Genomic DNA, 144179 nt, shown 5'->3' with positions numbered 1-144179 from the left:
TGATGCTGAGGTCCATAGATTTCCAGCTGATTTTTGAAAAAACTTTTCAAGGTTTTTCGTAGACTCTACAACTGGTCTGGACGACAACTTTCTGACCTAAATCAAGAAGCGCGTGTCTTTTTCTCTGAAGACTTTACTTCCTTTTAAATCAAGTGGCACATTTCTTTTAAATATATTATAAGAAATTGGGTAAAACTGATAAAATTGTCCAAAACAAAAGTATCTTCAATTATTTGTACAAAAATATCTGATATATGTTCTAAATAACTTGGTAGATTTTTCTCACACTTGGCTTTTATTTTCCTTTCTTTGCCTTTTTATTTTCCTCTATTCCATTTTAAATGAATTCAAGCGTTTTGAGTTGTTTCTCTATTTATGTCCTTTCCGAGGTAACAATAATTTCGGTGTTAACACCTAGTTTTATCGTTCATAAATATGTATAAACATAATTTTGATTTCATTTAGTTAAAAATTTTGAAAAATTTTACTAGAATTGGGTAGTCAATATATAAGACTAGGGCTGTTCTTTATTATCAGAGAGCACTAGATTCTAATACAACTACTGCGTTACTAGTATTTTTAATGGTAACCAAGTGTTTAAATTTAAAATTTTAAAAATCCGAAAGAATTTAACCCCTTCCCACACTTAAGATCTTGCAATGCCCTCATTTGCAAGAAATCAGTACAATTTAAATTATTGAGGGTGATTAGCGTAGAAAAATGATTAAATTTTACCAAAGTTTCCAAACATATTGGCGTTTGTTTATGTTGAATGATCAATGGTGCACATTATTTGTTCATTCCTGCAGTTGTTATTTCACATATATTTTGCATCTTGTCATCAAAATTAGTTGCTTTTGCTGAACTTAATGCCAGTCTTTTGAAAATGCGTTGTTTTACCCTGTTGTGTACATGAAATAAAATACATACAATGCAAATATAAACATGCATGGTAATTTGAAATGGGACTTAATATCCCACTTTCAAATTACAAAAATGAAATATTAGTATACAATAATAAAAATATTAAACATTACATAAAAGTATCAAAATGTTAAGTGTTTAACATAAATAGATAAAATTAATAAAAGATAAGAAATTACTAATGGAACACTATTGATTTGGATAGGGATTCCAATTCATATCGTCGTTCGGGTTCCATGGTTGATGATAGGTGTTTTGGTAGGCTTGATTAGGGTCGTACAGGTCAAAGGGTGGTCGCATATCGGGCTGATGTGGTGGATAGTAAGCAGGCCGAGTCGGGATGTAGTTATTTCGTACCTGATATGATAGCTGGCTTATGATTTAGTGCTGATGAACTTGCCAGCTATCATGTTGGCATCGCCTGGAAGTCTCATACTCATTCACGGCTTGCCACTGCTCATACCGACGATGCCTTTCCTCATTAGTCATTTCTACCTCATCTATACGCTGGAAAATGTCAGTAAAACTATCCCTAATGACATCCCTGATGTCATCCGCTTCCTCCATCTCTTCATCCGAACCCCTCTCTTCCTGTGGATGACGGCCCTGATATGGGATTGCCTGATTGCGTCTCCTAGTCAATACCTTTGCACCTTGATAGACTTGTAAACCTAAAGTCTCGTCTTGTTCCCTACATACCATCATCGGACCCCCTTGATCCCTATCTACACCTAAATACTCTCCAATGAGAGTAACAAAAATACCTCCTCCTATTATTCCCCCTTCTTGTATTCCTTCCACCATTTTGGACAGATAAAAACCAACACAGTAGGGGATATTAACAAAGCTTCTAGTGTTTCGAATGCACTTAAGGTAAAATAAATAATGTAGAGTCATTTTCTCCTTGTTGTTACCTCTTTGTGTAATCGAGTTTGCTAAGAATCTATGTATTATACGAAGCTCGGCTTTGTCAATATCTAAATAGGAGTGTCTTCCACTCCGCATAAACACATTAAAATTTGACATACGCCTCCAGACGGCGTCAGCGTCAAAATTTCTATCTACCCTCTCACCATGATAAATCAAATTTGTACAATCGGGTAGTAGTAATTCAGCTGGAGTGTAAATCTGTAAAGCCCTGGCCATGTCCAGCATGGACATTCTGTACATCCTACGACCAAGTAAAAATCTAAGAAAATTCCTATCGTCTAACCTAACTACATCCATATCAAGTGATATAGTACTCATAAGCTCAACACACCATTCCTTATATACAGGCCTACGAATGGTGAATAAACGTTCCCAATCGGGAAAAGAAGAGTTGTCATACCTTTGGATTAGATGCTGCCTAAATGGGTTAGCTAGGTGGACCCTTTCCAAAAGCTCCCAATCGATTACCCTCGGTACTTCTACATTTTTCGTTACCAGTTTATATTTGTTACTTTGGTATGTCGGGTAATCTCTCCAACTTCTATCAATTCTTAAATTGGGATGCAACTGTTCTTCATGAATTGTTGGGTGTTCTACTATATGGTGAGTGGGAAATACTACGTAGGCAATAAAAAATTGTGGGTTCAGTTCTTAGTATGGTACGTGTTGATCAGGTTGTTGTTGTTGTTCCTGTTGTTGCTCCGGTTCGTGATATTGCATTTCTGGCTGTGGTTCCGGATCAGGTTGCCTAGATGATGATGATGTACCATCAGTATCGGTATTTCTCTGCAAAACACATTAAACAGAAAATTTGTGCATCCAAATATGCATTAGTGTTAGGAAAATAACAACTTGAAACAATTACAATGACATGTTTGATCCATATTAAACTCATGCTCATTTTCATATTTTTATCAATTCTACACTTTTTCAAATATGCATATATGAAAATGTTTACAAAGTTCATAAGCATTCAACTCAAATAACATGTCAAAATAATCATTACTAGCCATTAAACAAGTTTCAAATGGCATTTATATCAAATTAATCAAGTTCATGAATTTTAGACTTGAAAAGTCCACTTTAATTTTTAAAAATCATGTTTAGGATCAAAGTTTGGATCATTTAGCTACCTAAACATGTTACACTACTTAATTTAGCAATAATTCATGACAAAATTCGGCCATAACCTGTTTATATCAAAAAGCCCCAAATTGCTCAAGAACACAAACCCTAGATTTGTGATACGAATGCTTTTTGTAATGACTGCCAAAAATGTGATACGAATCGGGTGTCACGTTCAGATATGATGGAGATAGGTACACCATGCCTGGAAACTATTTCCTTCAAATATAAGCGTGCTAATCTTTCCATACTGTCTGTCTCCTTTATTGGTATAAAGTGAGCTGACTTAGTGAGGCGATCAACTATCACCCAAATAGTAGCGTGGCTACTTGCAGTCCTTGACAATTTCGTAATGAAATCTATGGTTATTCTTTCCCATTTCCACTGAGGAATTTCTGGTTGTTGCAATAATCCTGACGGCTTTTGATGCTCAGCTTTGACCTTTGCACATGTCAAATATTTGCTTACATAAGTAGCAATTTCTATCTTCATATTAGGCTACCAATAGAACTTTTTGAGATCGTGGTACATTTTCCCGTTTCTCGGGTGAATTGAGTACCTCATTTTGTGTGCTTCATCCAGTACTAGTTGCCTTAGGTTACCATGTCTTGGTACTCAAATCCTACCAGCAAAATACAGGTCTCCGTCGGCTTTTACTTCAAGCTGTTTTTCTAAACCTTTGCTCATTTCGCCTTTTTCGTTTTCTTCTTTTAAAACTTCTAACTGTGCTACTTGAATTTACTTTGTGAGATCAGTACAAATCTAATGTTCAAAGCTCGGACCCTAAGAGGTTTTACTCTTTCTTTCCGACTTAGGGCATCAGCTACAACATTAGCCTTTCCGGGGTGGTAATGGATTTCTCAATCGTAATCGTTCAATAACTCTACCCAAAAATGTTGCCTCATATTGAGTTGTTTTTGATCAAAAATATGCCGAAGACTCTTATGGTCTGTGTACACTGTACACTTGGTTCCATATAGATAGTGTCTCCATATTTTGAGTGCAAAAACTACTGCTCCAAGTTCCAACTCGTGCGTCGTATAGTTCCTTTCATGGATTTTTAGTTGTCGTGAGGTGTATACGATAACTTTTGTGTGTTGCATTAATACGCATCCTAAACCTTGGCGAGAAGCGTCACCATAGATCACGAAATCATCATTTCCTTCTGGTAATGACAAAATGAGTGCAGACGTTAACTTCTTCTTTAACAGTTGAAATGCGGATTCCTGTTCCGTGGACCAATCATACTTCTTTCCCTTTTGAGTCAATGCAGTTAAGGGTTTGGCGATTTCAGAGAAATTTTTAATGAATCTTTGGTAGTAACCAGCAAGACCTAAGAATTGACGGATTTGTGTTTGAGTCTTCGGGGTTTCCCATTTACTAATGGCTTCGATCTTGGCAGGGTCAACTTTAATTCCATGTTTACTGACAACATGGCCCAAAAATTGTACTTCTTGTAACCAGAAATCACACTTTGAAAATTTTGCGTACAGTTCTTCCTTCTTGAGTATTTCTAGTACCAGTCTTAAGTGTTGCTCATGTTCTTCCTTGTTCTTCGAGTAAATCAATATGTCGTCGATAAAAACAATGACAAATTTGTCTAAATACAGTTTGCAGATGTGATTCATTAGATCCATGAATACTGCTGGAGCATTGATATGCCACTAACGGACGGTTTTTATTTTGTGCAGTGTCGTTAGGTCGCACGGTGTCCGATTCGGTAGCACACAGCGTCTTCGTTTATTTATATTTTGTGGGGCCTAAATTTACTATACTTTCTAATGTGTAGAAGGTGTAAGTTAACCTAGTGTCGAATTTTATGTTGATTAACGAATTGAAGATCAAGTGGATAATTGTCTTTTAGTTAAATTACCTGAATAAAAGATAGTAGTTGATTTTAGCTAAAGGTCCTAAATGCAGAAAAAGTAAATAAAGTGGAAGGATATCCGGAGTATGCAGATCAAGGAAATATTTACCAAGATATCAGTATTGGGTTAGGGAAAGGTAATTATTGTAGTGACCCGAACTTTTCCATGTTTATATATATTAATTGAGATTGATATTTACATGATTAAATGTTTCCAACATGTTAAGCAATCAAACTTGTTAAGACTTGATTAATTGAAATATGTTTCATATAGACAATTGACCACCCAAGTTGACCGGCGATTCACGAACGTTAAAACTTGTAAAAACGACTTGACGATATATATATGGATATACATATGGTTAACATGAGATTATGATAAGTAAGTATCTCCATAAGTATATTAACAATGAGTTATATACATATAAACAAGACTACTAACTTAAGGATTTCGAAACGAGACATATATGTAACGATTATCGTTGTAACGACATTTAAATGTATATATATCATATTAAGATATATTAATATATCATAATATCATGATAATATAATAATTTAACATCTCATTAGATATAATAAACAATGGGTTAACAACATTAATTGAGATCGTTAACTTAAAGGTTTCAAAACAACACTTACATGTAACGACTAACGATGACTTAACGACTCCGTTAAAATGTATATACATGTAGTGTATTTAGATGTATTAAAATACTTTTGGAAGACTTCAAGACATATATCAAAACACTCATACTTAACGAAAATGGTTACAATTACTTTCCCATTCTTTTCTTTCATCAAGAATTCTAGTCGTATTTTTACCCGTATTATACACAGCTTCAAAACGTACTTACTATGGGTATATACCAATAGGAACTAGCATGGGATTCCACTCTTGATTATGTCATGTATGACTAATCAATTTTAACTTCTACCATGAGCTAGTCAACTAACTAGAACTCCTTTTAACCCCACTCACCACTCACCAATTAACACTCATCATTCACTCCATTTCACTTCCAAATCTCTTTCTAATTCTCTCAACACACCCACACTATTATGAACGTATTTTTCCAGTAGTTAATCATCATCTTCATCAAAAATCACTTCAAGAATCAAGCTATAATCATCATAGGAAGAACACTTCAAGAATACTTTAAAAATCCCTTCAAGTTTACTAATTTACTTCCAAGCTTTCTAATCCATTCCAAGTAATCATCTAAGATCAAGAAACCTCTGTTATATATAGTAGGTTATCTTTCTTATTCAAGGTAATATTCATATTCAAACTTTGATTCAATTTCTATAACTATAAACTATCTTAATTCGAGCAAAAATCTTACTTGAACTTGTTTTTGTGTCATGATCCTACTTCAAGAACTTTCAAGCCATCCAAGATCCTTTGAAGCTAGATCATTTCTTTTCACTTCCAGTAGGTTTACCTACTAAACTTGAGGTAGTAATGATGTTCATAACATCATTCGATTCATATATATAAAACTATCTTATTCGAAGGTTTAAACTCGTAATCACTAGAACATAGTTTAGTTAATTCTAAACTTGTTCGCAAACAAAAGTTAATCCTTCTAACTTGACATTTAAAATTAACTAAACACATGTTCTATATCTATATGATGTGCTAACTTAATGATTTAAAACCTGGAAACACGAAAAACACCGTAAAACCGAATTTACGCCGTCGTAGTAACACCGCGGGCTGTTTTGGGTTAGTTAATTAAAAACTATGATAAACTTTGATTTAAAAGTTGTTATTCTGAGAAAATGATTTTTATTATGAACATGAAACTATATCCAAAAATTATGGTTAAACTCAAAGTGGAAGTATGTTTTCTAAAATGGTCATCTAGACGTCGTTCTTTCGACTGAAATGACTACCTTTACAAAAACGACTTGTAACTTATTTTTCCGACTATAAACCTATACTTTTTCTGTTTAGATTCATAAAATACAGTTCAATATGAAACCATAGCAATTTGATTCATTCAAAACAGATTTAAAATGAAGAAGTTATGGGTAAAACAAGATTGGATAATTTTTCTCATTTTAGCTACGTGAAAATTGGTAACAAATCTATTCCAACCATAACTTAATCAACTTGTATTGTATATTATGTAATCTTGAGATACCATAGACACGTATACAATGTTTCGACCTATCATGTCGACACATCTATATATATTTCGGAACAACCATAGACACTCTATATGTGAATGTTGGAGTTAGCTATACAGGGTTGAGGTTGATTCCAAAATATATATAGTTTGAGTTGTGATCAATACTGAGATACGTATACACTGGGTCGTGGATTGATTCAAGATAATATTTATCGATTTATTTCTGTACATCTAACTGTGGACAACTAGTTGTAGGTTACTAACGAGGACAGCTGACTTAATAAACTTAAAACATCAAAATATATTAAAAGTGTTGTAAATATATTTTGAACATACTTTGATATATATGTATATATTGTTATAGGTTCGTGAATCAACCAGTGGCCAAATCTTACTTCCCGACGAAGTAAAAATCTGTGAAAGTGAGTTATAGTCCCACTTTTAAAATCTAATATTTTTGGGATGAGAATACATGCAGGTTTTATAAATGATTTACAAAATAGACACAAGTACGTGAAACTACATTCTATGGTTGAATTATCGAAATCGAATATGCCCCTTTTTATTAAGTCTGGTAATCTAAGAATTAGGGAACAGACACCCTAATTGACGCGAATCCTAAAGATAGATCTATTGGGCTTAACAAACCCCATCCAAAGTACCGGATGCTTTAGTACTTCGAAATTTATATCATATCCGAAGGGTGTCCCGGAATGATGGGGATATTCTTATATATGCATCTTGTTAATGTCGGTTACCAGGTGTTCACCATATGAATGATTTTTATCTCTATGTATGGGATGTGTATTGAAATATGAAATCTTGTGGTCTATTGTTACGATTTGATATATATAGGTTAAACCTATAACTCACCAACATTTTTGTTGACGTTTAAAGCATGTTTATTCTCAGGTGAATATTAAGAGCTTCCGCTGTTGCATACTAAAATAAGGACAAGATTTGGAGTCCATGTTTGTATGATATTGTGTAAAAACTGCATTCAAGAAACTGATTTCGATGTAACATATTTGTATTGTAAACCATTATGTAATGGTCATGTGTAAACAGGATATTTTAGATTATCATTATTTGATAATCTACGTAAAGCTTTTTAAACCTTTATTTATGAAATAAAGGTTATGGTTTGTTTTAAAAATGAATGCAGTCTTTGAAAAACGTCTCATATAGAGGTCAAAACCTCGCAACGAAATCAATTAATATGGAACGTTTTTAATCAATAAGAACGGGACATTTCAGTTGGTATCAGAGCGTTGGTCTTAGAGAACCAGAAAATTTGCATTAGTGTGTCTTATCGAGTTTTTTAGGATGCATTAGTGAGTCTGGACTTCGACCGTGTTTACTTGAAAAATGATTGCTTAACAAATTTTGTTGGAAACTATATATTTTTAACATGTGAATATTATGTGATATATTAATCTCTTAACGCGTTTGATATTATGTGATAGATGTCTACCTCTAGAACAAGTCCCATTGACTCACCTAATAATAATGAAGAGTCAAATGTAAATTGGAATGATTCGTGGACTGATTCACAAGTTCCCGAAGAAGAACCGGAAGAAGAGTCGGAACCAGAAGAAGAATCGGAACCGGAAGAAGAATCAGAACCGGATGAAGAAATAGAACCGGTGGGGGAAATAATAAAACGGTTAAGTAAAAGAAAATCCTCAACCAACCGACCAAGGTTAATTATGGTCAATGGTGTTTCCGCTAAGGAAGCAAAATATTGGGAGGACTACCAATTCTCCGATGAATCGAATTCCGACGAGAATTCCGATGATGTTATAGAAATTACCCCAACTGAATTTAAAAAGGCAAAAGAAAATAATAAGTTAAAGGGCATAAAAATAGAGAAATCTAATTCCAACCCCGATGAACTTTATATGTATCGTCAACCCCCGAAGTCCTTAAGTTGTAACAATGACCCGGGAACCTCTAAACCACCAGGTTTTTCTAAACCAATGTGGAAAATAACGGCTCGTATTAGGGGAACATCATATATCCCTAGAAACTTGGGAAAACGAACCAAAACCAAAGAAGAAGAAACAAGCGAGTCGGAATAAGATAGTTGTATTCGTGTGGTGTAATATATGTAATATAGTGTGCTTATGCTTTATGATATATGTAAAAATTGCTTGTATTAATAAGTATTTTTTTTATGAATCTAACTCTTGTCTATTTTACAGTATAAAAACACAAAATGGATAGACAACCCAATATTTTAAGAGACCTACCCGGAGACATGATTGATGAAATCTTGTCTAGAGTCGGTCAGAATTCCTCGGCACAACTATTTAAGGCGAGATCAGTTTGTAAGACATTCGAAGAACGTTCCAAGAATGATTTGGTTTATAAAAGGCTTTCGTTCGGAAGATGGGGGATATCACATTGGGAAATCCATAAGTTACGATGTGTTTACTTTGACGCATATATTGCGGGGAACCCAAATGCTATTTTACGCAACGGGTTAAGAAATTATTTTGACTCAGTATATCCAAATATAGGACTTCGTGATTTAGAAAAAGCAGCTAACATGCAACATAAAGAAGCATGTTATGCTTACGGGTTAGTAATGTTCGCTTCTCACCAAAGTGAGAACAAGAACATCGGGCTACAACTATTAAACAAAACGTTCCCTCAAGTGACGGAGTCGGTAATTGGGGTAAGAAATGAGGTTTTTAGGTTATTACGAGACTGTTGGTCATTACGTAACCCTCGTCCCTTTGACGACGTTACAACACGCTGTCTTATCAACGGACATAACGGTTATGTTCCACAAGACCAAGGATGGGAAGTAATCCTAGTAAAACCAGAATGCATGACTTGTTTCTGGACGTATGAATTACGTGTCTTTATTGCCTTTGCTGAACGACTTGTGTACTAGCTAGAATTGTCTTCACAACTATGTTGTATCAAAGTTATTGTGTGCTATATTTCATGCTTTATGTAAAATAAGCGGTATTGTAAGTTTGTAAAATATTGTATAAAAGTTTGAACGCGAAATATTATTACAATCAGTTTTTCATATAGAATTGTAGTAGTTGAATTGTATATTAGCTACTAAGTATGAACTTAACGGGTAGGTACTACCCGAATTTAAACTTATAAAACGCTAATATGAAGAAAAAGCTTTTATAAATGAGTTCATATTATGCTACGAAATACTATTAACTACTCTTAATATTTTGTATGATTAACTTGTTCCATTTAACTATTTTGAAGGAAATGGCACCGACTACTCGACACACCGTGAATATGAATGAAGAGGAATTCCGTACTTTTCTAGCTTCAAACATAGCCGCAGTACAGGCTGCGCTATATACCAACAATAACCTTGGATCTGGCAGTACAGGAAATCGTGTAGGATGCACCTACAAAGAATTCACTGCCTGCAAACCTTTGGAATTTGATGGAACCGAAGGACCGATCGGATTGAAACGGTGGACCGAGAAGGTTGAATCGGTGTTTGCCATAAGTAAGTGTACTGAAGAGGACAAAGTGAAGTACGCTACGCATACCTTCACAGGTTCTGCGTTAACATGGTGGAATACCTATCTAGAGCAAGTGGGACAAGATGATGCGTACGCACTACCGTGGTCAGCATTCAAGCACTTGATGAACGAGAAGTACCGTCCCAGAACCGAGGTCAATAAGCTCAAGACAGAACTTAGAGGGTTACGAACCCATGGATTTGATATTACCACGTATGAAAGACGATTCACAGAATTGTGCCTATTGTGTCCGGGAGCATTCGAAGATGAGGAAGAGAAGATCGACGCGTTTGTGAAAGGATTACCAGAAAGAATCCAAGAAGATATAAGTTCACACGAACCCGCCTCCATACAACAGGCGTGTAGAATGGCTCACAAACTAGTGAACCAGATTGAAGAAAGAATTAAAGAACAGACTGCTGAAGAGGCCAATGTGAAGCAAGTCAAAAGAAAGTGGGAGGAAAACGGTGATAAGAATCACCAATACAACAACAACAGCAATTACAACAATAATCGCAACAATTATCCCAACAATCGCAACATCAATCGCAACTACAACAAACGGCCCAACAACAACAACAACAACAGCAACTACAACAATCATCCCAACAACAATAATAACCGCAACAACAACAACAATCAGAAGCAGCTATGCCAAAGGTGTGAAAAGAATCACTCGGGGTTCTGCACCAAATTTTGCAACAAGTGTAAAAGAAATGGTCATAGCGCGGCGAAGTGTGAGGTCTACGGACCAGGGGTTAATAGAACGAAAGGAACAAATGGTGTCGGAACGAGTAATGGCGGAGCAAGTAGTGTCGGAGCAAGTTATGCCAATGTAGTTTGTTATAAATGTGGAAAACCAGGCCACATTATTAGAAATTGCCCGAACCAGGAGAACACGAATGGACAAGGCCGTGGAAGAGTTTTCAATATTAATGCGGTAGAGGCACAGGAAGACCCGGAGCTTGTTACGGGTACGTTTCTTATTGACAATAAATCTGCTTACGTTTTATTTGATTCGGGTGCGGATAGAAGCTATATGAGTAGAGATTTTTGTGCTAAATTAAGTTGTCCATTGACGCCTTTGGATAGTAAATTTTTACTCGAATTAGCAAATGGTAAATTAATTTCAGCAGATAATATATGTCGGAATCGAGAAATTAAACTGGTTAGCGAAACATTTAAGATTGATTTGATACCAGTAGAGTTAGGGAGTTTTGATGTGATAATCGGTATGGACTGGTTGAAAGAAGTGAAAGCGGAGATCGTTTGTTACAAAAATGCAATTCGCATTATACGAGAAAAAGGAAAACCCTTAATGGTGTACGGAGAAAAGGGCAACATGAAGCTACATCTTATTAGTAATTTGAAGGCACAAAAACTAATAAGAAAAGGTTGCTATGCTGTTCTAGCACACGTCGAGAAAGTACAAACTGAAGAAAAGAGCATCAATGATGTTCCCATTGCAAAAGAATTTCCCGATGTATTTCCGAAAGAATTACCGGGATTACCCCCACATCGATCCGTTGAATTTCAAATAGATCTTGTACCAGGAGCTGCACCAATAGCTCGTGCTCCTTACAGACTCGCACCCAGCGAGATGAAAGAACTGCAAAGCCAATTACAAGAACTTTTAGAGCGTGGTTTCATTCGACCAAGCACATCACCGTGGGGAGCTCCTGTTTTGTTTGTCAAGAAGAAAGATGGTACATTCAGGTTGTGTATCGACTACCGAGAGTTGAACAAACTTACCATCAAGAACCGCTACCCACTACCGAGAATCGACGACTTATTTGATCAACTACAAGGCTCGTCTGTTTATTCAAAGATTGACTTACGTTCCGGGTATCATCAAATGCGGGTGAAAGAAGATGATATTCCAAAGACTGCTTTCAGAACACGTTACGGTCATTACGAGTTTATGGTCATGCCTTTTGGTTTAACTAATGCACCAGCTGTGTTCATGGACCTTATGAACCGAGTGTGTGGACCATACCTTGACAAGTTTGTCATTGTTTTCATTGATGACATACTTATTTACTCAAAGAATGACCAAGAACACGGTGAACATTTGAGAAAGGTGTTAGAAGTATTGAGGAAGGAAGAATTGTACGCTAAGTTTTCAAAGTGTGCATTTTGGTTGGAAGAAGTTCAATTCCTCGGTCACATAGTGAACAAAGAAGGTATTAAGGTGGATCCGGCAAAGATAGAAACTGTTGAAAAGTGGGAAACCCCGAAAACTCCAAAACACATACGCCAGTTTTTAGGACTAGCTGGTTACTACAGAAGGTTCATCCAAGACTTTTCCAGAATAGCAAAACCCTTGACTGCATTAACGCATAAAGGGAAGAAATTTGAATGGAATGATGAACAAGAGAAAGCGTTTCAGTTATTGAAGAAAAAGCTAACTACGGCACCTATATTGTCATTGCCTGAAGGGAATGATGATTTTGTGATTTATTGTGACGCATCAAAGCAAGGTCTCGGTTGTGTATTAATGCAACGAACGAAGGTGATTGCTTATGCGTCTAGACAATTGAAGATTCACGAACAAAATTATACGACGCATGATTTGGAATTAGGCGCGGTTGTTTTTGCATTAAAGACTTGGAGGCACTACTTATATGGGGTCAAAAGTATTATATATACCGACCACAAAAGTCTTCAACACATATTTAATCAGAAACAACTGAATATGAGGCAGCGTAGGTGGATTGAATTATTGAATGATTACGACTTTGAGATTCGTTACCACCCGGGAAAGGCAAATGTGGTAGCCGATGCCTTGAGCAGGAAGGACAGAGAACACATTCGAGTAAAATCTATGAATATAATGATTCATAATAACCTTACTACTCAAATAAAGGAGGCGCAACAAGGAGTTTTAAAAGAAGGAAATTTAAAGGATGAAATACCCAAAGGATCGGAGAAGCATCTTAATATTCGGGAAGACGGAACCCGGTATAGGGCTGAAAGGATTTGGGTACCAAGATTTGGAGATATGAGAGAAATGGTACTTAGAGAAGCTCATAAAACCAGATACTCAATACATCCTGGAACGGGGAAGATGTACAAGGATCTCAAGAAACATTTTTGGTGGCCGGGTATGAAAGCCGATGTTGCTAAATATGTAGGAGAATGTTTGACGTGTTCTAAGGTCAAAGCTGAGCATCAGAAACCATCAGGTCTACTTCAACAACCCGAAATCCCGGAATGGAAATGGGAAAACATTACCATGGATTTCATCACTAAATTGCCAAGGACTGCAAGTGGTTTTGATACTATTTGGGTAATAGTTGATCGTCTCACCAAATCAGCACATTTCCTACCAATAAGAGAAGATGACAAGATGGAGAAGTTAGCACGACTGTATTTGAAGGAAGTCGTCTCCAGACATGGAATACCAATCTCTATTATCTCTGATAGGGATGGCAGATTTATTTCAAGATTCTGGCAGACATTACAGCAAGCATTAGGAACTCGTTTAGACATGAGTACTGCCTATCATCCACAAACTGATGGGCAGAGTGAAAGGACGATACAAACGCTTGAAGACATGCTACGAGCATGTGTTATTGATTTCGGAAACAGTTGGGATCGACATCTACCGTTAGCAGAATTTTCCTACAACAACAGCTACCATTCAAGCATTGAGATGGCGCCGTTTGAAGCACTTTATGGTAGAAAGTGCAGGTCTCCGATTTGTTGGAGTGAAGTGGGGGATAGACAGATTACGGGTCCGGAGATTATACAAGAAACTACAGAGAAGATCATCCAAATTCAACAACGGTTGAAAACCGCCCAAAGTCGACAAAAGAGCTACGCTGACATTAAAAGAAAAGATATAGAATTTGAAATTGGAGAGATGGTCATGCTTAAAGTTGCACCTTGGAAAGGCGTTGTTCGATTTGGTAAACGAGGGAAATTAAATCCAAGGTATATTGGACCATTCAAGATTATTGATCGTGTCGGACCAGTAGCTTACCGACTTGAGTTACCTCAACAACTCGCGGCTGTACATAACACTTTCCACGTCTCGAATTTGAAGAAATGTTTTGCTAAAGAAGATCTCACTATTCCGTTAGATGAAATCCAAATCAATGAAAAACTCCAATTCATCGAAGAACCCGTCGAAATAATGGATCGTGAGGTTAAAAGACTTAAGCAAAACAAGATACCAATTGTTAAGGTTCGATGGAATGCTCGTAGAGGACCCGAGTTCACCTGGGAGCGTGAAGATCAGATGAAGAAGAAATACCCGCATCTATTTCCAGAAGATTCGTCAACACCTTCAACAGCTTAAAATTTCGGGACGAAATTTATTTAACGGGTAGGTACTGTAGTGACCCGAACTTTTCCATGTTTATATATATTAATTGAGATTGATATTTACATGATTAAATGTTTCCAACATGTTAAGCAATCAAACTTGTTAAGACTTGATTAATTGAAATATGTTTCATATAGACAATTGACCACCCAAGTTGACCGGCGATTCACGAACGTTAAAACTTGTAAAAACGACTTGACGATATATATATGGATATACATATGGTTAACATGAGATTATGATAAGTAAGTATCTCCATAAGTATATTAACAATGAGTTATATACATATAAACAAGACTACTAACTTAAGGATTTCGAAACGAGACATATATGTAACGATTATCGTTGTAACGACATTTAAATGTATATATATCATATTAAGATATATTAATATATCATAATATCATGATAATATAATAATTTAACATCTCATTAGATATAATAAACAATGGGTTAACAACATTAATTGAGATCGTTAACTTAAAGGTTTCAAAACAACACTTACATGTAACGACTAACGATGACTTAACGACTCCGTTAAAATGTATATACATGTAGTGTATTTAGATGTATTAAAATACTTTTGGAAGACTTCAAGACATATATCAAAACACTCATACTTAACGAAAATGGTTACAATTACTTTCCCATTCTTTTCTTTCATCAAGAATTCTAGTCGTATTTTTACCCGTATTATACACAGCTTCAAAACGTACTTACTATGGGTATATACCAATAGGAACTAGCATGGGATTCCACTCTTGATTATGTCATGTATGACTAATCAATTTTAACTTCTACCATGAGCTAGTCAACTAACTAGAACTCCTTTTAACCCCACTCACCACTCACCAATTAACACTCATCATTCACTCCATTTCACTTCCAAATCTCTTTCTAATTCTCTCTCAACACACCCACACTATTATGAACGTATTTTTCCAGTAGTTAATCATCATCTTCATCAAAAATCACTTCAAGAATCAAGCTATAATCATCATAGGAAGAACACTTCAAGAATACTTTAAAAATCCCTTCAAGTTTACTAATTTACTTCCAAGCTTTCTAATCCATTCCAAGTAATCATCTAAGATCAAGAAACCTCTGTTATATACAGTAGGTTATCTTTCTTATTCAAGGTAATATTCATATTCAAACTTTGATTCAATTTCTATAACTATAAACTATCTTAATTCGAGCAAAAATCTTACTTGAACTTGTTTTTGTGTCATGATCCTACTTCAAGAACTTTCAAGCCATCCAAGATCCTTTGAAGCTAGATCATTTCTTTTCACTTCCAGTAGGTTTACCTACTAAACTTGAGGTAGTAATGATGTTCATAACATCATTCGATTCATATATATAAAACTATCTTATTCGAAGGTTTAAACTCGTAATCACTAGAACATAGTTTAGTTAATTCTAAACTTGTTCGCAAACAAAAGTTAATCCTTCTAACTTGACATTTAAAATTAACTAAACACATGTTCTATATCTATATGATGTGCTAACTTAATGATTTAAAACCTGGAAACACGAAAAACACCGTAAAACCGAATTTACGCCGTCGTAGTAACACCGCGGGCTGTTTTGGGTTAGTTAATTAAAAACTATGATAAACTTTGATTTAAAAGTTGTTATTCTGAGAAAATGATTTTTATTATGAACATGAAACTATATCCAAAAATTATGGTTAAACTCAAAGTGGAAGTATGTTTTCTAAAATGGTCATCTAGACGTCGTTCTTTCGACTGAAATGACTACCTTTACAAAAACGACTTGTAACTTATTTTTCCGACTATAAACCTATACTTTTTCTGTTTAGATTCATAAAATACAGTTCAATATGAAACCATAGCAATTTGATTCATTCAAAACAGATTTAAAATGAAGAAGTTATGGGTAAAACAAGATTGGATAATTTTTCTCATTTTAGCTACGTGAAAATTGGTAACAAATCTATTCCAACCATAACTTAATCAACTTGTATTGTATATTATGTAATCTTGAGATACCATAGACACGTATACAATGTTTCGACCTATCATGTCGACACATCTATATATATTTCGGAACAACCATAGACACTCTATATGTGAATGTTGGAGTTAGCTATACAGGGTTGAGGTTGATTCCAAAATATATATAGTTTGAGTTGTGATCAATACTGAGATACGTATACACTGGGTCGTGGATTGATTCAAGATAATATTTATCGATTTATTTCTGTACATCTAACTGTGGACAACTAGTTGTAGGTTACTAACGAGGACAGCTGACTTAATAAACTTAAAACATCAAAATATATTAAAAGTGTTGTAAATATATTTTGAACATACTTTGATATATATGTATATATTGTTATAGGTTCGTGAATCAACCAGTGGCCAAATCTTACTTCCCGACGAAGTAAAAATCTGTGAAAGTGAGTTATAGTCCCACTTTTAAAATCTAATATTTTTGGGATGAGAATACATGCAGGTTTTATAAATGATTTACAAAATAGACACAAGTACGTGAAACTACATTCTATGGTTGAATTATCGAAATCGAATATGCCCCTTTTTATTAAGTCTGGTAATCTAAGAATTAGGGAACAGACACCCTAATTGACGCGAATCCTAAAGATAGATCTATTGGGCTTAACAAACCCCATCCAAAGTACCGGATGCTTTAGTACTTCGAAATTTATATCATATCCGAAGGGTGTCCCGGAATGATGGGGATATTCTTATATATGCATCTTGTTAATGTCGGTTACCAGGTGTTCACCATATGAATGATTTTTATCTCTATGTATGGGATGTGTATTGAAATATGAAATCTTGTGGTCTATTGTTACGATTTGATATATATAGGTTAAACCTATAACTCACCAACATTTTTGTTGACGTTTAAAGCATGTTTATTCTCAGGTGAATATTAAGAGCTTCCGCTGTTGCATACTAAAATAAGGACAAGATTTGGAGTCCATGTTTGTATGATATTGTGTAAAAACTGCATTCAAGAAACTGATTTCGATGTAACATATTTGTATTGTAAACCATTATGTAATGGTCATGTGTAAACAGGATATTTTAGATTATCATTATTTGATAATCTACGTAAAGCTTTTTAAACCTTTATTTATGAAATAAAGGTTATGGTTTGTTTTAAAAATGAATGCAGTCTTTGAAAAACGTCTCATATAGAGGTCAAAACCTCGCAACGAAATCAATTAATATGGAACGTTTTTAATCAATAAGAACGGGACATTTCAATTATGCTTATGTTAAGACTATGCTTGGATTGATGTTGATCTGGTTGGATGAGCTAATTACACAGACCTACTTATCTCTGAACTCTCGGAGTTCTCTTTGAGCAGTGAGAAGTATGTCACTTGGTCGTATAACTGAAGTGTAACAATACCTCGGAGGTTATCCTCCGTAGAGTACTAGGTTTATTAGTGAGTTAAGCTCTAATCCTAACCCTCGTTATCAGTTCAGATAACTGAATAACAACATGCTGTGTTGATTGAACACTGATCACAAACGGAATGAGTCAGTCGGTTTAAGTTGGCAAAACCTTAAATGAAAACTAACAACCATTTCATCATACTAGTGAGATCACAGCAAATCAAACATTATACAGCATTACAGTTAATATACTGATAGTAAAGCAGATAGAAACCTAATAAGTACCTAAACAGTTGATATGACTAAGACCTAGGGCAACAATCAGACAAGAACATGCAATTGGCTTGGGTCATACAGTAGAGGCACAAACTAGATCTTAACAGCTCCTAAGACGTCTCTTCGGAACAGTCAATAGGCATACTAGGTCATTCATGTCTCAATTCCTAGGTTCCGTGTCCTAAAAGTGCATTAGATGCCTCTCGGGAACTCTGGCCATACCGAGTTCATAGAATCTTCAGATACAGTATAACCAGGGGTCTTAATCCTATGAAGTAGCTAATTTCATATAGGTGGACAAGTCCTGATCACAATCTAAGTTGGTCAATCCTTAAGATGCTAGCATACAAATCTATCAGACTTCCTAATTCAGTATTATAACAGTAATCGTACTATATTAACATAATTACGCTAACCCAAACTTCTATCATGGCAACATACAGATAAATTAAGCTATCATGGCAATATCGGAATGCATTATTAAACATAAAAAATAAGAATACATGTTTAATACAAAAGACAAGCATTTCGAATAAAACCTGAAAAAGCCGAACTAATCTGCCCGGGATTGCAGGGACTCGCCGGGATATCCTCCGGAAAATAAAAGCTAAGCTAACTACTACTAAAAACTACCTAAAAATATTGAAAATATAAATTGTATTTCAAGTTGAGTGCGTGTTGGAATGAATGGAGAAAGGCCCTTTAAATAGACTTGGAATTTTCCTGCATACGTCTGGCAGAGCGTATTGCAGGGTGTATGGCAGCACGTTTTTAGGCTGTATGCTTGGCAGGCCGCATGGTGGCTCGTGTGGTGGCACGTATTTGGCAGGCCGTTTCCATAGTGGCAGGCCGTATGGCAGGCCGTATGGCTTGCTTGGTCAGGCTTGATTCACTGGATCGTAACTTGATTTCTTTTCTTTCACCATTTTCGCTCTAGAATCTTCGTTTTAGCTCCGTTTTATTTGATTCTTTTTGCAGCGCCTTTGTAATTACACAATCTACAAAATCAACTGAAAAAACGATAATTTTTCCAACAAAATTTTAATCTTTACTTGATTCTTTTCGACATTCTTCATTGAAGACAAATGGGACTTCCTTTCCTAAGAGGTGAGTGAGAGGTCGTGTGACCTTTGAAAAATCCTTAATGAAACGTCGGTAAAAATCGGCGTGTCCTAGGAAACTCCTTATTGCTCTTACCGTGGTAGGTTCTGGAAGTTTAGTGAGGGTCTCAATCTTAGCCTTATCAACTTCTATTTCTGCTTTAGAGATCTTATGTCCTAAAACTATCCCTTCTTTTACCATGAAGTGACATTTTTCCCAATTAAGAATTAAATTTGACTCTTCACACCGGGTGAGCATCTTGTCAAGGTTTAATAGGCACAAATCAAAGGTACTTCTAAAGACTGAGAAGTCATCCATGAAGACTTCCATACAACGTTCAATCAGGTCGTGGAATATTGCTACCATGCATCGCTGAAATGTAGCTGGTGCGTTGCATAACCCAAAGGGCATATGTCGATAGGCAGATGTTCCATAAGGACAGGTGAAGGTTGTTTTCTCTTGGTCCTTTGGATCGAGGGAAATTTGAAAGTAGCAGGAAAAACCGTCTAGGAAACAGTAGTACTCATTTCCTGATAGACGTTCCAACATTTGATCAATGAAAGGTAATGGAAAATGATCCTTCCGGGTTGCATCGTTTAATTTACGATAATCTATGCAAACCCTCCAATCGGTAACTTCCCGGGTTGGAATAAGTTCATTATTCTCATTTTGAATTACGGTCGTCCCTCCCTTTTTGGGTTCCACTTGAACAGGACTGACCCATGGTGAATCAGAGATGGGATAGATCAGAGCGGCGTCCAGAAGTTTGATTACTTCTTTCTTGACGACTTCTTGAATCATAGGGTTGACCCTTCTTTGCCTCTGAACTGATGGCTTGAAATCATCTTCCATGAAGATCTAATGGGTGCAATAGTTGGGGCTGATCCCTTTGATGTCGGAGATCTTCCAAGCAATTGCCTTCTTATGTGATTTCAACACTTGAATCAATTTCGCCTTCTCTTGTAGCGTGAGGTCCTTTGATATAATCACAGGGAGTTGCAATTCTCCTTCTAAGAATGCATACTCCAGATTTTCGGGTAACTTCTTCAATTCTAATTCCGGAGGCTCCTCGATAGATGGCTTCATTCTAGCTATCTCCTTACGGTCTAACGAGTCGTACCTCTCCTGGAATTTTGATTCTTCAGTAGCGGTCACTGATGCTATCTGTTCTTCATTTCTGGAAATTTTCCTTCTTAATGCTTCCTCTTCAGAAACGTCTTCTTTAGTTTCGAAGGTAGGTTCGGAAAATTCCTTACAGTCTTCCCTTGACTGGGGTTCCTGATATACCGGAATGAAATCTGTCTCTTCATTCGGTCTTCTCCTTAGTAGAGGTAAAGGAATGCCTTGTCCTAGCGGTGCTATTTGAATAGTATGGCCAAGAAGGTTACTTTCAGAGAGGGGAGATATGGGATAACTAAGGTCTATGGCTGAACGGTTGTCGAGATTTCCTTCAGGAGGTGTAAAGAACAGATCCTTAGAAATTTGATCTTGACTGCAAATAGCCATAGTCTCTTCCAGGTATTCATTGACGAGTTCTTGAAAAGAATCAGAGAGATTCACATTCTCTTCTGCAGGATGGTTCATTAGGCGATCAACATTGAATGTGATTTCTTCTCCTCCAACCCTTAACTTTAATGATTTCTCGTGAACGTCAATTACGGCCTTGGCAGTATTTAGGAATGGTCTGCCAAGAATGAGTGGGACCTTCGTGTCTTCCTCAATATCCATAATGACAAAATCAACGGGAAATGCGAACTTATCCACTCTAACTAGGACATCTTCAGCTATTCCCCGAGGAATCTAAATTGATCTATCCGCGAGTTGGATAGTCATTCTGGTTGGCCTTAAGTCATTTAATCCTAGCTTCTTGAATAATGAATAGGGCATTAGGTTTACACTGGCTCCTAAGTCTGCTAACGTATTGCTAATCTGGACATCTTGCAGGTAGCAAGGTACCGTAAATCTTCCTGTATCTCCTAACTTAGGGGGAATTCCATGTTGTAACACTAACGAGCATTCTTCACTTAAGGGCAAGCTAACTATCTCTCTTAATCTCTCTTTATTTGAAAGTAGTTCTTTGAAAAATTTAGCACAGTTTGGCATTTCTACTAAAGCATCTACTAGACGTACATTCAAATGCAAATTCTTAATAATATCCCAATACTTAGCAAATTGTGCTTCTTGTTTTTCCTTTCTAAGCCTACCTGAGAAAGGTATGCGGGCGCGCGGAATAATTTCCGGGGCCTTAGGAGAGATAGGTTCCGGTGGATTGACGACTGGGTCAATTAGCACAAGTTCCTTATTGGAAAAATCTTGTATGGGTATATTGACAGTTGTTTCTTTTCCTCCTCTAGTAATTACTAGGGCATCAAACTCACTACACTCTATATCAATTTTAGTGGTTAAACGTTTAAGTGTAAGCTGAAAATTAGTGATTAATTCTTTAAAAGTCTTTATCAACGTGTCGAACTTATTCTGGCATTCTATGACTTGAAGGTTTATCATGTATTGTATTTTCATAAATTCAGCTAAAATTTCCTTAGAGTGGAGAGTAGGTTTGTGTAATGAAAAATTTATATTATGATCCGAGCTATTTTGCTGTTTGTGTGCCCAATCTAAGGTAAGGATACCTTAGATTGGTTCTAGTAGCATCAGAGTTCTTAGGAATTTGTAAACTTTGAAGAGTGAGGGTGAGATCTTGTAACCTGGTTTCCAGCATTTTTACCGTATGAGCGAAGACATCATCCTTCTCAGCAGCTTCATTGTTCCAGTCTTCCTGTTGTGCAGCTATTGTGTCCAAGAGATCCCATGCTTCATCTGCTGTTTCGAGACATGAAATTTCCTTACGAGGCCATGTCTAGGAGAGACTTATCATCCTTGGTCAAACCATTGTAAAGCGTACAGACTATGTCTGCCTGACTTAACAAATGATTCGGACATCTTTTAAGCATCATCTTTACTCTATTCCATGCTAGACACAATGACTCATTTTCTTTTTGGGAAAAATTAGTGATGTCATTTCTTAAACAGGTTTGTAGGGAGGGTGGATAATATTTATTTAGAAATTTAGTGGCTAAATCCTCCCATGTATGAATTGAATTCGGGTTAAGTACGTCAAACCATGCTGCAGCGTGTTTAGAGAGTGAATATTGAAAAAGATGAAGTTTTAAAATGTTTTTCTCGTTTGATTCCTTCTTAAAAGAGTCAAGCAGACTGATAAATTTGTTTATATGAAAATTAGGATCGTCAGTCGGTAATCCTTGAAATTTACAGATCATACTGACTAGTTTAATCATGTGTGAACTGATTTCAGGAATTCCTTCGGTTTCTAAGGTGATTGGTCCTCCTCTTTCCTCTAAGCATGACTTATGCATAGAAGCAAGGGTGTCTTGTTGTTCTATTATTTTTTCTCTAATTTTCTCTTAATAAAAAGACTTAAAAGTAACTTTTAGAAAATATTAATTTACTAAAAGGATCGATAATTTAATAAAAACAATTATTCTTGAAATTCGGTCGCTAACCAGATCGGATATCTTAACTGATAGGACTTCTCACAGATTACTTGTATCGAGGTGGCCAGGCCGACTACGGAGAGGCATGATCCTTTTGGTTCCAATATAATTGGAGACTGTTCGGAAAATCTAATAACCAAGTCCGTGTATAATTGTCTTTCTTAGACACCACCAAACAATACTTTGTCTGTTTAAAATCTTTCTCGATCAAAATATTCGATCCCCAGCAGCGGCGCCAAGAAGAAGGTTACCTACTGATATGCCACTAACGGACGGTTTTTATTTTGTACGGTGTCGTTAGGTCGCACGGTGTCCGATTCGGTAGCACACAGCGTCTTCGTTTATTTATATTTTGCGGGGTCGAAATTTACTTTACTTTCTAAGGTGTAGAAGGTGTAAGTTAACCTAGTGTCGAATTTTATGCTGATTAACGAATTGAGGATAATTGTCTTTTAGTTAAATTACCTGGATAAAAGATAGTAGTTGATTTTAGCTAAAGGTCCTAAATGCAGAAAAAGTAAATAACGTAGGAGGATATCCGGAGTATGCAGATTAAGGAAATGTTGACAAAGATATCAGTATTGGGTTAGGAAAAGGTAATTATGCTTATGTTAAGACTATGCTTGGATTGATGTTGATCTGGTTGGATGAGCCAATTACACAGACCTACTTATCTCTAAACTCTCGGAGTTCTCTTTGAGCAGTGAGAAGTATGTCACTTGGTCATATAACTGAAGTGTAACAATACCTCGGAGGTTATCCTCAGTAGAGTACTAGGTTTATTAGTGAGTTAAGCTCTAATCCTAACCCTCGTTATCAGTTCAGATAACTAAATAACAACGTGCCGTGTTGATTGAACACTGATCATAAACGAAAGGAGTCCGTCGGTTTAAGTTGGCAAAACCTTAAATGAAAACTAACAACCATTTCATCATACTAGTGAGATCACAGCAAATCAAACATTATACAGCATTACAGTTAATATACTGATAGTAAAGCAGATAGAAACCTAATAAGTACCTAAACAGTTGATATGACTAAGACCTAGGGCAACAATCAGACAAGAACATGCAATAGGCTTGGGTCATACAGTAGAGGCACTAACTAGATCTTAACAGCTCCTAAGAGGTCTCTTCAGAATAGTCAATAGGCATACTAGGTCATTCATGTCTCAATTCCTAGGTTCCGTGTCCTAAAAGTGCATTAGATGCCTCTCGGGAACTCCGGCCATACCGAGTTCATAGAATCTTCAGATACAGTATAACCAGGGGTCTTAATCCTATGAAGTAGCTAATTTCATATAGGTGGACAAGTCCTGATCACAATCTAAGTTGGTCAATCCTTAAGATGCTAGCATACAAATCTATCAGACTTCCTAATTCAGTAATATAACAGTAATCGTACTATATTAACATAATTACGCTAACCCAAACTTCTATCATGGCAACATACAGATAAATTAAGCTATCATGGCAATATCGGAATGCATTATTAAACATAAAAGATAAGAATACATGTTTAATACAAAAGACAAGCGTTTCGAATAAAACCTGAAAAAGCCGAACTAATCTGCCAGGGATCGCAGGGACTCGCCGGGATATCCTCCGGAAAATAAAAGCTAAGCTAACTACTACTAAAAACTACCTAAAAATATTGAAAATATAAATTGTATTTCAAGTTGAGTGTGTGTTAGAATGGATGGAGAAAGGCCCTTTAAATAGACTTGGAATTTGCCTGCATACGCCTGGCAGGGCGTATGGCAGCACGTTTTTGGCAGGCCGTATGCTTGGCAGGCCGCATGGTGGCTCGTGTGGTGGCACGTATTTAGCAGGCCGTTTCCATAGTGGCAGGCCGTATGGCAGGCCGTATGGCTTGCTTGGTCAGGCTTGATTCACTGGATCGTAACTTGATTTCTTGTCTTTCACCGTTTTCGCTCTAGAATCTTCGTTTTAGCTCCGTTTTACTTGATTCTTTTTGCAGCGCCTTTGTAATTACTCAATCTACAAAATGAACCGAAAAAACGATAATTTTGCAGACAAATTTTTAATCTTTATTGTTTTAGGGCCTGATTTAGGGGGTAAAAACGTGAATTTTTGCACGATATCAAGCATTAGTCAATCCAAAAGGCATGACTAAAAACTCATAGTGACTGTAACGAGTTCTGAACGCAGTTTTAGGAACATCTTCTTCCTTCACTCTCAGCTGATGATATCCGGAGCGTAGATCAATCTTAGAATAAACACTTGATCCTTGCAATTGATCAAACAAATCATCAATCCTCGGTAATGGGTACCGATTCTTGATCGTTAATTTGTTTAATTCTCGGTAATCTATGCACATTCTCATAGATCCATCCTTCTTCTTGACGAACAAAATAGGAGCACCCCAAGGTGAAAAACTGGGATGAATAAATCCATGATCCGATAATTCTTGTAATTGGCTTTGTAATTCTTGCATCTCGGAAGGTGCAAGTCTATATGGGGATCCGGCTACAGGTGCGGCTCCTGGTACGAGATCAATCTAAAATTCTACACATCTGTGTGGAGGTATCCCAGGTAATTCTTCTGGAAATACTTCGGGATATTCTCTTACAACCGGCACGTCGTCGATGCTTCTTTCTTCGGTTTTAATTTTCTTCACGTGTGCTAAAATGGCATAACAACCTTTTCTTATAAGTTTCTTGGCCTTCATACAACTGATAAGGTTCAGCTTCGAGTTGCTCTTCTCCCCATGAATTATTAATGACGTTTCATCCTTACGAGGCATGCAGATTGCTTTCTCAGCACAAACAACTTCCGCTTTTGTTTTGGACATCCAGTCCATGCCAACGATTACGTCAAAACTTCCTAATTCTACGGGTATCAAATCGATTTTGAATGTTTCACCAGCAAGGTTTATCTCACAATCATGGCAAATTTTATCGGCTTTTATCAGTTTACCATTAGCTAATTCAATAGTATATTTATCGTCTAGAGGCAATGATGAACATTTCAGTTTATAACTAAAGTCTTTACATATATAACTTCTATCAGCACCAGTATCAAACATAATAGAAGCTAGTTGATTATTAACGGTAAACGTACCCGTAACAAGATCAGGGTCCTCACGCGCTTCACTGACATTAATATTAAATGCCCTCCTACGTGCAGGTTCTTGTTCTTCTCCTTATCAGGGCATTGATTTATAAAGTAACCAGACTTCCCGCATCCAAAACATTTCTTGACATCGGTTGGTTTTGTCTTCACTTCAGAAACGGTGGCATAACAATCTTTTACCACATGTCCTTTCTTGTTGCACTTATCACAGACCACCTGGCAATAAATTGAATGATGGGTGTAACATCTTTTGCAGAACGGATGGGGTCCCTTGTAGTTTGGACTAGCAGTTGCCCCATCTTGTTTACCTTTAAAAGTCTCTCGCCTCTTCCAGTAAGTACTTTTGCCCTTGTGGTCTTCCCATTTCCTATTTCCTTCAGTTGTCTTGACTTCGGTAGTTGGTGCCTTAATCGAACTCTCCGTGATCTAGTCCATGAGTTGGTGTGCCATTCTCATGGCTTCCTGCATCGTATTCGGTTTAGAAGATGTAACATTTCCTTTGATATTGATTGACAAACTGTCAATATACATCTCTATCTTTCGTTTCTCATTTGGCACTAATTTGGGACACAACAAGGCTAGTTCCATGAAATGCATTTCATAGTTCTTGAGATTCGAACTGAAAACCTTCAGATTACGTAACTCAGATTCCATTTTTCTGATTTCGTTTCTAGGATAGTACTCCTAGATTAGCATCTTTTTCAATTCTTCCCAAGAGATATCGTATGCCGTATCTACTCCTTCTGCTTTAGCATAATTGTTCCACCAAGTAAGTGCACCGTCTTACAATGTGCACAAAGCATACTTTGATTTGTCTCCGTCCGTACAATTACTGATTTTGAAAACGGACTCCATCTTTTCAAACCATCGAGTTAGACCGACTGGTCCCTCAGTTCCACTAAACGTCTGTGGTTTGCATGCTTGAAAGGTTTTGTATGAGCATCCGTTTCGTGAGTTTTTATTCACGACTGCTGCTTCGGCTGCTGCTTTTGGTGCCTCGACTGCAGCAATTCTTTCATTCACACGTTTCTCGACTAGTTCCTCAAACTTAGCATCCGACATTTGAGACATGTTTCTTCAATAAACACAACAGAGATAAATTAATCATATAGAACATTATAGGTATAATGAGTAGTCAATAGTACATCGTAGCATATTAATAATATGAACCAATAATTATAAAAGTTGTTTCTTCTTTATTAGCACTTTATAATTATAACTCGGGTAGTACCTACCCGTTAAGTTCATAGATAATAGCTAGTACAAGGAATTAACTACTAAAATCCTAATAATATTCCACAATGAAAAATGGTAGGGAGTTACTACATTATTATGTAGTAATAATAATAATAAGAAGTAGTAATAATAGAAATAATCATTCCATGCTTTTATTATTAATAAACCAAAATAATACAATGCCATACAATACCGATATTTTAAATATGCTTATTTTACATAACAAGATAGAGTAGCATACATAAGCAATAGAATAACGCATGGAAGATTTATGGTTGCGAAGTCGTTTATTCAGAACTATCAGAAGCTTCTTCCCACTTGGTTCTCTCTGCTAATTGTTTGTGTGTGCATGGTCCGACACGCATACTATCAGTGTATTTAATTATCGATCAGGGTTTTGAGGTACCATGTGCCTCAGTGGGTTTAATACAGTAACGGTGGTTACGGACCGAATGGTCCTGTTCCTTTTTAATAGTTAAGGACTTTTTATTATTTTGGTTGTTTTTATTATTTATAGCAAGTTTGAATTCCTTCTTAGTGATTTCTTTTATTTCATTAGCGAAATCCTCCTCCTCACTGATCTCGTCTGATGATGAGCTGTCTGAGTCGTCTGAGGGTGGTACAGGTGCATCATGTGTGGGAGAATATGTCCGGCCGGTGGTCATGATCCGATGTCTGCCAGGCGAAATCGGCACAACCCGCTCGTCGGCGGTGTATCTGACACAGTGTCCACGTTTGTTAAGAAATGGGCACCCCCTGTTCATCCCAGGGATCTCGGTACCATCGAAACAATACTGTGGCTCCGGAAAACTAGGGCTGGGTAGAGCTGGGACCTCCTCTGGGTTTACCGTGAGTTGAGATTTCCCGGCTAACACAATTTCTTCTTTAATAGGTATTGGAACGCCCTTTTTAGTTGTGGAGAGAATAGACTCAGTGTCCGATTCAGAGTCGTACAAAATGATGGGATTAGAAGAAGTCATCTATCACATAATTGAAACAACAATTACGTTAGCATATAAATATATCATATAATATTTACATGTTAAAATATTCAATTTTCGACAAAAAATGATAAGCAAAAATCAGTAAAAACAGATACGGTCATAGTCCAGACTCACTAATGCATCCTAACAATTACAGTTAAACACACTAATGCAAATTCTGGTTCCCTATGACCTCAAGCTCGGATACCAACTGTAACAACCCGTCAAAATCGCTATTGACGTGGTACGTTATTCATTGATTCCATAGTGAGGTTTTGACCTCTACATGATACGTTTTAATAAAAATATTGCATTCATTAAAATAAGTGACTTTCTAAACATAGAAAGTTATAAACATGTGGGCGATTACTTAAGTATAAGTAAATTCCCGAAAATACATAAGTCTTTATCTTACAAGTTGACATCACAGTCAAATTATTTATTACACAACGTAGTTTTATTTTGAATGCAATAAACTTTATACAAAGCATGAGAGACTCCATGCAGGCAACAAGCACATCAAAGTGGAAGCAGTATAAGTACCTGAGAATAAAACATGCTAAAAAGGTCAACACGAATGTTGGTGAGTTATAGGTTTAATTGCTCGAGTCATAAGTATATAAAGATGGACCATAAGATTTTATCAAAAGTTTGTCAATAGATTCTATATAACAGAGCACCCTGGTAACTAAACTTAACGCTATAATAATAATTACCCATGTTGTTTTAATACACGCAAACCAACGTGTCGTAAACTCAAGTAACATACGTCCGTTAAAAGGCTAGCGCTCTAGATCGGACGGGGATGTCAAGCCCTATGGATCCATATACAATTACTCGCGCCCACCAGTCCACATCCTATGTACTAGCAGTTACTAGTTACCAAAGCTAAGGTATTTTTAATTTAAACTCAATGTAGAATTAAGTATGTACTTGTGTCCATTGCATATAAAATAAAGTGCATGTATTCTCAGCCCAAAATATTTAAAGCATTTAAAAAGGGATCTATAAACTCACAGCTCAATATTGAGATTCAATATTGTAGGCAAATTGTGTAGACGTAATGATGGTAGACGACTGTATGGTTCGCCTTGAATTCAAGAACAATACCCCGAATAATACTCAATATTTCCTTAGTTTTAAAACGGTTTGAAACAGAAAAACAAGGTGGTGGAAGATGGTTGTCGGTCAGTGAAAGTGGTAAAGGGTTAGCAGAGAAGTAATGAACAAAGGTGATTATGATTCTTCGTGGTTTCATATAGATAGAAAGGAGTTTTATATATATATATATATATATATATATATATATATATATATATATATATATATATATATATATATATATATTACTCAATAGTAACATATAATAATAATTTAGAATTATTACTCAATTTGGCCACCTTGATTTTGTATGTATTAGTTGAGACAAAAACAGTACTCATTCCGTGAATTTTAATGTACCATGTAAATGAAATAAAGGCAAAGTTTATGAGTGTGGCTGATTAAGAGTCAAAAATCAATAGTAAAACAATACCCATAAATTTAATCTCGTAAACTTGTTTTGTCATTCCCTCTTGTACCTCTCAACAATTCTTATCACAAATCTCATCATGTTCCTTATTGTTTTATTTATTTAGATTTAATAGGGAGGCAACTGATGATAATGATATTGACATAGTATAAAGAATAATTAATATTAATAATATCTACATATTAAGTTATTAATTAACGTGTGTAAATAATATAAGTATTTTACTTTGGGTTATTACAACAGATGTTCGAAATAACAGAAGGATTAGAGCATGAGTAGCCGGTTTGTGTAGCTTGTATAAGATAGTGATTATGGTTTGTGGCGTTTGCGAATCAAACCGGAGACAAAAGTGTGGGTGATTATAATTGATGGTAGGGTTGATGGATATGAAACAGAATTTGTTGGGGTTAAAATCGAAAGGTGATTGAATAAATTGAATGGTTTGTTGCATTCGACTAAAGTCAAATTGTGTGGGGTATTAGGTTCTCTTACTCGACAATAATAAAATCAAAAGCAACAAAAATAGTTGCAAGTGGTGGAATACTATGTCAAATATAGATTAGTAGATTATATAGTTTAAGCTAAAACCAATTATAGTGATAAGTCACTCAATATAATTTACTCACGGGATGGAATACTATGTCAAATAGTAAAGCCATCATTCACTGGTGTCCTTATACCAACATCTATTAATGCAGATTGGATTTCGTACTAAGTTATTAATTAGTGGCGGTTAAAAGTACTCCGAAAAATCTCAAATATTTACAGTAATTATATTTATTTATTTTAGTCATTATTGTAAAAAAAATCGGTCGTTAACTATTAAAATTATTAAATAAAAATTAAATCGTATCGACAATTGGTTTAAATAAGTCAAAATTTTCCGGGTCATCATACCCGGACCTACCACCACAACCATAATATCGTCGACCGTACTGGTAATCATCCGTCAAGCAAGTTTTGACCACCATATTTGGACCCCAAGTTCGACAAAATTTCACAACAAAAGTTTCATCTGGACCAAACTGGTAATCTTGATTCATATTGTTGCAGTCACATAGTGTTGCGATTAGTGGGGTTATTATATAGAAGAATTTTCCCGCCTAAAAGCCACCATCCGTTTTCCCGCCCAATATTACCCACCTAAAGTTTCCCGCCAGACCGGATCATTTAGGGTTTAATTAGGATTTAATTATCTAGGGTTTAATTAGGGTTTAGGGGTTTATTTAAAATTTAATTAGGGTTTAAGTATGGTTATATTAGGATTTAATTAGGATTTAATTAGGATTTAATTTATATAATTTATAAGTAATTAAGTTGTTATATTAGGATTTAATTAGGGTTTAAGTATGGTTATATTAAAGTTGTTATCATATTTGAGTTTAACACTGAATTTAACTTTTAGATGGTACTCTTGGGTTGCAATTAAGTTTCGTGAAACTGATGCCGAATCAATTTCATTGAATTGTAGGTTACTTGTGCAGTTTCGAAGTATCAAGACAAAAAGACATAAAAAAATTAAAAGTGATAGTTATCAACAACAACTGTTGCCAACAGCTATCGATTAAACAACATGATCGTAATGAGGTATGTATTCTAACTATCAAATCATAGGTCCTTTGATGTTGTAAATTTTGTCTCATGATCCTAAGTCCTAAATTCTATTAGACATTATAAGCTCATTGTTTATGGTGTTCTTTTTTAATCCATTTAGGTCATAATTGTCCATTTTGACCTGTTTGTATCATATTTAGAAATCTGAACTTTCCAACATGTTTAGAATTATCATTTTAGAGCTCTGAACTGATTTTGGGTCACGTGGGTACATTGGATAAGAGTTTCATTCGTTAACTAATTTTGGTGTCATTTTAAGTAAAAATGTTAATATGACTCTCGGGCCTACTTTGCAGACCCGTAAGTTGAAAATGGATAAATTTGGATGATAAATAATATTTGGGATAGAAAGCATTCCCCACAAGCATTAAAACGGGATATGATATGTTTGGGTTAGTCGTGTCAAAATAAGTTTTAAATCAGTATCAAAATCGGATGTAGCAGCTGTTAGGTTGCTGGACAGCGACAGAACAGCAACAGTACAGTATACAGCAGCAAACAAGTTGTGAGGCAGTTTTCGGTAAGCCATAACTTTTAAATCGTAACTTCGTTTTTGACACATAAACTGTTCATCGAAAGGTTAAAGATTTTACTATCCAATGGTCAAGGTCTTAGGTATTTAATCCAATTGTGTGGGACCCAGAATCTGTTGAAAAGCGGCTGTGTATGTACAAAAAAATTTGGTCAAATTTAAGGGTGTTACAAGTTGCTAAAATCCGGAATATTTTAGTTCGATTTGATTGTCATATCTGACTGTGATTATGATTAAGCATCTCTTTCATTGTATTTTTGTTTAATATATTTTTAAGAAATATTTTGTGGTTACAAGAGGTTTATCTATATTCTTTAAAAGTTAATTGAACCTTATATTGTGGGTTGGTTTTATCTTCGTGTAGATTATCTAAGATCGCGCTGAAAAAGAGTAAGTCATTAAATTTGAAATTTAACCCTTCAAAGTTAATTTACATGTAGTCACCTTCTTATTATGTCTTATAAATAAGAAGGTGAATAAGGCCAAGTTAGCCTAGGGCAGTTAGGCACTGCGGGTGAGCAAAAGGGATCAATATGTAGTCTCCAAAGGGGGCATGCATGGTACCGTGTGAAGCCGATTTATTAGTGACCTATTATTATCATTATGAAAATATGAGTATTTCACGTTAAGAAGGAACCATCAGATCAAAAAGCTCATTACATTAATCTAGCCGTTGATGATATACACAGGTAAACCATCTTCATTTAGATTAATTGGGTCATTAAATTATTCTTTATTTTCACCAAGTCATATTAAGAATACTGATCAAAGAGGAACAAATTGGATGGGTTGAGGAGGTCAAACTGGTCCAAAGTTCATCCAAAATTTCATAAAACGCTTGAAATCGTTGTATTTAAAAAATAATAATCTATTAGTATAACGATGTAGGTTACTTATATATAAAGTAATGGTTAATTTGTAAAAGTTAACAAAGAATGGACAAATAGTCCAAGACAGCCTGTTATGACAAATTAAGCAACTTGACTAACTCTATAATCTATTTCTCTTTTAGATGTTCTATAAATATAGTTGCAGACAAACTAAATGTTTAGCGGAGATTGTGTTTATTGTTTATTGATTTAAAAATCAGTTTAAATGGGTTAAAGTTTAAAATGGAGTTTAAGATAAGGAGATAGTATTAGTTAAAGGAATGTCAAAAAATTTATGCTAATGTGACGCTAACGTAAAAGAGACAAGTTCTGTTAAAGTCTTAAAGGGTGTTATAACTTAAAGGTAGGGTGTTATAACTTTCAGTGCAACAAGTTTTCAATGTTATAAAAAAACTTCGATGGATACAAAACGCCCGGACCCGATGGTTTTTCGTTACAATTCTTCAAGAAGGGATGGCATTTTTTAGAAGATGACATTATGGAACTATTCAATCAATTCTATGAGCGCCCTTCGTTTCCAAAAGGTTTTAACTCTTCTTTCATAGTCTTGATTCCAAAAAACAATTGTGCAAGTATTATTGAACATATGCGTCCGATTAGTTTGATAAATGCCCCTTACATAATATTAGCAAAAACCATCGCTAATCGCCTAAAACTTGCTATCCCGTTCTTAATTAGTGAACACCAAAATGGATTCGTACCTTCTAGATTTCTAATAGACGGAGTCATGGTAGTCAATGAAGTTGTTAACATGGCAAAATCAAAAAAGAAGCCTCTCATTTTGATCAAAATTGACTTTTCAAAGGCTTACGATTGCGTCTCATATGAATTTTTGCTTACGGTGCTATTCAAAATGGGCTTCGGGTCCAAATTCATCTCTTAGATTGAAACTTGTATTTCAAATATCCATTTCTCGTCTCTCTTAAATGGGTCACCTTCAAGAGAAGGGCTTATGCAAAGGGGTTATCCTCATTTTTATTTCTTATCATAGATGAGGTGTTAAGCAAGCTTCTTTCGAGAGATTTAGATAACGGCTTCTTGGAAGGGTGTAAATTTGGTAATAACTTATTCATCAACCATTCCCAATTCGCGGATGACACAATTATTTTCGCACAACCGAATATCCGAGAACTTAACCGCATCAAATATATTATGGGTATGTTTTTTCAATTATCCGGGCTTCAATTGAATGCTACTAAAACCACCTTATATGGTATTCATGTTTCAAAAGAAGATATGGTTTCCTTTTCAGCTATTTTTTATTGTAAGGTGGGAATTTTTTCTTTGGAATATTTAGGTATTCCAATAAGTTTTAATTCTAATAGGATTGCGATGTGGGACCCGATTGTTAAAAAGTTCAAAAAGAAATTAGCAGGTTGGAAAGTTCGGTGCCTCTCTTTTGGTGGTCGATTAGTCATGGTCAACGCGGTCTTATCTAACTTGCCTCTTCACTATATGGCAATTTACAAAGCTCCGGTTGCAATTATCAAACAATTAGAGAGATATCGAAGAAACTTTCTTTGGGGAGGCGATTGTTTAAAGAAGAAGTCTTGCTTAGTTAATTGGGACACGGTTTGTTTGCCTAAAGAGATGGATGGTTTAGGCGTTACACCTCTACGCATTAAAATTTTGGCAATGATTTGTAAGTGGTGGGCTCAATTCAATTCTAACAAACCGTCTTTATGAAATTCCATCGTGGCCTCCTCCTTTGGTCCTTCATTTCGAGGTAAATTAACGAATAATGTATCATCTTTACTTTCTTCACAAATTTCTCCCATTTGGAGAGACTTGATCAATTTGCAACACGACAACTTTTTACAAGGCATTATTGGTTCAAATATTCGGAGATGGAAGTTAGGGGATGGTGCAAAAATATTAGTTTGGCATGATGTATGGTTGCAAGATTGTCCTTTAAAAGATGTTTCCCCTCACTTTATGATTCATGCACGAATCCATTTGCTACTGTCAAGTATTCTTTCTCTCATGACCTTATACAAAATCTTCTCAGTAGGTGGAAATTGTTTTTAAGTCACCCTCTTTCCTATTTTAACACCGCAAAGTTTTTGGAACTAGTGACCATGTTAAAAAATGTTTCGATTAATACTATGGAGGTCGATCAAGTTTCCTGGGCAGTGTTAAGTTTCCTGGTCAGTGTTTGCCGATGGTATTTTCTCGGTTTCAGACACGGTTCGTTTATTGGTGCAATCTAACGTCGTCACAACACCTATGTGGCTTAAAGTGATTCGGGGTAACAACGTTCCGTCCAAAGCAATGTTATTTCATTGGGTTGCAATCCGCAATAGTATTCCCGTTAAAGACGTCCTCATTAAAAGACACATTTTGCCATCGTCTCAATCGAGCTTGTGTGTTTGGTGTTTGGAAGAAATCGAAAACCGTCAATCATCTAAGTGGTCTTCTAGAATTTGGGCGGATCTCTTTAGAAGGTGGAATTTAAATTGGATCATACCGGGTTCGATTGAAGTTTTTTCGTTCGATTGGTTTTATGGGATGGGCATTAAAGCATCTAGGTTTTGGAAATTAATCGAACCCGCAACTATTTGGGTAATTTGAATGGCTAGAAACGATCTCCTTTTCAATGGTAATTTCATGTGTCGTTCGGTTTTGGTCCGCAATATCAAGCTAAAATCATTCTTATGGGCCACAAATCTTAAGCTTTGCAGCGGTTTTCAATCCTACGTTTGGGAGTACGATCCTTATATTTTGTGTTTTTAGCATTATTATCTTTCAATTTGCATTTTCTAATTTGACCGAGCTTGTCTCCGTCGTTGTACTTTGTATTTACATCTTCATTGTTTTGATGAATTTTTTTTTAGTAATACAAATCAATTTTTTCGCCGTAAAAAATAAAAAAAAAATAAAAAAAAAAAACTTAAAGGTAGTGACCTTAATAATCTTGCGGTCAATCACACTTCATCCATAACTAGTTATAGCGGTTGTTATCTACTTCCAGAAAATCGGGCATCTTTTGATACATGAAAAAGGGAAATTTATGAAAAAGGAAAGTTTATGTATGGACGACATTGATACACGATAAATTAAAGTTTGAAAACTTGGGGAGTGGACATGCACAAAATGCCAAAACTATTTTAAGGACAAAATCTCAATAAAAACTAAAAAAAAGATACTCGCTTCTACCCAAATGTATTCTCTCAAAAAAAAAAAAAAAAAAAAAAAAATACACAGTTAAAAAATATATTTCTGTTATAATTCAGTAGGCTTATAACTACCTTTAGTGGTTCTTGACTGTAGAAGGTATATAGAGATAGAGATACTGTAAAACGGAGAAAACAAAGGTTGAACAAAAGGTATGAGTAGTTAGTTTTTTATTTATAGAAAAATGTACAATGAGAGTTTGGTGGCATTTGGAATCTAGAGAGTGAGAGTGTTTTTGTTAACCAAAAACACATACATTAAACTCTAACTCAACACACCTATTTATACTCAAAAAAATATACTATGCAATATCTATAATAATAATAAAATTATCATCCAATTATTACTTTTATAACACTCCCCCTTGGATGATAATTTTATTAGTGAATAACTAGTACTGCCTCGTTAAAAACCTTGCTAAAGAAAACCCTTTGGGATAAAACTTTAGCTAAGGGAAAAAGAGTGCAGCATAGAATTGACTCCCCCTCAAATAGGCAACGCCTGAGTTGTTACATCTTCTGAACATGCCTCATGCCAATATTATGAACGTGTGTTCTGAAAATAGCAGTTGGAAGTGCTTTGGTGAAAAGGTCAGCAGAGTTTTTGCTGGACTGAACATATCTCATTTCAATCTGGTTGTCCTTAATGAGATTTTGAGTGTATGAGAAGAATCTAGGGGGTATGTGTTTTGTTCGGTCACTTTTGATATACCCTTCTTTCATCTGTGTTATGCAAGCTACATTATCTTCATAGATAGTTGTTGAACTTTTATTGCGTTCTAGTCCACAAGAATCAGTAATGAGTTGTGTCATTGATCTCAACCAAAAACATTCCCGACTGGCTTCATGTAATGCAATTACTTCGGCATGATTTGATGATGTTGCAACAAGTGTTTGTTTTTGAGAACGCCATGATATTGCGGTACCTCCATTTAGGAATACATATCCATTTTGAGATTTAGCTTTATGTGGATCAGATAAATAACCTGCATCTGCATAACCAACCAAATCTTGTTTTGATTCGTTAGAATAAAATAATCCTAAATCAGTAGTTCCTCGAAGGTATCGAAATATGTGTTTGATCCCATTCCAGTGTCTTTTGGTAGGAGCTGAGCTGAACCTTGCCAACAAATTAACTGCAAAAGAAATGTCAGGTCTTGTACAATTTGTAAGATACATAAGAGCTCCAATTGCACTAAGATATGGTACTTCTGGTCCCAGGATATCTTCATGATCTTCACAGGGACGAAATGGATCAGTGTCAACATTAAGTGATCTAACAACCATAGGAGTACTTAATGGTTTTGCCTTGTATGACGACCGGTCCTAATCCTCCCGGACGTAGTCTTCAACAGTTGGTCCCATTGCGATGATCGACTCTATATAATATCTTTAACATGAGCTAATGCACAGCGGAAGACTTAATTCGTACCTGAGAATAACATGCTTTAAAATGTCAACATAAAGTTGGTGAGATATATAGGTTTGATGCTAGCAGCGTTATAACTATGGACCACAAGATTTCATATATAAAAATATAATGCACTCGCAAGTGTATAAAATCATTCTGCTTATGTTGAGGCCTCAGTAACCAACCTTAACAATAATATAATAAGTCATCTTCGCAAAGATGGATATGTACACTCGCAAGTGTATAAATAATCCTCGAAGTACTAAACATCCACCCACTAGTTCTTATGTCTAGTGCAGCCTACTGGATGGGGGTGTCAAACCCGATAGATCTATCTTTAGGATTCGCGCTTACATGCTATTATAACATATAACTAAATTACCTAGCACATCAATCCACAGAATATCATTTTTAATCACTTGTGTCCATAACGTAAATCATTTATAAAAACAGCACATGAATTCTCAGCCCAAAATATTTAAAGTTTAAAAAGGGATCTATATACTCACCATACTGTATTTTGTAGTAAAAATACATATAACATCATTGAACAAGTATCGGGTTGGCCTCAGATTCACGAACCTATAACAAGTATATATATATATATATTAACACATATCTTATTTAATCAACTAAGTTTACTTACATTTTATAATTTATTAATATTAGTATTTTTAATTATAAATATATAATTTAATTAAAGTTTTATCAATATAAATAGTAATATATTAGTTAATGACATATTAGTATATGATATTAGTTGACCAGTAATGTATTTTTTTTATAAATAACATTTGTTTGTTTAAAAAAAAATACTAATTATAATAATAATAAAAATAATAATAGTAATGATATTTGATAAAAAAAAAAATGATCATACTTTTAATAATAATGTTAATACAAAAAAAAAAAAAATGTTATATGTTAATAATGATAATATTAATAGTAAAAGTGATAAAATAATAGTAATATTAATAATAATAACAATATTAGTAATGATAATATAGGTAATAATACTTATACTGATAAAGAAAATGACAATTCTAATAAAAATACTTTTGTAAATAAAAATTTTAAAATAAAAATTTTAAGGATAATACTTTAATAATTATAAAGATAATAATTGTATTACTAATAATACTTTTGATAATAATAATAATACTAGTAACCACTATTATAATAATTATAATGATAATAATAATAATAATTATACCTTTGTAGTATTAAAAATAGTTAAACTGCTCAAGACAGGACTCGAACCCACGACCTATCGTTTCTCACACACGCTCCCAACCATCTGCTCTGTTTAGTTTATCTGAGTATGTCCTAAACTGAATTTATTTATCAGTATTTCTGTTTCCATCTTTCTTTAGCCCAAGAACACGAATATATACAGCCCAATTAAAAGTCCACTAACAGAAAACATTGGTATCAAGTAGGGTTTCGATAATTGTGGTCTTATTCGATCATTAAACAGAAACGGATTGCTATCATTATCGCATCATTAACTCGTCATCATCTCATCATCTCCCAATCATAATTATTAAACAGTTCACTGGCGAAATTGATAATACTTTATAAGTATTATCATCTTTACAGCTCATTGCCTTTCATCATCTTTTAATTAATTTTTTTTTATTTGTCCAGTAATACAAAACCACACTTTCTCTCCCTTGATTCTTGTTTTAGTCGACTGAAAATAAATCCCAAAAGGGTTCGGCTGTTGCAAATGTATTATCACTAATTAATTGAAATAGAAGATTAAACAGGAAGTGGGTAGATATGTAAACTGCAATAGCAGTCTCGGCTGCTGTAGAAGAGATAGCAAAACAAGTGTTTTATGAAGGTTGAGTGAGTGATGATGGTAGTTTAGATTCGTTCAGGAACAATAGGACTTTTCTAGGTGTTCTTTGAGGCTAGTTTACTCGACAGAAGAAGGAGTTGCAGGTGGTGACTATGGTTTATGTTTGGTTTGGTAGGGTAATCGGTTGTGGTGATGATCAGGGTTGTGAGGAGGTGGTTGATAGGTTTTTGGTGATTGTTCTGGGTTTGAAGGTGTGTGTGTGTGTGTTGAACTGAAAACAGAAACTAGAGTGGTTGATGGTTAAATGGGTGACCAAATGGGTTTCGTGTCCTAAAACCAACAAGAAAGGTTCGCTTTGATTAACACAGGAAATATCAAGCAATTAATTGATGAATATGATTATAAGGTAGTGTCGATGTGGTAGTTTTGAAGTTGTTTTTGTGGTGAAAACAGTCACACAGGACTGCTGTAGCAGCAGTAGTAATTCGTTAGTCATGGTGGCGGTTTGGTTGTTCTTTAAATATTGGTGTTCGTTGGTGGCTGGGACAGAATAGGTGAACCAGGGTGTTAAGTGGTGACCGGTTTATGGTAGTGGCCGGTGGTCATGGTGCCAAGATGGTGGTTCGAAAGGATAGCAGCTGAGTTACAACTAAACATGAAACAAGTGGGGTTTATCAACGAAAAAGAAACAGAAAACTGGAGATGGAGGTGATTTGATTGTGAACCGAAAGACAGAAGAATTTGGGGGTTAGTTCACGAGAGAAAGAAAAAAAATAGAGAGAGAGGAGAGAAAAAGAAAAGTGATGAATTGGAGATGGTGAGTGTAAAATGGAATGAGTGTAAAATGGAATAAAGTCCTCAGTTATACAGAACGTTTATTTGTTTTATACAGAAAATAGGTTTGACAGCTGGATTCTACCAAAAGAAGAAAATAACAAAAGGAAATAAAACAGATATAGTGGATATTGATGTGCAACTGTTTTTGGACAGAATTAAAAATTGAGGCCGTCTATTACACAGATCGAAAGGGTTTTAAAAACAGTTTTGGGTCCCTAAATTGATACATATAAACTATGTAATTATTATTGATATTTATAATAATCTAAATACAATTAATAATACATGTAGTAATAAGAGTAATAATAATATGTCATATTAATCCTAATGAAATTTCTTATAATATTATTAATAACAGTTATAATAATAATACTAATTTTTTTTTAAAAAAAACATTTTGGTTACGATAACATTAATAGTAATTATTTTCAAGATATCTATATTGTTTATAAGAGAAAAAAAATAACTGATAATAATAATATTATTTATAAAGATGATAATAATAATAATATTATTCAAACTCAATACAATAATACCACTTATAATTTAACTTGTAATAAAAATTGATATACTTATCTAATCGTAAACTACTGTTCGTGAATCGTCAGGCATGGTCAAAGGGTATCTAATTATCCGAATATAAATTTCAAACTTTCTAGACTCAACATTAGGGTTTTTGCTTATCGTGTCGGAAACATATAGAGATTAGGGTTTAAATTTGGTCGGAAATTTCCGGGTCGTTACAGTACCCACCCGTTAAAGAAATTTCGTCCCCGAAATTTGATAGAGGTCATCATGGATAACAATAAAAATATTTTCATGACGAAAATGATGTGATAATAGAGTTTTATCGTTATTGAGTAATATAGATAAAACAATTTGATATCACGGAGAGTATAAGCGAAGCTATCACAAAAGAGTGAAATGGGTAAATATGAAATTGTTTTAACCGATGATGTAGTTATAATTGATTTCCAGAATTTACGAGATTTAAAGAAAATCTTTTGTAATAAGATTTGAGTTTTTCGATGATTTAGGAAACATGATCTCCTTTGATTTAATGCGGCAAATCTGTTGTGATTTCTTTGTTGGATATTTCATTTATAAAACTACCCCCTTCGTTCTTTTATTTCCATATCCCACATCTTCTACTCTTTCTCCTATTTGCTGCGATTTATACTCTAATTTCTATTTTTAAAGTTTCATTCTTTCATTTCCTCTTCCCGTCCTCAAGCCAAGCGAGCAATGTTTCGGAATTTCATAGGTATACGATTTGGAATAAACATGACTAATGTTCTCAGAAATGAATGGTAATGGTATGATTTTAATTTGTCAAATTACCAGAATATTTCAGAAAATTAGAACTATCAGGGTGATACGTTCTAATATATTTGGAGATTGGTTAGAATGTAAGAGCCGTGTAACATGGCACATGATGATGGTACTGTGAATCATCATGCTTCATTAGAAACTTAACATGTACTACTATATATAATGAAGTTGATCAAGTTTCATTATATTATACTAATTCATGCATTAGTTTCCAACACTGCTTCAGAACATTCCTATTTTAAACTCGAAGGTTTCAGAATTTAGAAACTAACACAATTTCTTTTATTTTATGATACAGATATTACGGAGAGGTACATGATCGCAGATAGGAATAGTTGTGAAAATATTTCCAGAATTATGGAGAATATATATAATGAAAATATGAAGATATCTTATAATATCTAAGATAAAATGACGGTGAAGAATATCATCTTGAAAAGTTTAGAATAAGGAGTAGAGTTCTTACAAACGGTTTTAGCAGGTACTGGATCATTTGGATCCTTTGAAGACAGGTTCTGTTTTCATGATTTGTTCACGGTCTCCTTCATACTTTGCTCAATCCGTTTTCCAGTTCCAAACCTTCTCTTTTTCTCAGCTTTACCACCTTACTATTCTTTGTCATCAAACTTTTGACTGTTAAAGTCGTTTATGATTTTTGCTGCTTCATCAGCATTCCAAGAACTACTTCACAGTTCATGATGTTTTTCAAAAACTTCATATTCGAAGTATGAGATTCTTAGGGATAAACGTGTTTGGTATAACTGGGAGAATTTCTACGAGATTTTCAAAATACTGATTGCGGATTTCGCCAAAAAGATAATGAGTTGCTGGTACATCTGCTGATGATGTTATGAAATATAAAAGGTTCTCCGATTACGACGGCGAAAGGACAAGGTATAAATTTCGAGATTTTAAGAAAAGTAGTCTATCTAGGGAGTCGAAGTGGAGCTGTGACAAAAATTAGCTTCTTGAAAAGGAATTGTAGGGTTGTTTTTGCTAATAAATGGCAAAGGATTCAACACGGTATGTGTTAAACTATGAAATTGGTTTCAAGGGTTTTTCAGGTGCATAAATATTTTCTTCCGTAGATGAAGTGCGATTGGTTCAACTTCTCGATCGAGGTGTTTTCAAGAATCATGAAAGGTTTGAACGCAAATTGTAATTGTCGAGGTACAAATGAGGTCTAGAATAAAATCAAATGGCAAACTTGAAGAATTTAGTTTCATATGTTATAATCAACATTTTAGTTCATTTTTAATTGTTCAAAGTTAGCAGTCTAATAGTCCGATTATCCAATGGTCCAATAATTTTATAAATTAAATATATAATATTCGAATTAATTAATACATATCGTTACCCGTGTACCGGTCTCTGTATTGATCACAACTCAAAGTATACATATATTTTGGAATCAACTCCGACCCTGTATAGCCAACTCCCACCTTCACATATAGAGTGTCTACGGTTGTTCCGAAATATATATATATATATAGATGGGTCGATATGATAAGTCGAAACCTTGCATACGTGTCCCGTTATTTAAAGTGCGTAAAAATAAATAACAGAAATTAAATGACGATAAATAAAATTGCGAGAATGTAAATTGCGATAAATTAAATGTTAATCAGTTAGCTGGGAACAGTTAGCCGGAACAGTTAGCGTGTAATCCTAACCAAATTTCAATTAGTTAATTCGTCTGTTTCTAACACTTTTTATTTTGTCCAATGTTTTCTTCGTTATGCCACTTGTTGGATTATGATAGGTCAAAATCCAAATATGAAATTTGAATAGAAATGGTTATTCTGTGATGAACGGATACGTATATCGGTAGTTGTAAGTAGGATAGTAAATGATCGTTGAATCAAATTTGGAGAATGTACAGTGTAACTTATTAATGTGAAATCTAAATATTCCTCGGGTACTACCCACCCGTTAAAATATTTTCATCATTAACAGTTTGTACGAAAGAATTTTTAATTACAATCTTTATGAAAATATACTTGCATATATATTTTCTTCAGATGTAATTATGGATTTAATGAGTCAATAAAATATTATACTCATTTGATTTATCGTTAATACTAGATTACATAATCTCTAAAACTTTAGAGATTATATAATCGCCATGTCGAACGAGGAAAAATGAGGTAGAATGATACGTAAAGCGAAGATATTCGATGTAGACCGATGTGTAGAACGAAGTTCATACCCGAGGTACAGATGATGTTATGGAGGCGTGTAATGTTGATATTCGAGGTACAGATTATGATGTTGAGAGTTACGGCGCGGTTATGATTTGGAGTGAGAAGGGTACTGTCGGCGTCGATGATGGTGGTACTGATTATGCTGCTGGTGCTGCTGCTGGTATTCGTAACCTTTGCACCAGGTTCTCCAAAGTCGTCACACAAGCGCGTAGTTCGTTAACTTCTTCTAGTACTACGGTATGATTGACGGTTGAAGCGAGCGAATTAATAAGATTCGAAATATGGGATAGTATGTAATCGTGATGAGATACTCGGAAAAAGGGGAGAGAAAATGGTTTCTCGAACAGGTTCGCCGGTATGTGCTTCAGGTTCATTGCCAAGAGGGCAATTTGGTGGATGGAATGGATCTTCGATGTGACATGATTTTCAGATATCGGATGATATTCAAACTTCATAGAATATCTATATATTTGGTACTAAAGATTTCGTAAACTACGAAGAAATTTACGGCATATGACAGGCAAGTCTACAGATGCGCTAGAATATGAATTTTGTCTATACACTATCGATGCACTAAATGCAGTAAGACGTGTCTAGACTTATGAATGATAAGCAGGAAATTCCCTAGGGATGATAAGCAGATGATTTCCGACTAGAATGATAAGCAAAACTTTTTGACAGGCAGACACGGTCGAAGTCCAGACTCACTACTGTATCCTAACAACTACTAGTCAGACACACTAATGCAAGGCCTGGTTCACTAAGACCAACGCTCTGATACCAACTATGACGACCGGTCCTAATCCTCCCGGACGTAGTCTTCAACAGTTGGTCCCATTGCGATGATCGACTCTATATAATATCTTTAACATGAGCTAATGCACAGCGGAAGACTTAATTCGTACCTGAGAATAACATGCTTTAAAATGTCAACATAAAGTTGGTGAGATATATAGGTTTGATGCTAGCAGCGTTATAACTATGGACCACAAGATTTCATATATAAAAATATAATGCACTCGCAAGTGTATAAAATCATTCTGCTTATGTTGAGGCCTCAGTAACCAACCTTAACAATAATATAATAAGTCATCTTCGCAAAGATGGATATGTACACTCGCAAGTGTATAAATAATCCTCGAAGTACTAAACATCCGCCCACTAGTTCTTATGTCTAGTGCAGCCTACTGGATGGGGGTGTCAAACCCGATAGATCTATCTTTAGGATTCGCGCTTACATGCTATTATAACATATAACTAAATTACCTAGCACATCAATCCACAGAATATCATTTTTAATCACTTGTGTCCATAACGTAAATCATTTATAAAAACAGCACATGAATTCTCAGCCCAAAATATTTAAAGTTAAAAAAGGGATCTATATACTCACCATACTGTATTTTGTAGTAAAAATACATATAACATCATTGAACAAGTATCGGGTTGGCCTCAGATTCACGAACCTATAACAAGTATATATATATATATTAACACATATCTTATTTAATCAACTAAGTTTACTTACATTTTATAATTTATTAATATTAGTATTTTTAATTATAAATATATAATTTAATTAAAGTTTTATCAATATAAATAGTAATATATTAGTTAATGACATATTAGTATATGATATTAGTTGACCAGTAATGTATTTTTTTTATAAATAACATTTGTTTGTTTAAAAAAAAAATACTAATTATAATAATAATAAAAATAATAATAGTAATGATATTTGATAAAAAAAAAATGATCATACTTTTAATAATAATGTTAATACAAAAAAAAAATGTTATATGTTAATAATGATAATATTAATAGTAAAAGTGATAAAATAATAGTAATATTAATAATAATAACAATATTAGTAATGATAATATAGGTAATAATACTTATACTGATAAAGAAAATGACAATTCTAATAAAAATACTTTTGTAAATAAAAATTTTAAAATAAAAATTTTAAGGATAATACTTTAATAATTATAATGATAATAATTGTATTACTAATAATACTTTTGATAATAATAATACTAGTAACCACTATTATAATAATTATAATGATAATAATAATAATAATTATACCTTTGTAGTATTAAAAATAGTTAAACTGCTCAAGACGGGACTCGAACCCACGACCTATCGTTTCTCACACACGCTCCCAACCATCTGCTCTGTTTAGTTTATCTGATTATGTCCTAAACTGAATTTATTTATCAGTATTTCTGTTTCCATCTTTCTTTAGCCCAAGAACACGAATATATACAGCCCAATTAAAAGTCCACTAACAGAAAACATTGGTATCAAGTAGGGTTTCGATAATTGTGGTCTTATTCGATCATTAAACAGAAACGGATTGCTATCATTATCGCATCATTAACTCGTCATCATCTCATCATCTCCCAATCATAATTATTAAACAGTTCACTGGCGAAATTGATAATACTTTATAAGTATTATCATCTTTACAGCTCATTGCCTTTCATCATCTTTTAATTAATTTTTTTTTTATTTGTCCAGTAATACAAAACCACACTTTCTCTCCCTTGATTCTTGTTTTAGTCGACTGAAAATAAATCCCAAAAGGGTTCGGCTGTTGCAAATGTATTATCACTAATTAATTGAAACAGAAGATTAAACAGGAAGTGGGTAGATATGTAAACTGCAATAGCAGTCTCGGCTGCTGTAGAAGAGATAGCAAAACAAGTGTTTTATGAAGGTTGAGTGAGTGATGATGGTAGTTTAGATTCGTTCAGGAACAATAGGACTTTTCTAGGTGTTCTTTGAGGCTAGTTTACTCGACAGAAGAAGGAGTTGCAGGTGGTGACTATGGTTTATGTTTGGTTTGGTAGGGTAATCGGTTGTGGTGATGATCAGGGTTGTGAGGAGGTGGTTGATAGGTTTTTGGTGATTGTTCTGGGTTTGAAGGTATGTGTGTGTGTTGAACTGAAAACAGAAACTAGAGTGGTTGATGGTTAAATGGGTGACCAAATGGGTTTCGTGTCCTAACACCAACAAGAAAGGTTCGCTTTGATTAACACAGGAAATATCAAGAAATTAATTGATGAATATGATTATAAGGTAGTGTCGATGTGGTAGTTTTGAAGTTGTTTTTGTGGTGAAAACAGTCACACAGGACTGCTGTAGCAGCAGTAGTAATTCGTTAGTCATGGTGGCGGTTTGGTTGTTCTTTAAATATTGGTGTTCGTTGGTGGCTGGGACAGAATAGGTGAACCAGGGTGTTAAGTGGTGACCGGTTTATGGTAGTGGCCGGTGGTCATGGTGCCAAGATGGTGGTTCGAAAGGATAGCAGCTGAGTTACAACTAAACATGAAACAAGTGGGGTTTATCAACGAAAAAGAAACAGAAAACTGGAGATGGAGGTGATTTGATTGTGAACCGAAAGACAGAAGAATTTGGGGGTTAGTTCACGAGAGAAAGAAAAAAAATAGAGAGAGAGGAGAGAAAAAGAAAAGTGATGAATTGGAGATGGTGAGTGTAAAATGGAATGAGTGTAAAATGGAATAAAGTCCTCAGTTATACAGAACGTTTATTTGTTTTATACAGAAAATAGGTTTGACAGCTGGATTCTACCAAAAGAAGAAAATAACAAAAGGAAATAAAACAGATATAGTGGATATTGATGTGCAACTGTTTTTGGACAGAATTAAAAATTGAGGCCGTCTATTACACAGATCGAAAGGGTTTTAAAAACAGTTTTGGGTCCCTAAATTGATACATATAAACTATGTAATTATTATTGATATTTATAATAATCTAAATACAATTAATAATACATGTAGTAATAAGAGTAATAATAATATGTCATATTAATCCTAATGAAATTTCTTATAATATTATTAATAACAGTTATAATAATAATACTAATTTTTTTTTAAAAAAAACATTTTGGTTACGATAACATTAATAGTAATTATTTTCAAGATATCTATATTGTTTATAAGAGAAAAAAAATAACTGATAATAATAATATTATTTATAAAGATGATAATAATAATAATAATATTATTCAAACTCAATACAATAATACCACTTATAATTTAACTTGTAATAAAAATTGATATACTTATCTAATCGTAAACTACTGTTCGTGAATCGTCAGGCATGGTCAAAGGGTATCTAATTATCCGAATATAAATTTCAAACTTTCTAGACTCAACATTAGGGTTTTTGCTTATCGTGTCGGAAACATATAGAGATTAGGGTTTAAATTTGGTCGGAAATTTCCGGGTCGTTACACCTTGTCCATATTAAAGCATTTTAAAATCTTTTCAGTATATGTTGTTTGATGTACAAGTAAACCATTAGGCATATGTTCAATTTGTAAACCAAGGCAATACTTGGTTTTTCCGAGATCTTTCATTTCAAATTCTTTCTTTAGAAGTTGAATGGCTTCATGGATCTCTTTATTTGTACCTATGATATTAAGATCATCAACATAAACAGCTATGATCACATATCCGGATGTTGTTTTCTTAATGAAAACACATGGGCAAATAAGATTATTGGTATACCCTTTGCTTATCAAGTAATCACTTAATCGTTTATACCACATGCGACCCGATTGTTTCAACCCATATAAAGACCTTTGTAACTTGATTGAGTACATTTCTTTGGGTTTTGCATTGGTTGCTTCTGATACCTTAAATCCTTCAGGTATCTTCATATATATATCACTATCAAGTGATCCATAAAGATAAGCAGTCACAACATCCATGAGATGCATTTCTAAATTTTCAGAAACTGCCAGGCTGATTAAGTATCTAAAAGTAATTGCATCCATAACAGGAGAATAAGTTTCCTCATAATCAATTCCCGGTCTTTGAGAAAAACCTTGAGCTACAAGTCTAGCTTTATACCTTGTAACTTCATTTTTCTCATTTCTTTTTCGCACAAAAACCCATCTATATCCCACAGGTTTCACATCTTTAGGTGTGAGAATGATAGATCCGAAAACTTTTCTTTTATTGAGTGATTCAAATTCAGCTCGTATTGCTCCTTTCCAATGATCCCAATCATGTCTATTTTGACATTCCATGACAGATTTTGGTTCTGGATCATCATCATCATTCATGATGTCATATGCAACATTATATGAAAATATCTCATCAAGATTTTTCATTTCATTTCGGTTCCATAATATTTTTGAATGTGCGTAATTGATTGAAAATTCTGTATTGACATCATCAATCTCCTCTGCAGAAGGAGTATTGATTTGTAGTTCTTCTTGAACACTTTCTTTTACCTCATTATCAGCTGATTTTCTTTTCCGAGGATTTTTATCTTTGGAACCAATTGGTCTCCCACGTTTCTGGCGTGGCAAAGACTCAAGAATAACATTATTGCCAGTTTTTGGAATTTCAATTCGAGCTGGAGCATTTGCTGCTGGTATATATGATTTAGTCACTCTTTTTGTATCTGTAAATGCATCAGGCAATTTATTTGCAAGTTCTTGCATATGCATTATTTTTTGAACTTCGATCTCGCATTCTTTTGTGCGAGGATCAAGATACATTAATTGAGGTTCACACCATGAAACATCATTTTCTTTATTTTTTATTTCTCCCCCTAATCTAGGGAATAATGTTTCATTAAAGTGACAATCAGCAAAACGTGCTGTAAAAACATCACCCGTCATGGGTTCAATATATCTTATTATTGAAGATGTTTCATATCCAACATATATTCCCATCCTTCTTTGAGGACCCATTTTAGTGCGTTGTGGTGGTGCGATAGGGACATAAACCGCACAACCAAATGTTCTAAGGTGGGAAATATTTGGCTGATGACCAAAAGCAAGTTGCAAAGGAGAATATGTATGACTTGCGCTTGGTCTAATGCGAATCAATGATGCAGCATGCAAAATTGCATGTCCCCATACAGATACTGGGAGTTTTGTTCGCATTATCAATGGTCTAGCTATTAGCTGCAATCGTTTAATTAATGATTCAGCTAAACCATTTTGTGTATGCACATGGGCAACGGGATGTTCAACAATAATCCCAATAGACATGCAAAAGTTATTAAATGCTTGAGACGTAAACTCACCGGCATTATCTAGTCTCACCCTTTTAATAGTATAATCATGGAAATGTGCTCTCAATTTAATAATTTGAGCAAGAAATTTTGCAAATGCCATATTTCGACTTGATAATAGACAAACATGAGACCATCTACTAGATGCGTCTATTAGAACCATAAAATATCTAAATGGTCCACATGGTGGATGAATTGGTCCACATATATCACCTTGAATTCTTTCAAGAAACATTGGTGATTCTTTTTCAACCTTAAGAGGTGATGGTCTTATTATCAACTTTCCAAGTGAGCATGATGTACATGGGATAAGTGCATCATGAGGGATCCTTTGATCCGCCAATGGATGTCCATGTGTATTTTGTATTATTCTTTTCATCATTGTTGATCCTGGGTGACCTAATCTCTCATGCCACAAACTGATCATTACAGGATCACATAATTTTTCTTTAACTACCACATTTACTTCAGGTACATTTATATGTGTATAATGTAAACCAGAATGAAGTCTTGGTAGTTTTTCAATTACACGATTCTTATCAGTGATACTTAAATATTTTTCATTTTCTGTTGTCACTGACTGATAATCATATCCATTTTGGTATATGTCAGAGAAACTTAACAAATTTCTCTTTGACATGGGAGAAAATAAGGCATTATTTATCAGAAAATTCGTACCATTTGGTAACATGAATTTTGCCTTTCCCATTCCTTTTATTAAGTCCACAGGACCTGATATAGTATGTATAGTTCCTTCCGTTGCTTTCAAGTCTGTGAAATATTTTTTAGATTTGAGTATGGTGTGAGTGGCACCACTGTCTGCAATACAAATATCTCCACCATTTGACTGATTTTTTACTCCAGCAGTATACATCATGAACTTCAAAAAAAATATGAGAAACAAAGAATGAGTATATAATTCATCAATATATTACATTCAAAACATGTTACAAACGATAGCACATAATAAGGAAATATGTAGTAAACTAGATATGGTGTAGATTGAAAATCTACAACCATTTATTTAACGAGAACATATAATAGGATATCTATATATATATATATAGATATTAGAAATTTATTCATTAAAGTAGTCACAAGTTGGCTCAGTGATTTTTGTATCAAGGTCATCCACAAGATTTGCTTCTTTTCCTTTTCCCTTTAGGGATTCTTGATACCGATTAACAGAATGCTGATTTGTTCGGCAGTTTTTAGACCAGTGGCCAATTTTACCACATCGGTAACAAGAATCTTCAACATTCTTTGAAGAGCCTTCTTCAACATTGTGATTTGTGAGATTGTATGGTGTTTGGATTTTATAATTTTGTGGATTATTATTTCTTTGTCCACGACCACGACCACCATGACCACGACCACCACCACGACCATTACCATAAGGGTGATTTCGAACATAGTTATGATTTTTATTATTGTTATGGTAATTTCCATGATGATGGTTTTGGCCAATATGGCTACGACCTCTTCCACGCCCTCGTCCATGTGCATTTCTTCTTTTATTATTATTATTATTATTATTATTATTATTGTTAATAGCATTAGCTTCAGGAAATGCTAGCGCACCGGTAGGACGAGATTCTTGATTTTTCATCAGTAATTCTTTATTAACTTCTGCAACTAAGAGATAAGTTTGAAGTTTGGAAAAAGTTTTATAATTCTGCAATCTTAAATTTTCTTACACAGTTATATTTGCAGAATGCATTGTGGAGAAAGTTTTTTCCATCATATCAGCATCACTTATTTCTTGACCACAGAATTGAAGCTTTGAACGGATCTTGAACATGGCCGAGCTGTATTCACTTACCTTTTTGAAATCTTGGAACCTTAGATTTCTCCATTCTTCCCTCGCAGCTGGAAGTAATATTTCCTTTTGATTATCGAATCTACTCTTGATACTTTCCCATAAAACATGTGGATCTTTGATAGTGAGAAACATATGTTTTAAGGTGGTATCAATATGTTTGCGAATAAAAGCAATTGATTTTAATTTATCTTGATCGGAACAAGTATTATTTTCTTTTAAAGTTTCTAGAATACCCAATGATCCAAGATTTATTTCTACGTCCATAACCCATGATGTGTAGTTTGTTCCCGATACGTCTAAGGCATCAAACTCAAGCTTTGATAAGTTTGACATTTTCTATTTTCAGAAAGATGAACAACATAAATCATAATCATAATCATAATCATAATATTTTTTTTTCGTAGATAAATAACAACATGCAATTAGAATTAGTTTAGATTCATAAGTAGTAAACAAAGGAATAATGGTATGATTACAAATAATAAAATTATAAGGGAATATAGGTTCATATTATATTATATTATTAATGATATTATTATAATATATATTAAGTTATAATATATATTATTATAATATATTTTTCTTATTTTAACCTTTAAGATTTACTTTTAATAAAAATACAAACTACTTTTCTTATTTTAACTTTTAAGATTTACTTTTAATAAAAATACAAACTACTTTTTTTATTTTAACTTTTAAGATTTACTTTTAATAAAAATACAAACTACTTTTTTTATTTTAACTTTTAAGATTTACTTTTAATAAAAATACAAACTATTTTTTCTATTTTAACTTTTAAGATTTACTTTTAATAAAAATACAAACTACTTTTTTTATTTTAACTTTTAAGATTATAAATTTAAGAATAAACATTAGTATGCATGAAATAAATAATGATTAATTGCATAAGTAATCATAAATGTTAGATAACATATAAAGACCCCATCGTATTCGTATTGATCGGAATTAATCTCGACCCATGGTACCGTGTTGTCAAATGACGTGTTGCGTACATAAAGTACCGTGTTGTCAAATGACGTGTTGCGTACAATCATGAGGTCTTATTAACATAAATATAAATGTTAGTGAAGTTAATAAGAGTTAGATTACAGAAAATATAATTCAGGTGGTATAACCGACCATATATAACTTAAATAACATAAATATAAATGTTAGTGAACATAACTGTAAATGTTAGTATACATAAATAAATGTTAGATAACATAAATGTAAATGTTAGTATACATAAATAAATGTTAGATAACATAAATGTAAATTAGGCGACAGTGTCGACCATATATCATTTAGGTGGTATAACCGACCATATATTAGTTAGGTGGCAGAGCCAACCATATTTAGTATAAATGTTGAGATAATCGTGCTGATAACGTGTTATAATTCAGTAGGCTTATAACTACCTTTAGTGGTTCTTGACTGTAGAAGGTATATAGAGATAGAGATACTGTAAAACGGAGAAAACAAAGGTTGAACAAAAGGTATGAGTAATTGGTTTTTTATTTATAGAAAAATGTACAATGAGAGTTTGGTGGCATTTGGAATCTAGAGAGAGAGAGTGTTTTTGTTAACCAAAAACACATACATTAAACTCTAACTCAACACACCAATTTATACTCAAAAAAATATACTATGCAATATCTATAATAATAATAAAATTATCATCCAATTATTACTTTTATAACAATTTCACATATATTATTTTGTTCAAAATTTTCAGTTTGACTCCTTACTTTTTTTCTATTTTTTGTCTTATATATATAGATTAGGGACACAAAAAAACTTTATCACATTATTCATTTTCATTTATAAAAGTGGACAATTAATTTGTGACATCTTAAAAATGAATAATGGACAATAGATATGAGACGGATGGAGTATCTAAGGTGAACTGGTAAAATTCTCATTTTCATTTTCCCAAACTCATTAAAGTGTTGTAGTCGTCATCCAATACTCTCATTTGCCACGTAAGCACGCGCTTTCGGGCGAAAATCCGAATCACTTGCAGGAACCCGATCCTTGAACCATCTAGACGGGCATGCGGATCAGGTTTGAATCTTGAATGGATCCGAGAGAAAATCCCCCTGGAGTCAATCTAGAGCTCCATCTTTCAGACATATTGATCAATAGGATTGACAGAGCTAGGCTCGAACCCATGACCTAAACCCTAAGCATTACACACATAAGGTGTGGGGATACTATTGAGACAAGCCTTTATAGTCTGATTGCAAAGTTGGTCCACTTATAATGTTGAATTTGAAGTATTTGTTATAATTCAGTAGGCTTATAACTACCTTTAATGGTTATAAGAACAAAGAGAGAAGAAATATTGATATTGATATTTCAAGAGAAATGGTACATCTTAAATGGTTACCATACATGTCTATTTATAGTATAAAATATTACTATGCAAGAAATATAATAATAATAAAATTAACATCCAATCTAGATATTTTATAACACAATCTAGATATTTTATAACACTCCCCCTTGGATGACAATTTTATTAGAGAATAACTAGTACTGCCTCGTTAAAAACCTTGCTAAAGAAAACCCATTGGGATAAAACTTTAGCTAAGGGAAAAAGAGTGCAGCATAGAGTTGACTCCCCCTCAAGTAGGCAACGTCTGAGTTGTTACATCTTCTGAACATGCCTCATGTCAATATTATGAACGTGTGTTCTGAAAATAGCAGTTGGCAGTGCTTTGGTATAAAGATCAGCAGAGTTGTTGATTGAACGTATCTCATTTTAATCTGGTTGTCTTTTACGAGATCTTGAGTATATGAGAAGAATCTGAGGTTTTCATTTGAAACTGTATCATCTAAATCTTTTATGTACAAGTTTAGCCCCTGTGATTTGTCTACAGTCTCCTTCATGGTTTGCTCAAACCCTTGTTTCAATTCCTATTCTCTTGTAGTCTTTTCTGAGCCTTACCAACATACCATTCTTTTCCATCAAACTTATGACCGTTAAGACCGTCTATGGCTTTGGCGCCTCATCAGTATTTATATTTTGTTCAGTCACTTTTGATACTCTTCTTTCATTTGTATTATGCAAGCTGCATTATCTTCATATATAGTTGTTGGTGAAGATAGTTGTTAGTCTTTTATAGCGTTCTAGTCCACAAGAATCAATAATGATTTGTGTCATTGATCTCAACCAAACACATTTTCGAGTAGTTTCATATAATGCAATCACTTCGTCATGATTTGATGATGATGTTGCAACAAGTGTTTGTTTTAAGAACGCCATGATTTTGTGGTATCTCCATTTAGGAATACATATCGAGTTTGAGATTTATCTTTATGAGGATTTGATGAATGACCTGCATATATATAATCAACCAAATCTTGTTTTGAAACGTTATAATAAAATAATTTTAAATCAGCAGTTTCTCAAGGGTATCAAAATATGTGTTTGATCCCGCTCCATTGTCATTTGAGCTGAATCTTGCCAACAAATTAACTGCAAGAGAAATGTCAGGTCTTGTACAATCTATAAGATACATAAGAACCTCAATTGCACTAAAAAAATGGAACTTCCGATCTGTTAAGATTTTCATGATCTTCGCAGGGATGGAATAGATCAGTGTCAATATTGAGTGATCTAACAACAATGAGTTTGTCTTTAAAAAAATGTTTTAAAATCTTTTCGGTATAAGTTGTTTGATGTACAAGTAAACCATTAGGCATATGCTGAATTTGCAATCCAAGGTAATACTTGGTTTTTTTTAAGATCTTTCATTTCAAAATAATTCTTTAGAAGTTGAATGATTTCATAGATTTCTTTATTTGTTCATATGATGTTAAGAACATTGACATAAACAACTACGATCTCATATCCGAACATTGTTTTTATAAAACATACGTGCAAAATAAGTTTATATTTATACCCTTTTTTTTTATCAAGTAGTCATTTAATCGGTTATACCACATACGTCCCGTTTGTATAAACCCACTTAGAAATCTTTGTGATTTAATGGAATATATTCCCTTGGGTTTTACATTAGATGCTTATGATACCTTAACCCTTTAGGTATATTCATATATATCACTATTAAGTGATCCATACAGATAAGTAGTAACAACATTCATGAGATGCATTTAAATAACTACCAGGTTGATTAAGTATCTAATAAGTAATTGTATCCATTACAGGAGGATAAGTTTTCCTCTTAATTCATTTCTGGTCTTTGTGGGAAATATTGAGTTACAAGTCTAGTTTTGCCTTGTAACTTCATTTGCACATTTCTTTTTGGATAAAAATTCATTTGTATCCCATACGTTTCACATCTTTAAAAGTGATAACGATTGATCCGAAAACTTTTCTTTTATCGAGCGATTCTAATTCAGCTCGTATTGCTCCTTTCCATTGAGCTCAATCATGTCCATTTTGTATATTCAATGACAGATTTTAGTTCCAGATCATCATCTTTATTCATGATGTCATTGTAACATTATATGAAAATATCTCATAGAGATTTTAATTTCATTTCAGTTCCATAATATTGCATAATTTATCGCAATTTTAGTATTTACATTTATCAATATCCTCTGCAGAAGGAATATTGATTTGTGGTTCTTCTTGAACACTTTCTCTTACCTCATTATTAGCTGATTTTCTTTTTCGAGGATTTTTATCTTCGGAACCAATTGATCTTCCACGTTTGATGCGTGGCAAAGACTCAACAGTGACATTATTGCCAGCTTTTGGAATTTCAGTTCGAGCTGGAGCATTTATCGCTGGTATATATGATTTAGTCACTTTTTTATATCTGTAAATGCATAAAGTAATTAATTTGCAAGTTCTTGCATATGCATTATTTTTGAACTTTCGTTTCACATTCTTTTGTGCGAGTTCAATATACCTTAATTGATGTTCACATCATGAAGCATCATTTTATTTTTTATTTTTATTTCTCCCCCTAATCTAGGGAACAATGTTTTATTAAAATGACAATCAGCAAAACGTGCTGTAAAAACATCACCCATCATGGGTTCAATATATCTTATGATTGAAGATGTTTTATATCCAAAATATATTATCATCTTTCTTTGAAGAACCATTTTATTGTGTTGTGGTGATACAATTGGAACATACACTGCACAACCAATGTTTTAAGGTAGAAAATATTTGGCTCTTGGCCAAAATCAAGTATTAAGTGAAAATATTTACGACTTCCACATGGTATAATGCGAATTAATGTCGCAGCATGTAAATTTACATGTCCACATATAAATATTGAGAGATTTGTACTCATTATCAATTGTCTAGTTATTAGCTGTAAGCGTTTATCTATTGATTCAGCTAAACCAATTTTGTGTATGCACATGAGCAACTGGATGTTCAACAACAATCCCTGTAGATATATAATGATCATTAAATGCTTGAGATGTTAACTCACCAGCATTATCAAGTCTCATCCTTTTAATGGTGTAATCAGAATAATGTGTTCTCAATTTAATAATTTGTGCAAGAAACTTTGCAAATGCCATATTACGGCTTGATAACATACAAATATGAGACCATCCGCTAGATGCGTCTATTAGAACCATGAAATATCAAAATGGTTCACATGATGGATGAATTGGTTCATATATCTTACCTTGAATTATTTCAAGAAACATTTGTGATTCTTTTTCACAATATACTTTTCATTAATCACCATATGTGCTTTCCATTAATCACCATATGTGTTTTTTTTTTTTTTTTTTATAAATCACCATATGTGTTTTTTTTTTTTATCATATATCCTTTTCACCATATACGCTTTTAATCATATGCGCTGTGTTTTTCACCATATGCGTTTTTAATCATATGCGATTTTCATCATATGCGTTGTGCTTTTCATCATATTCGCTTTTTATCATATGCGCTTATCATATGCGATGCGCTTTTTATCATATGCGCTTTTTTATGTGAATAGTAAATTAATTAATTTCGTTTTACTATTCATATGAATTAATTTAGATTTACTATTTTGTTAATTGAGTAATATATATATACATCATATACTTGTGACTCCGAAGGCTCAAATGAATTTGACCATATAGTTATACGTTGTACCTTGCACATTAATTTTCAGTAGAAGCTTTAGATGCATATTATTTTCAGTAGAAGCTTTAGATGCACTTTTTTTTTTAATCACCAAATACCACAAACACTTTGTTTGCGTTTGTTCATAGTCATCAATGAAAACCATTTTCTTTAATTTTATTTTATACAATAAAATTAACGCATCATTATTCTTTTCAAAAACAATAATCTATTGTTATTGTTCACTTGTGCCATGTTTAACAACAAAAGTCAACAACCTCTGTCTTGTTTGTTGTGGCAACCAAAAACAACCTTTGCTTTTGTTACCGAGAATCCAAGACCAAAAAATAATTAATTTTTAATTAATGTTTTATCAAAACCATAAATGATTTTATTGATCTACGTTGATATGGCCATAAAGAATTGACGGCTGACCTACTTTTGTAAGTGTATTTCGGCTATCATCCCGAAAACGCACAACGACCTTTTTTTTTTATGAACTATTTGTTTCATATCTAGCTTAGGCAATTATTGTGAACATTTGGTCCCTATAAGAGCATTTATTTTTTAGACTTTTAGTTGATTTGTACTTGTCACAATTAGGGATAGCACTCGCGGGTCGTGGATGCGGATCCATTGGATCCATCACCCGTACCCGCGGATTTTTTTTAAGAGACATCCAATTGAACCCTTGTTCGTTGAAACAATTTGACTATCTTTTTAACTCCCCATTATTAAACGGGCCATTTTGATGCACACTCTTAAAAAAATAATTTGTTTTTTAAGTTTTATTATTCAACCTCCTTTTTTCAACGGTCACGTTTTTAACAAAACATTTGACAAGTTTGGAAAAAAAAATTTTATTGATTATCATCAAAAGTTTTCTATTGTCACTCTACTGGATGGAATTATGGCATACAACCAAAATTGCAACCCAACACTACATAAGAACAAAAATGTTGTTTTTAATTAACATATGTATATGTGTTAAACTCATAATAATAATAACTTATTTTAGAAAATTAACATAAGACATGTTGAAACATTTTTGTCACATTTAGCTCATCAAGTCTAATACTTATCATTGATAGATTTTATCACGTCTAGGAGATGTTTACTTTTTTCTTGTATTAAGTCCTACTTTCATTTACCTTTGTTTGGAAAAAAGTTTTTTTTTTTACTTTGCTTTCCCCCTTTCTGTAAAACTCATTTAAACACTTTCTTTGTTTTTTTTTTTTTTTTTAAAAAAACTTCCTTTTTTTACGTTACCCGTAAATTATAAATATATAAAAAAAACTTTTTGTTTAAATTTTTTTTAGTTTTTAAAAGGCCACTTGACCAATTTTTTAATTCTTCCACAACACCTGATATCGTGATCGTGACCTTTCACCAAAGCAAGAGATATTCTTGATAAACTAAATACGGACTCGTGTTTGAAATTGTCGGCCACAAAAAATTCATTTGATAAAAGTATATATATTTTTTTTAGTTATAGAAGGAGACCACTTCATTTTCAATACTTCATTTTTGACAAAAAACTATTCCATTTTACCATCTCCTTTTTTTTCTTACTTTAACTTTTAAGATATACTTTTAATAAAAATACAAACTACTTTTTCTTATTTTAACTTTTAAGATTTACTTTTAATAAAAATACAAACTACTTTTTGTATTTTAACTTTTAAGATTTACTTTTAATAAAAGTACAAACTACTTTTTCTTATTTTAACTTTTAAGATTTTACTTTTAATAAAAATACAAACTATTTTTTTATTTTAACTTTTAAAATTATAAATTTAAGAATAAACATTAGTATGCATGAAATAAATAATGATTAATTGCATAAGTAATCATAAATGTTAGATAACATATAAAGACCCCGTCGTATTCGTATTGATCGGAATTAATCTCGACCCATGGTACCGTGTTGTCAAATGACGTGTTGCGTACATAAAGTACCGTGTTGTCAAATGACGTGTTGCGTACAATCATGAGGTCTTATTAACATAAATATAAATGTTAGTGAAGTTAATAAGAGTTAGATTACAGAAAATATAATTCAGGTGGTATAACCGACCATATATAACTTAAATAACATAAATATAAATGTTAGTGAAGTTAGTAAAAGTTAGATTACAGAAATATAATTCAGGTGGTATAACCGACCATATATAACTTAAATAACATAAATATAAATGTTAGTGAAGTTAGTAAAAGTTAGATTACAGAAATATAATTCAGGTGGTATAACCGACCATATATAACTTAAATAACATAAATATAAATGTTAGTAGTCCAAAATTTGATATATTCGAGTCTGAAAATTATTAATAATTTCATACCTTGATTAGTGATTCGTGATCGTTTGAGATATCTTTTAATTACACTAAGCTTTTTGTGCTGATAACGTGTTATAATTCAGTAGGCTTATAACTACCTTTAATGGTTATAAGAACAAAGAGAGAAAAAAGAGAGAAGAAATATTGATATTGATATTTCAAGAGAAATGGTACATCTTAAATGGTTACCATACATGTCTATTTATAGTATAAAATATTACTATGCAAGAAATATAATAATAATAAAATTAACATCCAATCTAGATATTTTATAACACAATCTAGATATTTTATAACAGTATTCTTATTTATTTATGGCCGAGACATTTTAAGCCATTTTTTAAATTGTTTCTAGTACAACAATAGAACAATATATAGTATTTGCGTCGTGAATTCGTTACATTAGTGACGGTTAGGCATACATGTTTTTCGTATTTAAACAGCTCCATGTTCTTTATTGTATCGATAGATTATGATACCGAACTAAATACGATTTTCAACTAATTCATATTCTTCGTTGTATTGATAGACTATGATACCGAACTATTAATGATTTACATCAACTTCGTTAGCTATAATGTATTGGAAAACAAGCTATTCTGTTAACTTATAGGTTGTATTCAATTAGTTGAAATAACTTCAATATACAAAAGTTTTTCATATTATATAAGATTAAATTTCAATAACATTAAAAAGTTAGCAATAAGTGTTAGAATAGAGTATTAGTATTGGGTCAGCCCGATTGCATTGTGGGTTTGGTCCATTAAGATTATGTTAGTTTCTAGGTTTATGTAATGACTATAAGGCTACTCATATAGCTCGTTAAAGAGCATCGTGAAAGATGCATTTGGTCCGCTACCCACTCACATGCATAAGGAGCATTTCGTCACAATCTCCGTCTATTACTACTGCAACGGACCTCTCACAATTTGAGGTCGGACCACATACCTTTTTAGCTTGTACCTTATGTTTATTTATTAATTGTATATCTATATTTAGTGGTATAATTGTGGTTAATATTGTAGGTAAAATATATATACGAAACTGAAATAACTAAACATGTTATCACAAACATAACAATCAGATTGCTAATAAATAATTAAAAAGAGAAAGTTAAAAACGATCTAACCGATATTAAGTTGAACCAGACTTGTGTTTAACAAAATTCCCTTAAACAAATTCTTCGTCTATTCCCAGGGTACATCGGTCCGAAGCAGCGTACTGTCGGACTTGAACACTTGCCTGAAAGGTAACCGGAACGGGGAGACATTGTTGCGGCTGAGAGTAAAACTCAGAACGTATAAGAATGCTTATACCATTTTTAGTATGTGTTTTTCTACAAAGCATAAAGCCTTATTTATAGTAGAAACTATAATTTTAAGTTTGCTCCCACTTCCGATGTGGGACAAATGACAAACTTAAAAGTCCTTTCAGATTTTGCACCAACAAAGCGACTTTGAACGAAATCTCATTGACCATTAATCTATTTTGGACACACTTTAGTTCATTGTAAAGCCCTCGTCAAGGACTACATAACTCACTAAACAGTTATCAATATATGTCACTCGACCATATAATTGTGTCCATAGTTGGTGAAAACACACATTTTTCATCATTTTTTCCAACAATCCCCCACATGAATGGAGATCAATCTCAGAAACAACAATATTCCGATTAAGTTTCAGCATTCAATCTTGCATACGATAAGTAGGTGTTACCCTTTGAACTTTCGCTTATGAAAACGCACTTAGTCTACTGGCTCTGAGTAGACGGCAATGTCTTTGAACTCGTCTGTCGTTTGTGTAGGAGCGACGATACGCTTCACACAAGACTCTCCCTGACAACATCAAGTCCTCATAGTTATGTTCGTTATGGTCATGAACATTAGTCTGGTTCTGCGAGAGCTTATCAAGTATTGTGCCCCAATAATACACTTTGAAGCGACCCCACTTCTCTCTCGCATAGGTGATTCACCACCTAATGGCTACTGATTAACCACACATGATTAGTTCAGTTGAATCATTAAAAGTCATTGGCTTATCCTCTTATATGTCACTTTTAGGAATGGACTAGGAAGTCTACTCTTAATTAGTAAACTCCCTTTAAAAGGTGTAAGGTTTGCTATTTTAGTAATTAACTCCCACACAGTGACTTCGCCAGTTCATACAAGTAGGTTGTCCTATTGAACTCAGATCTTGGGATCTCCAGTCAACTGAGTTAGGTTTTCCTTCATATAAACTTAGCCTTTCAAGGGCTTCAGTCCCATTCTCAAGCACGACTCATACACTAACTCACTGCTTAAGCCTTTTGTCAGCGGATCCGCAACATTATCCTTTGACTTTACATAGTCAATAGTGATAATTCCTCTAGAGATTAGTTGTCGTACTTTATTATGTCTACGTCTCATATGTCAATTCATACCATTACATATTGTAATATGAGCTCTACCAATCACCGATGGGCTATCACAATGTATACATATAGCCGACACCGGCTTAGGCCATCTGGTATATCTTTAACGAATTGATGTAGCCATTCTACCTCTTTACCAACTTTATCAAAAACGATGAATTCTGATTCCATCGTGGATCTAGCAATAACCGCTTGTTTAAACAATTTCCACGATATAGCCGCACCTCCAAGTGTGATTACATACCCACTCGTCGCTCTGGCATCATTCGTATCAGATATCTAGTTTGCATCACATGTCCCTTGATCACTGCAGGACATCTGTTACTGACTTAACTCTAATGAGATGTACTTGGATTACTCTTGAGTTAGCTTGCTTACAACATACGTTAAGTCGAATCTAGTACAACTCATTAGATACATTAGAACGCGTTATCATGTATCATGTTCTTGATATCAAATACAAGACACCCCCACATTTTAAAGTTATTGTGTTCATTTTACACAACTAATAACCACCCGAACACCATATTCATACGAATCTCAACAACATACAACACATTGATCAATCTGAGTTCCTTTCCGGAGTTCATTTTCAGGGATTACAATCCCTTCGCCATTGATATCATCATAGGCAAAGTTATCCATGAACAAATTTTCTCTATTACTAACCTTTAAGGAGTTAAAAAGACTCATTCCAACACACACATGGCAGATAACCTTGGTATAAATTCAGCATTCTTTAGTGTTAGAACCAATCAAGTTAACTTCAGAGATCATCTGAAATTTGAACTAAACTAAACCGTCTTAGCAAAATAGGAAGTCTTAGTCGCTAAACTGTTTTAATAAAACAGTAAGCACCAGGTGAACTGAACTAAGTAACTTTCAGAGATCATCAATCTCAAATCTAAACTGAACTAAATTGTTTTAGCAAAACAGAAAGTTTCAGGCACTAAACTGTTTTAACACCAACAATTGAACCAAAACTGTTAAACAAACATGTTTAAAATCAGTCCAATAACAGTCTAAAACTGTCTTAACAATGTACATAAGACAGCCCAAAACCAATTTCGAATACTGTTTGGAAACGGTCCGAAATCAGTCCGGAAGCAGTCCGAAAATATTCCGGAAACCTATTCAAAGTCATATTCAAAAAACAGTCCGGAAATGGTTTGTAAATTTGTTTTAATACACGTTATCGAACGAATCGACCATGTCATTCAAGACATAGTTGCGTACAAGGAATCCGAATGATTCCAAACCTGAATCACGCTTACGTTTTGAGCATCATGTTCCTTTTCAGCAACTTGGGAAGTGGTTCAGTCAAGAAGTGGTCGGGTAAAAGAACATCTTTTACTGTCAAGGTTTAAAGTTCACACCAGTAAACTTTTCAGGTTTCTCAATATGAGAAAGCACTCCGTTATTACACGGTGCAATAATTGTGGTAGCAGAGCTCATAATCGGTTGAGTGCTCATTATTAATTACAAAGCCAAACTTATAATAATAATAATTAATATGGATATTAACTAAATAAGGCTCAATCTTATTTAAAGCAACAATATAAATAAATTAAATATAAGATATCGTATTAAATATTTAAAATATCATGTACATCGATCTAACAATCAAGTGTCTTGGATATATATTCACTAAGAGATATGCATATATAGTTATACAACTAATCATACATACACCAAATATACTGCAACTTTTCAAAGGTCATGATCACTATCACTTATGCATTAAACCTTAAAATTGTCCATCCATATCCATATATTATTAGGTCATCACAACACTAAACAAACTGTCAGTATGTTTATACCAATATCATAGGGAGTGTTCTACAGTTCATGAGCACATATTGCATTTATTCACATAAAAGATATATCAACAGATTAACCATATAAGCATGAGCAGACACATATTAAATTTATATCATTAGATCAACATATAACTAAATCCTTCTTATCTGTTCAATCGGCCACAAACATGTTATTCAACTTTAAAAGTATCGATGGGCCAATGACACATGAAAATTAATTTAATTTAATTTCTCATGAACATGTTTAAACATCAGATACTTAGCATAGTATCTCATATTCATGATACATAATAAACTAGCATTATGAGCCCGTGCGTTGCACGACACTTGTATAAATTAGTATACGATTACGTTAGTATTGATACTCATCAAATGTATAATACAATTAGAATAAAAAAAGCGTTTATCACCGATAACATTGTATCGAAAGTATTAGTATCAAAAGCATTGTATACGATAACGTGTAACAACCCAAACCAAACCGCGACCAGGATAAAAAAAAAAAAAAAAAAAAATTGCTGTATAGAGAAGTGGCGCGGCGCGCCAGGATGGCCGCGCGGCGCGCCATTCGGGCCTGTCCGGAAAGTTTCAAAATGCGAAAAAGATCGACCAGTTCCCGACATTTTTAGACGACACGCTTTTAACCACACATTCAAATATGTAAAACTAACACAATTCAAATGTAAAATAAGTTTTACAAAGCGGGGCCCACTTCAGCCGTTTTACGAGTTTAATACAAAATATGAGTTTCGACCGCCAAAAAGTTTAAGTACCAAACTACACTAAGAGCATGGCGTTTGGGATTAAACTACCTAAGTCTCGGTCAAACTCCAAGAACTAACACTTCCAAAAAGCGTCCCCTAATCAACAAACGGGATCTCTAATCTATGATAATGCCCTTACCCTTGTCCACAACCGAACCTATAAAAATAGTAAACAACGAGAGGGTAAGCAAAGCTTAGTGAATGCAATAATTATACGATACATATATAATTATACCTACTTGCATACACTTACACAAACCGCAAACATGCTAACAAACACAATTAGCTTATCGTCGCAATAACAAGCTATAAACCTCCAATACCACAAGCTAGCATAACAACCGCATATAAATATAACTCGAATAATATAATATGCTTACCACACAAATAACCATGGTTAACCAATAGTACAAGGGAACGGCGCTCGCGAAAACGCCATCGGTGTTCACAACATCCGTTAGGGCACTTAACACCTCGCACCACTAACCCCTAGGGTGGCACCTTAACACCTCGGCACATCACCCCGAGTGGCATCTTAACACCTCGATGCATCACTCATAAATTTACGGAGTGGCGTCTTAACACCTCGACACTACACTCCTAGGTGGCATCTTAACACCTCGATGCTACACCCGAGTGGCATCTTAACACCTCGATGCTACACTCTTCACGTGAAACATGGTGTCTTAGCACCTCGACACTACACATTTCACGCTACAACAAATAGATACATTATATACATACGCATATAATTATTCCACTCACCTCAAAGTCTTGTGAAAAGATACCCGAGCTTGCGAAACCTCAAAGTAACGTACCTATCACATTATACATATAATCAAACGCAAACTCAAGTCGGTCAACCAAACCCTTTCACCATTCTAAGCCATTTTGACCCAAGGTGCAATTTCAACCCATTTGCACCCTTAACCCTAAATTGGGTCAACACACACCAAAACCCTAATCATTCGTCAAGATGGGTTTAAAACACACTTAGGTCACAAGGCTAACTCGTTTTCATACTTGCTAGGCCGCTTAGGTCATTAAAGACTCATTTGACCCATTTTAAAGTCAACACACCCATTTGGGTCATCCATACCTAATAACACCCATTTACATATCATTAAAGTGTTCTAGTACTTTAACTAACCAATTAAGTTCATAATCATCAATCTAACACTTGAAAACCCTAGTTAGTCATCTTTGAGTCTTCATGACCCAAATTCATCCAAAAACACCCCATTCACCCACAAATGGGTTTTAAGTTCATCATTAACCCTAACTCTAACCCTTTCACAAATTAAACAAGGAAATCAAGATTAGAGCATACCACTATGATCAAAACGTAGCTAGAGAAAAGATGAACAACTTTAATACCCGCACTTTGATCCGAAATCGCCTCCTTCTTCTTTGATTCAAGCTTTCCCTCACTAAGAATCTCTCTCTCTCTAGAAACTAAATTGGAAGAAGTGAAGTAGATGAAAATGGAGTTATGAGGCTCCCCAAAACTGATCTAGGGCCTTAAGGTCGGCCCTCAAGTGAATTTACCCAATTGCCCTCAAAATATCTAATTAAAAACAAAGTGAGCTGTCAGCCCGTAATGGCGCGGCGCGCCATAAGGCCGCGCGGCGCGCCAAATGCCCAGTTCAGCTTCTTTTGCCTTTTAATTAAATACAACCTAAACCCCACAACTTGAATAACTTATACATACATAAGTACAATAAAATATTCGGGTCTTACAACTCTCCCCCACTTAGATTGGATCACGTCCTCGTGATCCGCACCAAATACTAGAAGTTAAGCACTCTACCTTGAACATTTCCGTCTCCAATACGGAATTACACTTGTAGCAATCACTCATCCGGGTTCTCACTTCGTACACTAACGCATCATAATACAACAACCGTACTTCACACTTCCATTCGATCAAAATTCTCACCACTCACTCGGAAATACACCGTGAAAACATCATAATATATCTTTCCAAAAGCCATAGCACTCCATCATTTCACGATATCGGGTAATCAACCCACGAGACCTAATAACTACAACCGTTTGCTCTTACGCCGAGTATCCAAACTCGTACCCTACACTCCACAATCGTCCTAAATGTAGTACAATCCACCGACAATCATTGTCGTCACGCCTATCAATCGTGGAATATTCGGGAATCATCCCGACACTTTTCGAAAATCTCTCGTATCCCTCTATCGGGAACTTCGCCATACCGTCTCACGTCGCTAACTACCTTCGCAATTAACTCCAAAGTCCAACTTGGGACTTTTTCGAAGACCATCGAAGCTTTCCTTTCCTAAATGAGCGACACCCGTTCGCTCATCATGTCTACTAGATAGGAACTTTTCCGCATTCTCTGGCGTTGGTCATACTAAATAATCCTTCAAGGACTCGCTATAAGATATTCGAACCTCGGTCTTTCAAATCATTTGAGTGTCAACGCTCGCTAAACATCACACTATACCACCGTTGTAAATTCGAGTTTCTCACCGGTACCCAAAATCAAAGCAATCACATCATCGGGGTCAAAAGTTACACTAGTATGTATAAGGAGGCACCTGACGTTGTGTTATCCAACTCCGATTACTAACACCGAGTCTCCCAGACTCGACCCTTACGGGGTCTACTCCTGATGTCACACGTCACCTAACTACACGCGGTCACACAAATCTAACGAACCTTACGGCTCGACACCCATGACTTCCTAGCGGCACCTGCTAGTCACTATCCACCTAGGCCGCATAGCTAGTCTACTTATATTCCATCTCAACACTAAGGAGGCGCTTGGAACACCAAGGCTTACACCTTTCCAAATTGGTCCTAACCATTAACCCGGTTACCTACATACATAAGGATAGTTAACCACCAAGACTCTACTCGCACACGAACGCGATTAACGGAAATGCCTCTAGAACGGCACACCGCGTACACCCCCAAAATCATAAAAGAAAAGAGTGGCCGTCAAGAGCGTACAACACTCGCCACACAATCACAAAACCGCCATTGAAATCGAATCGTCAATTAATCATTAATTCGAAGATTATTCCAATAACTAAATACACACTTGCACGCATTCCGAAACGTGCAATACACACAACATCCGAAGTCTATAATGATCACTTAGAATACGCGAAGTCGTCACGTATTCTTCCAACTTCTCTAGGCAATCATTCTCTAAGAGTCAACATTAATAACCAAATTGTCACCCGCAATTTACTAAAGTCCACAATTCCGAGTACAAAGTTTGCTCAATCCCTTATATCGGGAAGAACTTAACCGATCTCGTGCCAAGATATCAATCCCCTAGCGTACCCTTACCAAGTACAATGCTAAAAACCACTAAGTCTCAACCTAATGTCAACAACCCAAAAGAAGAAGGCCAAGTAAAAATGAATCCTTACGGATAACACCTTCCACCTAACACCCCTCTTAGTACGCATACACGGCTAATACGCATCTACCACAAGTATTTGATCAGAACACGGCTATTGTATCACTAGTCACACAACATGGTCCTCATGACCGAACCACCGGCGTATACAACCAGTAGTTTTCAATACTAACAATAAGAAGGTTATTCAATACAAAACTCAAGGTGTACAAAAACGGCTATCGTGATATATCCGTAGTGCGCAAAAACGGCTATTGCAACACTACCAACAATATGTGTGTGAAACACGGCTACCGCACTATTAATACCAATGTGTGAGTAAAGCCGACTATTACTCACAACCATGTGCACAAAACGGCTATGTCCACAATTCCTACGGGCAATTAAAATCGTAAATATACAAGTAACGGTTCTTCCCGAGAGCCGCTTGCCATCCATCACAACCAAGGGTGGTAACGAAGAGTTAATCCTTCCGGATATCCCTCATCACCTATCACAAGTCAAACGCGGTCAACAGAGAGATGACCCCAAATAAAAACATATATCTAATTTCCTCGTAGTACACAAAATGGCTATTTTGTAACTACTACCCAAAGTATACGACAATGAAGCATCGTACCCTTTCTCAAATCCCATTACGCTTCCTCGGTAGGAATATAAATCCTAATAAAGTCGACACAATTTCTTTGATGTAACACTACCAACTTCCCAACGTAGAACCTCGTTCCTAAATCAAATCGTCAAGATTACAAAGTCAAACGATTTTGCCATTTACCGTCGTACACGACCATACTTGGCGTCGGTCCCTCTTCCTGAATTCTCGAGAGCTCAATTCGATAATAATAAATACTAACGTATACCGTCACCCGATTGCGCCACTAAAGTGATGACACAATGTCAACATAACACGTATCCTTTTAGAACGAAATTACCGCTACCCGCAAGGTAGACTTTTCCAACTATCAAATCCTTTCTACCCGTTACCACTACGAAAGCATCCGGTCAACGATACACACATGCTCTCAAGGGTTTCACCCACTTCACTACAAACGCGAACACGCGCTCACAACCTAACGCCAAAGTTCGTTCTCATGGCTTAGTGGATTCATTTACCCTATCACTAAGAAATGCTTGATTGCACCAAGTCTTACGCCCTCGTCCGTCAATACAAATGTCATCATAGGGTGTTTCCATTAGGAATGTCACCCGCATCAATACTACGTATTACCACTATGCATTCGTCCCCAGGGCGCGTTTCCACGAGTCAACGACTCAGGCGCTACCCTGGTGCACTATCATCAAAACCATCAACAAACCGAATCTTCACCGAGTTCACTTGAGTCTAAATAGATCTCGAAGCAAAGTTTAAGTCCCTAATACATACACGAATCCATCGGCACAAATAAACAATAATAAGGCATATTTGTACCAAAGACGAAAATACCTGAAACATCATCGTTGGACCCTTGCGCTCCACTGATCATCAGATAGTCACGCTCTAACCTCCTAACCCGATCTACAAACGATTCGGAACATTCCAACTTACGGTGTCCCTTCTTTTGGCAAATAAAGCACTTGATCGTGCTTAACGGTACACTCGTACAATCCCGTGCAAAATGACCTCGTCCTCCACACCGAAAGCACGTAGGCCCATAACCTGTCTTACTCCTCTTCTTCACTTTTTCAACACCTCCGGGCGTACTTCTCGCCCTTTTACTAGGAGCACCTCTTGATTCTAACTTTCACTTACCCAAAGAGTGATCAGCAAATTTTGAAGCATGAGATTCAATCCCCATAGTTGCTCCTTCGTCACCGTCACCTTGAGGTTTAGGAAACCTCTTTTCTAACTCTTCCTTCACGACCTTAGGCACTCGGTCTCGAACCATCTCGGTCACTATTCCCTCGAACGAATCTTGGAGAACTTGCTTAACCTTGTTGGCGAAAATCAAGATATAGCGTTCGAACTCCGCCTCAATCCTTAATGTTAACTCATCCTTCCCCTCATGAATAGGCGCGTCCGTTCCGGTTCCATCTTCCGTCTTCATTCTAAAGAATGCATATAGATTAAACAACGAAACGAAAAGGAACGACATACATATACCACACCGCCCCATCTTGGTTGATACTCGTCGTACATTGCTTGTTTGACACGTCTTGAACCCGTAACAATGGTAGCTAATCATTGTTACGCGAGCACGTCGCATTAACTTGCTAGTACAACGTCTATCTCGCTTGATGATTGCTAAAACAACACAAAACGATTAGTGCATGGTTAGTTCACATAGACCTAAGCACTAACCAAATCCCCGGTCCGACCCGTCTCCTACAAGTCCCGCAAAAAGCGCATACACATTAAAGTCTAAGTCTAGGCACCTATCTCAAGTCGCCTAAATCCCTTAGACCATGCTCTGATACCACTTGTAACAACCCAAACCAAACCGCGACCAGGATACAAAATAAAAAAAAATATTTGCTGTACAGAGAAGTGGCGCGGCGCGCCAGGATGGCTGCGCGGCGCGCCATTCGGGCCTGTCCGGAAAGTTTCAAAATGCGAAAAAGATAGACCAGTTCCCGACATTTTTAGACGACACGCTTTTAACCACACATTCAAATATGTAAAACTAACACAATTCAAAAGTAAAATAAGTTTTACAAAGCGGGGCCCACTTCGGCCGTTTTACGAGTTTAATACAAAATATGAGTTTCGACCGCCAAAAAGTTTAAGTACCAAACTACACTACGAGCATGGCGTTTGAGATTAAACTACCCAAGTCTCGGTCAAACTCCAAGAACTAACACTTCCAAAAAGCGTCCCCTAATCAACAAGCGGGATCTCTAATCCATGATAATGCCCTTACCCTTGTCCACAACCGAACCTATAAAAATAGTAAACAACGAGAGGGTAAGCAAAGCTTAGTGAATGCAATAATTATACGAATACATATATAATTATACCTACTTGCATACACTTACACAAACCGCAAACATGCTAACAAACACAATTAGCTTATCGTCGCAATAACAAGCTATAAACCTCCAATACCACAAGCTAGCATAACAACCGCATATAAATATAACTCGAATAATATAATATGCTTACCACACAAATAACCATGGTTAACCAATAGTACAAGGGAACGGCGCTCGCGAAAACGCCATCGGTGTTCACAACATCCGTTAGGGCACTTAACACCTCGCACCACTAACCCCTAGGGTGGCACCTTAACACCTCGGCACATCACCCCGAGTGGCATCTTAACACCTCGATGCATCACTCATAAATTTACGGAGTGGCGTCTTAACACCTGGACACTACACTCCTAGGTGGCATCTTAACACCTCGATGCTACACCCGAGTGGCATCTTAACACCTCGATGCTACACTCTTCAAGTGAAACATGGTGTCTTAGCACCTCGACACTACACATTTCACGCTACAACAAATAGATACATTATATACATAAGCATATAATTATTCCACTCACCTCAAAGTCTTGTGAAAAAAGATACCCGAGCTTGCGAAACCTCAAAGTAACGTACCTATCACATTATACATATAATCAAACACAAACTCAAGTCGGTCAACCAAACCCTTTCACCATTCTAAGCCATTTTGTCCCAAGGTGCAATTTCAACCCATTTGCACCCTTAACCCTAAATTGGGTCAACACACACCAAAACCCTAATCATTCGTCAAGATGGGTTTAAAACGCACTTAGGTCACAAGGCTAACTCGTTTTCATACTTGCTAGGCCGCTTAGGTCATTAAAGACTCATTTGACCCATTTCAAAGTCAACACACCCATTTGGGTCATCCATACCCAATAACACCCATTTACATATCATTAAAGTGTTCTAGTACTTTAACTAACTAATTAAGTTCATAATCATCAATCTAACACTTGAAAACCCTAGTTAGTCATCTTTGAGTCTTCATGACCCAAATTCATCCAAAAACACCCCATTCACCCACAAATGGGTTTTAAGTTCATCATTAACCCTAACTCTAACCCTTTCACAAATTAAACAAGGAAATCAAGATTAGAGCATACCACTATGATCAAAACGTAGCTAGAGGAAAGATGAACAACTTTAATACCCGCACTTTGATCCGAAATCGCCTCCTTCTTCCTTGATTCAAGCTCTCCCTCACTAAGAATCTCTCTCTCTCTAGAAACTAAATTGGAAGAAGTGAAGTAGATGAAAATGGAGTTATGAGGCTCCCCAAAACTGATCTAGGGCCTTAAGGTCGGCCCTCAAGTGAATTTACCCAATTGCCCTCAAAATATCTAATTAAAAACAAAGTGAGTTGTCAGCCCGTAATGGCGCGGCGCGCCATAAGGCCGCGCGGCGCACCAAATGCCCAGTTCAGCTTCTTTTGCCTTTTAATTAAATACAACCTAAACCCCACAACTTGAATAACTTATACATACATAAGTACAATAAAATATTCGGGTCTTACATAACGTTAATATTACACACACTTTATATAATGTATGATAACATGAGTATGAGGTATTAAAAACATTAGTATCGTAAATGTTAGTATTGAATACAATTACAATACAACAATCAGTTGTTCTCATTAAATGTCCCAATGTTTCTTGAACATAGAGTGATACATTTATGAGCCCGTCCGTTAAAATACTTATCGCAATTGTTAAAAAGTTGATATACTTTAAATTTTATTTAAATATCATATTTTGCATTCAGTATAGATATTTGATTGTTTGTTTAAATTAAGTTATATACCTAATTTTATTTAAAGTTTATTCATTTCATTCCCGTACATTTCACACACACGTTTGTGTTTTGGAGTATAATTTTATGCTCAAATATAATCTTGTGTATTAGGGTGCACATCTTGTTTACTACTTTTTATGTTATATTTGCTAATAGGTGATTTAATATTTAAGTAATTGTATTGTACTTAGAATATGATTAGACAATATTAACTTTCATATTTATATTATTTTATTTATTAATTTAATTTAAATTAATATTTAATTATATTTTTATTAACGTCAAATGTGAAGTTATATTGCTCATGTTACTTCCATTTATATATTTATATTATTTTATATACTTAATTTGATATTTAAAGTATTTGTATTTTATTTAGAATATGAATACTTTCCTTATTTGAAAAAATCAATTAAATATATGGGAAGAACAATAGAATGACACGTGGTAAGAATAAAAGAGAAGTAGACACGTCAGTATAATGGCACGTGCTTTATATATATAAATATATATATATATATATATATATATATATATATATATATATATATATATATATATATATATATATATATATATATATATATATATATATATATATATATATATATATATATATATATATATATAATGTAATAAAATAATACTCCTTCCGTCCCATATCTATAGTCCATCTTTCCTTTTCTGGATGTCCTAAATTAATTGTTCACTTCCATAAATAGAAAAGAATAATGTGATAAATTTCTTTTGTGCCCCTACTTTATAAATGTAAGACAAAAAGCTGGGTAAAAAGTAAGGGGTAAAACTGAAAAGTTAACAGAAAAGTATATGTGTCAGGTACTTTTTCTTAAACTGTGTGTTTTTTGTCTGGAGACAATAGATTTGGGACGGAGGGAGTAGATAATAGATAGATAGACAGATCGATTATAATAGCCACATGTCCTTCATAAACATTGGTTAATTAGCGAAACCAATTGATATAATTGTTTGCTAGGCACAATCAAACTTGAGGTCAGTATTTTAATCAGATTATATACATCGCAAATTATACATCAATATATTAAAAGAGCAATTGATATAATTTTGATGCAAAAAAAAAATCAAAACATGAACCCATACAGCATGTTAATGACAGCAAGAATAAAAATACTTACATGTATATTTTTGCTACTCGCAAATAAAAAGTTTTATCATATAGCAAAAACAGTATGTGAGCTAAGTTCGCAATTCTTTAAAAACACATAACAACGAACAGTAGCATGCACACGTTCCGGTTTATAGCATTTAGGGTGTGTTTGGACGAAAGTAGCTGGAGCTTATAGCTGGAGCTGGAGTTTATGAGCAGGATCTGGAGCTGGAGCTTATTTTTGAAGCTGGTAGCTGGAACTTATTATTTTTTATAAATGTTTGGTAAACTAGCTGGAGCTTATTTTTCAGTTTATAAGCTCTACTTTTTTCATAAGCTACTACAAGTAGCTTATTTTTTCAGAGCTTATGATTTTCATAAGCTCTACTTTTTTTGTCTACCAAACGAAGCTTATGACTTGGAGCTTATTAAAATCATAAGCTCAAGCTCCCATAAGCATTCATAAGCTCCAATAAGCTACGCGCCAAACACACCCTAAATCCGATTATTAAACCATCTCAGTTTCGTGGAACATGAAATTTGTTTAAGTTTGTAGGTAAAATATATATACGAAACTGAAATAACTAAACATATTATCACACAACAACAACAACGAAACCCAATACCACATAAGTGGTGTATGGGGGAGGTGAGATGTAGACAATCCTTCCTCTATCCGAGAATAGAAAACAAGTCATTTCTCCAAACATAAAAGTAGAGAAAGTCATCCCTCTCTCTATTCGACGGATAAAGAGATTGCTTTCGAGTGGACCTCCGGCCAAAAATAGGTTTTTTTTTAAATAGTAAAATAAAATTAAAAGTAAAAAATAAAAATAAAAATAAAGCGACGTCATGAAAATGGTAGAATCAAATTTTCATGGGTTTAAAAGCCTGCATGAGACATCAATTTAGGCTCCAAGCGGCAGTCAAGTCGTCACTTAATCGACGCTTGGTGTTGCCTCAATAAATAAAGCCAAGTCAAAAGGTATGCCAGGTGAAATTTGTTGCGCAAGCAAAGAGCCAACCACCCGTAACAAAACCAAAACACCGCTCATGTAACTTTTTTGTCTACATCCCCGAAGACACACAGCTAAAAGAATACCAATCAAGCTCAGGAGCAAGTAAGGTCGTCCTCAGCCATAATGACCCCAAGATGCACCGAACGATGCCATACACACCCACACCCCCCCCCCCCCCCCCCCACACACACACAGATACATGAACTTATATGCATACCTACATACATCCGTGCATAGACATACCTACATGAGACATACCTACATACATACATACACCTACAAAACTTACATATATACCTACAAAACAACCTAACATACATACATATGCAAAAGATACATACATGGACAAAAATACCTACATTACAAAACCTACATACATACACAGACAAAAAGAACCTACATTATAAAATATGAACACACATAAACACACCATTTGGGATCATATCTAACATGGTTTTACCACACGTCCACCTAAGCATTCTCATTACTGCCACCTCCATCCTTCTCTCTTGGGCCTTCGTCATTGGCCAACATTCTGATCTGTACAACATGACAGGTCTAATTGCCACCTTGAGAAATTTCCCTTTCAATTTGAGTGGTATCTTCTTGTCACACAAGACCCCTTTCCCTGCTCTCCACTTCAGCCAACCTAACTTAATACGATAAGTCACATCCTCGTCTATCCTCCCCGATTTGTGGAGGACCGAGCCTAGATATCTAAACGACTCTTGTGGGTGCAAGATCTGGTCCCCAATGCTCATATGCCCTCCAACATTTAGTTCCTCCTCAGTCCTACCGAATTCGCACCTAAGGTATTCCGTCTTTTATCTACTGATCCATAGCCCATTTTGTTAAAGAACACCCTCCACTATTGCAGCCTTCTATTAAGCTCATGTTTTGATTCCGATACAAGCACGATATCATCGACAAAAATCAGACACCAAGGGATGTTCTCTTGTATTCCCCGAGACAGCTCGTCGAGGACCAAAGCGAAAAGGAAAGGACTAAGGGACGATCCCTGGTGCAATCCTACTTCTATCGGGAAATACTCTGTGTTTCCCACAGGCGTCCAAACGCAGGCCTTCACCCCATCGTACATATCCATAATAGCTCCAATATATCTACTTGGGATACCCCTAACATTAAGGGTCTTCCAAATCAGCTTGGAACGCAATCATAGGCCTTTTCTAAGTCTAAGAAGACCATCTCTAGACCTTTTTGTTTCTCCCTATACTTCTCCATAACGCTTCTTAAAATATGAATTGCCTCCATCGAAGAGCGCCCTGGCGTAAAACCAAATTGGTTTTCTGAAACCGTAGTTTCGCGTCTACGTCTAGTCTCAATCACTCTCTTCCAAAGCTTCATAGTATGACTAAGTAATTTTATACCTCTATAATTACCACATATTTGGGCATCCCTTTTATTTTTGTAGATGGGGATAATCTCGCTGAGTCTCTATTCTGTAGGCATTTTATAACTTCTAAGCGTCTTATTGCAAAGGCACGTCAACCACCTGACACTATCCTCGCCTAGGCACCACCACGACTCTATTGGAATCTGGTCTGGTCCAACATCTTTGTTTCTACCCATCTTTCATAGTGTCGATCTTACTTCTTCCCGACTGATTCTCCTACAGAAATTGATGTTCTGGAATTGTCCTATTCCCAAGTCCTGCGAATCCTCTTGGTGCCCAGGTTCTTCACCCATGAAAAGTGATTGGAAATACCCTTCCCATCTTTTCCTAATTTCGTCTTCCTTCACTATGGTTTGACCGGCTTCGTCCTTGATAAACTTGATGTTATCTATATCCCTCCTCCTACTCTCCCTAGCTTTGGCAATCCTGTAGATATCATTTGCTCCTTCTTTAGAGTCTAGTTTCCTATACAAAACTTCATACGCTTTATCTTTTACACGGACAACGGCCTTCTTAGCTTCTCTTTTAGCTTCTTTGTATCTCTCTTTTGCCCTAGTTCTGTCGCCACGTATCCCTTCGCGGCATGTAATGAGCTCCCTAAACCTCAGTTGCTTAAGCGTGACTTTGGTTTGAACCTCATCACTAATCCACCATGATTCTCTACAAGACTTATGTCCTCTCGATGTCCCTACTGCCACAACTAAGGTTTCCAAAACCGATGCTTTAAAATTTTTGGCTTTCTCTCCATTCAGATTCTTCCAAAGGATCCTAGGTTGGGCGGGTCTCACTCTCCTAGTAACCCGTCTTTGCAGAACCAAGTCCATGACCAAAAGTCTGTGTTGAGTGGAACAGGTCCAGGTAGTCAGGGCTTTACAGTCTCTGCAGGCCCTAAGGTCCCCTTTGCGAAGCAGCAAATAATCAATTTGTGTACTATGACCCCTACTGTGGAAAGTTGCTAGTTGAGCTTCCGTCTTCCTGAAGAAAGAGTTTTCCACAACCAAATCGTGGGCAACAGCGAATTCGAGAATAGAGAGTCCTTCTTCATTTCGAACTCTGTACCTAAAGCCCCCATGGACACCCGCATATCCGTCCAAAATCATTCCTATATGTCCATTAAGGTCTCCCCCAATAAGTAATCGATGATCAGCGGGGCAACTCCTCACAACTTCATCTAACGATTCCTAAAAGCGACTTTTTTCTTCTTCACCTAAACCAGCATGAGGTGCGTAAGCGCAAATGACCATGTAAGTCTCCTCCTGTATAACTAACCTAACCGGCATAATCCTATCGCTACACCTACCCACACCTACAATATTATCTTTATAACGGGGCCCTATAAAGATCCCTACCCCGTTTCTAGCTACTCTGGAACCCGAAAACCACAACTTGTAGTCGTCAATGTGAACCACCTCTTCACCCCTCCATCTGGTCTCTTGAACACACAATATGTCCACTTTACTCTTAAGTAACTTATCTACAAATTCACAAGATTTGCACGTCAAAGTTCGTACATTCCAACTACCTACTCTAATCCTAACACGAATATCTCTACTCCCTCTAGACCTACCCGCCTCTAAGCTTATAGGACATGACCTCAAGTAACCATGCGTATGTGACGGGTTAATCTTACCCTATAAACAACACACTAGTAGAAAAGAGTTACAAATAATCGAAATAAAATTAGCGAGCAAAACGCTAACAATAGTACGATTGCAAAATAACAATTAAAAATTAATAATTAAATAATAGGAATAATAGCACTCATACAAGTTAGAAAACTAAAGCTAGTTAACAGTTAGAGTAAGAAAAACCTTTCTACACAAAGAAAGCAGCAAATTAAAAACAATAGCAAGTAGCAAAGTCACTTTTAAGCAAAAAATTAAATAAAGCTACACAATACAGTAGATATATTATGTATATTATTATTATAATAAATATAGATAGTAAAGCATATAGGCAAGGGAAAACAGACGTAAAGTAGTCACAGAGAGGGAAAATGAGAGTTAACCGCCGGAGAAGTTAATCTCCGGTGACAGCCAGCCGTCGTCGGAAAACGCAATGTAACCCGTGAGCCAAAAGTGATTGCTTCCTATGTGAAAATCGTTCCTGAGCCAGAATACTTAAGCTATGGAAGCTCAATCGCTGAAAAGTGATCGGGAAACGCTTAAACAGTGGTCGGAAAACCACTTCCGCCAGTTGACTATTGGTGGCACGTGATATTCCAAAAACCGGCAAGACCGATATTAGGTTGAACCGGACTTGTGTTTTACACAATTTACTTAAACAGATTCTTCGTATGTGAAATGCCCCGTTCATATCGATTATAAACGTTACATAATAATTGATTTCATTGCGAGGTATTTGACCTCTAAATGATACATTTTACAAATCTTGTATTCGTTTTTAAAAGACAACTTTCATTACAACGAAAATTGACAGGCATGCATACCATTTCATAATATATCCAAACTATAAATGACTTAATCTGTCATTTACTTAATAATAATCTTTATTGAACTCAACGACTTGAATGCAACGTCTTTTGAAATATGCCATGAATGACTCCAATTAATATCTTTAAAATGAGCAAATGCACAGCGGAAGATTTCTTTAATACCTGAGAATAAACATGCTTAAAAGTGTCAACCAAAAGGTTGGTGAGTTCATTAGTTTATCGTAATCAATCATTTCCATAATTTTAATAGACCACAAGATTTTCATACTTTATAAACAGAACCTCTCATCTGCATAAAGATAAAATCATTCATATGAATTGAACACCTGGTAACCGATATTAACTTTAATGCATAGAATATCCCCAAATAGAACCTCTCGTCTGTATAATATAAACCTTGAAGTACTAAAGCCATCCATAACCTAAATGGGGGTTGTTAGACCCAATAGATCTATCTTTAGGATTCGCGTCAATTAGGAACAGAACCTCTCGCCTGTTTCCTAATTCTTAGGTTACCAAGCTAAAAGGGGTGATATTCGGTTTAATAAACCAACCATAGAATGTAGTTTTAAGTACTTGTGTCTATTTCGTAAAACATTTATAAAAGTAGCGCATGTATTCTCAGTCCCAAAAATATATATTTGCAAAAGCATTTAAAAATGGAGCAAATGAAACTCACAATACTGTATTTCGTAGCAATTATGTAAATGACGGCACTGAACAAGTGCAGGCTTGGCCTCGGATTCACGAACCTATATTAAGTATATATATTTATATGTTGGTCAACAAATGTCTAACAAGCTAGGTCAGGTGTGACGATTGCTCCAAATTCATATGGACGAATACGTCATTCATTGATTTCATTGCGAGGTATTTGACCTCTATATGATACGTTTTACAAACATTGCATTCTTTTGAAAAGGGTATACCATAAATGAATATTTAAATCTAATGTTTTCGACATCTGATGATTTCTACATATAGACAATCACAGTAAATAATGGTTTTCAATAATACTTTCGTTGACAATGCAGTCAAAATATGATACATGGTGATGATTTTGTGAATGCAACGTTTCCTTGGAAAATATGCCTTGTATGACTCCATACACATAGCTTGTCTAACATATAAGCAAACAGCGGAAGACTTATAGGAACCTGAGAATAAACATGCTAACAAGTGTCAATACAAAGGTTGGTGAGTTCATAGTTTTAATGTTGCGCATAATCTGTATATAAAGGTGGATCACATGATTTCAGTTGTTTCATCCAGAAACGTTTATCAAATTATTCTACAAGATTGAGCACCCTGGTAACTAAACTTTAACATCTATATAATAAGTACCCCTGTTTTAACAAACATGCAACCAACATGTACAATACACGCAAACCAACGTGTACTAAACTCAAATAGCATACGTCTATTTTATAGTTCAGGCTAGGGTTTCTATACCTGGAACAGACGGGGATGTCAAGCCCTATGGATCCATATACAACTACTCGCGCCCACCAGTTCTTATAACCGGCAGTTACTAATTACCAAAGCTAAGAGATTTTCGGTTCAAACTCAGTGTAGAATTAAGTATGTACTTGTATCCATTGCATTTAAAATAAAGTGCATGTATTCTCAGCCCAAAATATAGATTACAAAAGCAATTAAAAAGGGAGCATATGAAACTCACCTTAGCAGCACATAAAGTCGTTCACCGAAATGTGACCGAAACTCGGAATACCAAATAACCGTAGATCTCAACCTAGAGAACATATGTTGGTCAATAAATGTCTATCAAGCTAGGTCAGGTCATAGTGTATCACAATCCTAATGCTCGAGATCGACATACATGAGTTATCAAAAGTCATTTCAAAAAGTCAACCTGACTCAATAGTGACTTTTAAAATCTATACTATATTTTGAATGATCATGGCAATCGAAAATAGTTTAACATTTCACATGGTTTCCCAATACTTGTATAATTAGACTGTAGTTTTATAAAGCTTTAAAATATGATAAAACAATCAATTTTGACAATTGTTCAACAAATCGAGACGTGCCTTATATAAGGATTCATTTACTCGGCTAGTAGTATTCAAAATCCACTTTATCAATCTCATAAACATGTTGTTTAATTATTAATTGAAGATTCAAAAGCAATTTCAATTACTGTCAATCATAATTCAGTTGATCATATCTTTTAATTCGTTCATCGAAATTACGCGATTTCTAAATGAAAAGTTATTGATTTTTCGCCAGCTTTTCAAAAACATGCATATCATATACCTCTTATCAGTAATATATGTATTTAATTCGTGATTCATCATAAACTGTTTAATGACAAAATTTAACATACAAGCATGCATAAATATATATACTCGAGCACTAGACATGGATACACAATTAATATATAAAAGATAAGATATGAATGCTCACGTATCAAAATTGTGATTCAATATTGCAGGAAAGTATGTAGACGCAACAGAGATGATAAACACTAGTTTGAATTGCGAACAAAACACATGAACATTACCTATAACCTCCATAGCTATAACCCATAGTTTCCTTAGCTCTATCCCGCTCAAAAAGCTTGTTTTGAAATCGTTCGAGCATACTCCCATTGTAATATAATACTAATAATAATAATACCCCTAACTATAAGATTAATAATAATATTAATCTTAATAATAATAATAATAATAATAATAATAATAATAATAATAATAATAATAATAATAATAATAATAATAATAATAATAATAATAATAATAATAATAATAATATAAATATAAATATCAGAGAGAGGGAGATGTATCGTATATGTGTGTGTAAATAGAACCAAACTCGACGCGTTTTATAGACTTTTGCTGAATCCATATGCCATGTGATCGCATGGCTTGGTAGAGGGATTCCCATGCGATCGCATGGGGTCCTTTTCCAGCGCACATGATTTTTGTTATTTTCCTCGTCGACATAATATTAAATTAATATAATATATAATTTAAATTAATTAATTATATATATTATATTATATTCTCGTGCCTAGTTAACTTGTAATCTTGGTTCCGATGTCTTGTACGTTTACGTTCGACTTATGTCCCGCTTCCAGTTTCTCGAACGCATTTTTGTACGCTTAGAAAACTAATACTTTTCGTTTCGCGAATCGTACCTTTGTCAAAATATAGTCTTAAATTATCCATAAACTATACCACTCGAGATATAACTTATAAATTTGAGTGTTTTGGTCATTTACTTCTATAAATCATCACCTTGTTATCTACTAATATAATAGTATTATCAAATGTTTTATAACCAAGTTTAATATCTATACTCAATATTTATAAACACGTTTTAAATACACATCGCTAGTTATTCATATAAATAATTCTTAACAATTAATATTCCAACTTATCATATATATTCAAATAGATATACAAACCAATAAGTTTAATGTACGGTATCATGCAATTAAAACTTTGTTACGTTTTCAAGTTATAGTATATATATATGTATCTATTTACATATAATGGTTCGCGAATTGTTGAGAACAACCGAAGGGTACTTGAATAGTTCAAAAATTTTGAGATTCGGTTTTACAGACTTTGCTTATCGTGTCGGAAACGTTAATCATTAAGTTTAAATTTGGTCAGAAATTTTCGGGTCATCACAGTACCTACCCGTTAAAGAAATTTCTTCCCGAAATTTGAGTGAGGTCGTCATGGCTAACAATAAAATGTTTTCATGACGAATATGAGTTGATAAATAGAATTTTATCACCGTTGAATAATATGGATAAAATAATCCGATTACTCGAAGCGTATGAGAGAAGTTATCGTAAAAGAGTGAAATGAGGGAATAGAGATTCGTTTTAACTCTTGACGTAGTAACGATTGATTTTCGGAATTTAAGGAATAGAGAATCTTCATAATCTAAATAAGATTTGATTCTTCGAGATTTAAGGAAATTATGATTTCCTTTGATTAAATGCGTAATCTGCCTCGATTGCTATGTCTGATATTTCGCTATAAATTGATCTTTTTCTTTTCATTTATTTTCACCACTCCTATAATCTTCTTCCTTATTTCATACTTCCTAATAGATTGTGAAAATGCTTAATCCAGTTCTGATTCTTGATATTTTCTTGGCTATCGTATCCTTCATTCTTTTTTTCATCTGCCACCAGAGGAAGTTATTTTCTTCTACTATTATCTTGGGGTTATAGTGTTTTTCATTCTCCCGTGTCATTATATTGCTATACGCATTGATATACATGGTTTGTAATTTCGGGGTTTTTTTATCGGCTTTTTATTCTCCATTATATTTCGGAGCTTTATGCTTTCGTTTTCTCTTCCCAACCTTAAGTCAAGCGGATAATGGTCCAGAATTCGTAGGTATGAAGTTTTGGATGAACATAAATAATGTTCTATGAAAGAAATGGTAATAGCATGATCTGATTGGTTAAATTACCAGAAATTCAAGGAAAAGACCGAATCATCAAGAAAAATATTTTCTTGATTTGTTTAGAGGTTAAATAGAATGAAAGAGTTATGTAACATGGTTCATGATGAGGGTATGATCTGTGAACCTTTATCACGTTCCATTAGAAACTCAGCATGACTTATTGTAATATAATCACGTTGATCAAGTATCATTATATTATACTAACTCATGCTTCAATTCCCAGCACTACTTCAAAAACATCCATTTTTCGAAATTTTCAGAATTTAGAAACAAAAATAGTTTCTTTTATGATGTAGCACAGATAACGCGAAGAGATGAATGATTTTAGATAAGAATAGTTGTGAAAATATCTTCAAGAATATCTAAGATATTTATAATGAAAGATACGATGACATCTTAGAATTTCTAATATTGAAGGATGATGAAGAAGATTTGTTCGTAAAGGTTTAGAGTCATGAGCAAGGTATTCGTTAATGACTTTAGCAGACACTGAATCATTTGGATTCTTTGAAGGCAGTTTTAGTCTTTGTGATTTGTCCATAGCCTCCTTCATGGTTTGCTCAATTCGTTTTCCAGTACCAAATTTTCTTTTTTTCTGTGCTTTTCCAACACACTACTCTTTATCATCAAATTTCGACTGTTTAAAGTCGTTTACAGTTTTTGCTGCTTCATCAGCATTTTTTCAAAATTCAGAGAACTAGTTTCGCAGTTTGGGGTGTTTTTCAGAAACTTCACATTCGAAGTAAATAAGTCTAGGAGATATACATTATATGTATATATATAACTGTTGGCGTAGAATTGCTGCGAAATTCGAAATACTGATTGCTAATTCCCGGTAGTTGGTATGGCAATTATTGTTACAAGATGTGGATGGGTACATGATAGTGTTTTAATGAACAATTATAATGGTTTTTCGGAGAGACTTAAACCAATGAGTAATGAAGTTGCTGGTAAGTTTACTGCTAATGTGGTGGAACATGAAAGGTTTCCCGGTAACAAGAACGTATATGTCAATGTTACAATAAGGCAAATTTGAAAAGTTAAAGTTGACTGGTTATAAGTGTGATAAAACTGGATACTTTGAAAAGGATTACAAGATTATTTTCCGTAGTAACTGATAATGCTAAAAACGAACATATATTTCATAGCATTATCCTTCAAGAAAGACAATCTTTTAGTTGCAATTGTTCTATTTACAAGTGATATTCGTTTAAATAATAAAAGGTGAAGACAAAAGACAGATTCGACGAATTGAAGACACAAATGACCAAAAATCTAAAAAGTACAAAGTACAATCAAAATGATTCAAATTATTGATGAGAAACGTCTAAAAATTACAAGAATACAAGCCATGAAACACAAAGTACAAGATATTAAATTGTACGAAAAGGCGTTCGAAAATCCGGAACCGAGACATGAACCAACTTTCAGCGCGCGATGCAACGGACCAAAAATTATAAGTCAACTATGCACAAGAATATAATATTATATATAATTAATTATATATATTGTAGCGACCCGACAAAATCGTCATTGACGGCGCCGTCTACTTAGGTCCTGTTACGTGGTCATAAGTCTTTAAAACAACGTTTGACCAAAAGATATGTCGCATTCATTTCAAATGTAAAGATTGTTCAAAGTTTACAAGAATAATTCCACCACAAGTTACGATACAAAGTTTTAAGTACAAATGAAACTTATGCGACACAATTTAAAAGTAGCCAAAAGACGCTCCATGTATGCATATATACTCGACATCCAATGCAAGTATCAAAATAATGAGCGGAAGCATGTATCATGTATCGTTCAAGGACCTGAGAAAAACATAGAAATCTGTCAACGAAAACGTTGGTGAAATCATAGGTTTAAGTAAGTAAGTACAAGTGAACCACAAGATTTGCAATAATGAGATAATAGTAATACATTCCAAAAGTTTGTTTCACGAGCACCCAATTATCAATGCTTAACATTCCTTCCATTGAACCCCATCACTTAGTGCTAGAACATACACTGTTTCTCGAAAATATATTTCATTCGTAAACGGTAGCGAACCGTTTGAATGAGGGTTTGTCAAACCCATATGGATCCATACAACATAAGTTCTCGCTTACACCCGGCAAGTGTAACTAATGATAATCGAATTGAGGATTTTGTTCTAAACTCGTATGTAGAATGTTTGTTTTCCTGTACTTGTGTTCACTTAGTAAAGAAATGTTTATGTTTTCTCATCCCAAATGTAAGTTCAAAAAGAGTAAAAGTGGGACTATGATCTCACCTTGAGTGCACGTACGAAAAGTACTTCACAAAATAAGGTGTGCGAAGAATAGTGCTAGTCTTGACCTAAACAAATAGGTCGTATCAATAACGGTAAACACGATAGGTCAAAGATGTTCAATTAGTCCTATGGCTCGTTACGACTCGATTATGTAGCATGTGAAATCAAATTGTCAAGTTTCATGCAAGATACAAGTATACAAACAAGTTAGGAAGGTTGCATAATCATTTGGTTAAGTTTGACAAAAAGTCAAACTTTGGTCGGTCAAAGTCAATGAAAAAGTCAACACGTTCGGGTCGGGTCCCGAACTATTTTTCTGAGGTTTTTAATCATGTATGAGCATGTTAGAACAAGTTACATGTGAATCGGAGGTGCGTAGCATGTCAAACATTATTCGAAAATTGACAAAGTTGGACAGACCACTTTGGCGCGCCGCGCGGATATATGGCGCGCCGCGCCATTACCTGTGCAGAGAATTCTGGCAGTTTTTAAGTTTTATGCACGAACCTAACTTCAAACAATCACCATTTATGATCCGCAAACAATCAAGACAAGTATCTTATACCGTTGGGAAGGTAATTTGACGAGGAAAACAACTAAACACATTTCATCAATCAATCTACCTATTACAACAACCAAAACCGCATCTAATGCTTAACATTAACCGCATACAAGTTCATAAATGCAATTCAATGATTCGGGCAACCAATTTACATGAATGATATGCCGTTTCGAAGGTAATCAAGCATACAATCCAACTAAACACTTACCAATAATAATCCATGGCATTCAATGCATCAAAAGTCCATTTCAAGTTCATCAAACCCTAACCCAAATTCACCAAAATCAATAATCAAGTTCATGAAGTTTTCTAAGGCAACCTACACATCAAATTGAAGCTAGTGATGCTAGTAACACAATTAAAACATCAACTTTTAACATCTAACAACATATGATCATCCTAAATTCAAGAACAACACACCAAAATTCAAGTTCATGCTAGTTACACTAAAACAACGAGATCGAGCATATAAATCATATATTCATGTTAGACTTGAGCCATAGACACTAATTAACACTTTTATAAGTTAAAAACATCAAGAACACAAAATCTAGTGATTTTAGAAAGTTACCCAAATGTAATGAAATTGGTATGGAATCGAAGAGGAAGATGCAAGGATCACGAATTTGCAATTTGTTTTGTTGCTAGCTTCCTAATCCGAATTTAGATGATGAATTCTTGTTGGTGTTCCTGAGAGAAAAAGGGAGTAGAAGGAAGGTGGAGATGTTGAAATGAGAGGAGGAGGTTGAAGGTTTGACTAGTTGACCTAGTCAAATCTTTGGCCTCTTGGCAAGTTTAGTCCCTCTAATTTGGATCGGGTGCGTGAATTACCTAAACGAGATAATTTAAAACGCGTATTAACGGGAGATGTTATAAACATATAACGGAGTTTAAATTAGTATAACGGAAAAGTAAATGGAAAAAGGCGGGATGCTACATTACCTACTCCTTAAAAGAAATTTCGTCCCGAAATTTAAGTAGGCGTAGTAGTCGTTGTTTCTTCCTCGAGATCTTGCGTTTCCGAATTCACGAATAGATGAGGATACTTCCTTTGCATTTGATCTTGCCTTTCCCAAGTAAACTCGGGTCCCCTTTTGGCGTTCCAACGGACTTTAACAATCGGGATTCGGCTTTGTTTCAATGTCTTGACGGAGGTGTCCACAATTTCAACCGGTTCCTCCACAAAATGAAGTTTGTCATCAATAGTAAGTTCCTCGAGAGGAATGACGATATCGGGTTCGGCAAGACACTTTTTCAAGTTAGATACATGGAAGGTAGGATGAACGGAGTTCAATTGAGGCGGAAGATCTAAACGATACGCAACGGTTCCAATACACTCCAAGATTTCGAAAGGACCAATATACCTTGGATTCAGCTTCCCGCGTTTCCCAAAACGGATTACACCTTTCCTAGGCGCGACTTTTAACATTACTCGGTCACCGAATTGAAATTCAAGATCGTTGCGTCGTTTGTCGGTATAGCTCTTTTGACGACTTCGGGCCGTCCTAAGCCTATCTCGGATTTGAACGATTTTCTCGGTGGTTTCGTGAATGAGTTCGGGTTCGGTGATTTGTACGTCGCCTACTTCGGCCCAACAAAGAGGTGAACGACATTTTCGGCCATATAGTGCTTCAAAAGGTGCGGCTTTAATACTCGCGTGATAACTATTGTTGTAAGAGAACTCGGCGAGAGGTAAGTGCTTGTCCCAAGCTTTTCCGAAATCAACCACGCAAGCTCGTAACATGTCCTCTAAGGTTTGAATTGTACGTTCGCTTTGTCCATCGGTTTGAGGATGATATGCGGTGCTCATGTCTAAACGCATTCCCAATGCTTCTTGCAATGTACGCCAAAATCTAGAAATGAAACGGCCATCTCGGTCGGAGATAATCGATAAAGGTACACCGTGTCGGGCTACGATCTCCTTAATGTAAAGTTGTGCAAGTTTCTCCATTTTGTCCGTTTCTTTCATGGCCAGGAAGTGTGCGGATTTGGTGAGACGGTCAACAATAACCCAAATGGTATCATAACCGCCCGTCGTTTTTGGTAGTTTGGTGATAAAATCCATCGTTATTCTTTCCCACTTCCATTGCAGGATCTCGGGTTGTTGAAGTAGTCCGGACGGTCTTTGGTGTTCGGCTTTGACTTTGGAACATGTCAAACGCTTGGAAACATAAGTAGCTACGTCCCTTTTGATGTTCGGCCACCAATATAGTTGTTTAAGGTCGTGGTACATCTTATTGGCACCGGGGTGAATCGAGTATCGTGACTTATGGGCTTCATCTAAAATAAGGCTTCGTAGGTCCCCATAACTAGGCACCCAAATCCTTCCGGCGTAATATCGGAGTCCGGTCTCCCTAATTTCGAATCGAGAGACGAGAATGTTCAAGAGCTCGTGTGAAAGGTTTTCATCCTTGAGAGCCTCATCTTGGGCTACCCGAATTTGGCTATTAAGGTTGGTGTGAATGGTGATGTTTAAAGCTCGGACACGAAGAGACACCGCTCTTTCTTTTCGACTTAAGGCATCGGCTACTACGTTTGCCTTCCCGGGATGGTAACGAAGCTCGCAATCGTAATCGTTCAAAGTTTCAATCCACCGTCGTTGTCTCATGTTTAGTTGCTTTTGATCGAAGATGTGTTGAAGGCTTTTGTGATCGGTGAAGATAGTACTCTTGGTTCCATAAAGATAGTGTCTCCACATTTTAAGTGCAAAGACAACGGCTCCAAGTTCGAGATCATGAGTCGTGTAATTCCGTTCATGAATTTTGAGTTGTCGAGAAGCATAAGCAATGACTTTCATTCGTTGCATCAATACACACCCAAAACCATGTTTTGAGGCATCGCAATATACAACAAAGTCATCATTGCCTTCGGGAAGTGACAAGATAGGAGCGGTGGTTAGCTTCGTTTTCAAGATTTGGAATGCGGATTCATGTTCGGTCGCCCAAATGAATTTCTTTCCCTTGTGAGTCAATGCGGTTAGAGGACGTGCAACCAAAGAGAAGTTTTCGATGAATCTACAATAGTACCCGGCGAGACCCAAGAATTGACGAATGTGAGTAGGAGTAGTAGGAGTCTCCCATTTACTAATGGCTTCGATCTTCGTGGAATCGACTTTAATACCTTGATCACTTACAACATGACCAAGAAATTGAACTTCCTTCAACCAAAATTCACACTTGGAGAATTTGGCATAAAGTCGTTCTTGTCTCAAGAGTTCAAGCACAAGTCGAAGATGTTGTTCGTGCTCTTCTTCATTTTTAGAATAGATCAATATATCATCGATGAACACAATAACGAATTTATCGAGATACGGTTTGCACACGCGGTTCATAAGATCCATGAACACCGCCGGTGCGTTAGTGAGACCAAATGGCATGACAAGGAATTCATAACTACCGTAACGAGTTCGGAAAGCGGTTTTGGAGACATCTTCCCCCTTAACCCTCAATTGATGATAACCCGAGCGGAGATCGATTTTCGAATATACACAAGACCCTTGTAGTTGATCAAAGAGGTCATCGATGCGAGGAAGAGGATATCGGTTCTTAACCGTCAATTTATTTAGTTCACGATAATCAATGCACATTCGTAGGGATCCGTCTTTCTTTTTAACAAACAAAATCGGAGCGCCCCAAGGTGAATGGCTAGGTTGGATAAAACCACGGTCAAGTAGTTCTTGGATTTGACTTTGCAATTCTTGCATTTCGGATGGAGCAAGTCTATACGGTGCACGTGCTACGGGTGCGGCTCCCGGAATAAGATCGATTTGGAATTCAACCGGTCGATGAGGTGGAAGACCCGGCAATTCGTCGGGAAATACATCGGAAAAGTCACTAACAATTTGTACATCATCGATATGCTTCTCATCGGACTCGACTTTCTTAACGTGGGCAAGGATCGCAAAACAACCCTTACGGAGTAGTTTTCTAACTTTAAGGCACGAAACGAGGTTGAGTCTGGTGCAACTCTTATCGCCATAAACAATCAAAGGTTCACCATTCTCGATAGGAATTCGGATTGCGTTAAGATCACAAAGAATGTGAGATTTCGTTTTGACTAACCAATTCATACCGATTATTACATCAAAGCTTCCTAGTTCCATGGGTATCAAGTCAATTTCAAATTCCTTACCCAAAATGTTTAACGTACACCCTCGGTAATATGTGTCGGCACTTAATAGTTTCCCGTTAGCCACTTCAATGGTATAAGTGGTATCTAATGGAAGAGGTGGAGTGCTAAAAGAATGAGTCAAAGTCTTGGATACAAAGCATTTATCGGCACCTGAATCGAATAAGCAAGAGACATAAGAATTGTTGAGAAGAAACGTACCCGTGACTAGTTCAGTGTCATCCCGGGCTTCCTCGGTGTTAATGTTGAAAGCTCGGCCGCGCGTATTGGGGTTATCTTTCTTCTTTGGGCATGCATTTCTATAATGACCCGTTTGGCCACATTCGTAACAAGTGCCCGTCTTTGGTGCATTGGGCCACTTTCGAGCGACGGGAGTGGCACTTTTACAATCGTTGGCCTTATGACCAACTCCTTGGCACCGGTGGCAAATTAACTTACTAAATTCGCCAAAGTGATGTTTGTTGCATTTGTTGCAAAGAGGTAGGTTCCCGGCATAACCCTTCTTGCCGTCGGAGGTGTAAGATTTCTTGGCAAAGTTGTTGTTTGATTGGGAGGGTTCCCACTTTCTTTTGTTGCCGCCCGATTTATCCTCGGCCTTAGGTGCCGGAACTACGATTTCGTCAACCATTTCTATCAATTTGCGGGCCATGTTCAAAGCTTCTTGATGATTAGTGGGTTTGGATGACATTACTCCGTGTTTGATACTCTTTGGAAGACCATCCATGTAAAGTTCAACCCTTAAAGCTTCGGGGTTCACAAGATTTGGGCACATCAAGGCTAGTTCGGAAAATCGTTGATTGTAAGCCTTGAGATCATTTCGGATCGCCTTTAAAGTTCTTAGCTCTTGTTCGAGCCTTCGGGTTTCTTCACGAGGGAAATATTCGACAATCATCTTTTCCCTCAAGTCGGCCCAAGAGAGGGCGTGGGCTTCGTGGATACCCACCGATTGTACATACGTATTCCACCATGTGAGAGCGATACCGGCGAAGGTGTGAGTGGAAAATCTGACCTTGTCTTGGTCCCGACAACCGCTTATGCTAAAGACGGCTTCCGTTTGCTCAAACCATCGGGTGAGCATTACCGGTCCCCCGGTTCCATCAAAAGTGTGAGGTTTGCACCCCATGAAGTTCTTATAGGAGCACCCTTCGTTTGAATTACCGGCTCCATTGTTGTTGTAGTTGTGATTGTTGTTATTGTTATTGTTGTTGGAAGAGTGACCGGCCATGGCCGCATCCACGGCGGTGGCTATCATTCGTTGTAGAGCTTGTTCGGGAGTTTCGGGAGGAGCGCGTCGACGAGCCATTGTTCCTTCAAGACACAAGAATATCGTTGGTTAGTATTCTCAATAATACCAACCGTGATATGGAATAAGGATAAAGAGAAAATTTCCTTAACCCGCCTTAAATTCTTTATGTCATAATGTCGGAACGTCCATGTGAACCACCGTAATATAATCCCGGAAATTATATTACCCTGATTCACATGTGCATTTAACATTACTTCATAAAGTCAAGGTGGCGTGTCAATCAAATTTAACAACGTGATATCAAGATCGAATAAGAGTTAGATATGATAGGAGAGTTCGAGTATAATGCACAAATAGTCAAGTAGTTCCTACTTCAGTCTATATGCCGGTTGTAGTCTAGATTCACTAATGTACCCTATGACTCGGGGTCGACACTAATGACTCTAAATCCCTACAACCAACGCTCTGATACCATCTGTAGCGACCCGACAAAATCGTCATTGACGGCGCCGTCTACTTAGGTCCCGTTACGTGGTCATAAGTCTTTAAAACAACGTTTGACCAAAAGATATGTCGCATTCATTTCAAATGTAAAGATTGTTCAAAGTTTACAAGAATAATTCCACCACAAGTTACGATACAAAGTTTTAAGTACAAATGAAACTTATGCGACACAATTTAAAAGTAGCCAAAAGACGCTCCATGTATGCATATATACTCGACATCCAATGCAAGTATCAAAATAATGAGCGGAAGCATGTATCATGTATCGTTCAAGGACCTGAGAAAAACATAGAAATCTGTCAACGAAAACGTTGGTGAAATCATAGGTTTAAGTAAGTAAGTACAAGTGAACCACAAGATTTGCAACAATGAGATAATAGTAATACATTCCAAAAGTTTGTTTCACGAGCACCCAATTATCAATGCTTAACATTCCTTCCATTGAACCCCATCACTTAGTGCTAGAACATACACTGTTTCTCGAAAATATATTTCATTCGTAAACGGTAGCGAACCGTTTGAATGAGGGTTTGTCAAACCCATATGGATCCATACAACATAAGTTCTCGCTTACACCCGGCAAGTGTAACTAATGATAATCGAATTGAGGATTTTGTTCTAAACTCGTATGTAGAATGTTTGTTTTCCTGTACTTGTGTTCACTTAGTAAAGAAATGTTTATGTTTTCTCATCCCAAATGTAAGTTCAAAAAGAGTAAAAGTGGGACTATGATCTCACCTTGAGTGCACGTACGAAAAGTACTTCACAAAATAACGTGTGCGAAGGATAGTGCTAGTCTTGACCTAAACAAATAGGTCGTATCAATAACGGTAAACACAATAGGTCAAAGATGTTCAATTAGTCCTATGGCTCGTTACGACTCGATTATGTAGCATGTGAAATCAAATTGTCAAGTTTCATGCAAGATACAAGTATACAAACAAGTTAGGAAGGTTGCATAATCATTTGGTTAAGTTTGACAAAAAGTCAAACTTTGGTCGGTCAAAGTCAACGAAAAAGTCAACACGTTCGGGTCGGGTCCCGAACTATTTTTCTGAGGTTTTTAATCATGTATGAGCATGTTAGAACAAGTTACATGTGAATCGGAGGTGCGTCGCATGGCAAACATTATTCGAAAATTGACAAAGTTGGATAGACCACTTTGGCGCGCCGCGCGGGTATATGGCGCGCCGCGCCATTACCTGTGCAGAGAATTCTGGCAGTTTTTAAGTTTTATGCACGAACCTAACTTCAAACAATCACCATTTATGATCCGCAAACAATCAAGACAAGTATCTTATACCGTTGGGAAGGTAATTTGACGAGGAAAACAACTAAGCACATTTCATCAATCAATCTACCTATTACAACAACCAAAACCGCATCTAATGCTTAACATTAACCGCATACAAGTTCATAAATTCAATTCAATGATTCGGGCAACCAATTTACATGAATGATATGCCGTTTCGAAGGTAATCAAGCATACAATCCAACTAAACACTTACCAATAATAATCCATGGCATTCAATGCATCAAAAGTCCATTTCAAGTTCATCAAACCCTAACCCAAATTCACCAAAATCAATAATCAAGTTCATGAAGTTTTCTAAGGCAACCTACACATCAAATTGAAGCTAGTGATGCTAGTAACACAATTAAAACATCAACTTTTAACATCTAACAACATATGATCATCCTAAATTCAAGAACAACACACCAAAATTCAAGTTCATGCTAGTTACACTAAAACAACGAGATCGAGCATATAAATCATATATTCATGTTAGACTTGAGCCATAGACACTAATTAACACTTTTATAAGTTAAAAACATCAAGAACACAAAATCTAGTGATTTTAGAAAGTTACCCAAATGTAATGAAATTGGTATGGAATCGAAGAGGAAGATGCAAGGATCACGAATTTGCAATTTGTTTTGTTGCTAGCTTCCTAATCCGAATTTAGATGATGAATTCTTGTTGGTGTTCTTGAGAGAAAAAGGGAGTAGAAGGAAGGTGGAGATGTTGAAATGAGAGGAGGAGGTTGAAGGTTTGACTAGTTGACCTAGTCAAATCTTTGGCCTCTTGGCAAGTTTAGTCCCTCTAATTTGGATCGGGTGCGTGAATTACCTAAACGAGATAATTTAAAATGCGTATTAACGGGAGATGTTATAAACATATAACGGGGTTTAAATTAGTATAACGGAAAAGTAAATGGAAAAAGGTGGGATGCTACATATATTATATATTATTTTAATCAAAGCAGCCCACGTTTAATTCAATTTGTGAGCTGGATTCCAAACCTCCGCACTCGCGGAGGTTTTAAGCTTAAAAGTTCAGCACTCGCGGAGCTCTACAGTACAATGTGGGCCAATAAAAGGCATCGAATTATGCACGAAAAATCAAACCTTTTTCTAATCTATCTCTCAATCTCTACGATATATATATATATATATATATATATATATATATATATATAATTTTAATTTTAATTTAATAATAATAAGGGTATGTTAGCGAATGTTGTAAGGGTGTAAGTCGAAATTCTGTCCGTGTAACGCTACGCTATTATTAATCATTGTAAGTTATGTTTGATGTCGTAAGGGGTGTATACAAAATAGTATTATTTTTAGTGCGAAATACTATTAAATATGCTACAATTTTACACAAGATATTTATTTATTTATAGAATGGATATACTTAAACCTTGCTACAACACTTATAGGCAGTGTACCTAATCGTACAGTAGTTTAGTTTTTAGTAAGTCCGGTTCGTTCCACAGGGAATCTTTTTTAAACAAAGCTCAACGCTATATTAGTTTACTCTTATAAAAATACAAACATATATATAAGTAATATTATTATTATAAAGGGGGGTTTTTACCGTTTAATGACCGGTTTGTCGATTTTAAAACTTTAGTCGCAGTTAAAACCAAATGTAAAATATTAAAAATAAATACAAGACTTAAATTAAAGCATAAAGTAAATAACGATAATGAAATTGCGAATAATAAAAGTGCGATAAAATAAACTTGCGATAATTAAAGAGTACGATAATTAAAAGTGCAATACAATAACAATATAAATGCGATAATTAGAAGTGCAATTAAATATAAAATAAAGGAAATTAAATATGAAATAAAAGAATTATGCTTATTTAAACTTCCATAATCATGATGTTTGACGTGTTGATTTTAGTTTTATGCCCATGGGTTAATTGTCCTTTGTCCTGGATTATTTAATATGTCCGTCTGGTTTTTGTCCATAACAGTCCATCAGTCATAAATATAAAGTGCGAGTGTCCTCGTCAAATTATCCTTATTCCCGAAGTTAAATATTCTAACTAATTGGGGATTCGAATTGTAACAAGGTTTTAATACTTTGTTTAGTAATTACACCAGGATGTCGACTGAGTGTAACCCAAAGTTTTACTACTTTGTTAACAATTACACCAATTACCCTTGAATGTAATTTCACCCCTGTTTTGATTATTCTAGTGGCTATTAATCCATTCCCGTGTCCGGTTAAATGAACGATTATTCGTACATATAAATACCCCGCCCATCGTGTCCGATCGAGTGTATATGGTAATTTATAAGGACGCCCAATTGTAAATCTTTATATTAACATTAACAAACTATCATTTAGTTAAACAAATATAAAGCCCATTAATAGCCCATAGTCTAATTTCCACAAGTGTCGTTCTTTTGTCCAAACCCCAATTATGGTACAAAGCCCAATTACCCAATTTTAGTAATTAGCCCAACATCATGATTACTTCGGATTAAATAAGCATAATAATAACTTAGCTACGAGACATTAATATAAAAAGGTTGAACATAACTTACAATGATTAAAAATAGCGTAGCGTTACACGGACAGAATTTCGACTTACACCCTTACAATATTCGCTAACATACCCTTATTATTAGAATTATAATTAAAATTAAAATTAAAATATAAATTATATATATATATATATTTTACGTATATATGAGAGAAGAGAGAAAGATGGATATTTTGGTTCACCAAACTGCGAATTTATAGGAGATGTGGCCTGACTTTTCATGCCATGCGATCGCATGGACTTTCTTCTTCCTGGCCATGCGATCGCATGGCCAGCTGGGAGAGCTCACATGTTGCTTGTTTCCTTGTGCCGACGTTTTATAAATAATATAATATATTAAATAATTATAAGAATTATTTAAATATTATATTATATTTATGTGCATAGTTGACTTGTAATTTTTAGTCCGTTGCGTCGAGCATTGAGAGTTGACTCCGGTCCCGGTTCTGGATTTTCGAACGTCCTTGCGTACAATTTTATATTTTGTACTTTGCGTTTTGAGTCTTGTACTCTTGTAATTTCGAGACGTTTCTTATCAATAATTGGAACCTCTTTGATTGTCTTTTGTACTTTTGAGCTTTTTGGTCGTTTGCGTCTTCAATTCGTCGAATCTGTCTTTTGTCTTCACCTTTTATTATTTAAACGAATATCACTTGTAAATAGAATAATTGCAACTAAAAGCTTGTCTTTCTTGAGGAATAATGCTATGAAATATATGTTCGTTTTTAGCATTATCAAATATTCCCACACTTGAGCGTTGCTTGTCCTCAAGCAATATCGTCTTGAAATACTAGAATCACTTCTTTATTCTTCACACTTTGTACATCAGTGATTTCTATACGGTGGTATAAACAATGGTAGTAACGATATGGTTTACAGTCCCACATGACTATAAAAATTTAGATCCATTAAGGAAATTGGATCTTTATAAAAACATTTGATCTTTTGAAAATTAAATCTAGTTTTTACCCTAGATAAGTTTTCCGAAATAACCCTTTACCGGTGTTTGCAAAATATTTTTGTGGGTTTGGTGGGTTTCAGATTTGAAAATTTTAGCTCAAAACTTGCGGTTTTGTGTCACCCACTTGCTAACCTTGTATTTGGAAAGCAACACGTCCAGTTTACTTGTCCCGTATATTACCTTTCGATAAACTACCGTCTGGTTGTAAAGGAAAGCGTTGAACAAGCAACTGTTAAGGTAATGTCCCCTGACATGCTTTTAATTATGGTCTATAACGTGTCGGATGCAATTACTATCCTTGGTAGGAGCAATAGTAAAGCTCACTCTTATGATTTTTCGGTCTGGCACAAGGTCCTGTCTTTGACCACTATGCAACCACCGTTCTTACGGTTGACACCCGATTTGGTTCAGGTGACCTAATGAATTCCAGGTGAATTCCTAGGATTTTACGTTCAATGGTAATGAACGCATCGAAAATGGGTTTTCAGAAAAGAAATCGGTTTTAATTTGATCAAAATATTTTCTCGTTCAAGCTCGAGTTTAGATATCATCGAATTCCATGAGTTTGTAATTCTCAATCTTTAAGGTCAATCTCTAGGATTGAATAATATCAGTCTTAAAAGCTGATTTTTAATCTTTAAGGAGATTATCCTTTCTGGGGATCTGATTCATTAGTCTTATCCAGCTAATTTGCATGGTGCCCCCCCATTGTACGAGATAAATCCTTCTCATGGTTAGGATAAATCTGACCACTTGGCGACCCTGTTTAATGCTGAGGTCCGTGGATTTCCTGCTGATTTTAGTGATGACTTTTCTAGATTTTTCGTCAACCTACAGCTGGTCTGGACGACAACTTCTTGACCTAAATCAAGAAGCGCGTGTCTTTTTCGGAAGACTTTACTTCCTTTTAATGATGGAATTGATTCATCGTGTAGATCCATCTCTTCTTTTCTTTCATCGGATAAAACAGTTGATTATTGATTATTGTTCAAAACAAAAGTATTTTCAATTGTTTGTACAAAAATATGTGATATATTTTGAATAACTTGGTAAAGTTTTCCCACACTTGGCTTTTATTTATGTTTTTCTTTGCCTTTTTCTCCTCTATTCCATTCTTAAATGAATTCTAACATTTTGGGTTGTTTCTCAATTTATGTCCTTTTCGAGGTAACGATAATTTCGGCTCAATGACCTAGTTTTCATCGTTCATAAATATGTATAAACATGATTTTGAATTCATTTTGTTGAAAATTTTGAAAAATTTTACTAGAAGTGGGTAGTCAGTATATAAGACTAGGGCTGTTCCTTGTTATCGGAGAGCACTAGATTCTAATACAACTACTGCGTTACTAGTATTTTTAATGGTAACCAAGTGTTTAAATCAAAAATTTTTAAAATCCGAAAGAATTTAACCCTTTCCCACACTTAAGATCTTGCAATGCCCTCATTTGCAAGAAATCAGTAACAATTTAAATTATTGAGGGGGATTAGCGTAGAAAAATGATTAAATTTTACCAAAGTTTCCAAACATATTGGATTTTTTTTTTTTTAGAAATCTTTAACTTATAAAAAAAAATATTAATGAATTTTAAAAATTTGTTTCTCTTGTTATTTAGGACGAGGTCGTTTCGGATCGATGTCCTAGTCCGTCCTTCGACAAAATTTTAAAATTTGTCTTTTTGTAGCGATTTTTTTAAAAGCTAAGATTTTTAGGGTTTTTTTTTTTTTTTTTTAAACTTTTTGGCATACTTTAATTCAATAAGATTAAAAATAATGATAATAAAAGTTCTCGTCCCTCCCTCGGGTAAAGCAATTTCGGTTCAATGACCTAGTCTTCAACTTACGACGAATTTTAAAAATCATATTTTTAACTTAATGAGATAAAGTAAATTTTTGTTTTTAAATTCACACAACTTAAATATAAAATTAAAAATTCACACCAAACTTAAAATTTGAAATGCATAAAATTAAAAATTCATATTTTTAAAAATTCATACCAAACTTAATTTTAAAAATTCACATTATAAATTCACACCAAACTTATATTAATTTTTCAAATATTTACATTTTTAAAAATATTGTTTTTACAAAGTTTACAATATTAATAAAGGGTTCAAATATTAATTTAAAAAAAAACATGGTAAAAATAAAATTAAAAATCTTTTTGTCTTTTTATCCCACTTTAATCAATCAAATATTATCAAAAATATGCGCCCCTCTTTTCGGTAAAGTAATTTCGGTTCCAAGACCTAATTTAACTCATGACGAATTTTTGAAATATTTTGGGTTGATTGATTAAAGATATTTATACCTTAAGAATAAACGTTAAATTTCGCAGTGATGTAATAAATTTTTGAATGATATCAATAATTTCGGTCGCCAAACCTAATTTTATTCAATACCAATTTAATACTTTTTAGCGAACAAATTAGCGTTTATTATCAAAAGGTTAAAAATAAAAATAAAAATAAAAACTGTACAGACATACCTGTGAAATAGATTTCTTAGTTATATGATCTATCCCATTCATAAGATAGTCGGTTTAATTGGTTTTCCATGGCTACATAGGCGTAACCTTGAGCATTCAGTGTCTTTTCTTCTAAACATATGAACGGTCCGTCTCTGCATAAAGTAACAAATTCGGTGTTTGAATAGGTTTGATTATTTGAACATTTACCTCCATGTGACCATTCTTCGCATTTGTGACATCTTTCTAGGTGTCGTGCTCTTCTTTTCGCTGCGGATTTTGATTTTCCTTTACCAAATTGTAACTTATTATCTTCGCATCTGGATTCTTTTCTAACTCCGTCCATTCTTTCTCTGATTACTGATACTAATTCACTCAGGAGTATGTCATTATTACGTTTAGTGATCAAAGCGTGTAGCATTAGACCATGGTTTAGTTCACAGGCAGTCTTCATTTTGTAAAAACCTAAAAAAAAATAAAAATTCAGAATGGGGGGAGAAGACTAGTTCTTTAGGGTCTGCTAGGGAAAGACCATTCGGGTTCCATTTTCGAGAACTACACGAAAACAGACAATCTAACTCTAACAGAAATACATATTATCCTTTAAAGACTTGATTCTCCCCACACTTAGTTAGCTGTGGTGTCGAAATTGTGATTAACTTCGTTGTCGACTTCCATCGGACCATGTATGTAATGTTTAACTCTGTGACCATTAACTTTAAATTCAATCCCATTTGAATTTATTAATTTTATCGTTCCGTATGGGAAAACTCTTTTGACTATGAATGGTCCAGACCATCTTGATTTCAATTTTCCAGGAAATAGCTTGAATCGTGAATTGAAAAGAAGAACTCTGTCTCCTTCTTTAAATTCTTTTGAACTTCTGATTCTTTTATCATGCCATTTCTTCGTTCTTTCTTTATAGATTAACGAATTTTCGTATGCTTTATGTCTTAATTCTTCTAATTCGTTTAGTTGACTTAATCGTAGACGTCCAGCTTCATGTAAATCAAGATTACATGATTTCAAAGCCCAAAATGCTTTGTGTTCAATTTCTACTGGAAGATGACATGCTTTTCCATAAACAAGTCTAAAAGGTGTGGTTCCAATTGGAGTTTTATAGGCTGTTCTAAAAGCCCAGAGTGCATCCTCCAATTTAATGGACCATTCCTTCGGATTTGATCCTACGGTTTTCTCTAGAATACGTTTTAAAGCTCGGTTGGTATTTTCAACTTGTCCACTTGTTTGTGGATGATATGCGGTGGAGATTTTATGAGTTACTCCATATCTTTTAAGAACTTTCTCAAGTTGATTATTACAGAAATGAGTACCCCGATCACTTATTAAAGCTTTCGGTGTTCCAAACCTTGCAAAAAGACGTTTTAAAAAATTGACTACAACTCGTGCATCGTTAGTTGGGAGAGCTTGTGCTTCCGCCCATTTAGATACATAATCAATGGCTACGAGTATATATAGATTATTATGAGATTTTGGAAATGGACCCATAAAGTCAATACCCCAAATGTCAAATACTTCACATACTTGGATGACATTTTGTGGCATTTCATCACGTTGACTTATTTTTCCGGCCCTTTGACATGCATCACAGGATTTGCAAAGAAGGTGTGTGTCTTTGTAAATTGTAGGCCAATAGAATCCAGCTTCATAAACTTTTCTAGCTGTTAGTTGAGGCCCATAATGCCCTCCTATTGGTCCTGTGTGACAATGGTTTAAAATTTTACTAGCTTCATCTCCAAATACACATCGGCGTATTATTCCATCGGGACAACTTTTAAACAGATGTGGATCTTCCCAGAAATAGTGTTTTATATCACTGAAGAATTTCTTTCGTCTTTGGTACGATAATCCTTTTTCAAGGAATCCACAAACTAAGTAGTTTGCATAATCTGCAAACCATGGGATTTCTTTATAATCTATCTTCAATAGATATTCATCAGGAAAGTTGTCTTGTATGGCCGATTCATTCAGAACTTCTAATTCGGGATTTTCAAGACGAGAAAGATGATCAGCGGCGAGATTTTCTGCTCCTCTTTTATCTCGGATTTCAATATCAAACTCTTGTAAGAGTAAGATCCAACGGATTAATCGTGGTTTAGCATCTTGTTTTGAAAATAGGTATCTAAGAGCAGAATGGTCGGTATAGACCACCGTTTTTGCTAGAACGAGATATGATCGAAATTTGTCAAAAGCAAAGACAATAGCAAGGAGTTCTTTTTCAGTAGTTGTATAGTTCATTTGTGCTCCTTGTAACGTCTTACTAGCATAATATATAGGTTGAAATCGTTTTTCAATCCTTTGTCCTAAAACGGCTCCCATTGCAAAATCACTTGCATCGCACATTAGTTCAAATGGTAGATTCCAATTTGGTGTTATCATGATCGGCGCATTAGTGAGTTTCTCTTTAAGAATATTAAAAGATTTGATACACTCATCTGAAAAGATGAATGGAGCATCCTTTTCTAGGAGTTTATTCATAGGAGTGGCAATTTTAGAAAAATCTTTTATGAAACGTCGGTAAAAACCGGCATGTCCTAGAAAACTCCTAACTCCTCTAACATTGGTGGGATGTGGAAGTTTAGCAATTACATCTACTTTAGCTCTATCCACTTCAATTCCTTCTTTTGAAATTTTATGTCCAAGAACGATGCCTTCTTTAACCATGAAATGGCATTTCTCCCAATTAAGTACTAGATTTGATTTTTCGCATCTAATTAGCATTCGTTCCAGATTAACTAGACATGATTTAAATGTATCACCGAAGACTGAAAAGTCATCCATGAATACTTCCATGCATTCTTCTATCATGTCGTGAAAAATCGCCATCATACACCTTTGAAAGGTTGCAGGGGCGTTACAAAGTCCAAATGGCATGCGTTTGTAAGCAAAAGTACCATAAGGGCACGTGAATGTGGTTTTCTCTTGGTCCTCGGGTGCTATTGGAATTTGAAAATATCCGAAAAATCCATCTAGAAAACAATAGTAACTATTTCCGGCTAGTCTTTCCAACATTTGATCAATGAAAGGTAAGGGAAAGTGATCTTTTCTGGTGGCGTCATTTAATTTTCTATAATCAATACACACACGCCATCCTGTTATAGTCCTAGTAGGAATAAGCTCATTTTTCTCATTTGTAATGACAGTCATGCCACCCTTCTTAGGCACGCATTGAACTGGGCTTACCCATGGACTATCAGAAATTGGATATATCAAACCTGCATCCAGCAGTTTAATAATCTCTTTCTTAACTACATCTTGCGTATTAGGATTTAGTCTTCGTTGGCGTTGCACATACGTTTTATGACCTTCTTCCATAAAGATTTTATGTGTGCAATACGAAGGACTTATTCCTTTAATATCATGAATCTTCCATGCAATGGCTGGTTTATGAGCTTTCAACACAGAAATGAGTTGTGATTTCTCATTTTCAGTAAGAGAAGACGATATTATTACAGGTAATTCAGATTCACCATGTAAATAAGCGTATTCCAAATGGTTTGGAAGTGGCTTTAACTCTAATTTCGGAGGTTCTTCTATCGATGATTTATATCGATATCGATCTTCCTCTTTTAGCATTTGAATTTCTTCTGTTGTTGGTTCATATCCATTAGCTATAAGTGTAGCTAACATTTCAGCTTCATCAATTGGTTCATTACCTTCTCCTAAAGAACATTCTCCTGTTCCTTGTAATTCTGGAAATTCTTCTAATAATTCTGCATGTGCATCTATAGTTTGAATATAATAACATGTATCATCTGCAGATTGTGGTTGTTGCATTGCTCTATCAACTGAAAAGGTAACACTCACATCCTCTATACTTAGGGTCAATTTCTTACCGAACACGTCTATCATTGCTTTAGCCGTGTTTAAGAATGGTCTTCCTAATATGAGAGGAACTTGAGAATCTTCTTCCATGTCCAGAACAACAAAATCTACTGGAAATACTAAAGTACCAACTTTAACTAGCATGTTCTCCATTATCCCTCTAGGATATTTTATTGATCTATCGGCTAGTTGTATGCTTATTCTGGTTGGTTTCAATTCTCCAAGGTCTAGTTTAGTGTATAGTGAATACGGCATTAGATTTATACTAGCACCTAAGTCTGCCAATGCTTCTATTGAACTAAGACTACCCAGAAAATATGGAATTGTGAAACTTCCTGGATCAGATAATTTTTCTGGTATCTTATTCAACAGCACTGCTGAACAATTAGCATTCATAGTAACAGCCGAGAGTTCTTCCATTTTCTTTCTATTTGAGATTAGATCTTTCAAGAATTTAGCATATCTAGGCATTCCTGAAATCACATCAATGAAAGGAAGATTTACATTTATCTGTTTAAACATATCCAAGAATTTGGATTGCTCGGCTTCAAGTTTTTCCTTCTTCATTTTACTCGGGTAAGGAAGTGGTGGTTGGTATGGTTTAACATAAGGTTTATCCTTAACTTTGTTATCTTCATTAACCTTCTCAACTACCGGTTCTTTTTCCTTATCTTGATCAGGTTGTGGTTCTTGTGGAGTAGGAATAGCTTTATCAGAAGTTACAGGTATTTCAGGTGGTTTAAGTGTTGTACCACTTCTTGTGGTAATGGCTTTAGCTGTTTCATTCCGGGGATTAGCATTTGTATCACTAGGTAGACTTCCCGGTTTTCTTTCACCTATTAACCTTGCTAGGTTACTTACTTCTTGTTCCAGATTTTGAATAGAAGCTTGTTGATTTCTAAATGCTTGAGCATTTTGTTCATTGGTTTGTTTTTGAGATGTGAAAAACTGCGTTTGAGTTTCAACTAGCTTCGTCATCATATCTTCTAAATTCGGCTTTTTATCATCGGTTTGTTGTGGTGGTTTGTTTTGAAAATTTGGTCTTTGCTGATTGTAATTATTATTGGATACTTGTTGATTGCTAGGACCTTGTTGGTTGTTGTATGGAATATTTCGGTTATAATTCTGGTTTTGATTGTAAATCGGTCTTGGCGGTTGATAATTATTCTGATAATTATTTCCAGGCCTTTGGTTTATGTATGAAATATTCTCTCTTTGTTCCATTGTTAATTCAATACTGAGACAATCTTTTGTCAAATGTGGTCCTCCACACTGCTCACAACTAATTCGTATTGAGTGAATATCCTTAGTCATCTTTTCCATTCGTCTCTCCACAGCATCTATCTTTGCGGAAATGGAATCTAAGTCATGGCTAGAATCGGCTCTAGCTGCTTTAGATGATCTAATGATATCTTTTTCTTGGTGCCACTCATGTGAGTGGGAAGCAGTGTTATCAATAATTTTGTAAGCATCAGTTTCGGTTTTCTTCATAATAGAACCACCAGCTGCTATATCTATGTCTTTCCTTGTAGTGATGTCGCATCCTTGGTAGAATATTTGTACTATTTGACAGGTGTCTAAACCATGTTGCGGACATCCTCTTAACAACTTTCCATATCTTGTCCATGCCTCATATAGAGTTTCATTTGGCTTCTGTGTAAACGTAACAATTTCTACTTGAAGTCTTACGGCTTTAGATGCAGGAAAGAATTGTTTAAGAAATTTGTCAACTAAAACATCCCATGTATCGATCGCCCCTTCAGGTAACGATTCCAACCAATCTTTGGCTTCTCCCTTTAAAGTCCAGGGAAATAACATGAGATATATCTGTTCATCCTCCACTTCTCGGATTTTAAATAGTGTGCAGATTCTATTAAAGGTACGTAGATGTTCATTTGGATCTTCCTTCGGCGCACCACTAAATTGGCATTGATTAGTCACCATATGTAGAATTTGTCCTTTGATTTCATAATCTGGCGCATTAATGTCTGGATAAGTAATTGCGTGACCTTGGCCAGTGCGTTTAGCTCTCATTCGGTCTTCCATACTTAGAGGTTCCAGATTCTCCATAATTGAATTTGTTGAATCGGTATCACTAGATGATTCTGATTTAATGGTTCGTTCCTCAACAATCTCTGTTTGAATGATTGGTGGCTCCGGAGGAAAGTTTAGTGGTTCAGGATCTACGAACCGTTCCTGAATATTCTCTGGATTCTCAATTGTGAGGTTGGGTTCAAAAAATGGATTATCGGAAATTTGAATTGGAGTACTTGGTCGACTGGATGACGATTCTAAAGAAAAATCAACGGCGGTTATATTTGCTAAATGTCTTGATCTAGTTACAGGTGGTGAACGTACAAAAGGTGGTGAACGTCTTGCTCGGTGCATTCACTGAATATCCTATTAGTTTTAAAAAGGAAAGAAAAATTATAATAAGTTATCCAATCAATAGACTTTTCTGATTTTGCCCACGTTTCGAATAGCCAAAAGATGCAGCAGAGGGGCAGGATTCGTTTGGTCTCAATATAATTGAGGACTGTTTGGCTCCAATAACCCGGTCCATGTACAAATCTAACTATTACTACGAACCAGAAAATTTTGATGTCTATTAATTTAACCACTTAAAATAAATTTTCGTAATTTTAAGAAATTTAGATAAGAAGTAGAATAAAAATCTATGTCCTAAAACTAGAATAGCGAGAAATAAGAAAGAAAAAGAGCTCGTCGAAAAAGAAAAATGGTTGAAAAATAAAAGGTGACGGAAAAATAAAAGAAACTTATAAAACTTAAAAATACTTGACTAACCTAACCTTATTACTACAACTAACTTAAAATTATAATCGCAAATTGAAATTACTAATTGGAATGATAATTGATACATAGTAAAAAGTGTCTAAAAATATTAAAGCTTACAGGAAAAACTAAATCCCAAATGGAAATAACTTAAAAAGAAACTAAAACTTAAAAAGGCGTCGCAAAATTCTAGCGTACCTAAATCTTAGTCTAAAGAAAAAGCACTTAAGAAATTCTACGTCAAAGCCTAAAAATCTAGAAGTAAAAATAATTATGGCAAAAACTATGAATTAAAACTAAATATGAGCTAAAAATACAAAAGTTACGCTAAAACGATTAAAAAGGGACAAAATATAAAAATATATAAAAAGTTGTAAAAAGTACAATTTTTATAAAAATATTATTTTTATATTATTTATTTTATAAAACTATTAATTTTACAATTTAAATAAACTAATTAAACTAAAAATACAAATTAATAATAAAAACTAAATTAATATATATTATATATAACCCTAATTAGGGTTTTAATATTATAATTATTATTATTATCCGTAATTAATGCAGGCAGGCTGCAGTCTGGCGTGTCAGATGGGCTCATGCGATCGCATGAGTCCTCAGTTGCCCAGCCATGCGATCGCATGGGCTAGGGTTTCGGGCCAAAAGCTGGGCTGCTACAGTGTTCGGGCCGAATTAATATATATTTAATTTTTTTTAAATATAAAATATATTTATTAATTAAATAAAACTTATATTTTTACAAACTAAAAAAAATGGAAATAAAGAAACTTTATAAAACTTAAATATTTATCAAACTCCTAAAAATATTTATATTTTTGTTTTTCTTTTTTATATTTTCGAATATTTAAAACGTATTTTTACAAAAACGAATTTTAATAAAAGTAAACTAAAAATCTTTTTTTTTTATATTAGCGTTGCGCTTCCGGCGTTTAAGAGGTCCCCGGCAGCGGCGCCAAAAATACTTGATGTCGTAGGGGGTGTATACAAAATAGTATTATTTTTAGTGCGAAATACTATTAAATATGCTACAATTTTACACAAGATATTTATTTATTTATAGAATGGATATACTTAAACCTTGCTACAACACTTATAGGCAGTGTACCTAATCGTACAGTAGTGTAGTTTTTAGTAAGTCCGGTTAGTTCCACAGGGAATCTTTTTTAAACAAAGCTCAACGCTATATTAGTTTACTCTTATAAAAATACAAACATATATATAAGTAATATTATTATTATAAAGGGGGGTTTTTACCGTTTAATGACCGGTTTGTCGATTTTAAAACTTTAGTCGCAGTTAAAACCAAATGTAAAATATTAAAAATAAATACAAGACTTAAATTAAAGCATAAAGTAAATAACGATAATGAAATTGCGAATAATAAAAGTGCGATAAAATAAACTTGCGATAATTAAAGAGTACGATAATTAAAAGTGCAATACAATAACAATAAAAATGCGATAATTAGAAGTGCAATTAAATATAAAATAAAGGAAATTAAATATGAAATAAAAGAATTATGCTTATTTAAACTTCCGTAATCATGATGTTTGACGTGTTGATTTTAGTTTTATGCCCATGGGTTAATTGTCCTTTGTCCTGGATTATTTAATATGTCCATCTGGTTTTTGTCCATAATAGTCCATCAGTCATAAATATAAAGTGCGAGTGTCCTCGTCAAATTATCCTTATTCCCGAAGTTAAATATTCCAACTAATTGGGGATTCGAATTGTAACAAGGTTTTAATACTTTGTTTAGTAATTACACCAGGATGTCGACTGAGTGTAACCCAAAGTTTTACTACTTTGTTAACAATTACACCAATTACCCTTGAATGTAATTTCACCCCTGTTTTGATTATTCTAGTGGCTATTAATCCATTCCCGTGTCCGGTTAAATGAACGATTATTCGTACATATAAATACCCCGCCCATCGTGTCCTATCGAGTGTATATGGTAATTTATAAGGACGCCCAATTGTAAATCTTTATATTAACATTAACAAACTATCATTTAGTTAAACAAATATAAAGCCCATTAATAGCCCATAGTCTAATTTCCACAAGTGTCGTTCTTTTGTCCAAACCCCAATTATGGTACAAAGCCCAATTACCCAATTTTAGTAATTAGCCCAACATCATGATTACTTCGGATTAAATAAGCATAATAATAACTTAGCTACGAGACATTAATATAAAAAGGTTGAACATAACTTACAATGATTAAAAATAGCGTAGCGTTACACGGACAGAATTTCGACTTACACCCTTACAATATTCGCTAACATACCCTTATTATTAGAATTATAATTAAAATTAAAATTAAAATATAAATTATATATATATATTTTACGTATATATGAGAGAAGAGAGAAAGATGGATATTTTGGTTCACCAAACTGCGAATTTATAGGAGATGTGGCCTGACTTTTCATGTCATGCGATCGCATGGACTTTCTTCTTCCTGGCCATGCGATCGCATGGCCAGCTGGGAGAGCTCACATGTTGCTTATTTCCTTGTGCCGACGTTTTATAAATAATATAATATATTAAATAATTATAAGAATTATTTAAATATTATATTATATTTATGTGCATAGTTGACTTGTAATTTTTAGTCCGTTGCGTCGAGCATTGAGAGTTGACTCCGGTCCCGGTTCCGGATTTTCGAACGTCCTTGCGTACAATTTTATATTTTGTACTTTGCGTTTTGAGTCTTGTACTCTTGTAATTTCGAGACGTTTCTTATCAATAATTGGAACCTCTTTGATTGTCTTTTGTACTTTTGAGCTTTTTGGTCGTTTGCGTCTTCAATTCGTCGAATCTGTCTTTTGTCTTCACCTTTTATTATTTAAACGAATATCACTTGTAAATAGAATAATTGCAACTAAAAGCTTGTCTTTCTTGAGGAATAATGCTATGAAATATATGTTCGTTTTTAGCATTATCAATGTTCAACCTTTTTAAATTAATGTCTCGTAGTTAAGTTATTATTATGCTTATTTAAATTGAAGTAATCATGATGTCGAACTAAATATTAAAGACGGGGTAATTGGGCTTTGTACCATAATTGGGGTTTGGACAAAAGAACAACACTTGTGGAAATTAGACTATGAGCTATTAATGGGCTTTATATTTATTTAATTGAATGATAGTTCGTTAATTTAATATAAATATTTACAATTGGACGTACACATAAATAACCACATACACTCGATCGGACACGATGGGCGGGATATTTATAAGTACTAATAATCATTCATTTAACCGGACACTGGAATGGATTAATAGTCAATGGACTTATTAAAACAGGGGTGAATTATATACAAGGAAAATTGGTATAATTATAGTTTAAGTCCCCAATTAGTTGGAATATTTGACTTCGGATATAAGGATAATTTGACGAGGACACTCGCACTTTATATTTATGACTGATGGACTGTTATGGACAAAAACCAGATGCACATATCGAATAATCCAGGACAAAGGACAATTAACCCATGGTAATAAACTAAAATCAACACGTCAAACATCATGATTACGGAAGTTTAAATAAGCATAATTTCTTTATTTCATATTTCATCTCACTTTTATTTACTGTCATTTTATTTAATTGCACTTTTAATTATCGTACTTTTTAATTATCGTAATTTTATTTATTGTCATTTTATCGCATTTTAATTTATCGTACTTTATTTATCGTCATTTACTTTACGCTTTAAATTAAGTTATTTTTATTTTACATTAGGTTTTAACTGCGACTAAAGTTTTAAAATCGATAAACCGGTCATTAAACGATAAAATCCCCCTTTTATAATAATAATACTACTTATATTTATATTTATATTTATACAAATATAGTTTTAAAAATATAGCGTTAAACTTGGCTAGCTCCCTGTGGAACGAACCGAACTTACTAAAAACTACACGACTGTACGATTAGGTACACTGCCTATAAGTGTTGTAGCAAGGTTTAGGTATATCCACTCTATAAATAAATAAATAACTTTTGTAAAATTGTATCGTATTTAATAGTATTTCGTAGTAAAATATAAGCTATTTCGTATACACCTCTACGCAAATCAGTAACAATGCTAAAGGATCTTTCATAGTTTTGAAGTCAAAATATAGCTTTGAAAGATGTAGAGATCTAAGAATGATGTCACTTGTTAAATCTTGACTTAGATTCTGTTCTGTCAAAATATGTAATTGAATTTGAATAAGAATGGTTGTTCAGATTTCTATGAACGAATGTATAGCGTTGTGAAAGTAGTGGGTATAGTCAATAATTTTTGAATCAAAATTAAAGAATGTACAGTGTAACATATTAATTGTGAACTTATATATTTCCCGGGTATTACCTACCCGTTAAAAATTTCACAAGTAATATTTTGTACAGAAGAATTTTACTACAGTCTTTATGAAAATATATGTATGAATATTTTCTTCAGATGTAATACAGATTTAATGAGTTAATATCATATTAAGCTCATTTAATTTTCAGCTGGATTAGAAATGAATAATCTCTAAAACATTAAAGATTTCATAATCTTCGTGGAGTATTTCACTATTGTAATCAATACTTCGTTATTCAGTTTTATTGATATTTCCTCAGTGAATTATGTTGGTGCTTATGGAACTCTTGCTAACTTCGCAAGGTACGAATGATGTTTTCCAGAAATTTTCGAGTACATCGAAAATGAAAGTGTAAAATCAAACGTGTAATTGAATAATACACTTAGTTTATTATGAAAAGGAATTCATTGAATTTGAAACAGAGACTGTAGTTAACGATGGTTATGTCATTATTGAAGGATGTACATCATTGCATATTAGTAATATGAACTAACCGAGTAGTACCTACCAGTTAAGATTCACACGTAATAGCTTAGTACGAAAAGATTTATTTTGATTTCAAAATTCATATATATTAAATATACATATAATTTCTTCAAGGGAAATGAGTTAATATTTCATAACTCGTTGATACAATATATGCATTGTTGATTTGTGATGATGTTGGTGATTATGGAACTGGTGGAAATCGTGATGTTATAGGTGCTGCTAGTGCTGACGATGCAGATAGTACTGACGTGCTGGTGATGCTGACGGTACTGTTGATGCTGCTTGTATAACAAGTCTAGCTTGTAAATCGCGGACTATTCCTGTCAGGGTTTCACTTTATTATTTCTATCCGGCCACTTCTAATTTACAATATGCATTAGAATATATAATCTCTAAAACTTTTAGAAACTACATATTCTCTGCAGAATATTTCTTCGATGAAGTTATGAATCAATACTTCATCGTTTGTTGTTGTTGATATTCCTTGGTATCTATAGGGCGTATGACGTTCATGCTCGTGGGACAGATTGTGAAGTTAAGGTTTGCGATGCGGTTGTTGTTGTTGGTGGTAATGGTACTGTTGGTGTTGTTGTCGGTGGTACTGTTGATGCCGGTGATGCTGCTGGTGCTTGTAACCTTTGCACCATATTTTCCAAAGCCACTACCCGAGCGCGAAGCTCATTGACTTCTTCTATTACACCGGGATGATTGTTTGTTCGGACGAGCGGATGAATAAGAATCAGAAATTGAGATAGTATATTATCGTGACGAGATACTCTGGAAATGAGAGAGAAAATGGTGTCTCGAACAGGTTCACCGGTAAGTGCTTCAGGTTCTTCGCCAAAAGGGAAATGTGGTGGATGGAAGGGATCACCTTCTTCTTGTCTTCAATGACTAAGCAGGCTACGAACCCATCTCCAATTCATCCAGAATAGGTGATGGCTGATTGGTTGATCCATTCCGGTTACACTGTCTTCGGAATTCAGGTGAATATCCATATCGGAATAGCTGTCGGAGTTTAAGGAATTTGAACTAGATACGGGATCCATCTTGTATAATTAGGGAGATGATTTTTTTGATATGAATTAGATTATAAAATTTAGTTTGCTATTCTTCAATACATAATTTACATATGTATATATACTACCAAATTCCATAAATCACGGAGAAATTTTCGGAAGATGTCAGGAAAAGTTTATAGTAACAGATACACTAAGATATGAATTTTTGTCTATACACTATTTATGTAATAAATGCTGGAAAACGTGTCTAGATGTAAGAATGATAAGTATGTAATTTTCGACAAAAAATGATAAGCAAAACTTTTAACATGCAGACACGGTCGAAGTCCAGACTTACCAATGCATCTTAACAACTATCAGTTAGACACACTCATGCAAGACCTGGTTCTCTAGGACCAACGCTCTGATACCAACTGTGACGATCACTCCAAATTCATATGGATGAATACATCATTTATTGATTTCACTACGAGGTATTTGACCTCTATATGATACGTTTTACAAACATTGCATTCTTTTGAAAAGGGTATACCATAAATGAATATTTAAATCCAAGGTTTTCGACATCTGATGATTTCTACATATAGACAATCACAGTAAATAATGGTTTTCAATAATACTTTCGTTGACAATGCAGTCAAAATATGATACATGGTGATGATTTTGTGAATGCAACATTTTCTTGGAAAATATGCCTTGTATGACTCCATGCACATAGCTTGTCTAACATATAAGCAAACAGTGGAAGACTTCTAGGAACCTGAGAATAAACAAGCTAACAAGTGTCAACACAAAGGTTGGTGAGTTCATAGTTTTAATGTTGCGCATAATCTGTATATAAAAGCGGATCATATGATTTCAGTTGTTTCATCCAGAAACGTTTATCAAATTATTCTACAAGATTGAGCACCCTGGTAACTAAACTTTAACGTCTATATAATAAGTACCCCTGTTTTAACATACATGCAACTAACATGTACAATACACGCAAACCAACGTGTACTAAACTCAAATAGTATACGTCTGTTTTATAGTTCAGGCTAGGGTTTCTAAACCTGGAACAGACGGGGATGTCAAGCCCTATGGATCCATATACAACTACTCGCGCCCACCAGTTCTTATAACCGGCAGTTACTAGTTACTAAAGCTAAGAGATTTTCGGTTCAAACTCAGTGTAGAATTAAGTATGTACTTGTATCCATTGCGTTTAAAATAAAGTGCATGTATTCTCAGCCCAAAATATAGATTGCAAAAGCAATTAAAAAGGGAGCATATGAAACTCACCTTAGCAGCACATAAAGTCGTTCACCGAAATGTGCCCGAAACTCGGAATACCAAATAACCGTAGATCTCAACCTAGAGAACATATGTTGGTCAATAAATGTCTATCAAGCTAGGTCAGGTCATAGTGTATCACAATCCTAATGCTCGAGATCGACATTCATGAGTTATCAAAAGTCATTTCAAAAAGTCAACCTGACTCAATAGTGACTTTTAAAATCTATACTATAGTTTGAATGATCATGGCAATCGAAAATAGTTTAACATTTCACATGGTTTCCCAATACTTGTATAATTAGACTGTAGTTTTATAAAGCTTTAAAATATGATAAAACAATCAATTTTGACAATTGTTCAACAAATCGAGACGTGCCTTATATAAGGATTCATTTACTCGGCTAGTAGTATTCAAAATCCACTTTATCAATCTCATAAACATGTTGTTTAATTATTAATTGCAGATTCAAAAGCAATTTCAAATACTGTCAATCATAATTCATTTGATCATATCTTTTAATTCGTTCATCGAAATTACGCGATTTCTAAATGAAAAGTTATTGATTTTTCGCCAGCTTTCCAGAAACATGCATATCATATACCTCTTATCAGTAATATATGTATTTAATTCATGATTCATCATAAAATGTTTAACGACGAAATTTAACATACAAGCATGCATAAATATATATATTCGAGCACTAGACATGGATACACAATTAATATATAAAAGATAAGATATGAATGCTCATGTATCAATATTGTGATTCAATATTGCAAGAAAGTACGTAGACGCAACAGAGATGATAAACACTAGTTTGAATTGCGAACAAAACACGTGAACATTACTCATAACCTCCATAGATATAACCCATAGTTTCCTTAGCTCTATCCCGCTCAAAAATCTTGTTTTGAAATCGTTCGAGCATACTCCCGTTGTAATATTTTATGTATAATACTACTAATAATAATACCCCTAACTATAAGATTAATTATAATATTAATCTTAATAATAATAATAATAATAATAATAATAATAATAATAATAATAATATAAATAATAATATAAATATAAATATCAGAGAGAGGGAGATGTATCGTATATGTGTGTGTAAATTGAACCAAACTCGATGCATTTTATAGACTTTTGCTGAATCCATGTGCCATGCGATCGCATGGCTTGGTAGAGGGATTCCCATGCGATCGCATGGGGTCCTTTTCCAGCTCACATGATTTTTGTTATTTTCCTCGTCGACATAATATTAAATTAATATAATATATATAATTTAAATTAATTAATTATATATTATATTATATTCTCGTGCCTAGTTAACTTGTAATCTTGGTTCCGATGTCTTGTACGTTTACGTTCGACTTATGTCCCTCTTCCTATTTCTCGAACGCATTTTCGTACGCTTAGAAAACTAATACTTTTCGTTTCGCGAATCGTAACTTTGTCAAAATATAGTCTTAAATTATCCATAAACTATACCACTCGAGATATAACTTTTACATTTGAGTGTTTTGGTCATTTACTTCTATAAATCATCGCCTTGTTATCTACTAATATAATAGTATTATCAAACGTTTTATAACCAAGTTTAATATCTATACTCAATATTTATAAACACGTTTTAAATACACATCGCAAGTTATTCATATAAATAATTCTTAACAATTAATATTCCAACTTATCATATATATTCAAATAGATATATAAACCAATAAGTTTAATGTACGGTATCATGCAATTAAAACTTTGTTACGTTTTCAAGTTATAGTGTATATATATGTATCTATTTACATATAATGGTTCGCGAATTGTTGAGAACAACCGAAGGGTACTTGAATAGTTCAAAAATTTTGAGATTCGGTTTTACAGACTTTGCTTATCATGTCAGAAACGTTAATCATTAAGTTTAAATTTGGTCAAAAATTTTCGGGTCATCACATCAGGTCATAGTGTATCACAATCCTAATGCTCGAGACCGATATGCAAAAGTCAACAAAAGTCAACTTGACCCAAAATGACTTCCAGAATCTATACGTGTTTATTATATAACTTAAACATAGTTGTTTTATATATTTAACTATATTTATTAGATTTTATTAGAGTAGATAATACAAGTCATTTATTAATAAATAAAAATTTATATTACAATTTAAATATGATAAAAATATACTTTTATATATCTTAAGTAATAAAATTTATAAAGTTCACTTAATATCATAAAAATATAGTGGTATGTATTATTATTGTAATTATATTACGTGTGGTAAAAATATCTTTGTATCACATATTTATTTGATAAAATAATATTGATAATAATAATAATGAGTAAAAGTTGTATTATTTTGTAATAATAATAATATTTTATATAAAAATAATAATTCTATTCAAAATGATAATTTTTAATAATAATAATATTAAAATGATAATAATAATAATGATATTTTATAATAACCATAATACTTCTATTAAAAATGATAATTTTAATAAAAATGTTAGTTTTAATATTAATGATACTTTTAATAATAATAATAATAATGATAAAAATAATGAAAATGATATTTTTATCAAAATCATTATCTTACAATATTTTAATTTCATCATGATACATATATACTCATTATTTCCTAATCGATTTGTTTAATAGCTTTTAGTCCTCTTTTATATCACATTCATAATAATGATAATAATAGTAATCATAATAATTAGATGATACTAATATTAGTTTTAATGATAATGATACTAATAATAATAATTATAATAATACTAATGATAATACTAATAATTATTATAATGATAATAATAATAATAATAATAATAATAATAATAATAATAATAATAATAATAATAATAATAATAATAATAATAATAATAATAATAATAATAATAATAATAATAATAATAACCTTTGTGATAATAACGATAGTATTAATAATAACAATAACAATTTTAATGATAATACTTATATTGATAACGATAATGATAATAATATTAATTATTAGATAATAATAATAATGACGATAACAATAACGACGATAGTAATAATAATAATAATAATATTAAAATTAATGATAATTTAGTTGACCATATCTTTTAATCCGTTCATCGAAACCACACGATTTCTAAATGAAAAGTTATTAATTTTTCGTCAGCTTTCCAACGACATGCATATCATATATCTTATCTGAGTAACATATGTATCAAATTCGTGATTTATCATAAATTATTTAACTACGAAATTAAGCATACAAGCATGCATAATCATATATACTCGAGCACTAGTAAGGGATACACTATTAATATATAAAAGATAAGATATGAATTCTCACGTATCAATATTATGATTCAATATTGCAGGAAAGTACGTAGACGCGACGGAAATGATAAACACTAGGTTTGACTCATGATCATAACCCCCGATCAATACCCGTAACCTACATAGCTATAACCCATAATTTCCTTAGCTCTATCCCGCTCGAAAAACCCGTTTTGAAATAACTCGAGCATGACCTCGTCGTAGTATTTTATGTATAATACTAATTATTATAATACTAATACTTCTAATAATACGATTAATAATAATAATATTAATCTTAATAATAATAATAATAATAAATAATTATTTATGGAGTAATATAGAGAGAGAGATCGAGAGGATTGAGTGTGTTTTCAATTCGTCAGATAACTCGAGTATTTAAACAACACTTGCTGGATCAGAACACCATGCGATCGCATGGTTTCTGTGCCTAAAGTCCATGCAATCACATGGATCCAATTTACAGATCATATGATTTTTGTTTTACGCTGCCGACAGTTTTAATAATTATAAATATATATATATTTATATATTTAATTTAAATAATTATATATATATATATATATAATATTATATTCATGTGCATAGTGGACTTGTAATTTTGGTTTCGATAACTTGTACGTTGACGCTCGAATAATGTGCCGGTTCCATTTTATCGAACATCGTTACGTTCACTTAGAAAACTTGTACTTTACGTTTCGTGACTCGTACCCTTGTCAAAATATAGACTCAAATTATCAATAAACTATATCACTCGAAATGTAACTTTAATGTTCGAGTATTTTGATCATTTGCTTCTTTAAATCAATGTCTCGTTATTTATTAATAAATATATGATAATATTAATTTAAATCAAAATGTTTTGAATCTAGTTAATATTTTAGTTTATCACATTGTAAAATATATATTTTAAAATATAGTTTGTTCATATATATATAATTAAAATATTTATTTAATAATATAATTAAATAAATAATATTTATAATTAATAATATTTATTTAATAATATAATGTTTAGTTTTCGAAATCAATTATATTTCAAAGTTCATTTTAGAATCGTTTTAAATAATAGAAGTTATTATATCATATAACATTTATATTTTAAAACTTATAATTGATATAATCTGTTCATGCACCAAATTCTCATAAATTAACTTATCAAAATATCAATCAATTCAATTCAATAATCGAATACTAATATCGTTTAATAAATAATTCAAAATATATATAAACACGTTTTTAATTATACGTTGTAAATTATTTATATATTTATATTTAATTAAATCATGGGCCGTTATCATTTATAACTTGTCAAAAGGTTTCTAGAAAGATTCTAAATTTTAAGATAACGTTAAAACCTTTATCCTTATTAAAATGACTTGGTAACAATTTGTCAAAAGTGGTTCAAGATATTTATAAAGTTATATTCTTTTTAAAGAAGACGTGACACTCAAATCATTTTATATAATTATTAAAATTTATAACAATAAAAGATAATGATAATAACTTTAATAATCTACTTCTTGACATGTACTAATCCTTCGAAATATATCATAGTACGTTTTATATCTTTAAAACAATATATATATATATATATATATATATATATATATATATATATATATATATATATATATATATATATGCAAATTTATAATATAAAGCTTTAATTAAGTTTTCTAATTTTATATATTCAAAATGTTTTATATTTTTGAAACAATAATTATATGTTCTTGTGATTTAATATATATAGCATAAAACTTTAATTTGGTTTTATATACATTTTCAATTTACATTATGAAACGTTTTAGTAATAGAATTCTTTTAGACTGAAAATATTTTCGTACGTTTGAAATTTAATCAAATAATTATTATAAAGTTTATTCTTCTAAAACTAATTATTTTTAGATCATAAAATCTATTACTAGAACTTATGTTTATTTTAAATCCTTATAAGTTTGTATTGACTTGTTTAATATCAATCATGTGTTAATGTATCTAATAATTGTATTCTAAACCACTTATATATATGTTCAATATATTTGTGTGTATATATATATATATATATATATATATATATATATATATATATATATATACACGTTTCACATAACACGTTTTATTACGTAGATGTTTATCTAAAATGAATAAGTATAACGTTATACGTTTAATACTTTGTTAACGTTTTCAAGTCATATAATAAATTTCATAATTTATTTTCATATCAATCAAACCGTTTAATGTTTTATTAATATTTCTCAATTTAATATACATACATACATACATACATACATACATACATATATATATATATATATATATATATATATATATATATACACATACATACATATCTATTTACACATTATTGTTCGTAAATCGTCGAGAACAGTCGAAAGGTAATTGAATACATGAACACAGTTCAGAATTTTTTTGAGACTTCAACATTACAGACTTTGTTTATCGTGTCGGAAACATTAAATCATTTAAAGATAAAGTTTAAATTTGGTCGGAAATTTCCGGATCGTCACAGTATGTTCCCAGAGTACACCGGTCCGAAGCAGCGTACTGCAAGACTTGAACACTTGCCTGAAAGTTAACCGGAACATGGAGATGGTGTTGCGACTGAGAGTAAAACTCAGAACGTATAAGAGTGCTTATACAACTTTTAGTGTGTGTTTTTCTACAAAGCTTAAAGCCTTATTTATAGTAGAAACTATAAGTTTGTTCCCACTTCCGATGTGGGACAAATGACAAACTTAAAAGTCCTTTCAGATTTTGGACACACTTTAGTTCATTATAAAGTCCTCGTCAAGGACTACAGAACTAAATAACAGTTATCAATATATGTCACTCGACCATATAATTATTTGTGTCCAAAGTTGATGAAAACACACATTTTTCATCATTTTTTCCAACAACTATTTAGTGTATGATACGGAGAAATTAGCGAAGGGAATGTTAAAGGTGGTTGTGCTGATGTGGAGAAGAGAAGTTCTGTTAAAGGAATGGACGATAGGGACTGGTCTAAGTAGTCAATCAATAAATACAATAGACAATGGTTGTGAAAAATGTTATATTAAAATTTTATAACTAAAATGGACAGTGTATATATATGAGTATCAGTTTTTAATTTTCAAAACCTTATAAATAAATGGATCATAGATAGATTATATATATATATATATATATATATATATATATATATATATATATATATATATATATATATATATATATATATATATATATATATATATATATATATATATATATATATATAGTGAAGGGATCTAGAGAGAACTAAGGGTAGGAGAGAACCCATAGAACTCATAGATTGAACATCAATCTATGTGGAGATTGAGCTTCAATCTATGAGCATATTGAGTTTCAGTTTTTGAAAAAAAATTCAATCCTAAAAAAAAAGTCAAACTGCACAAAAAAAAATTGCAAAAAAAAATTTCTCAATCTGCTAAAAAAAAGTCAATCTGACACAAAAAAAGTCAATCTGCACAAAAAAAACTGCAAAAATTTTTTCTCAATCTGCCAAAAAAAAAAGTCAATCTGCACTAAAAAAAATCAATCTGCACTAAAAAAAAACTGCAAATTTTTTTTTTCAATCTGCGCAAAAACAAAACAGTCAATCTGCACACAAAAAAGTTAATCTGCATAAAAAAAATCAATCTGCACAAAAAAACAGTCAATCTGCACACAAAAAGTCAATCTGCACAAAAAAAAACTGCACAAAAAAATTTCCCAATCTGCGCAAAAAAAGTCAATCTGTACAAAAAAACTGCAAAAAAAAAATTCTCAATCTGCGAAAAAAAAGTCAATCTGCTGCACGTAAGTCTGAAGTAGTTCGATGGTTCTCTTGGTTCTCTACCATCTTTAGTTCTCCATGGATCATCACCATATATATATATATATATATATATATATATATTGTCAAGTTATATTTTTTTGGGACCCTTTGAATTTTGAACCTTATACAAGTGCATGTCTTACATACATTAAAATACGGCACTGTCGATAAACATTAATGATTTCGAACAACTTTGGGTGCTTTTATGATAGGATGATCGTGGTACTACACCGGTACTGAATCGTTTGGTACCTCTAACAATTTTTATCTTCAAGTGAGTACCGAATCCTATATATTCGGTTTGGTACTGATACGGCTTCAATATCAATACGATAAAAAGTACTATACATGTTTGGTAACGAAATAGATAACAAATATAAAAGAATAACAATTCAAAGAGTAACTGTAAATAGTTTTAAGTTGGACAATAATCTACCATTTAGGTTAGAGGTTAAGTCGTTTTTTTTTTTTGTTTTTTTTTGTTTTTTTTTGTTTTTTTTTTTAACACCAAATTGAACTTTTGGCCAAAATTAGAACAAACATCAAAAAGAATTTTTTCTAAAGATAAACTCACACGCCTATTACACGAATATTTACAATAATTCACAAAATATGTTCACGACATGATATGAACTCTCCACGTCTTGGCTGAAAGAGCCACCACGATACCGAAAGACGAATGATCTTTTGTGAAAAATTAACTTTATATGTTAAAATGAATGCCTATGAACACAACGTATAAATGTATATTTATGAAATGAAAAAGAATTAGAGAAGAAGTAGAGATTTGTGAGAAAATAGCATTCATCCACACAAAAGAAACTGATTACAAACAAGTCCATTTATAAGCATACAATTGTTAAGCTAACTATGACCAAACTGTAACTAACTCTAACATAATTACTAATTAATCAGCTAACTAATTAGTTAATGTTACATTTTATCACAATAACTAAAATATTGTTGATGACGCAAGTAAGCAGCTGAGAGTGGAATCCTAAGTGCTCTGGTGAAACGCCGATCATTTTTTTTAAATCACAACGGAAGACATTAATTTATCAAACACAACAATAGTCACATTATTACATAAATCCACGTCATAGCGTTTAATGTTTACAAACGGTGTTACTTGTTACAAAATACATTTCACAAAAGTCCACATCAGATTTTATGAGTCAAACATGTCTTCAACACCTGCACCCGTCCTAAGTAGCAGTACATAAGCCTGCAAGGGTGAAAATGTGGGGGATATTCATGACGCTAAGTGAATGAAATCTATCTAACAGACATAGCTTAAGCATCACGCATGCAAATAACAACACCACAAACATGCTATCTACCAACTAGCATACAAGTAAAGACAATACGGGGACCGGTGGCTTGTATGGGCACACGACCCTAGCTGATCGGGCTAGAGTCTACCGATAGTCCTTTCTTGCTGAATCAATACACAGTCAACAGAAATGAACCTAACTTCCTCAGGCTTGTTTGACCTCATACGGACTCTAACCTCCTCAGGTCTGTTTATGAGTCCTCATCCTCCTCCAGCCCAGCTGGTGCCAAACATAATGCGCACATAATATCACACAATCACAGTAAGCATGCAATCATCTAACTAGCATGACAACCATTATTTAAACATGGCAATATCACTGAATTAAAGCATGGTAAAAGTGTTAATCACAGTAGCATGACATGCTACTTAAACTCTATCCGGTGATAGACCCACTCACCGATTACCAGCAACAGCTCAGTTATCTAACTCTGAACTTCTTCATTGTTCTTATCACCTTGTTTAAGACACTGAAATGATAAGGAAACTATTGCACTATCCCAACAATCCAAGAACAAAAATTTGTGATTTAGGGTTTGAGATTGAAGAACGAGTTAGGTTTGGAGAGAGGTAAAGATAAATCTAGAAAATGATACAAATGAGGCGGATATTATCACTTATTTTGGGTTAAAACCCATACCCCACTTAACATGGGTATTTATCAGTTATCTGATATCTTTCGTACTTTAGGAGGCCCTAACAGAGTCCAAATTGAATAAATAAATCTGTTCTGTGACCCTTGTCACAAACTGGTCTTAACCAAATAATCAAATAACACTAATTATAATATAAAAATAAAAGCACTTATAATCACATATATAAACCTAAGGGCAAAGTAGTCATCTTACGTCTAGACCAGGTTTCTTTCTGTTAGAAATCCACCTCCCTTAAAGAGATTCCGTAAGTCAAATAGATGAGGGTAACGAGTCTTCATCAACTCTTCTGTTTCCCACGTAAGATTAGATCCCAAACTGTGTTTCCATTCTATCAACACCATTGGAATCTGTTTCTTTCTTAACCTAGTGACTTTTCGATCAACAATATGATTTGGCTCATCTACCAATTTCTTATTCAAATCAACCTTTAGATCTTTTAAAGGTACCAGTTGTATCACATCATCAACCTTACACTTACGTAGATAACGCACATTGATTGTATTATGAATCCCTGCTGACTCGGGCGGAAGATCTAAAACACTTTCTGATCATTCAAAATCTCATTAATCAGAAACGGACCAATAAACCTCGACGCTAATATACCACGTTTAACGAATGCGATTACCCCTTTCCACGGCGAAACTTTCAGATATACATGATCACCTACACTAAATGTTACCAGACGTATACACAGATCAACATACATTTTAGGTCTGTCTCTAGCAGGTTTCAACTTTTCTAGCGCAATAGCAAATTTTTCGGCTATCATTTGAACAATTTCGAGGCATGCAAACTATGTTTTCCTGGCTTCTAACCAACAATTCAGAGTTCTACAAAGATGGTCGTACAACATTTCATAAGGCGGCATACCTATACTTGAATTATATGAATTGTTATACGCAAATTTAACCAAACGAATCCCACGACCCACCGTATTCTAGCACACAAGCTCTTAACATATCCTCTAAGGTTTGTATTGTTCTCTCACTCTGACCATCTATATGAGGATGATAAGTTGTACTCAAATTAACACGTATACCCAGGATCTGTTGTAGACTGTTCCAGAAATTTGGCACAAATATAGAATCTATGGCTGGCACAATCAATAACGGCTCACCATGTCGACTAATAATCTCTTTCACATATAACTCATCCAATTCACTTAACGACACTGTCTCACGGGTAGCCAGAAAGTGAGCACTCTTGGTCAACCGGTCGACTATCACCCATATCATGTCATGTCTTTTCTGAGTTCATGTAACTTGATCGCAAAATCCATCGTGATATGTTCCCACTTCCATTCAGGAATTTCTAACTGGCGTAACGAATCATACGGTTTCTGACGTTATGCTTTCACTTGCACACAAATATGAGATTTTTCAACAAAACGAACGATGTCTGTTTTCATAGTCAGCCACCGACACACAGATTTCAAGTCATGATACATATTATTACTGCCTGGATGTACAGTCAGTCTGGATTTGCTAGCTTTAGTCATTATTAAATCACTCAATTCTCCAAGCTTGGGCACCCAAATACAGTTATTTAAAGTCTTTAGTCCACGAGAGTCATAAACTAGGTCAACTTTTTGTTTAGTCATAAGTTCAGATTTAACATGTTCATCCTCCAAAGCACAGGCTTGAATAGTTCTTAATTAGTCAATCAAGTAGCCTCTAAATGAAGAATTTTCACATTCTCACCAGACTTTTTTATGACTTAACGCATTTGCGACAACGTTCGCTTTACCCGGATGGTATTTACTTTCACGATCATAGTCTTTAATCAATTCTTGCCATCGTCTCTGACGCATATTCAGTTCTTTCTATGATAAGATATATTTTAAACTCTTGTGATCTATATAAATAACACAATGGGTTTCATACAAATAGTGTCCACACAATTTTAAAGCAAACACTACTGCAACCATTTCAAGATCATGCACTGGGTAATTCTTCTCATGAATTTTCAACTGTCGCGAGGCTTAGGCTATTACTTTGTCTCTCTGCATCAATACACAACCCAACCCGGATAATGAAGCATCAAAGTATACCATAAGATCATCTGAACCCTTAGCTAAAGCTAACATTGGTGCTTGACACAATAACTGTTTCAACTTCTGAAAAGCCTTTTCTTGTTAATCACTCCATCGAAAGACTACGTTTTTCTAGTCAACTTAGTCAACATACCCGCAATTTTCGAGAAATCTTTGATAAACCTGCGATAATAACAAGCCAATCCCAAAAAACTCTTAATCTTCATCGGAGTCCTCCGAGAATTCCAATTTTGGCACAAATCACATGATCCAAAAATTGAACTTCTCTTAAACAGAACTCAAACTTTGAAAACTTAGCAAAATCTATTCACGTTTCAACAAATTAAAAAAATAAAATAAATGCTCTTCATGCTCGGCCTCAGTCTTGGAATACACTAGTATGTCGTCTATAAAAACAATCAGGAACTTGTCTTAAAACGGACGGCACACTCTATTCATTAGATCCATGAAGACTACTAGCGCATTTGTTAACCCAAACGGCATGACCATAAACTCGTAATTACCATACCTGTATATCCGATTCCGCAACATGAACCTGATGATACCCTGAACGAAAATCTATCTTGGAGAAATACGAAGCACCCTTTAACTGATCAAATAAGTCATCTATTCTAGGTAACGGGTACTTATTCTTCATTGTTCTCTTATTCAACTCGTGATAATCGATACACATACGCATTGTACCATCTTTCTTTTTAACAAACAACACTGGAGAACCCCACGGCGAAGAACTCGCTTGAATAAACCCACGATCCAACAATTCATGAATCTGTGACATCATCTCGCGAATCTCAGACGGAGCAAAATGGTATGGAGCTTTCGCAATCGGAGTAGTTCCTTGCACTAACTCACTCTTATATTCTACTTCCCTTACTGGAGGCAGACCTAGTAACTCATCTGGAAACACCTCTGGGAACTCAGAAACCACTGGAATATCGGAGATCGTTTTCTTCTCTTTCTTAGCATCAATCACATATGCAAGAAAAGATTCACAACCCTTAGCTAATGATTTCTTTGCTTTCAATATTGATATCAACGGAAAACCATACCCACCTCGTTCCCCCGGGCCACAACACAAGTTCCATCGGTCATACGGAAGGTAATAATTTTCCTATCACACTTAATGTTGGCACTATAGAGGCTCAACCAGTTCATGCATATTACTACATTAAAGCTACTAATAGGCAACACTAGACAGGACATAGCAAAGGTCTTCCATAAATTTCTATGCTAACCCCAGACACATATGCTGTAACAGGGATCGTCTTACCATCAGCTACATTTACTCTTACAGGCTCAGACAACACGATATCTTAAGTTTAGCACGGAATCCTAAAGACATGAATGTCCTATTCACACCAGATTCAAACAATACTTTAGTAGGTATTGAGTTTGTGACGACCCGAAAATTTCCGACCAAATTTAAAATTTAATCTTTATATTATTCCGACAAGATAAGCAAAGTTTGTTAAGTTAAATCTCAAGAATTTTAAACTGTGTTCATACATTCATTATAACCTTGACCAAATTCTGACGATTCACGAACCGTTATATATAAATAGATATGTATATGTATATATATATTATAACTTGAGAATATTAATAAAGTATTAAACGTATAATACTTTACACGAACGTATTTGTTTCAATATGATTTTCGACGAAAAAAAATATATTAAATGATTGAATTATCAGAAACATTGAATTATGATTACAAGTCTCTGTTGAGAGGTCCACTATGATTTGAGAAAATCTATTCCTCTTAACGATATTCAGAATAATTTGTAAAGCTATTTATAAATAAAAACAAAAAGTGTCATTTACGAAAATTAGACAAAAGTTAGTGGAGAATTGGTTTCTATAATATTCTATTAATCTATTTTCAAACGTACAAAGACGTTTTCAGTTTAAAAAGAACTCTATTATTAAAACGTATATAACTTTTATAAATATCTAGAATCACTTTTGACAACTCATTACTTAACCAGTATAATAAATATAACGATATTTATATTTTATTTCATTAAATATATATAACGATTTAAATTAATATTATATATATTTATACGCGTATTATACATACATAGTTTTTTATACTTTTACTATACTTTAACTTTACCTTTACTTTACTTTTACTTTACTTTAACTTTAATAATTCACTTTTATAATTCAAAAATCTATTATAAATAGAATTCAATAGGTTTCATTATTTCATAGAAACTTGAAAATATATTTCTCTAAACTCTCTCAATTGATTTATATATATATATATATATATATATATATATATATATATATATATATATATATATATATATATATATATATATATATATATATATATATATATATATATGCTCTGTATTATTTCAAGATATTATTAGTATACATAAAATATTACGACGGAGTGCTGTCCGAGTGATTTCAAAATAGTTTTTTTGAATGAGTCGAAGCTAAGGAAATTATGGGTTATAGCTATGGAGGTGATGGGTATGGTTCATGGGTATGCTCTTGAGGTCAATCTAGTGTTTATCATCTCCGTTGCGTCTACGTACTTTCCTACAATATTGAATCTCAATATTGATACGTTCGTGAATCCGAGGCCAACCTTGCACTTATTAAATGACGTTATATGTATTTTTACTACGAAATACAGTATTGTGAGTTTCATTTGCTCCCTTTTATATATATTTTTGGGACTGAGAATACATGCGCTGTTTTTATAAATGTTTTACGAAATAGGCACAAGTACTAAAACTAATTCTACGTGGGTTTAAACCAGAAATATACCCTTAGCTTGGTAACATTAAACTACTTGTCTATGTACGGTAGGCGCGAATCCTAAAGATAGATCTATTGGGCCTGACAAACCCCATCCTGACTATGAGATGCTTTAGTACTTCGAGGTTATTTTAAACACACCTGATCTGGTGTACTTCAGAGGGTAAAACATGAACGTTAAGGCTTGTTACTGGGTGCCTACAACTTATAGAATACTTTTATACACTTGCGAGTGTACATATATTTATAAACGGAAATCTTGTGGTCTATTAATATATTGAAATGATTGTTATGATAAACCTGTGAACTCACCAACCTTTTGGTTGACACTTTAAAGCATGTTTATTCTCAGGTATTAAAGAAATCTTCTGTTGTGCATTAGCTCATTTTAAGGATATTACTTGGAGTCATTCATGGCATATTTTAAAAGACGTTGCATTCGAGTCATTGAGTTCATCAAGATTATTATTAAGCCAATTATAGTTGGATGTATTATGAAATGGTGTGCATGCCGTCAACTTTCGTTGTAAAGAAAGTTTGTCTTCTAAAAACCAATGCAATGTTTGTAAAATGTATCATATAGAGGTCAAATACCTCGCGATGTAATCAACTATTGTGAATCGTTTATAATGTATATAAACGGGTCCTTTCAGTTGGTATCAGAGCGGTGGTCTTAGCGAACCAGGTCTGCATTAGTGTGTCTAACTGATAGTCGTTAGGATGCATTAGTGAGTGTGGACTTCGACCATGTCTGCATTTCAAAAGTTTTGCTCATCATTCTTGTCAGAAATTACCTGCTTATCATTCTTAGTCTAGACACATCTTATTGCATTGATTGCATGAATAGTGTATAGACAAAATTCATATCTTAGCGTATCTGCTAATTCATATCTTAGCGTATCTGTTACTATAAACTTTGCCTGACATATTCCGTAAATTCCTCCGTAATCTACGAAACCTTTTGCTCTATATAATTAGAATACCACCCGATAGCCGGAAAATCATTTCATATCGAAAAATTCTTTATTCAATCGTACGAAATGGAATTCGTCATTAGTTCAAGTCCCTCAGATTCCGAAATGGAATCCCACTCAAGTTCCGAAAGCAGTGTGACCGGAATGGATCAACCAATTAGTCATCATCTATTCTGGATGAAATGGGGATGGGTTCGTAGCCTCCTTAATCATTGGAGACAAGAAGAAGGTGATCCCTTCCATCCACCACATTGCCCTCTTGGCGAAGAACCTGAAGCACTTACCGGCGAACCTATCTGAAACACCATTTTTTCTCTTATTTCTAGAGTATCTCGTCACGATTACATACTACACCAAATTCTAGATTTTATTTATCCGCTCGTCCGAACCGACAATCACCTCGGTGTAATAGAAGAAGTCAAAGAGCTTCGCGCTCGGGTAGTGGCTTTGGAGAATATGGTGCAAAGGTTACAAACACCAGCAGCAGCACCAGCAGCATAAACAGTACCACCATCAGCAACACCAAAGTACCATCACCACCACCAACAACAACATCCACATCCCACACCGCAACATCACAATATGTATCTCAAACATCAACATCATACGCCCTGTAAATATTCAGGAATATCAACAACAACAAACGATGAAGTATTAATTCATAAACTTCATTGAAGAGATATCTCTGCGGCAGTTATGTAATCTCCAAAATCTTAGAGATTATTTAATTCTGACCATAAATCGGATGAGTGAACGGAGATGGTAGAGTAGAAAATTTGATCGAAAATGGTGTACGATTTTCAAGCTAGAATTGTTTTACCAACAGCATCAACAGGACCGTAGCATCATCAACACAGTCAGTGCCGTCAGTATCGTCAGAATCAACAGCACCTGTAACATCACAAACTCTGTCAGTTCAAGAATTGTTGTGGACATCATTACGAATCAACAACAAATATATTGTATCAACGAGTTATGAAGTATTAACTCATTTCCAATCGAAAGATTTATATGTATATTTTATATGTATAAATTTTTAAACCATAATAAATCTTCCCGTACTAAGCTATTATGTGTGAATCTTAACTACTCGGTTAATTCATATTACAAATATGCAATGATGTACGTCCTTTGTCCGCAACTTAACCATCGTTAATTACAATCTCTGTCTCAATTCAATAAAAAAATCCAATTCATAATAAATCAAGTGTATTATTCGAATATATGTTTGATTTTACACTTTCATCATCGATGTACTCGAAACTTTTCAAATAACATCATTCGTACCTTGCGAAGTTCACAAGAATTTCACGAAAACCAACAAATAACAAAGTAATGATTCATAATTTCAATATTATTGAAGAAATACTTATGCAATTTATAAAGTTTTAGGGATTACTCAATTCTAGTTCCAACCATAAAACAAATGAGTTTAATTTAATATTAACTCATTAAATCTATATTACATCTAAAGAAAATATACACATATATTTTCATAAAGACTGTAATAAACTTCTTTTGTACAAAATATTAATTGTGAAAATTTTTTTAACGGGTAGGTAATACCCGAGAGATATATAAATTCACAATTAATATATTACATTTTTCGAAACTGATTCAGTAATCATCAACTATACTCTCTACTTTCACAACAATATTCATTCTTTCATATAAATCAAAACAATCATACTCATTCAAATTCAATTACATATTCTGATTTTGAAATCGCATAATTCAATTCGAAATATAACCAGTATCATCACTCTTAGATTCCTATATCATTCAAAGCTATACTTTGACTTCAAAACTGTGTTAGAACATCATATGTATTAACAATTACAATATGTGCTCAAACCCTTCGAAATTCCTGAAGACACTTCAACTAAGGAACAATCGAGATGATGATCCAACCACATGTTACCCACAGTTATACACCTGAAAAACTCTCAAAACCCAAGTCATAGTTCGACACGTATCCGTGTTAGACCCTTTGACATTTACTAGCTAAAATAACTTTTCAATTCCGTTTCAAAATAGACAGTTTTGTCACAGCTCCAGCAAGTCATCTTCGACTTCTCAATCAAAACAGTCTTATTATAACCTCGATAGATACGTTGCCCTTTCGCCAACATTACCGGAGAATCGTTTATATTCACCACATTAGCAATAAACTTACCAACAACTTCATTGATCTTTGACTTTCAAAAAAAAAATCATTATAATTATCGAAACCCTATCATATACTCATTCGTACCTTATAACAAGAATTGCCATACCAATTATTGAGAATCAGCAATCAGTATTTTGAAATCTCGCAGCATGTCTACATCAACAATTACATATACACACAACGTCTACCTCCAAGACTTACATTCTTTGAATGAGAAATTTCTGAAAAACACCCTAAACTGCGAACCAGTTCTCGAAATTTTAAAAAATGCTGATGAAGCAGCAAAAACTGTAAACGACCTTAATAGTAAAAAGTTGGATGATAAAGGATAGTATATTGGCAAAGCTCAGAAAAAGAGAAGCTTTGTGTAGCGACCCCGACAAATCGTCAAGTGACGGCGTCGTCTACGTATGGTCCCATTACATGGTTATAAGTATTTATAACAAAGTTTGACCGAAAATATGTCGCATACATTTCATAAAGGATGTTTCAATGTTTACAAAAGTAATTCCCAAGACAAGTACATAACAAAAGTTATTGTTCATATGAAACACGTGCGACATAGTTTAAAATAGCCAAAAAGACGCTCCACGTATGCAAGTATACTCGACATCCAATGCAAGTATCAAAAAGTATGTGCGGAAGCATGTATCACCTAAGTTCAAGGACCTGAGAAAAACATAGAGAATCTGTCAACGAAAACGTTGGTGAAATCATAGGTTTAAATAAGTAAATGAGTAAAAGCAAGCTGAACCACAAGAGTTGCAATATTGATAAAGTCATAGTACATTCTAAAAGTTAATATTCACGAGCACCCAATTATCAAAGCTTAACATTCCGTCCGTTGAATACCCCATAAATTAGTGCTAGAACAACACTGTTTCCCGAAAATATATTTCATCCGTAGACGGTAGCGAACCGTCAAAGATGAGGGTTGTCAACCCATATGGCCATATAACATAAGTTCTCGCTTACATCATCTGATGTAACTAATGATAATCGGATTGAGGATTTTCGTTCTAAACTCGTATGTAGAATGTTTGTTTTCCCGTTCTTGTGTTCACTTAGTTCAAAAGAATCGTTTATGTTTTCTCATCCCAAAAGTAAGTTTAAAAGAGTAAAAGTGGGACTATGATCTCACCTTGTATGCACGAACCAAAAAGTACTTCGACAAGTAAACGTGCAAGAAACAATGCTAGTCTTGACCTAAACAAATAGGTTGTATCAATAACGATAGTCACGAAGGGTCAAAGATGTTCAATTAGTCCTATGGCTCGTTACGACTCGATTAATATAGCACGTGGATCAATTTGTCAAGTTTCATGCACGACACAAGTAGTTAAGCATGTTAGAACGATTGTATAATCGTTTGGTTAAGTTTGACTAAAAGTCAAACTTGGTCAAAGTCAAAGTCAACGGGGTCGGGTCGGGTGTCCGACAATTTTCTCATGATGAGAAGTCATATACGAGCATAATAGTCAAGTTTCATGGTAAACGGGGTTATAGTAAAGCGGGAAACATTTTTGTGACATGAAAAACAAAGACAAAATGAGCTGGGCAGTATGCGCGGCGCGCTATGGGTTGCGCGGCGCGCACCCAAGTGTAAATCCTGGTCAGAACTTAACCACGAAGGCAAACATCTGGGATTTCTAATTCTGCGCGGCACGCGGGTATATGCGCGGCGCGCAATACCTGGGAAACATGCAGTTTGCAGAAAAATGGTCCAAGTCACGAACCAAAATACAATTTAACACATCTCATGCACCGAAAACACTTAAAACGCATATCATATATCATTAGAAAGGTAATTTGACAAGGAGAATAACTAAACGCATTTACTCAATCAAAACCAAACAAACTCATATCAAAATCACCATTAATGCTCATCATTTATTACTCCAAGTTCATAAATGCCATATTATGATTCGGGAAATTAATGGACATGTGTAATACGCCGTTTTGAAGATAATCAAGCATACAATACAACTAAACGCAAACAAAACAACATGGCAATCATTCAATGCATCTAAGATTCATTTCAATTTCATCAAACCCTAAACTAAATTCACCAAATTTCATAATCAAGTTTAGGAGGTTTCCTTAATCAAACTTTACATCAAAATAAAGCTAGTAACACTAGGAGCATAATTAAAACATGAAGTCTTAGCATCTAACAACATATAAACACTCAAATCTCAAGGTTAAGCATGTTATCTTTCAATATGAACTAGTTACATCAAAATAACAAGAACAAGCATACAAATCACATAATCATACTAGACTTGAGCCATAGACACTAATCAACAACCTTTTAACTCAAAAATCTCAAGAACACATAAAATTAGTGATTTTAGAAAGTTACCCAAAATTGATGAAATCGGTATGGAATCGAAGAGGATGTTGCAAGGATTCCAAATATGTATTTTGTTTGAATTGAAGCTTGCTAGAAATTAAATGGATGATGATTCCTTGATGTGGTGAATTGAAAGAAAATGTGAAAGTAGGAGAAGAAAAGAGAAAAGAAAATGAGAAAATGATGAGTGGATGAGGTTGAAGGTTTGACTAGTTGACCTAGTCAAATCTTTGGCCTCTTGGCAAAACTAGTCCCTCAACTTTGAATCGGGTGCGTTAAATTACCTACACAAGATATTTTGAAACGCGTATTAACGGGAGATGTTATAAACATATAACGGAGTTTGAAATAGTATAAAGGAAAAATAAACGGAAAAAGGCGGGATGTTACATTACCTACACCTTAAAAGAAATTTCGTCCCGAAATTTAAGCAGGCGTAGTAATCGTTGTTTCCTCCTCGGAATCCGACGATTCCGGAACCGGGAATAGATGAGGGTGTTTCTTTCGCATTTGATCTTCTCTTTCCCAAGTAAACTCGGGTCCCCTTTTGGCGTTCCAACGAACCTTAACAATCGGGATCCGGCTTTGTTTTAATTCCTTCTCGACGTAGTCCACAATTTCAACCGGTTCCTCCACAAAGTGGAGTTTGTCATTAATAGTGAGTTCCTCGAGAGGGACGACGATATCGGGCTCGGCAAGACATTTCTTCAAGTTAGATACATGAAAGGTAGGATGGACGGAGCTTAGTTGAGGCAGAAGATCCAAACGATACGCAACGGTCCCAACACGCTCTAAGATTTCGAAAGGACCAACATACCGTGGATTTAGTTTCCCACGTTTCCCAAAACGGATGACGCCTTTCCAAGGTGCGACTTTTAACATGACGCGGTCACCGACTTGAAATTCGAGGTCCTTGCGTCTTTTGTCGGTATAGCATTTTTGACGACTCCGGGCCGTCCGAAGCTTATCTCGGATTTGAAGAATCTTCTCGGTTGTTTCGTGAATGAGTTCGGGCTCGGAAATTTGCACGTCACCCACTTCGGCCCAACAAAGAGGAGAGCGACATTTTCGACCATATAACGCTTCAAAAGGTGCGGCCTGGATACTCGCATGATAACTATTGTTGTAAGAGAATTCGGCGAGAGGTAAGTGCTTGTCCCAAGCTTTTCCAAAATCAACAACACAAGCTCGTAGCATGTCCTCCAAGGTTTGTATCGTACGTTCACTTTGTCCATCGATTTGAGGATGATATGCGGTGCTCATGTCTAAACGCGTTCCCAACGCTTCTTGTAAAGTGCGCCAAAATCTAGAAATGAAACGACCATCTCGGTCGGAGATAATCGATAAAGGTACACCGTGACGGGGCTACGATCTCCTTGATGTAAAGTTGTGCAAGTTTCTCCATTTTGTCAGTTTCTTTCATGGCGAGAAAGTGCGCGGATTTGGTGAGGCGATCGACAATGACCCAAATAGTATCATAACCGCCCGACGTTTTCGGTAATTTGGTGATAAAATCCATCGTGATCCTTTCCCACTTCCATTGCGGGATCTCGGGTTGTTGAAGTAACCCAGACGGTCTTTGGTGTTCGGCTTTGACTTTAGCGCAAGTCAAACATTTGGCAACGTATCTAGCAACTTCCTTTTTGATGTTCGGCCACCAATATTGTTCTTTAAGGTCATGGTACATCTTATTGGCGCCGGGATGAATCGAGTATCGTGATTTGTGGGCTTCGTCTAGGATGAGGTTTCGTAAATCGCCGTATCTAGGCACCCAAATTCTTCCGGCGTAATATCGAAGTCCGTTCTTCTTAACTTCGAATCGAGAGATGAGAATGTTTAAAAGTTCACGCCCGATGTGGTTGTCTTTAAGAGCCTCCTCTTGAGCTACCCGAATTTGGCTATTAAGGTTGGAGTGGATGGTGATGTTTAATGCTCGGACGCGAAGAGGTACCGTTATTTCCTTTCGACTTAAGGCATCGGCCACTACATTTGCCTTCCCGGGGTGGTAACGAAGCTCGCAATTATAATCGTTCAAGGTTTCAATCCACCTTCGTTGTCTCATGTTTAGTTGCTTTTGATCGAAGATGTGTTGGAGACTTTTGTGATCGGTAAAGATAGTACTTTTGGTACCAAGAAGATGATGTCTCCATAACTTAAGTGCAAAGATGACGGCACCGAGTTCAAGATCATGTGTCGTGTAGTTTCGTTCGTGGACTTTGAGTTGTCGAGAGGCATAAGCAATGACTTTCTTTCGTTGCATTAGTACACACCCATAACCGTTTTTCGAGGCATCACAATATACAACAAAATCATCATTGCCTTCGGGAAGTGACAAGATAGGAGCGGTGGTTAGCTTAGTTTTCAAGATTTGGAAAGCGGTTTCTTGTTCGGATGTCCAAACGAATTTTCGTTCCTTGTGAGTTAACGCGGTTAGAGGGCGAGCGATTAAGGAGAAATCCTTGATGAATTTACGATAGTATCCGGCGAGACCTAAGAATTGACGAATTTGAGTAGGAGTAGTAGGAGTCTCCCATTTACTAATGGCTTCGATTTTTGCGGGATCGACTTTAATGCCTTGATCACTTACAACGTGACCGAGGAATTGAACTTCCTTCAACCAAAATTCACACTTGGAGAACTTGGCATAGAGTTGTTCTTTTCTCAAGGGTTCAAGCACGAGTCAGAGATGTTCTTTGTGTTCCTCTTCGCTTTTAGAATAGACCAAAATATCGTCAATGAACACGATAACGAATTTGTCGAGGTAAGGTTTGCACACGCGGTTCATGAGATCCATGAACACCGCCGGTGCGTTAGTGAGACCGAAAGGCATGACAAGAAACTCGTAACTACCGTAACGAGTCCGGAAAGCGGTTTTGGAGACATCTTCCCCCTTAACCCTTAGTTGATGATAACCCGAACGGAGATCGATTTTTGAATATACACGAGAACCTTGTAGTTGATCAAAAAGATCATCGATGCGAGGAAGAGGATATCGGTTCTTAACCGTCAATTTGTTTAGTTCACGATAATCAATGCACATTCGTAGGGATCCGTCTTTCTTCTTGACGATCAAAATCTGAGCGCCCCATGGTGAATGGCTAGGTTGAATGAAACCACGGTCGAGTAACTCTTGGATTTGACTTTGTAATTCTTTTAATTCGGATGGAGCGAGTCTATATGGCGCACGTGCTACGGGTGCGGCTCCCGGAATAAGATCGATTTGAAATTCAACCGGTCGATGAGGTGGAAGACCCGGTAATTCGTCGGGAAATACATCGGAAAAGTCACTAACAATTGGCACATCATCGATGCGGTTCTCATCGGCCTCGACTTTCTTAATGTGAGCAAGAATTTCGAAACAACCCTTGCGAAGTAGCTTTCGAACTTTAAGGCATGAAACGAGATTGAGTCCGGTGAAATTTTTGTCGCCATAGACAATCAATGGCTCACCGTTCAGGAATTCGGATTGCGTGAAGGTCGCAAAGAATGTGAGATTTATTTTTGACCATCCAATTCATACCGATTATTACATCAAAACTTCCTAGTTCCATGGGTATCAAGTCAATTTCAAATTCATTACCCAAAATGTTTAAAGTACACCCCCGGTAATATGTGTCGGCACTTAAGAGTTTTCCATCGGCCACTTCGATGGAATAAGTAGTATCTAAAGGGTGTGGTGGAGTGCAAAGAGTAGGAGTCATAGTCTTAGACACAAAACATTTATCGGCACCCGAATCGAATAAGCAAGTAACATAAGTGTTGTTGAGAAGAAACGTACCCGTGACTAGTTCGTTGTCATCTCGGGCTTCCTCGGTGTTGATGTTAAAGGCTCGGCCTCGGTTGTTGGGGTTGGCTTTCTTCTTCGGGCATTCGTTCTTATAATGGCCCGTTTGGCCACATTCATAACAAGTGACCGTCCTTGGAGGATTGGGCCCCTTTCGAGCGACGGGGGCGGTGCTTGTGCAATTGTTGGCCCTATGACCAACTCCTTGGCAACGGTGACAAATTAGCTTGTTACATTCGCCGTAATGATGTTTGTGGCACTTGTTGCACAAAGGTAAGTTTCCAACATAACCCTTCTTGCCGTCGTTGTTGAAGGGCTTTTTGGTGAAGGTGTTGTTGTTGTAGTTGGTTGATGGAGTGGCTTCCCATTTCCTCTTGTTGCCACCCGACTTGTCTTCGGCCTTAGGAGCCGGCACTACAATTTCGTCAACCGTCTCAATTAATTGGCGGGCCATGTTCATAGCGGCTTGATGAGTAGTGGGTTTGGATGACATCACCCCTTGTTTGATGCTTTTTGGGAGACCGTGCATGTAGAGCTCAATCCTTTGAGATTCGGGGCTAACGAGACTAGGACACATCAAAGATAGTTCGGCGAAGCGTAGATTGTAAGCCTTGAGGTCGTTTCCGACCGCCTTCAAAGCTCTTAGCTCTTGCTCAAGCTTGCGGGTTTCTTCGCGCGGAAAATATTCAACAATCATCTTTTCCTTCAAATCGGCCCAAGAAAGGGCATGAGCTTCATCGGTTCCCACCGATTGAACGTAGGTGTTCCACCAAGTGAGAGCAACACCGGAGAAAGTGTGGGTGGAGTATTTGACCTTGTCTTGGTCCCGACAACCGCTTATGCTAAAGACGGCCTCGGTTTGTTCAAACCAACGAGTAAGCACAACCGGTCCCCCGGTTCCATCATAAGAGTGAGGTTTGCACCCCATGAAAGCTTTGTAGGAGCACCCTTCGCTAGAGTTACCAGCTCCTTGGTTGTTGTTGTTATTATTGTTGTTGTTGGATGAGTGACCGGCCATGGCCGCATCCACGGCAGTGGCTATCATGCGTTGCAAAGCTTGTTCGGGAGTTTTGGGAGGGGCGCGTCGACGAGCCATTGTTCCTTCAAAACACCAGAATACTGTTGGTTAGTATTCTAAATAATGCTAACCGTGATATGAAATAAAGATAGAGAGAAAAATTATCCTTGACTCGCCTTAAATTCTTTATGTCATAATGTCGGAATGTTCATATGAGTCACCGTAATATAATCCCGGAAATTATATTACCCTAATTCATATGTGCATTCGACATTACTACATATAGTCAAGGTGGCGTGTCAATTAAATCATACAACGCAAGAGTAAGATAGAATAAGAGTAGATATGAGTAAGAGAGTTCGAGTATAAATGCACAAGTAGTCAGGTAATTCCTATGTCAAGTCTATATGCCGGTTGTAGTCTAGACTCACCAATGTACCCTATGACTCGGGGTTGACACTAATGAACTCTAAATCCCTACAACCAAGGCTCTGATACCACTTGTAGCGACCCCGACAAATCGTCAAGTGACGGCGTCGTCTACGTATGGTCCCATTACATGGTTATAAGTATTTATAACAAATTTTGACCGAAAATATGTCGCATACATTTCATAAAGGATGTTTCAATATTTACAAAAGTAATTCCCAAGACAAGTACATAACAAAAGTTATTGTTCATATGAAACACGTGCGACATAGTTTAAAATAGCCAAAAAGACGCTCCACGTATGCAAGTATACTCGACATCCAATGCAAGTATCAAAAAGTATGTGCGGAAGCATGTATCACCTAAGTTCAAGGACCTGAGAAAAACATAGAGAATCTGTCAACGAAAACGTTGGTGAAATCATAGGTTTAAATAAGTAAATGAGTAAAAGCAAGCTGAACCACAAGAGTTGCAATATTGATAAAGTCATAGTACATTCTAAAAGTTAATATTCACGAGCACCCAATTATCAAAGCTTAACATTCCGTCCGTTGAATACCCCATAAATTAGTGCTAGAACAACACTGTTTCCCGAAAATATATTTCATCCGTAGACGGTAGCGAACCGTCAAAGATGAGGGTTGTCAACCCATATGGCCATATAACATAAGTTCTCGCTTACACCATCTGATGTAACTAATGATAATCGGATTGAGGATTTTCGTTCTAAACTCGTATGTAGAATGTTTGTTTTCCCGTTCTTGTGTTCACTTAGTTCAAAAGAATCGTTTATGTTTTCTCATCCCAAAAGTAAGTTTAAAAGAGTAAAAGTGGGACTATGATCTCACCTTGTATGCACGAACCAAAAAGTACTTCGACAAGTAAACGTGCAAGAAACAATGCTAGTCTTGACCTAAACAAATAGGTTGTATCAATAACGATAGTCACGAAGGGTCAAAGATGTTCAATTAGTCCTATGGCTCGTTACGACTCGATTAATATAGCACGTGGATCAATTTGTCAAGTTTCATGCACGACACAAGTAGTTAAGCATGTTAGAACGATTGTATAATCGTTTGGTTAAGTTTGACTAAAAGTCAAACTTGGTCAAAGTCAAAGTCAACGGGGTCGGGTCGGGTGTCCGACAATTTTCTCATGATGAGAAGTCATATACGAGCATAATAGTCAAGTTTCATGGTAAACGGGGTTATAGTAAAGCGGGAAACATTTTTGTGACATGAAAAACAAAGACAAAATGAGCTGGGCAGTATGCGCGGCGCGCTATGGGTTGCGCGGCGCGCACCCAAGTGTAAATCCTGGTCAGAACTTAACCACGAAGGCAAACATCTGGGATTTCTAATTCTGCGCGGCGCGCGGGTATATGCGCGGCGCGCAATACCTGGGAAACATGCAGTTTGCAGAAAAATGGTCCAAGTCACGAACCAAAATACAATTTAACACATCTCATGCACCGAAAACACTTAAAACGCATATCATATATCATTAGAAAGGTAATTTGACAAGGAGAATAACTAAACGCATTTACTCAATCAAAACCAAACAAACTCATATCAAAATCACCATTAATGCTCATCATTTATTACTCCAAGTTCATAAATGCCATATTATGATTCGGGAAATTAATGCACATGTGTAATACGCCGTTTTGAAGATAATCAAGCATACAATACAACTAAACGCAAACAAAACAACATGGCAATCATTCAATGCATCTAAGATTCATTTCAAGTTCATCAAACCCTAAACTAAATTCACCAAATTTCATAATCAAGTTTAGGAGGTTTCCTTAATCAAACTTTACATCAAAATAAAGCTAGTAACACTAGGAGCATAATTAAAACATGAAGTCTTAGCATCTAACAACATATAAACACTCAAATCTCAAGGTTAAGCATGTTATCTTTCAATATGAACTAGTTACATCAAAATAACAAGAACAAGCATACAAATCACATAATCATACTAGACTTGAGCCATAGACACTAATCAACAACCTTTTAACTCAAAAATCTCAAGAACACATAAAATTAGTGATTTTAGAAAGTTACCCAAAATTGATGAAATCGGTATGGAATCGAAGAGGATGTTGCAAGGATTCCAAATATGTATTTTGTTTGAATTGAAGCTTGCTAGAAATTAAATGGATGATGATTCCTTGATGTGGTGAATTGAAAGAAAATGTGAAAGTAGGAGAAGAAAAGAGAAAAGAAAATGAGAAAATGATGAGTGGATGAGGTTGAAGGTTTGACTAGTTGACCTAGTCAAATCTTTGGCCTCTTGGCAAAACTAGTCCCTCAACTTTGAATCGGGTGCGTTAAATTACCTACACAAGATATTTTGAAACGCGTATTAACGGGAGATGTTATAAACATATAACGGAGTTTGAAATAGTATAAAGGAAAAATAAATGGAAAAAGGCGGGATGTTACACTTTGGAACTGGAAAACGGATTGAGCAAAATATGAAGGAGGCTGTGGACAAATCATAAAGGCTGAACCTGCCTTCAAAGAATCCAAATGATTCAGTACTTGCTGAAGTCATTAACGAATACCTTGCTCCTGACTCTAAACCCCTGCGGACAATATCCTTCATCATCCTCTGATATTAGACATTCTAAGATATCATCGTATCTTTCATTATAAATATCATCCATACTTCTGAAGATATTTTTATAATTATTCTTATCTGAAATCATTTACCTCTTCGCGCTATCTGTATTATATCATAAAAGAAACTATTTTAGTTTCTAAATTCTGAAACATTCGAGTTTAAAATAGGAATATTCTTGAAGAAGTGTTGGGAGCTGAAGCATGAGTTAGTATAATATAATGACACTTGATCAACGTGATTATATTACAGTAATTCATGCTGAGTTTCTAAATGGAACATGATGATTCACAAATCATAACGTCATCATGTGCTATGTTACACGACTCTTGTATTCTCTTTGATCTCTAAATATCAAGAAAATATTTCTTGATGATTCGGCCTTTTCCGAGGTATTCTGGTAATTTGACAAGTCAAGTTCGTGTCATTATAATTTCCTTCCTAGAACATTAAAAATGTTCATTCCGAAATTTATATCTGCGAATTCTGGACCATTACAAGCGGTGCTTAATCGCAAGAAGAAGAAACGAAAGGACAAAGCTCCGAACTAGAAATGGGAGTATAAATCATAGCAAATAGAAGAGAGCATTAACTGTGGATGACAATAATTATAGAAGAAGCAAGGACTTTGAAATATAAGGGAAGATATAAAACCCAACAACAACCCATAAATCACAAACCGTATATATCAATGCATATAGCAATATAAAGACACGGGAGAACTAAAAACACTATAAAACCAAGAGTATAGTAGAAGTAAATAGATTCTTCCGGAGATAGATGAAAAAGAAGAGCGACAGATATGAAAGTGAGGAGTATATCAAGAATCAGCACTGGATGAAGCATATTGACAAATACTTTAAAATATGAGTTGAGAAGGTGTGAGTTGTAAGAAAACAAATGAGGTGGATTTATAGTGAAATATCCGACAGAGAAATCAAAATGGATTATCGCATTAATTCGAAGAGGATTATAATTTCCTTAATCGCCGAATAATCAAATCCAATATAGATTGCAAAGATTTTCTTTTTGGAGATCAATCGTGATGACGTCAAAAGATACGACGAATCACTATTATCTTATTTCATTCATTTACGATAACTTCACTCATACGCTTCGAGTAATCGAATTATTTTATCCATTCTTCTTGAACATGATAAAACTCTATAATCGTTATAATAACATTCTCATTGTTAGTCATGACGACCTCTATCAAATTTCGGGGACGAAATTTCTTTAACGGGTAGGTACTGTGACGACCCGGAAATTTCCGACCAAATTTAAACTTTAATCTTTATATTATTCCGACAAGATAAGCAAAGTTTGTTAAGTTAAATCTCAAGAATTTTAAACTGTGTTCATACATTCATTATAACCTCGACCAAATTCCGACGATTCACGAACCGTTATATATAAATAGATATGTATATGTATATATATTATAACTTGAGAATACTAATAAAGTATTAAACGTATAATACTTTACACGAACGTATTTGTTTCAATATGATTTTCGACGAAAAAAATATATTAAATGATTGAATTATCAGAAACATTGAATTATGATTACAAGTCTCTGTTGAGAGGTCCACTATGATTTGAGAAAATCTATTCCTCTTAACGATATTCAGAATAATTTGTAAAGCTATTTATAAATAAAAACAAAAAGTGTCATTTACGAAAGTTAGACAAAAGTTAGTGGAGAATTGGTTTCCATAATATTCTATTAATCTATTTTCAAACGTACAAAGACGTTTTCAGTTTAAAAAGAACTTTATTATTAAAACGTATATAACTTTTATAAATATCTAGAATCACTTTTGACAACTCATTACTTAACCAGTATAATAAATATAACGATATTTATATTTTATTTCATTAAATATATATAACGATTTAAATTAATATTATATATATTTATACGCGTATTATACATACATAGTTTTTTATACTTTTACTATACTTTAACTTTACCTTTACTTTACTTTTACTTTACTTTAACTTTAATAATTCACTTTTATAATTCAAAAATCTATTATAAATAGAATTCAATAGGTTTCATTATTTCATAGAAACTTGAAAATATATTTCTCTAAACTCTCCCAATTGATTTATATATATATATATATATATATATATATATATATATATATATATATATATATATGCTCTGTATTATTTCAAGATATTATTAGTATACATAAAATATTACGACGGAGTGCTGTCCGAGTGATTTCAAAATAGTTTTTTTGAATGAGTCGAAGCTAAGGAAATTATGGGTTATAGTTATGGAGGTGATGGGTATGGTTCATGGGTATGCTCGTGAGGTCAATCTAGTGTTTATCATCTCCGTTGTGTCTACGTACTTTCCTGCAATATTGAGTCTCAATATTGATACGTTCGTGAATCCGAGGCCAACCTTGCACTTATTAAATGACGTTATATGTATTTTTACTACGAAATACAGTATTGTGAGTTTCATTTGCTCCCTTTTATATATATTTTTTGGGACTGAGAATACATGCGTTGTTTTTATAAATGTTTTACGAAATAGGCACAAGTACTAAAACTAATTCTACGTGGGTTTAAACCAGAAATATACCCTTAGCTTGGTAACATTAAACTACTTGTCTATGTACGGTAGGCGCAAATCCTAAAGATAGATCTATTGGGCCTGACAAACCCCATCCTGACTATGAGATGCTTTAGTACTTCGAGGTTATTTTAAACACACCTGATCTGGTGTACTTCAGAGGGTAAAACATGAACGTTAAGGCTTGTTACCGGGTGCCTACAACTTATAGAATACTTTTATACACTTGCGAGTGTACATATATTTATAAACGGAAATCTTGTGGTCTATTAATATATTGAAATGATTGTTATGATAAACCTGTGAACTCACCAACCTTTTGGTTGACACTTTAAAGCATGTTTATTCTCAGGTATTAAAGAAATCTTCCGCTGTGCATTAGCTCATTTAAAGGATATTACTTGGAGTCATTCATGGCATATTTTGAAAGACGTTGCATTCGAGTCATTGAGTTCATCAAGATTATTATTAAGCCAATTATAGTTGGATGTATTATGAAATGGTGTGCATGCCATCAACTTTCGTTGTAAAGAAAGTTTGTCTTCTAAAAACGAATGCAATGTTTGTAAAATGTATCATATAGAGGTCAAATACCTCGCGATGTAATCAACTATTGTGAATCATTTATAATGTATATGAACGGGTCCTTTCAGAGTTGATTAAGAACATACCGGTAATCGCATCGTCAGTTGCAGTAGCCGTCCCAACTGACATCTAAAAAGCCATGGCCTCTCCTGATGGAGGTTTCTTTCTCTTCTGCCCACTTGAGGCAGTAGACCCTCCGACTAATTCTA

General features: G+C 34.5%; 2 protein-coding genes across 2 annotated transcripts; both read right to left on the bottom strand.

The window, feature by feature from the left end:
* Window positions 1-76180: 76180 nt before the first annotated feature.
* LOC139859530 (uncharacterized) lies at window positions 76181-77826 on the bottom strand. Its single transcript, XM_071848309.1, has 2 exons — window positions 77105-77826; window positions 76181-76448 (listed from the first exon to the last, which is right to left on the bottom strand). The coding sequence occupies exons 1-2, from the start codon at window positions 77824-77826 to the stop codon at window positions 76181-76183; spliced, it is 990 nt and encodes a 329-aa protein (XP_071704410.1).
* An 81-nt stretch (window positions 77827-77907) lies between these two features.
* LOC139859529 (uncharacterized) lies at window positions 77908-123371 on the bottom strand. The gene is made up of 3 exons (XM_071848308.1): window positions 123282-123371; window positions 78294-78357; window positions 77908-78200 (listed from the first exon to the last, which is right to left on the bottom strand). Exons 1-3 carry the CDS (start codon window positions 123369-123371, stop codon window positions 77908-77910), a joined length of 447 nt encoding a protein of 148 aa, XP_071704409.1.
* Window positions 123372-144179: the final 20808 nt, after the last annotated feature.

The sequence above is a fragment of the Rutidosis leptorrhynchoides genome, chromosome 7, assembly GCF_046630445.1.
Source record: "Rutidosis leptorrhynchoides isolate AG116_Rl617_1_P2 chromosome 7, CSIRO_AGI_Rlap_v1, whole genome shotgun sequence".
In the NCBI taxonomy this organism is placed as follows: domain Eukaryota; kingdom Viridiplantae; phylum Streptophyta; class Magnoliopsida; order Asterales; family Asteraceae; genus Rutidosis; species Rutidosis leptorrhynchoides.
This window is presented reverse-complemented; position numbering and strand designations above follow the sequence as displayed.

Excerpts from the sequence above, each read along its gene's own strand:
- LOC139859529 (XM_071848308.1), bottom strand. The coding sequence starts at position 123,371 with ATGATAGCCGAAAAATTTGCTATTGCGCTAGAAAAGTTGAAACCTGCT. Across the intron at positions 78,358-123,281 it reads TTGATCTGTGTATACGTCTG|GGTAAGATTAACCCGTCACA; the intron begins GTAACATTTAGT and ends TGTTGTTTATAG. Across the intron at positions 78,201-78,293 it reads TCCTATAAGCTTAGAGGCGG|ATAAGTTACTTAAGAGTAAA; the intron begins GTAGGTCTAGAG and ends GTGAATTTGTAG.
- LOC139859530 (XM_071848309.1), bottom strand. The coding sequence starts at position 77,826 with ATGATTTTGGACGGATATGCGGGTGTCCATGGGGGCTTTAGGTACAGA. Across the intron at positions 76,449-77,104 it reads AGGGATATAGATAACATCAA|GGGTATCCCAAGTAGATATA; the intron begins GTTTATCAAGGA and ends CCTTAATGTTAG.